General features: G+C 43.1%; 1 protein-coding gene and 1 long non-coding RNA gene across 3 annotated transcripts; one reads left to right on the top strand and one right to left on the bottom strand.

Moving 5' to 3' along the window:
- Positions 1-17,000: 17,000 nt before the first annotated feature.
- Positions 17,001-41,495, top strand: LOC119480581. The gene is made up of 3 exons (XR_005204961.1): positions 17,001-17,187; positions 39,330-39,423; positions 41,338-41,495. It is a non-coding gene; the product is annotated as an uncharacterized LOC119480581 (long non-coding RNA).
- Positions 41,496-55,394: 13,899 nt separating this feature from the next.
- Positions 55,395-110,500, bottom strand: znf438 (zinc finger protein 438). Of its 2 annotated transcripts, XM_037756965.1 has the most exons (5): positions 110,153-110,500; positions 71,751-71,869; positions 62,578-62,741; positions 56,252-58,033; positions 55,395-56,138 (listed from the first exon to the last, which is right to left on the bottom strand). In XM_037756965.1, exons 4-5 carry the CDS (start codon positions 58,003-58,005, stop codon positions 55,535-55,537), a joined length of 2,358 nt encoding a protein of 785 aa, XP_037612893.1. In that variant the 5' UTR covers positions 58,006-58,033; positions 62,578-62,741; positions 71,751-71,869; positions 110,153-110,500; the 3' UTR covers positions 55,395-55,534. The 2 variants fall into 2 exon arrangements, with proteins under 2 accessions (XP_037612893.1, XP_037612892.1); XM_037756964.1 differs by lacking the exon at positions 62,578-62,741 and having other exon boundaries at positions 110,153-110,497.
- Between the last annotated feature and the right edge of the window lie 9,214 nt (positions 110,501-119,714).

Raw genomic sequence — 119,714 nt, 5'->3', positions numbered from 1 at the left:
CTTTATGATAATCACATGCAGTTTGGGGCAAGTCATAGTCAAGTCAGCACACTGACACACTGACAGCTGTTGTTGCCTGTTGGGCTGCAGTTTGCCATGTTGTGATATGAGCATATATTTTATACTAAATGCAGTACCTGTGAGGGTTTCTGGACAATATTTGTCATTATTTAGTGTTGTTAATTGATTTCCAATAATAAATATATACATACTTTTACATAAAGCAATTATATTTGCCCACTCCCATGTTGATAAGAGTATTAATTACTTGCTAAAACTCCTTTTTTAGGTACATTTTGAACAGATAACATTTTTTTATTAATTAATCATGATTCAATATTTGAATCGATTGACAGCTCTAATTTTTATACTGTGGTTTAAAATCATAGATTCACAGCATGAACTGCTCCACAATATGAACACAATGTTCTTTTATAATCCAGTAGAGGGCAGTATAACACTAATTTCTGTGGACTCGAGACATGACCGGTATAGAAACTGATGATCAGTTGGATTCATGGTGAGTCACATTGAAGTCATGTGAGATTCAGTAACACAGAACACACTGTATTTGCATCAGTATTCTCTAACTTGTGTCAGTTTAGGGGTCCTTGACATGTAAAAGTTTGGGAACCACTGCTCTAGTCAGACGTCCCTGCTGTATATCAGTTTCTTTTTCTGTGGTAAACTTGACTAAATACAACTTATAGTACCCAGAAAGATGAGACATACCAAAACTGAGTGGTTTCCTAACCCAGGGGGTCGACGACCACCACTGGGGGATGGATTATAAATCAGAACAGATTAATAACAGTATAAGAAAGCAGAAGAATTTGCCCTGCACCAAATTATGTTTCTTTTTTCAAGCCTTTTTCTTTTTTTCTTATGATGTACTGGAGGGATTTTACTTCTATAATTACCTCTATCTGTAATGTATTCATGTCTCTTATTCAAATGAAACAGAAGTAAATCACACTAAAAAGAGAGTAGACATTACATAGATATACTGTAAATGGGCCACAAACCAACTAAGTTACGACTGCAGTATAGCTCATAGATGAATTATTGTATTGAAAGAACAAAAGCTGAATGAATCTGATTCATAGTCCTGTTTCACAGCAGACATTTTGACTTGTAGGAGCAACACAGGTGTTACTAATAACATTAATGATGATGGCTGCGTTCTATTCAAGCGTCCCAGTAAAGCTGTGAAACTAAACCAGATAAATGGAATCCAGCCATCGTTCATTTTATTATTATTTAAAACCTGTGTGTGTTTCCCTCTGTCACATGTCAAAATGTCTAATGTTTGGTAACAACAAAGAAACAACCGTGCTCGGATGCAACGCTATCCAGATGGAGGTTGGAAAGGTTTAGTCAGCGAGCATGTAAAAACACTAAAGGAGCAGATTTTTGGGAAGAAAAGAAAAACAAACATGTCAGTCAAATCCAAAATATGAAGTCTATCTGGCTGTTGTGTTTACCGTCAGAGTATTGAGAGGGCCTTCTGTCTTTAATCTAAAAACTATTGGTAAATGTAACTAAAGGTAATTACATATACTCATGTACAAATTTGAGGTACTTTACTTGAGTATTTCTATTTCATGCCATTTTATACTGCTACCATTCAGAGGGAGATATTGTGCTTTTTACTCCACTATATTTATCTGACAGCTGCAGTTACTTTACAAAAAACATACATAGGATGAAAATAGGATTGTGTACCGTTTGATACAAACTGTAGTAGGCTATACTACCAAACAGTACATAAAGTCATTAAAACTGGCTCCATCTTGAACAGCTACAACGGTAAAATGCTACTTACACATTAATACATCAGCAGCAGTATTAGTCTAACTAGAATGGCACTCAGAGAGCGCAGACCTCCGCCAAGCTGCACGAGTACGAATGCCCCCCCCCTCTCCGTTCAGCTTGCGCCATCATCCAAGTGTATTTTTGTTTATGTTGAGATCAGCTGTACATAGCGGAGCATCGTAAAACACTTCATTCAAACTGGACAGAAACAAAGTAAAACTCACCTAAACCGTTGTTGTGTGCTTTGGTCGAACTCAACTGTAATTTCACAGAGTTTAATGTGAAAAAACGGCAGATCTACAGTTGTCCCCCACCCCCACCCCTACCCCCCGCTCTCTCTCTCTCTGTTCCTCTGCAGGCAAAAGGAAAGAGGCAGGGTGACGCGTCATTAAAGCGTCATCAGTTACACTGTGCATGTCCTAAAGCCTGTGGTGTTAATGCACAGGCTGACCGCAGTTATTAAAAAAAAATCCCGAAGCCAGATCATAATCTGAATCGCCACCAAAATCGAATTAATTTTCCATTGTGCCACATCCCACCCCTCCAAAAAATTTCATTCAAATCCATTGTGGACTTTTGAAGTAATCCTCCAAACAGACAAACCAACAAACCAACGCCGCTGAAAACATAACCTCCTTCCTAGGCCTTCGGCCTTGGCGGAGGTAATAATTCAATAATAATAATAATTAGAGGGGACTTTTTTCTATATTGAGTACTTTTACTTTTGAAACTCTAAGTATATTTTGCTAATAATACTTACTTACTTTTACTTAAACGTGCAGTGTGTAGGATTTGGCAACATCTAGCGGTGAGGCTGCAGATTGCAACCAACTGAAACTTCTCCCGTGTGCCATAAAGGGGGCGAGACGTCATGATTTGCAGCGTCTGAGTCGTGAATCTCTCTCGCTGACGAGCTGCTCTTCACAATTGGTTCAGGCGGGTGACCTCGATAACGCGTCCTCTCAACCCCCCCCCCAATCACTACTGGCTCCGAATGACGTCAAAATCTCAACATGGCATCTCCCGTATCCGGTATATTTTGGCTTCACTTCTGTGCAGTGGGAGGAAGTAGAGAAGCGTCGTCTGTCTTTACATACAACCTATGGTTGTGATATTCAGTAACAACCCACCATTCGGTCTGTGTGGCTTTATGGATTCTGTTAAAAGCTCAATTACCTATGTGAAGTCACAGGTGAAAGCTACAATCAGCCCTCCAACCTGTCAAACCTCACAGCCCCATTTTCCAGGCTGTCCTCCAAGTCCACACACACACACACACACACACACACACACACGCTGAAAGCCCTCAGATGTTCTCAATATCAGCCGTTTGGCCTGTGCTGAGGAACAAGAGCAATTAGAGGGGAATTTCATGCAATCACAGTAGAACAATATACACAGCAGGTTTCTGTTCATCCAACTGTTGCTGGAGTGTTGCTCAATATTTTAACAGCCTTACTGACAGCCTGCCCCGAAACAGCAACGAGAGAAAGCAGAAGAAGCTGCTGCTGCTGCCTTTTTTTTTTCCAGAAAAGGTTGGCAAAGCGCTGCGCGGTTCTCGCTGTTTCTCATCTGCTCGCCCTCTCTTGCATGCTAAGTTGTTGGATGCTGAGCCGGCGCTGGGTTCTTCTGCTTGCACATGCCTCCTCTGAACTCCTCTGGCCTGCGAGGAGTTTGATGTGCGACACGGAGCGTATCCGCCCACCAGCTCCTCCGCACCCACTCAGTGCAACATGCTCCAAACCCCCCCCCTCCATCCCCAACCCTCTCCATCCTGTCTCCAGTAGGATGTACAGTACGCTGCTGCCAGGTGTGTGTAGTATCTCTGAGCCCGTTTTGACTCTGAGCCCAGTTTCTGTGCTGAGCTTTTCCTTTGATACAATCCCTTTACAGGATGCAGAAACATGAATGCAAAACACGACACACACACACACACACCTGTACAGTATGTGTATACACACACACACACACACACACACACACACACAGAGAATCTAGTAATTATATGTATAGCAGACGGACTGAAAGCACCTCCAGAATAAGAGACAAAGTAAAGGTCAAAGATTGGAATGTCAAAGAGAAATGAAACATCAGCGGTGGAAAGTAATTAAGTCCATTTATTCAAGTGCTAAAGGGTCAGTTCACCCAAATTAACCAAACGCTTTAGTAAGTGCCGCTCACAGTATTGAGAAGTACATGAAAAATTTGCCATTAACAATTTCCCAGGTATTCTGGGTAATCCATAGAACACACCATCAAGAGTTTTCAAAGGGACTTTTTCTTTTGTGGAAAATATTTCCATTTTATTACTTGGTTTAAATGATTTAAAAAATCCCCTTTTTATGTGTCGCATAGCGCACAGTAAAAACACTCAAGGCTTACGAGCACATTTAGTCAAATCGGTTAAATAGAGTTCCTTCAACTCTAACCTCTAATCCCTTTAACTCCTCTATTAATCTGTTCGCAAGGCAAAATGTATTTATATAGATTAAACTGCTTTACATGACAATGTACACAGTTGTACATACATATCCGTGTAGGAGATCTCAGGGCATCAGGCAGTTTGTTGCAGGACCAGAGTAACTAGGTCTGGATCTATCAAAACCTGCATTGTTTGCATCCGTGTTTGCTTTTTAGCATTCTTCTTCTTCACTGCCTTTGTTGGCGTTTTGCTGCGTGTTACTGCCACTGTTCATCGGTGGAATGTCGTGAAACTGATGTCGTGATGTGAGTCGCGGTGCCCACAGCTTGTGCATGTAGTGTAGTGTATATGTGCGCCTTCAATCAGAAGCTTGAAGACGCACAGGCGTCTGCAAAACTGGGACCCACTCGTAAAAACAAATTGCTCCATGGTGCTACTAGTGGCCAAAAACTCCACAGGGAGCCTTTAAAGGGGTAATCCTGAGATCCAGTATTGGCCCTACCATCAAGTTTGAGGACTTGATGAAGGCAGATTTAAAAAAAAAAAAAGCACGGCCAATTGATGCAACACATGGCCACTAGAGGTCGGTGTTGTCTTCTTGTGTGTGATCAATCATGTGAATAGATGATAATGGCCTTCTGAACCTACTAGTAGGTGTAGCAGGCCCCTTCTAACCCATATCTGTGAGGCTGATAATGATAATGATAATTTAACCATAACATTCGAAGCAGGTAGAACATTACATGCATGACAAAGCTACTGCAGTACCATGTGACTAAGTTTAAAATACTGTGTACATAGTGACTGAATGACATGTTTTCCCCTCGAGGCTTACCGTAGCTGTATGCGCTCCCTGCTGAGATCGTTCAGTACTACAAACCCGTACACTCGACCCAACTTCTGCTACTGTTTATATACATTAGAGGAGATAGATCTTTGTTTATTTCATCCTGACTTTTAGTCAGTGGTATTTATTTAGTATATTTAGCCCCTACAAATGCTGGATCCTATATTTCTCATGAATTAACCGATGTCATCTGTTTTTTGGGGGTTTTTTTTACCCTTCCTGCCTGGTAAAGCCCGTGTCTTTTAAACACCTGACCCCAGTTTGTAACACAGGCTTTCTGCTATGATTTTAGCCTCCAAGCTCAAACTGAGATAACCTTGATGACATCATCAGTGGGCTGTCGGTGTTTTGCCGACTTGGCGACTTTCTCGCTAGATTTAGGGACTTTTGGAGCTACTTTCATTGGAAAAGAGTTGGCAACACCGGGCTGTTTTTTTTTTCTCGGTTGGTTTCTCAAGATCGCCTGCCGTGCCTTTAATTGGACTTTGTAAAGCTCCCTCCAGTGTCAAAAAAGATATAATACAACTGTTTTCACGGGCTGAGTAGGACTCCTCATGACGAGTGAATTGACCTAACATGCAAAATTGGTAGAGTGCACCTTTAATAATTCTACTTTGGAGATTGTATAATATAATAAGTCTAGCCTACCCAACAGTATACAAATGTGTTCCACCTCAAACCAGGTGCAACATGAAAATCCTGCAAACACATTAACCAGTAATAATGAAATAATACATATAACACTATAAAAGGTGGCATTTTGCACCATGACTACTAATCCAGGGCTTCCTTTTTAATGTGATATGTTTTTATTGTAGTATTGGCCTTTTTGCTGAATTAAGGATCTGAATACTTGGACGTTAACCATCATCTCCTCGATGTGACAGCACTTCATCCTGAGTCTCCACAGAGAGTGATTCTGAACCCATGAAGCAGCGGCGGCGAAAGGTGAAACTGTAATGTTTGTGATTAATTATTAGATTATGCAAAGGGTAATTAAAATATCAGTCAATATTTACCGGGCCATATGCCACGGGCGCTTTTGCAGCCATGGCTCGCCTGTGAATTTTAATATCCCAAACAGGGGGTGAAAGGCGCCCTTTGGCAGGTATCTCCCTAATGCTCTTAACCATCTGTCGACGCTCAACCCACTTCCACACTAACATAATGTTTTGTTTATGATAACAGTGTTAATTCAACACAGGCTTAGGTGCAAAGTGGCACAGTTGAGCTTTAGCACCATTTATTCCACAATATTTGCATCTGGCGGTGTGCCGGCCCAGCAGCACTCCTCCCCTCTCCTCCTCTCCTCCTCTCCTCCATGCACAGAAGATGACAAGCAGCGAACAATGAGCGTCCAAATAAGGCTTAGCACATATTCTTCTGCATGCTGTGTTTCCTTTTTGTTCACAGTTTCTATTTATGTGTGGATTATCAGCTGCTCTCAGCATCACAATGGAGCTGTGGCTTCCTCTCCTCTCCTCTCCTCTCCCCTCCTCTCCTCTCCTCTTCTCTTCTCTTCTCTTCTCTTCTCTTCTCTTCTCTTCTCTTCTCTTCTCTTCTCTTCTCTTCTCTTCTCTCCTCGCCTCTCCTTAACTCTCCTGATTCCTTCTCTTCTCTCCTCTCCTCTCCTCTCCTCTCCTCTCCTCACCTCTCCTGATTCCTCCTCTCCTCCCCTCCTCTCCTCTCCTCTCTTCCTCTCCTGTCTTGTCCTCTCCTCTCCTCTCCTCTCCTCTCCTCTCCTCTATTCCTGTCCTGTCCTGTCCCCTCCTCTCCTCTCCTCTCCTCTCCTCTCGTCTCCTTTCGTCTCCTCTCCTCTCCTTGTCTCTCCTCTCCTCTCCTCTCCTCCCTTTCTCTCCTCTCCTCTCCTCTCCTCCCTTTCTCTCCTTTCCTAACCTCTCCTGATTCCTCCACTCCTCTCCTCTCCTCTCCTCTCCTCTCCTCCCTTTCTCTCCTCTCCTCACCTCTCCTGATTCCTCCTCTTCCCTCCACTCCTCTCCTCTCCTCTTCTCTCCTCTCCTCTCCCTCTTTGGGTTGGAAAAAAAGCTCTAATCCCCACACTTCCTGTCCAAAGTCTAAGAAAGCCACTTCAAAGACTCGGGCCTGAGATGATTTATGGGAAATGAATTTCAGGAAGAAGACTTTTCTTCTCTTTTCTGGTGCCCTGGGCTCTTAGTGGTAAGCTCTGCTTGTTAACCCAGATTTAGATCTCTACCCTGATGGAGCCCATAAAAGTGGTGTGGATTTATATAATGTGGAGCGCAGCCACGTGCCTCAGGTCCCCTCGCTGACTGTGTCTCTCCTCTGTCTCCTGTCCAATTTAGACCTGGACAGTCACTTTGGAAGCTGGATGAAGGCTCTGCACCACCTGGGGCACATCAGCTCCAGCAGACCACACACTACAGTATGAGCTCTACAGACGTCTAGCTTTTATTCCTCAGGTTTATGATGGAATTAACCTCTAGATGGAAAATAATAAGAAAGTAAAAGTAAGTTGTGGACAGAGCGGCGACTGAAGATTATTTTTGACATAAAAATCTTAAAACTCAAGTAGTTTTTTCCAGAGCTATTAAATGCATCTTAGACCATGATGACCATGTCTTCGATCTTGCCAGCTTTTGCTAAATATACAGGTTATTTTTGCACAATATCTTCGAAACAGCTGAGGAGTTTCATACCAAAATGTCCGTCAGTATCCAGCAGTAAAAGCACATCTAACAAACATTAATAGTGCCATAATCCATAGGTCCATTATGGAAAACAGGCAGCTTGTGAGTAGAGTTATTATCAGCCACTTAAAATGTTGACTAATAGATACTCTGCAGAAACAGCGTCAAACTGCTTTATTTTACGGGTCTGTAAAGTCCTACAGTAACAATTTCCTACTTATTTCGTGGTACTTTTTCTAGAAAGAACATTGTAAACTGGTACTAATTATAGGAAAAGTTCCTTGAAAGAACTGCTTCATTTAAACCCAACGAACATTCAGTCATGGTTCATTTACTATTGGAAACTTTATTCTTCTTGTTCAATTGTACGCTCTATCCTTCGGACACATGTTGCATGTTCAGTTGACCTGCTGTGCACTGCCTAAAAGACTCTACTGGCAATGAATAGTAATTAATTAACTGGAAGTTTACCAACTGAGCAGTGAGGACACTATTTTTCATATAATTTGTACCAAATTACGCAGTCCTTTAAAGTCAATGAAATGTACTAGGAAATTACAGACCTGTTGTGATTAAGTGTGTCTCGACATGCTATACTGTTACTTTTATTTCGACATGCTATAGAATTACTTTTTTTCGACATGCTATACTATGACTTTTTTTCAACATGCTATACTATGACCTTTTTTGGACATGCTATAGTATGACTTTTTTTTTGACATGCTATTGTATGATTTTTTTTTCGACATGCTATACTGACTTTTTTTCGACATAGTATACCATGACTTTTTTTCCACATGCTATACTGTGACTTATTTATGGCTAAGCATTGTTGTATGTGTAAATACATTGCAAGTCATATCGTCGTTGCAATATTGAACAATGATATCGCACATCACAGATTTTCTTCATATCGTGCAGGCCTATAGTTTGTTGAAAAAAGTCATAGTATAGTGTGTCGTAATAAGTCATAAAAAGCCATACTATATTATGTCGAAAAAGTCATAGTCACAGTATAGCATGGCACAGCCTGCGACAAAGAGGGAGACAAACACAAGGTGGCGGCAAATGAACACTTGATTTATTTTACGAAAAACAAAAGTAATTCAATACAACTTGTGGAAATCAGTAAATCAGTGGTGTGTAGCATGTATGGGTGTGTGTGTGAATGTGTGTGGTGGAAAGAACAAAAGAGAAATTCATATCTGTGCCATACTGCTGAGGGTGTTGAGTCTTCCAGAGAGAGAGAGCGAGACTGCAGACTAAGGCAGCTATTTGAAGGGGAGAGCACATCATGCCCAGGTGTGGCTCATCCCATTTACGATCTTCCTTCCTCCTACTCCTGCAAGACAGAAAAGAGGAGAGCTAGTGCCAGGGAGCATGTCGAAAAAAGTCAAAAAGTCATACTATAGTATGTTGAAAAAATCATAGTCCTCACAGTACATTATGTTGAAAAAGTCATAAAAAAGTTATAGTAAGTATGTCAAAGTCAAAAGGTCAAATTAGTCACAGTCTAGTATGTCGAAAAAAAAGTCATAAAAACGCCATAGTACGTAAAAAAAAGTTGTAAAATAAGTCATAGTATAATGCGTCGAAAAAAGTCAGAATAGTATGTTGAAAAAATCATAGTAGTCACAGTAAAGTATGTAGAAAAAAGTCATAAAAAAGTCACAGTATAGTATGTCGAACAAAGTCATAGTATAATATGTCGAAATTTAGGTCAAAGTAGTCATGTATATGTTGAAAAAAGTCATAGTATAGTATGTTGTAAAAAGTCCTGAAAAAGTCATAGTATAGTATGTCGAAAAAAGTCTGTTTGGTATGGTATGGAGAGTGAAGCATGTCATGTGTATGTAGCAGTTGGAGTTGAACTAGCTTGCAGGCGTCGCTCCATACGTCGACATAGTATTGTATACTACTACTGAGACTACTATAAAGAACTGAGTATTTTAATAGCCTGCATGTTGGCATTAAAGCGTCAGTAGGCAGAACAAGACTTCTGCACCTCCTCATGGCTCTGTTTTCAGACTTTAAAAAAATCTAGCCTGTGATGGGAGACTTTGGCCAAACACAGTCAGAGAGAGAGCCTTCATATTGTTGTGGCTGTTCATTCAACGGAGGGAGCCGTCAGTCACTCGCAAACTCAGATCAAACGGTCAAACTAGGCAGCGCTGATCAAATATGAATTAATATTCTGTTACTGTAATGCCTATTTCTCGCCTCAAATGTTCGCGAGTGATTGACAGCTGCTCAGAGTTGGCAAGACTCCAGCTCAGCTCGGATTGTTTGTTTTTTCTTCCGGTCTGTGAAATTAGATTATCTGTCTCATGCACTACTGCCAGGATATAGTGACCGTTTTATAGAAATAACTTCTTTTTTTTTTTTTTTAAATCAAATTTGCTCCAACGGGCCTACTTCAGCTTTAATTTCTTATACGGTGTTTCCAGTGTGCGCACATCCTGTAAACATGGTTAGGATGAGTATTTCCTATGACATGTGGATGGAAGTTGAAAGTCTGGGTCACATTATTCCATCCATCCAGGATGAAGAACGGTAACTGCTGTACTTGAAGACTCTGCCAATCAGTCAAAAGCATCTTAGCCTCTTAGAAGAGCTCCCCTACTACGCACTTCACCATTAGGTGTGACTCTGTGTGTGTGTGTGTGTGTGTGTGTGTGTGTGTGTGTGCACTTCCAAGTGTGCACCACACCTCCAAAATCGAAGCCTTTGGACCGGAGTCAAGAGACTGCCCTCCCACCGCCACCTGGCATCATTAGAGGCTCTGATCCTCTAATCAACGCACACAAACACACTCCTCCCCTCCACCTCTCCATCCTGCGGCCCAGCCCCAGGCCTATAGCAGCCTGCTGTGGAGAGCACACTAGTGGATGTTTTTTTGGGGGGAGTGGGGGAGGGTGCTGCTAACCAGGTGGGTGATGATGAGAGCCGACCCGGCAGACCGCACGCTGGGCGATGGTGGAGGGATTTAGAGAAGATTTAGAGAATCGCAATGCAGTTCCACTCACATCCGTGATACTTGTGGTTGTTTTCCGTTCGCCAGCTCACTGTAGAGGTTATTTTCTGCTTGGCCAGAGGTGGATTTTGGGGATTTGTAAAGCAGGAAGAGGTTGTCATGTAGAAAACATGTGAACTTAAGTGACATCAAACGTTTTTTGGTGTGTGTGTGTGTGTGTGTGTGTGTGTTTGCAGGGAAAAGAGGAGGGTCAGGTGTATAATTTGAGACGCACAGGGATCCAAACAAAAACACAAAAAAGCCGTAACCAAGAGGAGAGAGTGACTCAGCCTCGGGACTCGCTGTTGTGCTCTCCAAAACCCCAAAAGCTGGGGAAACAAAAACACCGGGCTTCTCTCTTTAGTTCAACTCCAAATGGTGTGTTATCCTGCTCCGACCGCTCAGCCTCGCTGCAAAGAGTGATGAGGAGACAACATGAAAACTCTGGGGCCCCTAACAGCACATTTCCATCACTGTTATTATGGAACAGTTCACCCTCAGGTGACTAACAGGCTCATTTAACGCACCCCCCTTCCTGGACCCACACACACACACGCATACACACATCAACACGCCCGGACGCTAACTGGAGGGAAAGCTGCAGTGTGCAAACAGCTGGCTGCTGTCTGAAGCATAATTAGTGGTTAATAAAAGAGGCTAATAAGGACTTACCTTCAATAGTCAATAGCTAAATGAAATGAGTCAGAGAGGAGAAGAGGAGTGTGGCAGACTGATTGGACTGATAGAATGGGTGACCTACACCTGTCCTCCAGAGCTGCTTTAACGGGGAAATAAACTTTTTCTGTTAAGGGGACTGGAAATAAGATAAGGGCTGATAGAAAGAAAGAGAGGATGTGGAATGTATATAATGCTGCATATGTAATGCAGGACACAGTTGAGTTCTTTCTCACTTTTTACTCCCACTACCGGCGTGTCTCTAGAGATGGCAATGTCAGTCAGTCAGTCGCTTTGGTTCAGATTGAAATATCTCAACAACTATACTACTACTGGCTGGCTCGCCATTAACTCTTGTACAGACATTGATAGTCCCCAGAGGATGAATCCTAATGACTTTGGTGATTCCCTGCCTTTTTTTCTCTAGCTCCACCATGAGGCTGACATATGTGAGTGAATGTCTCAACAACAAAATTATATTCCCATCAGATTCAGTTTAAAAATAGGGTAGTTAATGTATTTTAGAAACCTTTTTTTTTGTTATATATTTTTTTAATTCTCATTACATCCCGACAGCAATCAATAAATCAAATGTTCTGACAAAAAGAAATAAATCTGATTTGTGGCTGTCGCAGGACCGGACTACCTACCTTCATAATGATAATACGATATGGAGTGGCTTCGGAGGGAGGTCTGAAGGGACGGACTGTCAGTCTTGCTAGCTCCATAGGAGAAAAATCATTTTCAAAATCTAGCCAGTCTTGATGGTTTCTACACACTAAACTAAGTTGGTAAACATTACCCACTACACATCAACATGTTAGCATTGTCATGTTAGCATTTTGCTCAAAGCATCATGTCATCAGCATATGTCTGAGTTAAGCCTTATGGGCCTTTCACACAGAATGCTTTTTGAGCTGCACTCGCCGCTGGGTTCAGCGCACATCCCCAAAAAGCCGTTGTTGCACCGTGCAAGCCATTGGAAATAACAAGATTTCATAGCGCAGTGGTGCCGTTACCGTATTCGAGATAGAGTTTCCTGATGGAGTCTTGCTAACCCAACAAACAAGACTGTAACTGCTCAGTGATTCTCATCACTGAGCAGACAGTAGAGTAATTACAGTAGAGTAATTACAAATCACTGTCTTTGAGTCACTGCGACATGGCTACGTGCTCTGTGTTCTTAGCAAAGCTTCAGTTCCTGCTTCTGCATCATCTTTTGATCACTTCACACAAATTCCTCAACAGCAGTTGCATCTGGCATGTCTTCATTTTCAGAGTTCAAAAACCCATCAATATGAAAGAAACAGCTCGCAGTGAAACTCGACAGTGAACCTGACAAACTTTTTCATCCTTGTGCCTGTGGAACCTTACAATATCAGTCACACAAGGAAACAGGAAAACACAACATAACCTGCTGTTATATATCTCGGGTCTCCTATGACCCCTATCAATGTTTTAGAGAAAAACAGAAAACACTTTGACTTTCTTCAATTTTGACAAAACAAATAGTTTGAGGAATAGCAGAGTTGAGGGCGTAATTGAATAAAAGGAATGAATTAGAGTGTCCAGGTATCTAAAGACCCAAGGTATGAACCAAAATCCTTATCATACCTTTAATACTGCTGATTCTGTACTGATGTTAATCCTTAATTACTAAATCTACACAGCCTTTCATCTCAGCTTCATCTTTTTGTAATGCTCCTTACAGCAACTTCTTTGTAGATCTCCTCAGACTGATTGAAGATTGATCTTACCTGTGCTTCAGTATAGAACACTGCAGTTGCAGTATAAGCATATGGCCACCATCCCAGCTTCACATTTCACACTTCATTTAAAGCTGCTCTTTGTCAGGTCCGTATAGTACATGATGGGGAAGTTTGGAGACAAACACATTACGTTAGTACATAACACAGCTGTTACGAGCAGAAATATTACTATACAGACAGAACATTGTATTGAAATTATGACTTCCATAAGTGCTTCCCAGTGTTTATCACATCATGTTCTGATTAGAGCAACACTCAAGGACTACTTAATGTTACCATAATGACTGTCTATAAACACTACATCCACGTTATTGACTGTTAAGATATCAAATGACATCCCATCTGCACCCATTGCAGTTCTCTGAAGGATATACTTACTTAAATCTGATCCCGTCCACTCTCAAGCTGTCCTCGGTGACCTCATCTCGACCACACCTCATATCTGTTCTGTGTTCAGCTCTGCATACCACCTGGCCCGATGTGCTTCACTGTGGCTTGATCACTGCTGTGATTTACCCTCAGTACCCGAGTGCCAGAACCTGTAAACTTCTACCATCCATAAAAGTGATTCATTTTGGTTAACTCCGTGCCCTCCCACCACAACTGGGGGTTTGATTTGTCAGTGTACACCAGATGCAGGTGATGTCCTGAGATGCAGTAAATCAAAACCAGGACAGGTCTGAATCTGATGAGCTCTGCGACAAACCTGATACCCACTCAGGCCTTGGCCAGGTCCCGTGGACATACCCGTGGGCTTAGGGCTATAGATTCCCCAGGGGGTGTGCTGCACTGTGCTGTCTTCACCCTGAACTCGATGTTACAGCTCGCAGTTGTTTTATTACCACCTAGTAAGCACTACTTCAGCCAGCGAAATGATGCAAGCCAAAGCAATCCGCTGAGTGTGGGTAGCTTTCAGCGCATTTCCATTTACCAGATAGCTGTGATCCTGCGCTGTCAGCTTTAAAAAGCGTATCAGCTGGGGAGGCACAGGAGCAGTGTTGGCTGGTGACACAAAAAAATTAAGATGTTACTCATTGCTCATTTTAATAGTACTCAAAAGTTCTCCCTGGGAGCAGTTCATTTAGAATGAGTCGATGGCATCTTTTACCTATTAAGATCTTTTGGTATTTAACATTTAAAGCTGCACCAATCAATATTTTTATCTTAAAGGGGAGCTATTATGCTTCAGTGCTTTTTCCATTTCCTTTAGTGTGTTAGACAGTTTTTTGTGTTTGTAAAAGTTCTGCAAAGTTACAAAGTCCACACGAAAGGGAGTTCCTCTCCCCCACAGAAACACTGCTCCTGAACTGCCTGAAACGCCTCGCTTGAATTCCTGCCTTTTCTTCTGTAACATGGTGATGTCACCAAGTAACACATTTGTATAATACCTGTCTAGCGGCTAGTTTGTCACGCCTTCAAACAAAGCTAGTTAAAGCGGAGCTGAAGAGGAGTCCGAAGAGTTTGGTTTGGTTGACCAATCACAACAGAGTGGGCCAGATGACCAATCAGAGCAGACTGGGTGCTCAGACAGAGCGTTTCATACATAGGGTGAAAAGAGGAGCTGCAGCACAGCCGGCATGATAAAAAATAAAGCATTTTTTGAACATTAAAGCATGTAAGCATGTTGTAGTAGAAATCCAAAATAGAAGTATGCACCTGAAAATAAGCATAATATGTCCTCTTTAAAAATGGATCAAATGATGTGTAATGTAAAAGTTGTTGCTCATAGTGACAAACCCTGCAGTGAATTATCATCCAACTCTGCAGTTCTATTGGACTTACAATCGCTCGTGGACAGAAACACGACTCCAAATAAATGCTAATGTGTCTGCCAGATGGGTAAACACGTAACTGTTTGCCAATATGTTAGCCATGTTATCTTTATAAGGTGATAATATGTCAATGTTGTGTTTACAAATTATCTCTGCTGCCCCTTAATGGCAAAAAAACAATTAAAGCAGCTTTAAAACCATTCAACTCCATTCTCACGCTGGGCAAATAAATGCCTAGGACTACAACAGATATACATTAGAGAGAGAAGAAGCATTAAAATGTAGAAAAATCTAGGAGCTGCAATGATCTTATAGCTTTAAAATCCACCTCCACTCAAAAACTTGGATGTTTCACATTCATCCACTGAAGGGGAAAGTTTCTTACCTCATTTGAGTTCAAGACATGTACTCACAAGCATAATTTTGTGACATCACAACTACTTTAGAAGCCAATCACGATCCATTATGCAACTTATATATATGTAGTTTGGAAACTTTGAGCACACACACACACATGTCAACACCATACCAAATTATAATTGAAAGCAGGGTATTTTTATATGTCTTAAAACATGTCTGGAGGGGATCTTTAATATGTGCTGCTCACCTTGTATTGTGAGTCAGTCTAAATGGAGACATCCTGTTTCACAGGAAGGTGTCACTTGCAAATCACACCGCCTGCAGGAACTAAGGATTTGGCTAGCATCAACATCCAACCTTAACAGATAATTTAAAAAAGAATCTCGTATGTGAAAGGAAACCACAATAGTTTATGTGTTTTCTTAACACGTCTTCCCAATTCATGCATTTGTTAGTATAACGGTCTGCCAATGTGTAATTAGATGTTTGCCCTGAGAAAGATCTGATGATACATCGTATACTGTAAATACGCTGTCATGTTATGATGGGAATAAGTCACGGGGATACATTTCCACAAACATGTCAGTCAGTAGAAAAGCTGTTTAATGAAAAGTGACAGGAAGAACTCCTCGGGCGATAGATGCAATAGCGTACCCAAATTAACATAAGCATCATTCCAGTTGTCAAGCACATTCTCTACTTTATTGGTATTTTTAAGTCGGGATAAACCTGAGGAATGGAACAACCATTAAAACAAACAATGATTCGGTTTTCTCTGGCAGAGAGCTGCTTTTCGGAGGGGGGGTGGGGGGGAAAGAGAAGAAAAAGAAAAAAGAAGGGGAAAGAAAACAACCGCGGCTGCTTTTCTGGCAGGGGCGTGAGATGCGGTGGTGGGGAGCCGAGAGCGCTGCTCGTGCCAGCACATCCACATGTCATCTCTGTTTAGACACACCTTGGAGAATGTGACCTCTTTCCAAGCCTGGCCTGGCAAGGGGTCCCCGGTGGAGGGAGGAAAAAAGCCCCGGATTGTGGCTAACCTGCGCCAGAAAGCTGCCTCCCACTGTGTGCATGCATGCATATGTGTGTGCTCATGACTCACTCCGTGGATGGCGTGCGTGCGGGTCTGCAGATTAATGACGTGGGCTCTGGCACGTCAAGCGTTCGCTGGCTCCACGGCTTGCAACAATCGGTCGGCCTTGTCTCGGTGTCGCCGCACAAAAAAAATCCACCCCTTCTGCCAACTTACACTTGTGTTTCGGCAATTGTGACGCTTGTTTTGGGAGCAGAGGTGGTGGCGTGAGCGAGCACACCCTGCCGATGGCAAAATTCTCGAGGGGGGAAACCATGTCAGAAATTACCCGTCACAATAGTGGATTTGAGATGGCAGCTTAGCAGCGAGGGGGGCACCCACGGTGTCCTGAGGTTGTGGGAAGACAGTGGGGGGGCGGGGACGAGGTGTAGAGCAGACAGACGGGCAGGCAAAAAGGCATTCACCTGTGTACGAGAGGGATAAGCAAGCCGCCAGCCACACAAAGTACAGACACAGCAGAATCCTACTCCCTGCCCGCCATTTGGCCTCCGGCAGCGAGGGATAACTGAATTACAGTAGCAGCAAAAAAGCTAATCTCACTTCCTCTGTGGGGGTCGCGTGTGTGTGCACTTGTACGCCTGTCTGTGGGGTGTTGCGAGTGTTTCGCTTTGCGAAGGCCGCGTGCATTCGTTCAGGCTCAGCATGGATTTTTGGAAAGCGTGTTATTCTGACAGTGTGAGTGTATGTTTACTAGATGAAGATGAAGGCTCCCATCCAACTGTCCTGCCAGGTCCAGAAGGTGAGGAGTAATAGAGGTGAGGAGCATGCAGTTGTCTGTGTGTGTGTGTGTTTGTGTGCAGCTTGTTTACATATTCTGTGCATGTGTCCACCTGTTAAAGCACGCCCACTGCTGTCACTCAACTTGACGAGCTGTCATCTAACATGAGGCTGGGTCAGCTAGCGTTTGTAAAGTCTCTAGATTTCCAACAGATGGAAAACACAGCAAAAAAAAAAAAAAAAAAGAGGAATAACAACAAGAAAATTCTGATTTTTAACAGGTTTTATGTGCATGTTTAGTCTCATTCTCTGTGTTTCTGTTTCTGAGTTTCATACGCAGTTTACCACTCACAACGCTGGCCTTGGTCACAGTGAAGAGTATATGACAAAATGTCACAATTCACCACTATATACAAAGTCAGGAAGGAGCGTAAACATTACGACTAAGTAAATCCACTACTGAACCACTGAGGCTCTGGCGGTAGACAGCCAAAATCTGCAAATCCCACGAGAATGACAACCACCGAAACAATATGGACACCAACCAGCAGCTTTCACTGTTATGCAAAGACCCAAAAAGGAGGAAGAAAGCGCCGTTTAGGTCCTAGAGATCCTAGCCTGTAACTTGCTTACCAGGTTAGTTCAACGCTGTGGCGATTGTGGCCCAGCTTTTCTTTATCAATTCGGTTGTGGGAGGTCTTCAATTTAAAGCCATAGGCTTGGTAATCTTCAATCAATCTTGGAATTTGGAAAAGTTGCACTTTGGAGCTGTAAGAAACAGGCATACCTTTCATCACGCTTTCTTGGACATCCTGTCTCACCTTGGAGCCGGAACAGCAGGAGTGTTGCCGTTTCCCCATCTGCTCCAGCAGCACGGTCAGAACCGGCTGACTGGGCCAGGCTGGAGCCCAGGTTCTCCTACAAAACCTCTGAGAAGCGTAGCGTGAGTGTGTGTGTGTGTGTGTGTTGTTCCGCCACAGTCTCGCTCGCTGTAGTTTTATCGTGGGCTCAGCAGTGTGATGTGGTTTTGATACAGAGGTAGAACACGTCTCCCCACACAGAGAACTTGGCTGTGAGAGATCAGAGTGTTTGTCTATACGTGTGAATGCTTTCTTGTGTGTTTACATTTGTGCGAACGCCGTAAGCTGTGATGGTTGCCGCTAAATGTCAGCAGCTGGCAGATCGCGGACGTGAGTGAACGGCAGCGAGCACCTCCTGCATTCCAAACCGTTTGGTTGGCAGAGATACAGCCGCTGGTTCGACCATCTGACTTCTGGAATGTCCAGATATGATGAGACGAGGCTGAAACACTGGAAGTTACACTATTGTAGCAAACATTTCTCTGCAAGAAGAACTTAAAAGCAGCATAACTAAATGTCTTTTATGACTCTAGAGGAGCTTTGTATCTCAGTATCAGTATCTCAGCTTGGGCTTGGAGACTACAAATGTATTAACACACCCCAATTAGTAGCCAGTATTTACAACCTGGGGATGTGAGGTTTGAAAGCACACAGTATTGGGCAGGACTCAAAGCCTACTGAACTATTACACACATCACATTAGTTACGCACATAAGAAGGAAATAGACTTTGAGAGTAGAAATAAGCTTCTGGACACAGTTACGCTTGTAAAGCGTGAGCGGGTAGGCAAGCAGTTTTGTGCCCAGTGTACACATCTGTATTGATATGTATCTGTTCAGACATGCATGACAAACAAAATGCATCCTGTCTGTGTAGACAGTTTGTAATGAAAATGTTGCGTTACATGTTGTTGAACTCATACGAGGAACTAAAAGCCAGGACATATTAATCTCTGCAGCATCGGTTGTGACTGTTTTTTTGGTAATCTGTCTGTTCTGTGCGTAGCAGCAGTAGCAGCAACGGAAAATGAAGCATGTTTTTGAAGCATTAGCCCTGTAATATCAGATAATTATCTAAATTACCAAAAGTTTTGCAAATTGTACAGTGAAAAAATGTGTCTAGTTCGGGGTGTTCTGGTGACCAACTGGTTAAGACGTATACCATGTGGGCATTCTGCACGTCATCCAATGTTTCCAGATGAACTTTCACTATCAATTAAGACTACAAATCAGTGGGCAACCTCTGGGTCTGAAAAGTGAAGCCAATGCGGAAGAGCCTTAAACTTTCTAATATCCAGCAGGGGGCGACTCCTCTGGTTGCAAAAAGAAGTCTGATTGTATAGAAGTCTATGAGAAAATGACCCTACTTCTCACTTGATTTATTACCTCAGTAAACATTGTAAACATGAGTTTATGATCTCAATCGCTAGTTTTAAGGCTTCTTCAATACAGCATGTTGTTCATTTAGTAAATTATGGTCCCATTTAGAGTCAAATAGACCATAAAGCAGGGGATGCTTTAGGGTGTGGCTACCTTGTGATTCACAGGCCGCTACCACGGCGTTATCCGGTCTGGGAGTTGTCCGTGTTTTCATCTTAGAACTTTTAACCCTTTCACAGTGTGTTTTCACTTCATGAAAGTTAATTTCTAACATTTTGGTCCCCTAATAATGTCTTATTCAGCGTTCGATTGTACTTAGCTTCACCCTCTTGTGACACTTCTGGTTGCAAAAAAACAAGATGGCATCTGACAAAATACCGACTCAAGGCTTCAAAACGGCAGTCCACAAACCAATGGGTGACATCACGGTGACTATGTCCACTTTTTTATATACAGTCCATGCTACAAATGCCAAAAAAAAGAAACCCCAGTTCAATAAATCATGGTGTGAAATGAATAAAGCCAGTGTTACACTGAAATCTGTGGGCCATCAGATTAAGCTATACAGGTAAAAGGAATAATGGAGTTGATCTAAGACTGGCATTGCGTTCACTACCGGCTACAGGTCTCTGTTATTGCAGCTATCACAATTTGTGATCTATTAATCACTATGAGGTTTAACATTTTTTTGTCTAAAGCTACAAATATACAGTATGTAGTTAAAACTTTGCCAGTGGCAGCTGTAAATTCAGTCAGGTCACAGAATCCAGTGTAACACTAAACCCTTGCGACGGATTCTCTTACTAAAGCAGGCTGCAGTTGTATCGGGCTGCTCTAAGGGGAAAAAATGCTAACGTGGTGTCAGCACAGACGGCCTCTAATGGGATGCAAAACAGCCATGTTCACTTACTGCAGACATGACGCTTTCTGTCGCCGTGTGTTCAATGGAAATATTTCCTTACGCAGCTTTTCAAGCAGAGCACACACACACACACACACACAGAATTTGACCTCCACTTTCCTCATCAGTGGGATCAGACTGTTTATCATATGGTCCTATCTGAGTCACACTTGTTTGCACTGCTGGTCATGTTGGCCGGAGCAACAGAGATCCAATCTGTTCAGCCCGTTCTCGAGCCAGGAGGTGAAAAATATGTCTCCAGGTTAACATTTCTCGCTCTAAAGGTACAACTTGTAAAATTCGGTGTCTCTCGAAATTAAATTTATAGCCCTCGGGGTTGAGATAATGTAATTGGATAGGTGGGTCTAGAAATACCGACACTACCTGTCCCGTGTGAAACCAGAAGTGAATGATTTAAGTAACTTATTTTAAGCCAAACCACAATCTTTTCCAAAACTTAATTTAGTAATGTTTGTTGCCTAAACCTAATTAAGTCGTTTTGTTGCCTAATCCACCCAAGTCAATCTTTTCCTAAGCCTGTTCCCCGTGAGGACGGAAGTTTATTTTGAAAAGACTGTATGCATGTAACAAGCGGAAGTTGACACGTGTTGCTGGACATTCACAGGAAAACAAACGAAAAAGGAGGAACAACTTTTTCATAAGATATCATACGAACCGTCGTATGAGAATACGTTGCAATGCTACAACTGTGATGCTTCCATGTATTTCAAACATACCAACCAACTACAAACTCCAAGCGGATGCACTCCCTTTCATTTCACAGCACAGAGAAAATTGGATGCAGAAATAGTGAGGGAGTTCTTTTGATTTTTTATGCCACATCTTTGTGATCTAATTTTATTCATTTATTTCTTTTTAGATTAAACAGTTTATACATTCACGGCTGCCTCCTCACAGGCCGATAGTGGGCAAAGAGTGCAGCTCAGAAAAGCCCTCTGTGTATTTCAAACAGCCAGATTGAAGGCAGAGAAATCACCAGAGGAAGAGGGAGCTAAACCCGGCGCGATAAAAACGTCCTCTTAATCTTACCTTGAAAGCCACGACAGAGGGGAGCCTCCCCTCGGAAAGAGAAACAGGCGGATTATTTCCATTTGAAAGAACATGCCAAATTACACAGACGTGTTTTTCAGCCGCTCTTTTCAAAAGTGGCAACAGATGGAGGCCGGTCGGCGTTGTGAGCAGGTTGGAGTTGACGGTCCGCCGCCGCTGCGTTTCCTGTGTCTGCTGGTGTTTATCAGCACACACAGGTAGCCCGAGAATCCATTATACAGAGCACAAATCTTATTCAACCGTACTCAAAGAGAGATGCCTGCCCAGGTGTGTGCCGTCTTTCACACATTTCTTTTTTCCTTATTTGTCCTGTTTTGAATACAGACTATGGACTTTAAATGTAGCAGCTGCTGCATAACTTATCTCTACAGGAGTTTGGAACCAAGTGCAGCGAGTGATTAGACAACTGAGAGAGGAAGTTGGGGGCTAGGTGAGTGTTGGTGGAGATAAATGAGAGCTGGAGGTTTATTTTGGCTGCTGTCAGATGGCCAAAACTTGTGTGTTACTGAGGACTGAAGTGTTTTGGGGGGGGGGTTTTAACCATAAATCCCAAATAACTTTTATCACACATACCTGTTTATTTGACATCTGATTTAATTTTAGTTTTCAGATTAAAATGTATATTTTAGTCACATTTTAGTCTTTTGATTATTGTAAGTTTCAACAAACAAAAAGTCTAGTTGTTGTCATGAAATTTGTGTCGCATTCATGCGTTTTAATTTGGATTTCTTCCATCGCTTTTTGAGGCTACAGCTTGTCATCTTTAATGAGTTAAAGGTGCAGAGTGTAGGATTTGGCGGCATCTAGCGGTGAGGTTGCAAATTGCAACCAACTGAAACTACAGTGGCCGATGCAAAAAAACGTGAAAATGTGAATGTCTCTCTCTAGAGCCAAGTAGTTTGGTTTGTCCGTTCTGGGCTACTGTAGAAACATGACACTCAGCTCTGTGAAGAGGACTCGCTCCCTATGTATATATAAACGGCTCATTCAAAGGTAACGAAAACACAACAATTTTTATTTTTCAGTGATTATACACTAAAGAAAACATACTTATTAATATTAAATTGGTGGTGGAAGGGTCCAAAAAACACGGGACTTTTACTCAGGGGACCAGTGTTCGTGTCCTGTGTGAGGGATATTTACTTACGTATCTTACGTTACGTTACAAGCGTACTTATTTCAAGCCAAAACATGATGTTTTTGCTAACCCTAACCAAGTAGTTTTGTTGCCAAAACTTAACCGCCACCGTTTCACAACTTCAACCACGCACAAACCTTCTGCTGAATACTATACGCAAAAGGCTTTATACTAACGCCGTGGGGATTCTGCCTACGCAGCAAAATATGACGTGTACGGAGATCACAATGAATCATCTGGAAACTGTGAAAACAACTGTTGTTACATTAAAATCACATGTTGTTTGTTAAAGACTGAAAAACAAGTCAGATGGAAATCATATGCTCTACTGAAACAACATGTTCTTGGAAAACTATAAAAGAGGCATTTCTGTCTCTCTTGTTAGAAGACATGCTTTTTCCTCCTGACTTCTGGGTTTTGTGATGAGATTTGTCTCTCAATTATTATTATTTTACACTGGTAATGATAATAATAATAATAATCTTCACCCCATTAGTGTTTTCTACATCATTTTATGTGTTTGAGTACTTAACAATTTTTTTTCAAATGTTGCTTTTTAACACTGATGCATCCAGTGTGTTCTCCAGGCTTAGGGAGGCCAGTCGTGAGGACTCTCAGCATCTCCTGGTTTTAATTATTCCAGAAACACACACACTTCCCTTCCCTTCTTTGCCCTCCATCCATTCTCTTCACCAGCTCGGATGAAGAGTAGTAATCAAGAGCTGGCGGCAGACAAGAGGCCATTTACTCAGGTGAGAGGCAGGGAGATGGGGGCCACTTCAGGAGATGCAAAGCCTAACCCCGAGGGCGCCACTCAATCATCTCCAATCAGGAAAACCCCCCGACAGGTCTCAGAGCGACATATCGCATCTCTGCTTTTGTCTGATATGTCATGTTTCTTTTATTTCACCCAGAAAAGGAAACGAAGGTGAAACACGCCTTTTCAGGTGCAAGGGTCTTATTCACAAAACGTAATAAATTTCTGGTCTCACGTGGAGAATGCAGCAGCACCACCGGGCCGAGCTGATGAAGCAGCCCGTTCGCACGAAAAGACGTATAATTGCTGCGATAATGCGCAAGGGGTTTAGCGTGCGATAAGTACGCCTTTCTTGATTGTTGCGTGTCATACATACGCCATGTATCCTGTACTGACTGCAATGTAAACGCATCCGCGTATAAATGGTACAGTAAGAGTTAGTGGCGTAGTAATGGTGGGCTGGTGGGGAGGTGGATGGCCACAACAAACGCCAGACTTCAAACTCCAGTCTTAACCAGGTGACCTGCGTTCGAGACTGTCTTTTGGTTTTGTAAGTTACGTTAGTGACGTTTGTTACGTGACGACGATCACGTGTTTTATATTGACGTTGTGATTTATGTAGTGTACAAACTGTTGTTTGCGTATGTCTTTTTACTTATTTTAAGCCAACCATTACGTTTTCCCTTACCCTAACAAAGTGGTTTTCTTTCCTAAACCTAACCACTGACCTTTGCGTGTAGTACAAATGACACGCGTAAAGGCTCAAATGCGTAGTCATGACACGCTGAATGTCAGTGTAATGTCGTGTTATTCATACGCCTTCCCGTTGGATGAAGATACAATCCAGAAGAGGCTCCCCTTCTCCCTCCTCCTCCTCCTCTTCCTCCTACTACTACTCCCCCCCCCCCTCTTTCTCCTCTCGCCATGGCATTTGCCAGGAGAGGAAAGGAGAAGAAGGGGAAGGAAAATAAGACGGGGCATTGAAGTTGATCCCTCTGTGAATAAAGCAGCCTCTGAATCCAATTTCAGTGAAAAGAGACAGAGTCAGCACGAGGGTTGTGCCGTAAAGAGGCAGGTACAGGCAGATGAATTAGGAACAGGAGAAGCCTTGGGTTGGAGAGATCAAAGATAGTGTGGAAAAGAGAAGAAGAAGGAGAGACTGCTGAATTATTTTGGAGGTGTTTGAGGGGTATTTTCCATCTAGCGTGTCTAACCTCAGAGGGGCATGTTCTGCCAGTTCGTGCTGCTCGCAAGCCGCGCTCACACACTTTAATGGAGAAACACACACACACAAAAGGGCCTCAGCTTCTGAGTCTTATTTGCATCGCTCTTCTGGGAGACTTTACCTTTCTCTTTTCTCAAATTTCCTGGAACGAAGGCTTTTTCGAGCCTTTACGAAAGCCCTTCTGACATGCACTCTCCTACAGTAAGTCACCGACTGATACAGTAAATAGTTAAATCAAATCAAAGCGGGGCTGGATGCTGGATGCAGGATGGGAGCAGGGAGCAGCGTCGGGGCGGGCTGCGTCTGGTTAAGTCTGGTTAAATCCTGTTAAATGTGTCTAATCTAATGTCAATGAGAAATGAGGCACCTCTGAACCCTGAGTGGAGGTGGTGACCCAGAACGGCCATATGGCTCCACAGCACCTACGTATGGCCCCGGAGAGGATCCACCCAGCCGTCATGAGTTCCTGTGTGTCAGTGTGTGTGTGTGTGTGGGGAGGGGGGGGGGGGGGGGGGGGGGGGACAGACTAGCTGTAACAGCTGTCTCCTGCAGAGCTCTCTGGGGAATGATTGACCTCATGCTTCTCAGGTGATCTCAGCTCAAGACTCAACAAATGCAATTTTTCTGTCATCAGTCTCCTCTTAGATGTGAAATATTACTACTTGATTCAAATTATTTCACTGTCCAATTGTTTGCTTTTGTTTTTTTTTCCCCTGCATCTTCATTATTTATTATAGGTTGCCACTGCATCTCAGTTTTTTCTTGATTTTTTTTTTTTTCTTTATAGATTTTATGAAGAAGCATAGGAGACAAGATCCTGCTCAAATCCTACCCTCGGTTACAAGATAAGCACTCTACTTTGCTGCCTACATATTATGCACATATATACAAATGCATCACAATCATAACATTGATGAACTTATAAAATCTGGGGAAAAGTACAATGAATTAAATATTAAAAAAAAAACTAATTTCTTCAGCACATTAACGCAACTTGCAATTTTTAGGTTGTAGCGGAGTCAGTTTAAAGCTAGAGTTACCCAACATTTTGGCGAGGAAAAACTGTCATGGCCATTTTCAAAGAGGTCCCTTGACCTCTTACCTCAACATATGTGAATGAAAATGGGTTCTATGGGTACCCAAGAGTCTCCCCTTTACAGACATGCCCACTTTATGATAATCACATGCAGTTTGGGGCAAGTCATAGTCAAGTCAGCACACTGACCGTTGTTGTTGCCTGTTGGGCTGCAGTTTGCCATGTTATGATGTGAGCATATTTTTTATGCTAAATGCAGTACCTGTGAGGGTTTCTGGACAATATTTGTCATTGTTTTGTGTTGTTAATTGATTTCCAATAATAAATACATACATACATTTGCATAAAGCAGCATATTTGTTCACTCCCATGTTGATAAGAGTATTAAATACTTGACAAATCTCCCTTTAAGGTTCATTTTGAACGGATACAAAATTTGGGATTAATTTGCAATTCATCGTGATTAATCACGGACAATCACGCGATTAGATATTTTAATCAATTGACAGAAAAGTATGATTTAAAGTATTCGAAAGTAAAATAGATAGACTTCATAAATGTATACATACCTTCTTATTTATACATATACAAATGATGATTTTCTCACTTTTGCGATTGGATTATTTGAGAAATGTCAAACTCTTTATTAAAACTGGCACAATACAGTGGAGGATGAATATTTAATGTCCTCTAATATGTATATATTATTGTATGTATTGTGTTTGGTGTTCCTGCTGGGATGTGGTTTGTGATTTGCCGCCACACGGTGTCTCTGTAGTGCAGCCCAGAAAAGGTGTGAAGCACATCTCTGAGAGAAACTGCAACTGTACCCTCCCTCATCACCATCCAGAGGCCGTCTATCAGACAGGACTTAAGGGGTTAACTGGATGAAAACTGTATGTGCTTATCTTCAGCTGTGACAAAAGAAAAAGGCAGGGGATAGTGGCGCTTTGTTTTTCTCTCTTGACTTGTGATTTGGGAATGGGCTCCAGTTTCCCAGCCTGGTAGAAAACAGGTGCTCTCGCCAGTTGTTCTTTTGTCCCATTACGCTGCTTACGGATTGAAAGTGGAGCCAGCACCTGTTAACATTCCTCAGTGGTTGTGAAAGAAACAGAAATGCAGGAGGAAAAATGTGGTGAAATACAAATGTTTCACACAGGAACTGAAGAAAATGATCTTCCTATGAAAGGAAAATTAATTTAAGAGTTTTAATGCATACATATTACCCGTCAACTGAAAGTTATGTGACTGACTGACGTTATTGTTAATATAAAGTTAAAAAACGTATTCCCATGAATGCATCACAACCTCTGGAAATGAAATCTGGGAAAAAAATATGTTTCCCTTGAAATGTTATAGAGTGGTGCATGGTTGATGTATTTTTGTAGGCCAAACAGGAAGTTAGCATCGCACTAGTTCCTCTGACAAAAAGCCACTGGGGTAGTTCCATTGGGTTTTGGATTATTGCAGAAAATAAGCTCTGCAGCAAACACACATTTATGATACTTACATGTTTTGTTCAGCGAGATAATCTTCACAAATGAACACCACTTTTACGATTTTTGAAGTGATATCACCAGATGTAAAAAGCTAACTATAAACAAATTACACCACGGTCGCATGACTTTACGTCACCACCAATACGCTAAAGGCGGACGAGTGTTCGGCGTGATGACGTGAAGTGGTCTCATTTAGCCACTTGTTAGCAACCGCTTTTTTTAAGACATGTTTTTATGTCGTAAAACAAAACATTAAAATCTCTTAAGCTTGTGTTAACCACAGACCTTATTTCAGGCATCTAACTGAAAACCCATTGACTTCCAGACGAGGGAACCTGGAAGTGCTAAAATGCTTACTCATTTCCGTGTTTTAGGACTCATTCCTGCATTACTTTGAGATTGCAGTTTAGTTGGAATGCAATTTTTGTAGAAGAAAGGGGTTGACCAGTTGGGACACTTTTGCTGCTTTTGCACAGGAAAGCGTCGACTCGGTAGATTTGAGCTGTTTGAATTAGCAAAGCTGCTGTTGTGGACCAATTAGGATGCAGGATTGAGACGCTTTGACATGTTAGAAAGCATTTGAAATAAAACTGCATTTCTTTGCAAACTGTCAAGGAGAATGTCTTCAGTTATATGAAAAATAAAACGAGAGTTTGAATGTGAAAGACTCCCAGTTGGCTGGTTTTGAGGATATATACAAGGTTGGGGTGGATCCTGGGTGTTGCTCAGCTCGGCTCTGGCCACAGCTGTGCGAAGCTGTCGAGGGGCTCTGATGTCATGTATAATGGGAGTCCGCAGGGATGCAGGGATGGAGGGATCGCGGAGGGAAGAGCAGGGGGGGTTGGGGTGGGTTTCGCGAAACCAGATCCCTGCCCTGCGCTGCGCTTCGCTGTGCTGCTCAGACTGTGGGCGAAGGTTAATGTGGAGCCACCTGCTGCATGCATACTGCACATCTGATACCGACGCACAAACAAGAGGAGAGGATAAATCGTCAACATGATAGCGTTTCTTTGTTGGTTCCTTTTTTGCATTTCGCAATCAAGTTGAAACAAATGAAGCGTGCATGCTTGTGTGTTGGTATACTGTGAGTGCAAGGGGGAAGCACGAGGAAGGAAGGAGGGAGGCCGACAGTTATGGTGACTTAATACCACTTGATATTTCATGGCTGGGGGAATGTGGCGGCACTCCCTGCTTTATGGAGCTGGCCTGGATTATTTAGTTGGATGGAGTCCTGCCCAGAGGAACTGCTGAATGATGTCATGCAGCACACACACACACACACATCATTTTGTGTTCGTCCACACAATCAAGCTGTGGATTTGAAGTGTTGTTGTGGTTTGCTCTGCAGTTTTTTTAATTGTTTGAGGGTTTTTTACAGAGCGGGATGTTGGGTAATTGGGAAGGTGAGCAGAGGAAAGGTGGGTGGGGTTTGCTAATAAGAGCCTGGGTTGATTTCACAGAGGGTTCGGTGGTGGGGCGGGGGGGGGTGGAGGCACGCTAGGGAGCAGATGTGTGCTTGGAGAGCGAGATGAGAGATTGAGGTGGGGTGTTTTCGGAGGGTCTCTCGGTTTTGCCGGTAAGCTGACCTCGCGGGGCATATGGCCGTGCAGATGCGTGCATGTTTGTTTGTGCATGCGTGTTGCACAAATCAATGTCTGGCTTCACTCTTAATGGATAGAATCAGGTTCCTCCCCTCCTCCCCCGCCGCTCACAGAGGAGCGTGTTAGCATGCGAGGGCCCTTCTCTCTTCTCTCTCCTCCATGTAAGAACCTAAATATGGAAACAGTGATTGGAAATTGTTTAGACAACCTGAAATGGTTTATCCCGGGGCTGTGCACAGCTCGCAGATCAAAGCAGAGGAAACATGAATCATAGAGAGTTTCTGTACGGAAACAAACCCCTTCGCCTTTCTTCCTTTTTGACATACACACTGGCACAAATAAGAATGTTAAGGAAAACAAAGAGAAAAAGAGGCAAAGACGTGAGCGAGGAGGGCTGCCTCTCCGAGTTCAGCGGTTCTGACTTCTTTTGTTTGATCATACTGTACTTGACATCGTGTTGCCTGCGACTTCACTCCCACTAGTAAATTGTCTCGCATTAATAAAGAGTGCACCGTCACCCAGAGCCACTTCTGTGAAACAACGTCTCGAGAGACGAAAGCTCTTCAGAGATCACCTTTCTTTCTTTTTTAAACTCTTCACCTTCCTTCCCGTCCTCTCCATAATGATCAGCTCCACAGCTCTCTTGGGGAGCAGCATCTATCTATCTAGGTTCTGCCTCCTCGGCTCAGCGATAACTGATCCACTGTCTAAAGAGCATCACTCTCCTCCAGCCATCTCCGCTTACTCTCTCCCGGGACGGGCCGGGAGAAATAGTGCACAGCTCAGATAGAAAACTGCCGAATGACAGCATGGAGCCCCCGCAAGACAATCCTGCCGAACTTGAACCTTTCTCTGACAAAATGCTCAAATGCTTTCTTTCCCTTTCTGCTCACTAAAACTCTTTGATTAAGGTTTTAAAAGGAGACATAACCTCCCCTTTTCCCTCTTATGTGCCACCCTCACCTCTCTCACAGTAATGATGCGGTCCCATGCAGAGGCCCCCAGGACAGTGGTCAGCCTCTCTGATCTCCTACCCATCTTTCGGTTTGATCATTTTATCTTGTCATTTACCAAGAAAAAAGGAGGAGGGAAAAGGGCAAGGAGGGATTAATGAAATAACAAAAAAGATGCATCTCTGAAAGTGCATTTCCATCCATCTGGTTTTATGCTCAATATCACCCAACTGGAGAATTAGTACCCCTGCTATTTGTATAACAGTAGTGGATTGAAAATGTGCATTAATTCACATTTTCTTTTGCAGATTTTCTGGAAAATCTGGTGCTAAATTTGTATGGAAACCTGACTAGTGTGTTAATTAAAAATACGAATGAGAGTTGCGTCTCGTTTTGTGTCCGTAAATCCATATAGTATATGGATTTAGCTAATATTGGCAGCATGCTAGCTGTGTAACATAGAGTGCATATAGTGGTTCATACATCTTTTAACAAAATAGTTCATAAAATCACCCATTTCAATAATCATCAGGCCATTAAATCATTCATTATCAGTCGCTATAAGCACCATAGATGTGGGTCATTAGGGGCCTACTACGCCTACTACGTTGTAAAAGTTAGAGTGAAACTTCTAAGCAACATGTTTTAACATGAATAACATGAAACTGAATAAAACATTACTTGTTGAACACAAACAAAAAGGCTTCTTTACGTTTAACAAAACTACTGTTTATTTAGGTTTAGGCAACAAAGAAACACTTAAGGGAAAAACATTGCGTTTTGGGTAAAATAACTACAAAGACAACTACACATTGTTGGTTTCACATAGGATGTGTTCTTCGGTATCATGGGTGAAAACCTTGTGTTTTGTGTCCCATCTGTCGTCTCCGACCTCCACACCTGTTTCACACTGTCTACACTACAGCACCTGACTTCCGCTTCTGCTCCTGTCATAATTACTACAGTCACTAGAGGTCAGCTGACGTCTTCTTTTACACCTTCTTTCGGTGATCTAGATGATAAAACCTACTGTTGGGTGTAGTAGGCCCCTATTGACCCACATCTATGGGGCTTATAGCGACTGACAATGCCTATTTAATAGCCTGACAACAGTCTAATCAGCTGACAAAGCTGCAAAATATGCCGTCAAACTTTTCACTTAGAAACAAATGTAGAAATAGAGCTGTATTACATTCATCAATCAGTTCATTAATTCGCTAATTCCACAGGAAGATAGCATAACATGCTAACACACACATGTGACACACAGTGCATGCAGGCTGTCCGTTATCTGCCGCAAAACTTCAAATTTTTCAACGTATTCGAGGCAAATTACAGACCGGCAAAAAAAACGGAAGGAGGAATTTCGCAAACACATCGGAGATCACGGAGGTTCCCATAGGAATGAATGAACTTCCGGTTGACTTGCATACGTACACAGAGCTATGTGGAAACGAGGCGTTAGGATGAGGTGAAAGCTATCCACCATTGTCCTATCATTGAGTACGCTTATACTCGTCATCCTCAGTTTTCAAGCTTTTCAAATGGGCACTCCATGTTCATCCTTCTTTTCTATCCCTCTGCTTCCACTTTTCCTCTCCCCTCCTCTCTTCTCCTAACAGACAGGAGCGGCTGACTCACACGTTTCAGGGAAGTGAAGCTGCGTTGATGTCATCTTGACAGACAGAGCAGTCCAGTAAACACAGCAGGGATGGCGTCAGACCTCGAACGCATCACTCTCGGCTGACAGAGGTGCGAGGTGATGTCAGCGTGTGATGAAATCATTATGCGAGCACATCTTCCAGCGTGTGATGTCAGCGCGGCCCGGGCATGATTGAGCGCCGTGGAGCTGTTTCTGCCTCTATTACTGAGAACGGGGTGAAACTTGGAAATACATGATGTAAATATCTTAGCTTGTGTTTTTATCCATTACACATGGGGAGTTCTCACCATCAATTTGCAAAGGAGACCTTGGATTTTAAAAATGTTACATGAAGTACTTTCACTAAGCGGACAGAAAAACGACTCTAACGTTGGTCTGTATCCGCTGGATGTTTAAATAGGTAACTTTATATCATATTTCAGTGACCTGACGTCCCGGTTTTTCCGGGACTGTACCGGTTTCAAGCTGGGTGTCCCGAGTCCCAACAGATATCTGTAAAACACTCAAATGTCCCGGTTTTGAACAGTCACTAACAAATCGTCCCGGTCTTCACTGCAATGCGGCCGGCCCGGCTATGTCAACAAAGCACAGAGAATCTCTGATTACAACACACACAGGGGGAGAGTGACTTCATTCTCTGCTCAGGTAGACATTACTCCTCTATATCTTTACATAGACAACAGCTGTTTGCTGCTATATTAATGCTCTGGATATCGTATAGAGCAGTCATTCCATGAGGGAGCCCGAATGTTCATATCGTTCTGATGATTGTAGCGTACTTATAACATTGAATCTAATATGAAACGCTAGCGTGCATTCTGGTTGTTTTACTGATGAGAGTTAACTCCGCCTAAATGCATTAATTTGGTCTCATTTATAAAGTATTTAACATGTGTATATGTTTTCAATAATGCATAAAATTAAGTTGTGATTTATCAAACGTATATTTCTTTGAAATGGCTGGTTTACCTATTTAAGATAAATATAGTGTTGCACAAATGGCAGTAAAACCTTTATTTACACACTAATTCACTTTTATGATGATTTATAGATATTGTGAATTGGGTCACGATAGTTTCCCGAGAAAAAAAGTTTGGGAAATACTGGTATAGAGGATCTTTAACAGGTGGCCTAAGTGCAAAATTCAACAAATTGAACAAATTCAATTACAGGTCCTGGTTACAGTACCTTCGGCTCAAACAAAATGAGCCGTATTTGCAGGTGGGAAGCCAGTGAGGGATCAAATTATTGTCGCTTCACTAGTGACTCCTGCTGGTAAAACATTTGAAGAGATGGGCAAAAAAACACAAAATAAAAGTATACAGTTGTACAAGTTGTAAGGTACAATTACACAATAATAACTATAGGACTTGTTTCGGAGGTAATTCTAGTATCAACTACATGAGGCAGCATCTTCCAAGAAAGGTGAAATAAATCAAACATGGCTTCTGTGTGAATAAGGTGAGTAGGTGAACAGGACACCCTCACTTTGTATTTACTGCCGAAATCAGGTTGCACCTCTCAGACAAGCCCTCTCTGTGATCTGCACCTCAGACCGTATCGTGTGACGCTTTAAATATACCTCTGCGGACGGTTCATTTCATGGTCACTTGAACATACAAGGCATGCAGGATTTAGCGCCTGATTGTGTCACTTCCTGTGCAGCTCAAGTGTAGCAGGTTGAGCTCTAACCGGCTTAGCCCGGGAGAAGAATTTCTCCTTTGTGTCCTCGCGGCCGGCGGCTCGATGTGGCCGAGCCTCGCGGAGTCTTGGCCCTGACCCTGGGCAGGTGTGCACACCACCCCCACACACATACACACACACACACACACACCTACAACACACACATACTGTACACACTCACAGACGCTCTCAGGTTCCCCTGAAATGAGAGACTGGCAAAAGATCTATCGACAGAAAAATCAGGAGTTGATGACATACTTAAGTCCCTAGTGTGTGTGCATATGTGTCCTCATGTGTGTGTGTGTGTGTGCTCACTTATGTTCGCATGTACACAAAACGCAGCCAGGGCAGCTCCCTCCCTCCCAAATCTCCTCAGACACTTGGCAACTTTTGCCTCGCCTCATTTGCTTCGTGGTGAAGGGGCTGATTAAATATTTAAAGTATGGAGTACTTTCCCTTGGCATCAGGTGTAACTCACTCTGTAATCTCAGATAGCCCGGCGCACGGCGCAGTAATTACTATAGTCGAGTTAACCGCGTGAGGCGGAGAGGGTCTACGACAGGCAAGGCTTTGTTGTTTATGCCTGCTTACAAGTTTATGGTCCTGTTTTCGCTTGCTCCCGTGTGCAGGCATGTGGCCTTTTTTGCAATCCATTAAGTAATAATGTTCCGTTTCGAGATGCAAGAGGGCATAACGGTAGTGTGAACATTATGGAAAGATTGGATTCAGTATATTTTCTTTAATTTATTGCTAATATGTGAAAAAAAGGTACCATTTTCTAATAAGGCACCCTTTATTTTCTGACATTACTGTCATTCAGAGGCTGTTGCATGCTCGGTTTTAAAGCTACAACAGCTCGCCATCCAATCGCTAAAAAAATGCAATTCTTGCAGAAATCTACAAATGTAAAAAAAAAATTATATCACAACATGGCTTTTTCTATGATGTTCCTCAAGGTCTTGGTGTCTTAATGTGGTATTTTGGAGGGATTATTGATCATTTTTATAAATTCTTGAGTGGTAAAAATCTGTGTAACAAACGGTATCAACCCAAAAAATGTTGCAACAACTAGAGACATAATAGAGCATGGGAATGTCCATCATATACTTCTATCATAATGTTCTAAACCCTTGTACACTAAACTTTCTAAATTTGAAAAGGCACCTAGCCAAAACACAATGTTGGTTGCAGATTTATGACTGGAAGAATTTGACACAGTGCTGATCTTCATCTAAAACTGATCTTCAGGTTCCCAGTTTTCAGATGATGTACACCACTTCTATGTGACATATTGTTGACTTGCTATCTCCCCTAAAAAGACAAGAATTGGTGTATGGTAGAGAGGGGGGGAGTGGAAGAGGGTCTATAAATTGTAACTATGGCTCTATTGATGGTTAACAAATCATTCACTAATGCTTTATACATCAGTTATTTACAGGCCGTGCCTTGTACTCAGGGAGCCTTGTTGCATGCCGGGCTTTGAAGCAAATTTCACATGGTGGCCAAACGGTGGTAACACAACTTCCGGGTCCATCACGTGATGCCATTTGACCCACAGAGACTTTTTCTTTTGGAAAGAGACGTCTGGAACTCGGCGGAAAAATAGCCCTTATTTAAATCATTAGGTCCTAAAAGTTGTAAAATGCACTAATAGCCAGATCCAGAGTTATTTTTCTTCCTCCGTTCATGTGAATGAGACCCGGACCGAGAGCTGGAGCGAGGGCTGGGAGGCGGAGTTAAAGGAAACACTACTGTGCCTGCTCCATGGGCCCAATGGACGCGGAAGATCGCTGGAAGATCCAAGGAATTTTATACTAGGAAGTCAAGGTTTTTTCGCTTCATGCGCCACTGAGCAACTTTCACAAGGAATGAACGCTCAAACGCTGTATCCAATTATCTTAATACATCCATGGGATAATCATGACACCAAACCATCAGGAAAGTAGCCTATGTGTGGAAGCATTTTGGAGTCAAAGCCATCGATGGAAACAACGTGGAAAAACAAGACTGTTTGCTCATTTTTTAAATGCAGCTAACGTGTTTTTAAATTGAATCAACAGTCCTATAATCCATGATTAAATCAGGTCTGCAGTTTTGCAAAAGATCCACTGGAGTAGCTAAAAACAAGCCAGCTAAAAGTGTCATGGTGGAGACGGATAAAGAGATTTTTCACAACCTTACAACCCAAATGTTGTCCTTTTTAATGGTTGATAATTGCTCAATAAACCATCAGTAAATTATTTATTGGTCATTAATGAAGCCATAAGTAACAACTTTAAAAAACTTTATAAAGGGTGTCTAATTAGAAGGCGGCAGACAATGATGTGAAACCCTTTCCAAAGCCTGTGGGCGGATGCTCTAAGTAGAGCAGCTTTTCTTAGAAAAGTTACATACAAAGTTTTCACCCCGACAATTACAAGATGCTGCTTGTTTTTTTTTTCCTCTCAGAAATAAACTAATATAAAAACTAATTGAGAAAATCCTATAATCCAAAAAGTATGGAGAAAAAAAGGCCCAGGTGAGAGACGCACCGTTACATAAAAGTTCTTTCACAAGACTTAAACCCTGTGCTGTGAAGCCTCGTGGACAGCCTCCCTTTAATCTCAAAAACAATACCCTTCCAACTGTGAAGCACAACCTAAGAGCCTTTAGAAGAAGAACAATAGATGGCAGTGTTAGGCACCTCCAAACGTCTGAGCCAAAGCTCTGCTGAACAGACAATTCAGGAGCCGGAAGAAAGTCACAGTGGGCGGCTGGTTGAACATCAAAGCATGCAGTCACAGCGATACAGTGAGGAGGATATATGCCTAAATGTCTGTTTTGTATGAGGAGTGAATTGTGACTTTAATCCATTTAGGTGCGTACCTCCTCCAAAAAAGATCCCTTGAATGTAAGATGAGTAATAAAGCAAAAAGGAGCCACATCCATGCTTTACCTTAATCCCACACACTCTCGTTTTTGTCACTAATCTGACAGATTTACACCCTTTTATTACCTGAATGTGCCGCCCGCTACATATTCCACCTCATGGAGAATCCCATTTTGAAATTGTTTAAGTTGTAGGAGCATTCCTTCATGGTTTCTGAGAACGCGTTATCTCAGACAACAGCTGAATAGACTGTGTGGAAAAAAAAAAGAAAAAAGGGTGCCTCAAGTAGCAGCAATGGGCTTATAAGTTTTAGTTCCTGCCAGCTGTTGAGCTGATCCTAAATAAAGTTTCTTGGATACAGTTATTATTCCATCAGGACTTGAAATACAAGCCCCATAATTATCCTTCAGAGGAGCTAATATTGTAAGTTTAGGAAAGATGACAGTAATAACCCCCGCTAATGCACACTGACTTTATACTCAAGAGGGGGCAGAATAAGGGAAAGTGACAAATTATGGTTACTCATGTCGTGTTCATAAACCTATCCCCGCTTGCATTTAGGTTTAAATATAGCGGTATTTCCATTACAAAATGTGGAAGGTCCCTTCTCTTGCTCTCCGATGTTCTCGTTCTTGCTTTGTTAATCTGTACCGTTGCCAGGGATATTTATGAGTTTTTGGCTTGTGATTCATTCAAATAAACAAACTCCCTCACTGTTTCCACAGCAGGGAGAGTGCGGGCTCCGCGGCGTAATGATCAATGAGGGTTTCTGACTAAATGCAGGACCTCGTCGGAGCCGCGCGACGAGGCCCCCTCCCGAAACTCGTGTGGTCGCATTTTTTGAAACGGCCTAATTTCTTACATGTGTCTGCGAGGGTGTGAATTTGCAAACTGTGATACTCGCTGGCTTGTCGGGCTGCAGCAGCTTCTATCACGTGGATTGATGAGCTGATTTTAAGGGGGGGAATCAATCTGCCAAAGCTTCGGTGATATAAGCGTTCCGAGTCCGGTTTCTCTCCGGCGGGAACAATTGAAGAAGCTCTCCTGCAACGTCTTTAGTCTCACCCTTCACTTTTCTGCATCGCCTCGAATGCACTCAGAGGTGTTTTTTCTCTTTGCTTCGCAAGATGATAGAAAATCTCCCAGGTTGCATCGAGTGGGCGGAGGTGAGTATTCGTGAAACGGCTGTGTGAGAGGTGCTTGTTTTCCCACAAGTCTTCAGGGGATTCCCCTCTCCTCTCTCTGCTGTAAACCGGCATCACCGCACCGCTGATGGACGTCTCTGTTTGGCAGGTGCTCATATACTTGGCGCCTACTGTTGCCCACAGCGATGAGGCTGTCAGGGCAGAATGCCTTCCAAGAGTGCAGGGGAACATTATATTTCACATTATCTCAGAACAATAGGCCATTTCCTGCTCGCTGCGGGCCAGAGAGGCTGATCGGGGGCTGCCAAGCTCCAGGAAGGGAGCACAGACTGCAGGAGAGGTTGGCGTCTAAAGTGGGGGGGCGGGGGGGAACTGTATGAAGTTGATGAATTGTTATGTAGGTGGTTCCAGAGTGGGTGCAAACTAATCTGCCAGTTAGAGTGAGCAACAACAGCCACGGAGCGTGTTTCAGGTAGGATTTGAACAGAAACACGTGTCCATAAGTTTACAGCCAAAGGCCACGCTGGCTCTATGGATGTCAGTCTGTCAGTCCACCACATTGAGAATGACATGTCTGTTATATAACTAGTGAATAAATTGCCGTTACATTTGGTTCCAGACATCCATAGTACCCAGAGGAAAAATTATCCTAAGGACTTCTAGCACCACCAACAGCTCCCTTTGAGGATGAACTGTTAATCACTTTGGTGATCCGATAACTTTTCATCTATAGCGCCATCATCAGGTGAGAAATTTTAATTTGATCAAAATACCTACAAAACAAATGACAAAATTCCCATCAGCCTCAGCTGTACTTTGTATTTAGTGTTATTTAGCTGATGTTAGCGTGCTAAACTAATATGTTAACCATTGGTAAACTTTACCTGCTAAAAATCAATATGTTAACGTCATCACTATGGGCATGTTAGCATGCTGTTGTTAGCATTTCGCTCAAAGCACCACCCAAAAGAAGTGGACGTAGTCACGGTGACGTCACCCATTGGTTTGTGGACTGCTGTTTGAAGCCTCGAGCTTGGCATTTTGTCCGTCGCCATCTTGGCTTTTGGACGTCACCATCTTGGCTTCTTGCTACCAGAAGTGACACGAAATACAACCGAACGCTGAATAAGGCATTTTTAGGCGATCAAAATGTTATAATTAATTTTCATGAACTGAAAACACACTGTGAAAGGGTTAAAGTTGTAAGACGAAAACACGGACAGCTCCAAGACCAGACCGATTAATCGCAAAGTAGCCACGCCCTAAACCATCCCCTGCTTTATGGTCTATCTGACTCTAAATGGGACCATAATTTACTAAATGAACATCATGCTGTAGTGAAGAAGACTTGAAACTAGCGATTGAGACCATAAACTCATGTTTACAATGTTTACTGAGGTAATAAATCAAGTGAGAAGTAGGCTCATTTTCTCATAGACTTCTATACAATCAGACTTATTTTTTGCAACCAGAGGAGTCGCCCCCTGCTGGCTGTTAGAAAGAATGCAAGTTTAAGGCACTTCAGCATTGGGCTTCACTTCTCAGACCCGGAGTTGCCCCACTGGTACGGCCTCACAGAGCCGACGGCATGCCTGTAGAATGTAAACTACAGTTACTTTTGGAGGGGCTGTAGTCAATCTAATCAATCGCAACAGATTTCGACACACCGTGGTTACATGGAAAACAACTGGGAGGTCAGTCGGGGTCACTGGCTCACCCTCCTCCACCCCGCCCAGATCCTTCCAACCATTTATATCGCAGCAGGCGCCAAATGCTTCGCAACCTCTGGAAATACCTTTTCACTGACTGCTCGTTCTCTCTCTCTCTTTCTCTCTCACCCCCTTTCTTTGGGTTGCGTAACTGCTCTTGTGTTGTATTATTGAAACGTTTGGCTCTGATTAGTGCAGCAGATGAAACGGCTAAATGCTAATGTGTGATTTCCCAGGGGGCCGCCCGGCTTCATGGGCTGCAGGTGTTTTTGCAGGGAGGAGGAGGAGGAGGGATTTTAAAAGCGCATCGATGCCAATTACGCCCTGCATTGTTTGTATTTTCTGTTACTCATCGGGGCAGGTAAACACTCCAGGTTGGCTTCCTAAGTATTTTTCTTGCGAATGCCAGGCACAGTTGGTATCGAAACCCCCTCCACCTGTGAGCTCTTAAAATCAGTCAGGCTTTAAATATGAGGCATGTTGGACCTCTTCCTTGGCTGTGCTCTAGCAAGTAACATGGTATTGATTATCTTGATGGACACATACCCTCCCACATATCAGCCCTGGGTCATAGATCTACCGTTTCCTTCTCAATAAGACCTGCGATACCTGAGTATATTTCAACAGCTGAGCATGGCAAGGTCTGAGGTGATTCTGCTTTGCATTTATTGTTGAAAGATGTTTTTTACAGCTCTGGCTCATGGAGGAGAGCTGAAGGCTTCCAGCTGGATGATATCCTGCGAGCAAACTCGGCTGCCTCCAGGATCACGCATCCAGGGTCCAAGGTGAGTAACTCTCTTTTACTGTCCCGTTTCACCCTGTCACTCCTCTTTTTTAATAATCCCTCCATCTCCATCTCTATCCTTCTGGGATGGACTGTTCTGTGTGTTTTTTTTTCTGCTGTGCTGAGCAGGAAAGGCTGAAAGGCCTCGCGGCTTTCCCTTCTCTTCTCCTTCATTTAATTTTTTTCTACAGTACATCGCCGCAGATTTATCACCTCGCGCCGTTTTCCTCCCGAAAGCGCCGGAAAAGGAGGGGAATTATTCCTGGGTCCCTGACAGGGAGGGGGCCCTCGGGGTGGTGGGCGAAGGGTGGGGATGTGAAAGGAAGGAGGGAAGGAAGGAAGGAGAGTGGATGCTCGAGACAGGGTCTGAAAAATGTGACTCATGTAAACGCTGCCGAGGAGAAAAAAAGGGGGGATGAGTATAATTGATTGTGACGACCCGAGTCGGATGGCGGTCTTCCCCAGGGGGGGAGACGGTGAGCGGATCTCAGCCAGAGTCGCCGTTGTGGGGGGAAGGGGACGGAGAAGGAGACGGGGGTGGAGGTGGAGGTGTGGAGCAGATCTCTCTCTCTTTTACACACACACACACATACACACACACACACAACTCACTTAACCATGTAATCCAACACATCCTCTTCCCATCATGCTTTGGACAAAACGCACTGAATCCAAGCCGCCCTCCTTATTTTACTCACTCTTTAGTTAATAAATCAACATTTTGACTTAGTATCTCCTAATTTTGACTTAATAAATCAACATTTTGACTTTATATCTCAATTTTTTATTAATAAATCAACATTTTGATTTTGTATCTCATCAATTTTACTTACAGTAAGTCAACATTTTGACTTCATATATCATCATTTTTATTTAAGTCAACATTTTGACTTTGTATCTCATGGTTTTGATTTAATAAGTCGACATTTTGTCTTTGTATCTCAATTCTTACTTAATAAGTCAACATTTTTACTTAGTATCTCATCATTTTGACTCAATAAATCAACATTTTGAATTCATATCTCAATTTTTAATTAATAAATCAACATTTTGACTTTGTATCTCAACTTTTAATTAATAAATCAACATTTTGATTTTGTATCTCATCAATTATACTTACAGTAAGTCAACATTTTGACTTCATATATCATCATTTTTATTTAAGTCAACATTTTGACTTTGTATCTCAATTCTTTCTTAATAAGTTGACATTTTGACTTAGTATCTCATAATTCTTACTTAGTAAGTCAACATTTTTACTTAGTATCTCATCATTTAGACTTAATAAGTCAACATTTTTACTTAGTATCTCATCATTTAGACTTAATAAGTCAACATTTTTACTTTGTATCTCAATTCTTACTTAATAAGTCAACATTTTTACTTAGTATCTCATCATTTAGACTTAATAAGTCAACATTTTTACTTAGTATCTCATCATTTAGACTTAATAAGTCAACATTTTTACTTAGTATCTCATCATTTAGACTTAATAGGTCAACATTTTTACTTAGTATCTCATCATTTAGACTTAATAAGTCAACATTTTTACTTTGTATCTCAATTCTTACTTAATAAGTCAACATTTTTACTTAGTATCTCATCATTTAGACTTAATAAGTCAACATTTTTACTTAGTATCTCATCATTTAGACTTAATAAGTCAACATTTTTACTTAGTATCTCATCATTTAGACTTAATAAGTCAACATTTTTACTTAGCATCTCATCATTTAGACTTAATAAGTCAACATTTTTACTTAGTATCTCATCATTTAGACTTAATAAGTCAACATTTTTACTTAGCATCTCATCATTGAGAATTAACTGCACAAGACATTATGTATGAGCTAATTGACCTATCAAATCAGTGATGGGAATTCCCCCACTTGTCTCTTTCTTGTCTTAATTGCAGGTGGGAGTGAGAAGAAACAATGGGTGGATGATGGGCTTCAGCTCTCAAATCAAAACCACTCTCAGTCTCACACACACACACATTTGTACACAGTTCTGTGCAGAAGAACATTTTTCCTCTTATTGGTCCACACCCACGGCTCCTTGGAGCCAGACTAAATAAATAAATTACCCATTCAGATGCCTGCTTACTTGCTAACCTTGTTAGTGTTTGCTCTACAGCAAACAGAAACCTCCTTGTTTATGTGTGTGTGTGTGTGTGTGTGTGTCTGGCATGATTGTATTGACGATTGTTATGTGTGTATGCTCATATGAAGGGGTCCATTCGTCTTCCGGCAGGCCTGATTCATTAACCTTATGTGTAAGACTGCTCAGTAAATGTAGGTTACTGCTCAGGCAGACGTAATTCCCCAAAGGCGAAGAGCGGCATTAGCATCCCGTTATCTCGCCACATTCCCCCGGAGCGGAGATGACTCCAGAAAGATGCTCTCTGTCTCGTTTGAATTCTGCCGGACACGCGCTCATACAGTACGCCAACACACACACAGGTAACAGAAATAGAAGCTGATGTGAAAGCAAGGACCACAGAGGTCAGGACAGGGGTTAAAACAGGCCCACCTTTACTAGGATAAAGACCATTTCATCAGCTCCTGGCGCATCTGTGCAGATGTTTGGATCTGGAGGTGAGCTGATTTTATTTACTCATCAGTCAAGGAGAAACACGGGATGGGGCAGAATCAGACCTTTATCCCGACAGATCCGAGCTTTTACATTGAGTGGATTGAGGCTTGTATGAGAAGAGAGGAGAGGATTGGAACAGATGGCAGGAGTCCCCCCTGGGCGAACGGCGCCTACCCCGCTGAACACTGGGAGCTCTTGACCATCTGGACCAAACGGCATTGAGCAGCACCCCGTAGCGGATTCCCCACTGAAGCGACATGGAAGAGAGGAGGCGGGCACACTCGGAGCAATGTCACCAATATGCTGTCCATCAGCTCCATGTCAGGATGAGGTGTCCCACATACACACTGTAGGCTTGACTGATCAGATCTGTTGCTCTTTCTGTGTACAGGAATGAAGTGCATGCTGGGTTGGAGGTTGAACTTTTCCTGACATTAGGTTCTTTCGAGACGAGCCAGGCCGTCGCAGAATCGATCACCGGCGATCGCCGCGCAATGCATGCCATTAGATTTGTGTCCGACTTGATGCCGACTTGCTCTGACGTCATGCACACGTAGGCAACGATAACCTCACGATATCGAGGCGGCCACAGTTTTTAGAGCCAGGCCCCGCAGTTGCTCTCCACCGACTGCAAGACCCAGGGCATTATGGGTAAAAATGCCAGGCTCGCACCTGATCAAAGAGCTGATTGGCTCTTAGTTTTGACAGCAAACACCACGTGTTGTAGAAAGTCTGTAATCTGCATAACTGTAATATTTAACACTAGATTGTAGGCTATTAGTCTCATGTTGTGCAATGAAGGATTCATCTGTTAACAAACACATCTGGTGTGGTTGATAATATTAATGAAGGTTATTTATATAGCACTTATCAAAATGAGTCCTCATTACAAAGTGCTTTACAAAGCGGACATAAATCCAAGTACAGAATCCAATGCCAGATACACGCACACTCACATTTCCACATATATTTACAAACAAATATAAATAAATCCAGACGTGGTGTGAAAACTATAAGTGACCTACAGATCGGATCTAACAGGATGTAACTTTTCCTGCGACTTCCTGTAAACTCTTTGAACGCTGCTGGAAACTGTCCGACTTGACCGCAGCTTTTAGTCTCCACCGCCTGCTGCCGCCTGATCTCGTCTACTTTCCAGGCGAAGCAAAGTTCATCTCGAACGAGCCTATGTTGCAAGATCGGGCCGGTTTCCACCCAATTGGGCTACTTTCTTTCAGGTGATGTTTACCATGGTTAAAGGTGTAGTGTGCAGGATCTGGTGGCATCTAGTGGTGTGGTTGCAGATTGCAACCAACTGAGTACCCCTCTGCTCACTCCTCCCTTTCCAAGATGGCGGTATCGTGAGGCGCTGACTGCAAAACGGTGGTAACGCCGTTCACCTCGCTCAGAGGCCATCCTTACCATAATAACACTACTTTAGGAGCAACGGAAGTCAGACGGCAGCTGGCGGTACCACAGAAGCGTGTCGGGTAATGTAAAAACGTGAAAAGGCTCTCTCTAGAGCCAGTGTTTGGTTTGTCTGTTCTGGGCTAATGTAGAAATGAAGTGCTCATTCTAAGCTAACGAAAACACAATGATTCTTAGTTTCAGGTGATTATACACTAAAGAAAACATAGTTATGAATATTAGATTCCATTTCTGCTCATAGATCCCCCGAAATGTTCCACACTGTTCCTTTAACATCTTAGTTTTGCATGTTAGCATTCTCACACTAGCTAATAAACACTAAATACATAGTACAGCCGAAGCTGATGGAATGTCATTTGTTTTGTAGGTGTTTGTCATAAATCTAAGAATTGGACAAATTAAAATTTTGACCTGATGATGGCGCTCGATGAACAGTTATAGGATCACCGAAGTGATAACAGTTTATCCTCGAGGAGAACAGGAATGTGTTTGACCTTTTGCCGTTGGTGGCGCTAGAAGTCAGGGGGATCACCAAAGTCATTAGGATCATTCGTCCTCTGGGGACCATGGATGAATGGACCAAATTTAATGGCAATTAATTTAATTTATTCTACTGTATGTAAATATAAATGGCTCATTCTAAGCTAACGAAAACAACAATTCTTAGTTTCAGCTGATTAAACATAGTTATGAATATTATATTGCACTCTGCTAATAGAGTCCCGAAATGTTACACACTGGAGAGATGAAATTTGAGCTACTTTTGGCAACATTTGACGAGGTTTTAAAATATTATGAAAACAATATTATCAAACCAGCTGTGATTTTATGGCCAAAAATTCCCCAGATACAAAATTCAGTAAACTTCGTTGTGCCCACCCCCACATATTATTGACGCATTTAATTCAAGAAATATTTATAATATAATAATATATCAATGATATAATATATATTATAATATTCATCTTTGACATCGACATGAGAAATGATGCATTTGGTTGTCTGAGAGTGTAGTCAGTCTTCGTGGGTTGCGATAGCCCATTTATCTAACATTTTATCTTTGGTCATTTGATGCAGCTTTTTATGCGTATGATGCGTTTTCGATTGCACATTGCAATGGTTTTACACGGGTTTCTGATAAGGTTATGATTTAGGCTGTTTTTTATTGAATTGGACAGATTTTAAGTTGTGTTTTGGCTGGAAACTGTCAATCTGATCTGGCAACACAGCACACAGATAAAGCTCGTCTCGAATACCACGCGGTTTCAGTGCTTACATGCCCAATCTTGGGAGGGAAAAATCTTTTATTTCTAAAGCAAGAGAGATGCAAGGAGATCCCTTCGATACTCTTTGAGCTGTCCGTAGTTCCATGTAAGCACTTGCTGGAATGTACGAGGTTGGAGCGGTTGGTTAAGATCGCTCCTTTGGCAGAAAATAATGTCTCCTTCAAATCAAAAGCATATTTTGGATTTGGCGCGGTTTGCTGTGCAGTCACCTCTCATGCTGAAGAGCATTGGACTATTGGATCCAGACTGGGAAAAGGAACAGGAGAGAGTTACGGTACTTGATGTGAACCAGGGACTGAGCTGCTCTCAGCACAAAATCAGATTTTCATATGGAAGTTTTAGTCTGAAGGGGTCTTACTGTAGCATCCAACCATCCTTGTTCTCTTGGCTGACGTTAATCGTAATGACAAACTGTTGGTAGTTAAGTATTGTCAGACGGACTTATAGGACTTTCTCAGGGTTGCGTTATTCAGCACATTAATACTTCATGTGTGTATGTTTATGTTCTCTGGCCCGTGAAAGAAATGATTATTTATGAGCATTATCAGTATTATTAGATTGAAAAAACTGGCCATGACGGCCGTACTGTACCGTAATATAACGGGGGGATTGCTGTGGGAACCAAGTGATAACCTCCAGGGCTGAGAAATTAAGGCCAATACAGGAGTGCCAAAAACTGCAGTTCCTCAAATGGCCACTTGAGGCTCCAAAAGCTAGTTAATCCCCATAGTCCCCCATGTTAAAATGACCAACTTTACAGCAGAAATTAACATGTTTACAGCCTGGTAGAAGAATGTTTTTGGTCTCTTTTGGACGTCACAGTGACTACGTCCACTTCTTATATACAGTCTATAATGGGAACACTATGTCATCTACTTTTTAAGTAACTGTCAAAAGTACACAGAGTAGAATACGAGCACAACACAACTTGGTTTTTAACAGCTTTTGACTGATTTATCTGAATAAAAATCCCTGCACTCATACATACGTTACCATGTGTGACCTGCCCAACTGGGGGATTAGGCACCGCTAAACGGCATCTTAACCCGGTCCGCACAAGACTAACTTCTATATAATGTCAATATGCAGATAAGTGTAAAGAAGACAGACGTGGCTTTGAGTGCATTTGTATAAAGATTTATTAAAAGATAAAAAATGTTAAATGTAAATAAATAACCACTTTATTGTTATAAAATTATAAAAATTTCAAAGCAGGTATCAGATTGAATAGTTAAAATAGCAACAATAGTGATCCTTAAATGTCATGCTGGTTCTGGGCGACAGGAAGGAAAGAAAAATGACACCTTACTGTAACACAATTACAAAAGAAAGGTGAACTTAGCAATCAAACTCATACTTGCCAACCCTCACGATTTTCCTGGGAGACTCCCATTTTTCATTGCCCACTTATGGTTTAATTCCGGGCTCAAACACCTTTTTTCCTTTCCGTTATCTCAACATGTTTCTGGCGCTGTACAGCGTATATAAGCCCTACTGTCCACTCGGACGACAATAGAGCTACACCTAATGTTGCTTCCAGGCGGAAGAGAGCTGCTTGTGACCATAGATATCTATACGCTCGCTACCGACAAAACGTGGTTTGAGCTGCACTTGCCATACATCACAGCGTGCAGCGCCCAAAGTTGAGCTTTACTGGACATGGCGAAAAGCCGTCGTGGTGCGGCGCGAGCCATTAGAAATAACAGGTTTCAGAGTGCAGAGGTACCGTTGTCTGGTTGTGTCTGAAAGGGCCTTCGTTGAGTGAGAGAAGGAGAGACAAATGGAGAGTACTGAGAGAAAGGAAGACTCAAGCGGGGGCAAAAAATGAAATGAATTAAAACTGGTGAATATTAGTTTATGCCAGAGGGGCTAATTATTCAGTTTTCTTTAAAAGTAAAATTAAAAGTAGGCCTGTTTAACATAAAAATGCAGTGCACTTATTATTATTATTTTGTTATTCTCATTCTTTTAAAGTCACCAGAATGCAGGAAACAAAGTCTCTGAAACTCAGATGTTTCTGGTGGAGGACCCCCAGACCCCCTGCTTTGGTTTTGAAGGCCTCCCTCTTTTTCAGGTCTTAAAGTTGGCAAGTATGATCGAACTGACTGGTGAACATCTAGCATTTATCAAAAATCTGCCTAAACCATACACACGGATACATGCAAGCAAACACCCCTAAGTGTTGTGCAATACTTCTCCACATGCAGGTGCACAGAAAACCAAATGGCCAGCATCCCCCAACAGGTTATCAACACTATAGAGCAAGAGAGCACAGAGACAGCATTAATACTCTTTTAAAGGATCACAAAGCTTCGTCTCACAAAGCTCAACCGGTAATGAATATGCCACAAAGCAAGTTGGATATCTGCTAAAACAAAACAAAGCATAAACGAGTAGAACAAGGCAAAATAAAGAAAAGAAAAGGGCAAAAACAATCCTAAAAAAATAAAGAGAGAAAAGTTTTTTTTGACAAAATACCAGATTTGTGAATGGTTCCATCCTACTTCTGCTATAATCACACCTGATAAATACTCACTGGACACCTCCATTATATTTTTTGGTAAAGATCAATACAGAAACAGTGTGGGCATAAACTACTTTCAAACTACAGATTATTACTACAGGACTGTTTTGGTGTGTGTTAAAGTACCCGGATATGACAATCAATTGTTGCTATGTTGGCGTTTTCCTTATATGGAAGGTGACGTCAAGGTGGCAGTGACCAGCCAGGTAAAAAATGAGCCGATTTATAGTGTTAGGTAGTGATGGGAATTCCGGCTCTTTTTAGTGAGCCAGATCATTTGGCTCAGCTCACCGAGAAGAGCCGGTTCTTTCAGCTCCTAAACGACTCTTCATTTACCAATTCTGCCTTTTATATTCAGCCAAATTTAGCGCTGTTTTGACCTACGATTAGCATGTGTTCACATATATTACTTAAATTATTCAATATAATTATACTAAACCTTATAATTTTCAGAATACCATAATTTTACATGCTGCTTCGTTTCCGACTGTCACTCATCTTGTCTGCTATTCGCGCACCGCACTCCTCTCTTTCTTTCCCTCCTCCTCTCCCTCCTGCTCTGTACCTGTAGACCATCTGCGTGCCACCCCTCCCTGCTTGATGATATGTCTGTCATCAAGTGATTGGTCGCACGGACATCATTAACGCAACATTCAGTCACAGTCAGTGCATGGAGTGCCCGTGGCGCGGAGAAGATCGTCCTATCATTCTGCCTTGAATTAATTAAAAGAAAAAGAAAAGAAAAAAAAACGGCTCTCGGACGGGAGCCGGCTCTTATCGTTCACTTAAAAGAGCCGGCTCGTTCGCGACTGATACATCACTACTAGGCAAGTATAAGTGGGATAGATATGTATGGCAAGCCGTTTTAACATTTAATAGTAACACAGGATTTTCCTTAGAGATATCTGCAACTTAATTTTGTCAAAACTATTTAAGATATCCCTTATTCTAATTTGACGAGGCAAAAAACTCTAATTTTAGATTTCCGTAATTACATTTTGACTATTCAAACTTCTTTTGCTATGAGTTATTGATCCAGGTAGTTTGAATCTGCGAATATCTTTCCAACTTTACCGAACTATCTGAGTTAGCAAAAGCTTCTGCTGACACTGTTCAGATGCTTTGTTGGGCCAATATATATATAGCCTTGATGAGCAATGTCAAGACAACAATTCTGACTAGTCATAATGAGGCTTGAGATTTCTGCAACTGTTATTCAGTACAGTCATAACTGAATTACAGATATCTCTAACTGTTCTTTAGACTAGTCACAATGACGTTGGAGATACCTTGAATAAGAATTCTAGAAAATGTTACAATGTAATTGCAGATATCTCTAATGTTAATTCCGGATAGTCAAGCTTGTATACAAACATTACTGGGTGCGAGTGCATTCAAGAGGTAAAACCACTGTGGTCGGTTGTAATAAACGTAGATTTAGCATTGTTTGTACATTGTTAAAGTTGCAGGAGGCAGAATATTTTTGGCATCATTGGGCAAAAAATTCCATAATAACCTTTCAGCATATTGTAATTCAAGTGTTCTGAGAGAAAACTAGACTTCTGCTCCTCCTCATGGCTCTGTTTTCAGGCTTTAAAAAACCTGTGACAAGAGACTTTGGCCAATCACAGGTCATTTCAGAGAGAGAGAGAGAGTTCCTATTGGCTGTTCATTCAACGGAGGCAGCTGTCAATCACTCGCAAACTCCAATCAAACGGTCAAACTAGGCAGCACTGATCAAATATGAATCAATATTCTATTACTGTAATGCCTATTTCTCTCCTCTAATGTTCTCAGAAACATCTCATAGTGTACTGTTTAGCTGTAAATCGAGAAAAGCTTCTCACCGACGTTTGTCCAATCTGGCGATAACGGTTTCACTACACTATTATCGCCACACTAAACATAATTCAACATCAACAACACCAACAACAAACATCGTGGTGCTTGAGTTTCGGGGATTTCATGTATGTTTTTCAAGGCCCGTGTCTTCCAGAGGTGTCTCTTTATCCCTTCGCTCTTCATAAATCTGAAACCCCAATCAGCCCATACAGCGCACAGAGTGTTGCAGTGATGTACCTGCGCCTGCTTATCCTCCCGAGGTGTCTCCATCCCTGCTCCATTTAGAGCCACAGCCCCGGCTCGGATCGATGCCTTTCTCCAGCCGCCCGTCATCAATTATTCACCTGATCAGCCCTGCTGCTCATTAGATGACTAATCTGGGAGGGCGAGGAGGAGAGACGGGGACGCTTTGAAACCCGAGACCGAGAGGCAGCAGGGAAGGGAAGGGCGGATCACATCTCCAGATCGGGAGAGAGAGAGAGAGAGTGAGAGATGGAGAGGGAGAGTTCATAGATGTGGGATTACCGATTTGTACATCTAAGTCCTGACATCCAGGAGGGTTTATAAATCTTTGATGAAACCATAGAATCACTTTGATGAATGTGCACACGTATCGGCGACGTATCGCACGTGTCGACAGAGGCTTCACGGATGTTAGTTGTATTAAGACAGACTGGCAGCAGGGGCGAGAGGTGGGAGTGGAGCTTCCGTCAGCCGAAAGCATGTTGCATGTTGCACTCACGTTACACCACACCTAAGTTGTTCTCGAGAACATCTGTGGTCAGTGTGGGTCACATTTTTACTGTCCCATAAATCTCCCCCCTTGGCATTCGCCCAGTGACGCCAGTTTTGTTATTCCCCCGTCTCCCTGCATGTTGTTCAGCGGTCTTGTTTCCACCCTGCTAGATCAGTGCATCAGGGTCAAATGAAAGAGCTAAACAGGTACACACACACTAAGTACATTTCTGTTTATACACTGTTTGTCCCTCACCTTTCTCAACACTTCCTGGGTATAGTTTTGAAAGGGGTGTATAGCTCAAAGACCCGAAGAAAGAAAGAACGAGAGAAAGAAACAGTTCTTTCCCACTGATCATGTACAAGCTGGGGGGTGGTGGGTGGGAGTGGGGGGGGATGAGAGGTAGGCTTTGATCTCCCCTGTCCCCCTGAGAGCCACGGTGAGGTGGGAGTGCAGTGTGACGGCTGTGGTGCACGTTAGCTCTGATTAAAGGGAAATATGCATCACCGTATAGCGCTTTCCTTTTTATCTGCGCCTGCGACGTGGTGCGATGGCGACGCTAGATTGGGCCCCGATATGTACTGATGTCGCAGCTTTATCTGTGTTTCCGCCGGAGCTGAAAGCCGACCTGAAGTTGAGTCACTCTCATTTTGAAACCTTTGAGTCCGTGTAAAGTAGTTTGTAGAAGTTGAGGAGTTGACGTAGCCGAGGTTGTTTTGTGTCGGGGAGTTTCTCTCTCTCTTTCTCTTGGGGTGTTTGAGTAGCAACAGAAATCACGCCAGAAGTGCCCTTTGACCTTTGATACAGGGTCATGTGCCTCCAGATCAATTAGAGCTGAGGACCTGCATTCCACACCGGTGTGGCAATGACTGCAGCGGAGCACAGAGAGCGTTTTGGTTGTGACGGCATGGAAACAAACACCGAGTGCATTCTCTTACTATCTTATTTATCCCTCTCTGTTGTGTGTGAATTTGGAACGAGCAGGTTTCTCTTTACTCTAAATGCATCCTGCAAAGCAGAAGAAAAAAAAAAGACACGCAGAGGAGGGGAAAATGGAGATGGAGAGTACTGTAATGTCATCTCCATTCATTAAATATGAAGCCATCACAAAGCCATTGTTTTTATGCTCCTCTCAGAACATGGAAGCCTGTCTCTGAACCTCAGCAGTCTCTGTCATGTTGTGCTTTAGAGCTAGTATTTTTTATAATGTGTGGTCAAGCTAGTAAAAGAGGCATTAAAAGCAAAAGGTAGAAACATTTGCACGCACGTTGGGTAATGATTTGATGCTAAAGAAGCAGACAGATGGAGGGTCTGTTGGGAGGGGAGGAGCACAGAGGTACGACATATGTAGCCTCTTAAAAGCCCCTCGGCTAGCCCACTTTGCTTGACCCTTACATACTGCACACATGCGCTCACCTTTACAGAGTGGAATATCAATTAATCCCATTCTCTGAACGTATTCTGATGAATCTACCCTCCTGTGTACACTGTCATTTTTGCTACAGTAGTATATTAAGTGTGTAGGTGGGTGGTTTTACTCTCTATTTCTGCTATTTACTAGAGCTGAAAAGATTAGTCAAGGAAATTAATAAGCAATTATTCATTATAATCATTAAAGATGACCTATTATGCTAATTTTTCAGGTGCATACTTGTATTTTGTGTTAATACTAGAACATGTTTACATGCTTTAATGTTCAAGAAAACGCTTTACGTTTCTCATACCGGCTGTGCTGCAGCACCTCTTTTCATCCTCTGTCTGAAACGCTCTGTTTGAGCTCCTGTCCACGCCTCCCAAAAGGCCCAGTCTGCTCCGATTGGTCAGCTGGCCCACTGTTGTGATTGGTTAACCTAGCCAACCTCTTCGGACTCTGCTCTAACTAGCTTTGTTTGAGGCCGTGCCAAACTAGCCGCTAGGCAGGTATACGCAAATGTGTTACTTGGTGACATCACCACGTTAGAAGAAAGTGTTTCTGTGGAGGAGAGTAACTCCCTCTGGCTTGGACTTTGCAACTTTGCAGACCTTTTAAATGCACAAAAAACGATATAACACACAAAACGAAAGGGCAAAAGCACAAAATCATAATAGGTCCTCTTAAATTTATCAGGCAAACATTATATGGATGACAATTTCGGCCTGTCCACCACTTTGGTCCAGACTAATTTCATCTAGCGCCACCAACAAGTCAAAGGTTTCACAAACCTGTGAAATATCTCATCTAATAGGATGGACGGGCACAATATTTGGTACGTGCACGGTTCCCAGATGATATATCCTAATGACTAATGACGAGAGGTTGGAATTTATGGGTGTGTGTGTGTGAAATATCGCAGTGATTATTAAATAGAATGCCGGTACACACATTCATGAACCCCTTCAGAATGGTCTGTAATAACTTTCAGGTCAAATTTTAAAGGTGCAGTGTGTAGGATTTGGCAGCATCTAGCGGTGAGGTTGCAGATTGCAACCAACTTCTCCTGTTTGCCAGGTGTGTAGGAGAACTACGGTGGATGATGGGAAAACGTGGACGTTTGTGCCAAATTTGAAGAAATTCCCTCGAGGCGCTCCTGAGATATGGTGTTCACGATAAACCTGAAAACATCCGGACGCGGTTGTCCTCAACAAAGCATATCTTTATTCTCATAAACATCGGGTTCTTCAGGTACACAAACAGTCACAAACACAAACACTTTCAGTCTTTTTTTCTTTTTCTTTTTTGGACACAGTCAACATATTTAAGTGAGTCAAACACATCACATCACCTTTAATGCGGGAGTTTTCACTTTCCGACTTGTGCTGACAGTCATGTTTGTTTTATCATCTAACTGAGGAAAAGAAGAGTCTGACCCTTAATTCTGTCACTTCCTGGTTTGCGTTGAGGGCTTGGAAACAAAGGACAGCTCACTGATGAACACTCAAAAACATGGCATTCAATGAACAGTAGTACACCATTAGTAGTACAGATTACCCACTCAGTGCGAACATGTACACATCAGTGCTTTGCCCTTCATTCACAGTCCTACTGTACATTTTTTGTGTCAGACACATAAGGACAGCTCTGCAATGGCTTTTGTTGCCAGTGTTGGCAAAATGATATATTCATCTCTTGTTTCCCTCCTCCACTATGACAGGACACAGCAGCTGATTCACTAGTTACTCTATGTAAATATATATATATTTTTTCTCAATATATCTATATATTCTATCTATGGAATAAGTCTATATAGCATATATATATATATACTTTTGGTAGGGTTTTGGAAACATTCAGGTACATTCACTTGACCCTGTGATGTTTTTTTTTTTCTTCATATGAAAGCTAAACACAGACAAATGTTAGCATCGCCACGTAGCAATGACCTCCCATCAAGAAACAAGACGTTAAGCATCCCCCAACTTAGAAGAAGCAAACATAAAAGTCTCAGTGCTGGTTCTTTGAGGACCAACAGCAAGCATAAATATACTAAAAGACCTCTGTATTAATCTAGAGTATAAAATAGCATATTTTCTGGACTTGACAACAGTTTTATATTTAACTCTAATAATAGAGTCTGGGTGCACACAATTCCACAGGTGCGTACATGAGCTGGCAACGACAAGGTAGGCAACTCGATGGTTTCCTTTTGCGTATTTTACTAAGTCAACGAAAAGTATTCTGTCAGTGGTTAAAAAGCTTAAATGCAAAAAACTCACTTCTACAATCACTAGTGTGAATAGACCCTTGGCATATCACAGAATACACAAAATAGGCATTAATCAACAAGTCAAGGAGATAGAACTTGGCCTACGGAGGACCATACTGACGGTAAGCCACACTACGCATGAGCATGATTCTTTTTTTCTTTTTTTCTTCCGAAGGCCACAAGGATGTCACTTGGGTGCTGGTTAGGAAAGTGTTCCTTCGTGGGTCCGGGTTGAAAAGAGGACCCTAATACTGCTCTTAATCGGACTGTGAAAAGTTCAAGAAATATTGTTTTTTTCCGTTGCAGGAGCAATATTACATCCCTGTTCAGACCTCATGCGTCTAGAGTGATCGGATCACAAGTGGACAGCTCTGAGTACAGGTGTGAACGCACTCGAGATGCAATAAGGACGCATTGAGATCCGATCTTTCAGACCACAATCAGGGGTGGTCTGGGCCACATATGGCCACATTCTTTTAGCAGTGTGTATGTGAATGTGTCCTGGGCCACATTAAGGACCGCCTACTCAACTGACGTCCCGGACGCTGGGGTCCGTGGGTCTCACTGCGTTCCTCATGTGAATAGACCGGCAGACATGAGCGCTTGTCTGCCTCGCTGCATAGAAACGGCCTCTGTGCTCTACTGTATTCTGTCGGTACATCTGTATTTTATGAAAATATATCTTGTTTATAGGCTACAGACTATCAGACTAGGCACGCGACGTGCATTATTATCGGGCTTTGCACGGAGCTGACAACCTCCCACCCGCTCGCTCTCATCCCCGGGTCTCTGAAGCTCTGTACCCCGCTGTTGCCTGACGAAGGTGGCGGTGCCGGCAGCACGGAGAACCCCAGGGACCGCCGGTACAATAATTGTATGTTAATAAAATGTACCTGATTTCACGAATATGTAGGATATTACTACTGACATTCCTGTAATATTATGTCACAATGTCTGCTGTATTAGCCGTGTGTTTACTGCGTGTTTATGTGCATATGGAGTAGTGGAATTGAGATCGGATCACAAGTGGCCACTCAAGACGCACGTGGAGACGCATTCTAATGCCAAGTGTGAACAGACGTACCTAAAGCTGTCCATTTGTGTTGGGATCACTGAGGACGCATGTTAATGCCAGGTCTGAACAGGGCCAAAGGATGGTGTACACATACTGATTCATTTTAACCTGTAATAATCCAAGGCCAAAAGATAAATTGTCAGCCAGTGTGACAGTAGACAGTGTGCCCTTGTTATGAGATTTACATTTCTCAGTATTTTAAAAAAGGATAAGTCCAACCAAATTAAAAAAACATATTTTCTCGCTTTCCCATGGTGGTATCCAGTCGTGCACGTTTGGTAGTTTCAGTCGAGATCTTTGAGGATTCTGCCTCCAACCCAATGAAATGGAGGTGAATGGAATTGTGTTTGTGGTGCTCACAGTACTTTACAAAAAAAATATTTTACTGGATAATCCACAGAGTAACAGGGACACTGTTTCTACAATGAGATGATGTCATTAGACTTTTAAAATATATTTTTTCATTGGGTTGGAGTCAGAAATCTCAGCGTAGATATCTCAAAAACGGAGCCCATAAAACCAAATGATCTGCACGGCTAGATACCATAAGAGGTAAGAGTTTGAGTAAAATGGCCCTTTAACAGTATCACTGTGTCAACTAGGTTATAAATTACCCTTTTAATAAGATTTAAATAAGCAGTAGAAAAAAATAATCCAACAGGATATTAAATACATACCTCCAAACAAACAAAAACGTAACAGTGCAATCAAAATAATATTTATCAAATTTGATTCTCTGACCTAGAGAGAATATCCCTTATGAATTTTAACAACACGATCAATTTTCACCATTTGGCTTGATATTCTTTTTCAGCTCAAATGGTGAAAGATAAAACTAGTGATAAAAGACATAAGAGGAACTCTCCATCCCTGTGCTGCTGATTGTTAGGACTGAGTGTGTGTGAGGAGCCTCAGTGAAGGGGCTCCGTGCCCGTCTGAGGGGCTAGGCTGGATAGTGTGGGCTCGGAGCAGGAGTGTCCAGATCCCCGTCCGCTTCGCCCTCTTCCTTGCCGGAGTAGGCGCTCAGTGCGTCCCACAGAAGGCTGGGCTGCTCACAGTGGTGGCGACTCCTCCAGTGCTCCATAACGCCCTCTTTAGTGTCCAACACCTCGCTGCAAAGCACGCAATTAAAGGCTGCGCCTGCTGCGAGGACCCCGAGGCCTACGCCGCCGCTATCTGGCGACGAGACGGTCCCACTGTCCTCCCCCCCCTCCCTTCCGCGGTGGTGGGACATGATGTGCTTCTTAAGCTTGGAGAAGGAGAAGAACTCCTCGTCGCAGCTGCCGCACTTGACCAGGTTGCGCTTCTCGTTGAGCTGCCGCCAGTAGTGGGCGGCGTGCTTTACCAGCTCGTCCTCGGCCTCGCGGGCGCCCCGCAATGATTGGCCGTCGTGAAGCGGAACCTGGATCTCCTCTCCGTGCACGTGCAGCAAGTGCATCTTCATGTCGGCGAAGGTGGGAGTGATGGCCTGGCAGCGGCCACATTTAATCTGCAGCTCCACGGGGTCTTCACGATCCTGCTCATCTGACGGCTCTAGGGAGTTGGCCCTGGTGAGGGAAATAACAAACAATGCTTATTTACAACTTTGTCATGACGCTTTTGGAAAAAGTTGGTGTTGAATCTCTACATAAAACCTGCTACAAGGTCACAATAATCTCACCCCTCCAAAGACATGTCATCCTCATGTTGGCTGATGGACGGCTCCACGGTTAGCACCACCTTGTGGACCTCTCTCAGATGACTGAAGTAAACCCCCACGTATCCAAAGGCCTTCTCGCAGAACTCGCAGCACAGAGACCGACGCGGGCGCACATCGGAGTGGTGGAGCTTCATGTGGGTGCTCAGGCTGCCGGAGTGGGCGTACGCTTTGCGGCAGACCGGGCAGACGTAGGGCCGGCTGTTGGTGTGACTGTTCATGTGGCTCTGGAGGTGATGCTTGAACTGGAAACAGCGGCTGCAGGTGGGGCAACGGTGGAGCGGACGGCTGCCTATGAACACCCTCGGATGGGAGGCGCCTCTCAGGTGGAGGGTCACTGGGGCTGGTTGGGGAGGACAGTCCAGGGCCTTGGTTGTGGTAGTGGTGGGGAGCTGATGACCAAGTACGAGCTCCTGTTCTTGGCCGTCTGGGGTAATGGCAGGCAAACTAACCAGTTGGGGAACTGTCTCCATAACCAACATTGGTTTGGGTCGAATGCTGCGATACTTCTTTGAAATATCAACCTCCTTTTCTTTGGAGCCTGGAACAACTGCTGGCGGTTTCTCTGGGACCCTTCTACGGAAGAAAGACAAGGACCTCTTCTTTCTGGCCTCAAATACCAAGATGTCCTCCATTGTCTTTCTCTTCCTCCCCCTCTTCTTGCCAGGCGGTTTCTGGAGGGTTCCCAACACAGGCATGAGTGTGGTCTTGGCCTGGGGCTGTAGAGTGGCGTTTGGCACCTGGTTGCGGCCCAAGGCTTCCGCTGTCTCGAGGGTCTTGGATGTAGGATCTAAGGGGCTGGTGAGTCCGGTCGGACTAGAAAAACCCTTCTCTGGGGACAGACTGCGGAGTTTGGCAGCTGGGATGAGGGTGCTCTTCATTTTAGAGTAGGGCAGAATGGGCAGTTTACCCTTAGGTGGGGACGGGATAATCTGGACCGCTTTGCTGAAGATGGCTGAGGACAGGACAGTGATGCTGCTCTGGGGCTGGGCTGCAGCGGACTTGGACTGGCACAGCCTCATTGTAGTCTTACTTTCCTCCGGGGGTTTACCTGGGGAGCCCTTGACAGCAGAAGGGGGGTACTGGAGGTTCTGAATAAGACCAGTTGTAGCAGGTCGTTCAGAGCCATCTGGCGCTCGCTCTAACTGAGAACCCGGGTACAGGACAGCATTGTCTGGTAGTAGAGCAGTGACGGAGATGTCAGAGGAGGCTGGCTCGATCAGAATCACCTGCTCTGAAGGCTCCTCTTTGGGCACTAGGGTGTCCTTTGTGTGCTTGGACTCATGTTGTTTTTTCTTCATCCCTGTTGAAGCCCCACTCACCACGGACTTGGTTGGCGCCGTCACAGCAGCCTTGGCGGCTGTTTTCACCCTAGCAGCTAGTGGCGGTGACTTGACCTTGTCTGTTGTCCCCTTGCTCCTCACCGGCTGGTATCTGGGAATGGGCAACTTGAGGTTCTTCTGGGTTTGCTGCTGTTGTTGCTGTGGCGTCTGGGAGGACACCGAAGGGGGCAGCGCCACCAGAGAGAAAGTGCCATCCTGACCTGCTATTTGCATCAGTGCATAGTTTTGGGTGGGCACAATGATGGACTTAGGGCTGGTGGCGGTGGCAGCCTCAGGGAGGGCAGAGGGAGGTTGGCAGGACAGGACCGCGGGGGAGGGGGAGGGCACCACGGCCGGGGCCTTGGGGGCGATGCTCCGGAACTGGAGGCTCTTCATCTGAAGGGCTGGACTCAATGACTACCAACTGAAACACAGAAGAAACAAAGTTTTATTAGTTACTGCACTGAGACTAGCGGCCCCTTTCAGCCTTAACTTGACCTATAGGCCTTGACACACCAACCCGATATCAGAGAACTAGCCGAGACGAAGGTAGACCTTTGAGTTGCCTCACGTCGCCTTTGTCTTGGCCAAAAAGTTGCACTTGAACGCACTGCAAAGACTACAGCTGACGGCCAACTACCACGTAGGTTCTGCGCCTGTGTGAGAGGAAATAACTCTCCACACCAGCAGGTAGCGGTAGTCTGTATTCATCATTCAAAAAGGGAAACAGGAAGACCGAGGCAGATACAGAGGCCGAATATCCGTGTATTGGAATGATCAGATGAGATGAAGATGAGAAGAGTCTTCTGTGTGTGACCTCTTGAATTTACTCGTTTGCTTGCTTTCCTCACATCCGTTTCTTTTCTCGTGCACGGATTCGCTTAAGCTGAACAGCCAATCAGAGTGATTTCTCTCACTGACGGGCGACGCCAATTCAACATGATGAATCGGCCGAAACATCTCCAACAAGGGCAGACTAGAGCCGACGGTGCGGCACACACCGAAAAAACTAGGCCAACAGACGCTCTCCGACGGCCACAAACTGTCCAACGGCCGACAGTTGGCTTTGGTGTGTCAGAGCCTTAAACCCTCTAACCTCAAAGTTTCTACATCAACTGCAAACATTGCAACACCGTATGATTGCAGTCTTGCACTCTGTTTGATCTAGCATACTTAATAGGAATAACTGAGATGGCTAAATGACTTCCTGTGGTCTCTTCTGAAACCTGCCAAGATCGAGACTGTAAATGTGACCTCATTGCACAAGGCCTCGGTTTTTTTTCTTCTTTTTTTGATAGTGTCATTACTGTGCAACCCAAGCAGGAGAGAAGCAAACAACACTGTCAGAAAATACAGGCATCTGCACCAGTGTGACAAGCTGTCCTATTACCCATGTCTCTCTGGTCACACACAGCAGACTCACGCTCCCCCAGGCTAAGGACAGACTGCCCCCTTTGATTTGGGCTCAGCATGCAGCCGTGGTACATGCTGGGGCTCTGCGGGGGGGCTCCTTATACCCCCCCTCACTTCCTGGAAGGATCAGCCGGCGGAGCGTGAAAGCTGCCCAACGGCAGGATCTTTACTAGATGAAGAGGGGCTCCCCCTCTCATCTCCCCCTCCACTGACCAGCACCGCAACCTGGCCGAAGGCTACGAGGATGCCCCTGAAAAAAAGCCCTGGGATTTACTTTATCATCCCTTGTTCACAAACAACGTTTCATGGTTATCCAAAGGGGGGATGAGGCTTTTCCACTCAGTGGATCGCCACTCTGACTGTGCTGATACAAAATACTGCTGAAGTCTACGGGGAAACTGTAACCTCAGAGTGAGGTTTTAAACAAGTCTATATTATATAAATCTACCGTAGAGTTTCCATCCATCAATCATAAGCCACAGGTATGGCTATAAAAACAAAGGCTGAATTCCCTTCCATTTATATCAATACTGAATCTTTATATCAAAAGGAGGGCGAGATTACAGAGGAATGCTTCAAAGGGGCCTAATTGTAAACAGACTCGGAGGTTTGAATTTCACATTGTGACCCGCGTTCAATTCCAGCGTTTGATACCGGCGCTCCACTCTGTAATAATAATCAGCATTAAAGTGCAACAATCTGGAGGTGTCACAGAAGGCAAAATATTCAACAACAGAATTTCTCAACGCAAAAAAAAAAAATATTCCCCGGGCAAGATGCTTTCAAAAAGACGGAGAAGAAAAGAAAAACTGCAAAAGGGCATATTGTTTAACAGCTGGAAGTGTTTCTGTGCGGAGAGATTATTTATACAGTACCCCTACCGCATTACGACTCCATAAAACCGGAGATATTCCTTCTCTGCGTGGATAGTTGACTCCAGTTTGACTGTGACTTTGGCTGAAGACGGAGTGGAATAAAAATCGTGGGATGTGCGCTCCTCTGGGCATTTTTATGTGGCTGTACAAACAAAGTAGGAGATCGGGGGAAGAGGCAACGCTTGGCGATTAATTCCACCATGCAAAAGTTTACAGTTGGACATGAGGGGGAAAGAAAGGTGTATCAACAGCTGGAGAAGCAGCCAGTCGGCCCTGTAATCCGTTTGTCACAGATGATTCGGCAGCCGTCACCTGACACCAAGTAACTCCATGCAAAAACAAGATCAGCTTTAATATGTCCCTTTGTCTCATCTATCTGGCGACGGTAGAGCAGCATGGTCAGCGTAGGGGGATATGGGTTTGAACTTTTTTGTAGATGTCTAAAATGTTTTTAAAAAATCCAGGCATTTGATACTAGACAATAAGACCACATTGAATCCATCGCCATCGTCCTAAGAAGGGAGAAGACAAGACAAGAATCACTTTAAACACAAAACCGGTCGCCTCAATTCTTCTCATTACTATGCAAATCCAATGTTCAGCGAGGTGCTCCACCATCTAATCTGATCATGTACACTGATGTTTCTATCATGTACTCTTCTTGCACCGCCGTGTCTACAAGCGACTGTACACAGACGTGTTTGCACAGACAGACAGATGCCACCATGACGATCATGTGGCAGCAGGAGGACGCAGGGACGGGAAGAAACAGGAGACGAGACGATATTAGAATCATTTCAATAACAGTTAGAGTTACATAACAAACCTTATGTTTGCACAGTGAATGTATCCATGGGCATATGTACTGATGACAATGTTACCGTGCTGATGTTTAGCAGGTTATGTTTACTATGTTCACCATCAGATTTTAGCACGTTAGCATGCTAACATTTGTCAATAAGCACGAAACGCAAAGTACAGCTGAGTTTTTAGGTATTTTTGGACATATTAAAGGGGAACTATGCCCATTTTTTTAAATTCATACATGTTATTCCTATGGTCTAAGACAGTCCAAAAAATATTAGTAAACATGAACAACTCTCTCCCAAATCCAAAAACTAGAGTGCTAGGAGCCATAAAGCCATGCTGGTCTGGTCTATAGCTTGGAGCCATGAAGCCATGCTGGTCTGGTCTATAGCTTGGAGCCATGAAGCCATGCTGGTCTGGCCTATAGCTTGGAGCCATAAAGCCCCTCTATTATATCTTTTTTAGGACATGGCAGGGGAACAAATCGGAGATCAGCGTTTTTGGATTTACTGATGGTGCGACCAACTACAAAGCAACTCTGTTTAAAGTAGAAGTTTGGAGACATGTTTCAACTTCTTCTGTTTACTCTGTTGCCGGCTACGAGGGACACGGGATTGTTTTCTCCCAAAAAGGGCGTGGTCATGAGAGCCTACTCTGGATGACGTATTGCCGGTCTGATGCATGGAGCAGCTCCAGACTTCATACTTGATGACATCACAAGTTTGAGACTTCCTTCTCTGGTTTCTGACTTTGAGAGAGAGTACCTCATGCTCACAAATATTGATTGAACTTTCCTCGGCCATGGAAATAACATATTGGAATTCTTACTTTAGGTGGTGTTCCCCTTTAAAATCTTTACATGATAATGATATTAGATGAAAGTGTAACCAAATTTTTATATGCATGTATACATGCAGGAATACTTTGAGTCTTCCATCTTCATCATCAACCAATCAGACTTTATTTGTTTAGCACTTTTCATACAAATAAAATGAAACACAAAGTGCGTCACTTCCAGGAGTATCTATCCATATACTGTATGTATTAAGGGAGCTTACATTTCTATCAAGAAGAGGAAAGGAGCATGAAACGTGAGTGGAGTCATACAAAGTCTGGGGTTATAAATTCAATCATTTACTCCAAATTTGATAGTTTGTCTTTTTGGACCCTCAAAGAATAAGTAAACTTTCCCATTTTGAATATTTCCAATGTTATTCCATACCGATCTTCTAACGTAGGTGGTACTGGATTTAGACACTTCCTAGTGATTGATCTTTTACTTGCTGCCAAAAAGGCATGCAGCAGCAGCAGCAGCTTTGCATCCTTCCTCTGTTTGAAAAAACAAAACGTGGCCCAGATTAAAGAGTCTCCAAGTTCAGGAGTATTTGAGTCTTGAATACCGGCCGTGCTTAATGTTTTGTGAATGCCAGTCCAATACAAAACCACTTTGGGACAGTCCCAGGATGTATGGAAACGATTTGCCTCCATTGAGCCACACACTGTCTCCAAAACGTCAAACTCGTATTCTTGTATTTTTCCTAGTGTGGGGTCTTAAAATATCCTATATTTTTCCAGCAGTGTTCTCTCCAATCCATGGAGTTAGTTGAGGACCATTAAGAACTGCAAATTGTATTCATACTGCATGCAACAGTACGTACTTTGTAAGGGCAGCTGCAGTATGTCTTAATAGTAAAAAGAAAAATAATGCGATTTGGACTCTCTAACCTCTACCACAGGAAGTACGCTGATACAACAGGTGAGTGTCGGCGGTGATGATGACACTGGCTCACACCTAGTTATTCACCATACAGAGCGGAGCGGTGACAATGTCTCCTTTAGAGGCCGACCAATATTACTATTTGAAAAGGGCTACCCTATTCTGTTCTCCTCCCATCCTCTCCTTCCATTACTCCCCTCCATGTGAGTCCTCTCCTTTCATACTTTGCTGCCCATTTCGGGATGCCCCTCTCAGTGTGTTTCCATCTGCATAATCGGCACGTTAACAACTCCTTCTCCAGCTCAGCCACATGGGAGAGGCTATAGAGAACAAGGGAAGACAAGAGAGGAGGGAGGAGGAAGAGGAGGAGAGAAAAAAGGCTTTATTCACTCGATTGGTTGCTGTATCAGTGACGGTCAGCTTGCCCGGTCATCATCCTTTCTCTGTTCTCCTGAGGTGGTTCTTTTTGCACAGTGAGACGCTGAGGAAAGAGAGAAACTGTCTGGAAGAAAGCCAGAGAGCCGGACCTGTAAACCTGCATCTGATCACGATGATCTAGACAAAACTAAGGCCAGAATTATATCAAGACGGTGTCATCATTTCCTCTAAGTGGTATTTTTTAGTACATTTTCAAAATAGTTCTTCAATTCAAAGAAGACAACAGGCTGCAGTCGCTGAAAAAAATATAATTTTCCTCTAGTTAATGAAATATAAATGATTTACAGCAGCTTTGGAACGTTTTCAGAGGTCAGAGGTCAGAGGTCAAGGGACCCCTTTGAAAATGGCAACACCAGTTTTTCATCGCCAAAATTTTGCATAAGTTGGGAGTGTTATTTAGCCTCCTTTGAGACAAGCTAGCATGACATGGTTGGTACGCTGGTAAGCTTTCTAGTTTCAGATGATACCAGTATCTTAAGCTTTAAAGCTGAGCCCGCTACAACCTAAAAATCACAAGTTGCGTTAAAGAAAGTAGTGGCGTTAAAACAAATTTACATGTTATTATCACGTTACCTTTAGCAGCCATTCTAAAAACATGTTTTCTTTTTTGTAGTTATGGTTTATTGTGTGTAGACTAAAGAGCAATAAGTACATTTAATCTATTAAATCTACAACACAGTAAAGTATGCAAAAAGTGAAGGGGGCTGAACACCAATTCACCTATATTAGATTAGACACTATCCCATTAACCGAGGTACTGTTTCAGTGCAAACCTGCGTCTAACTAATTGGTGCCGAGACCTGACGGGTCCCCGTCTTGATTCTGAGGGGTACTGTATAACGCAGCGGGGCGAAGGGGAGAAATGTGCAGGGAGGTCACAGATGCTACTCAATCTGCCGCTGGATTTGAAACGCCAGCCACTCTAATCTGACTGGGGTCAGAGGTCAGGGCTAGGGTGACGCAAAACCCTGGTTTCTGGAGAGAATGTGAGAGACCGAGGGAGAGAAAGAGAGATGAAAAAAAAAAAAAAAAAAGGTGGGGGCCGATCCACGGAGACAGATTATCAGGTAAAGCCAGAGGGGTGAGAGGTGAGGGTCTGCTGTTTATGCTGGAAACAGGTCAGGGTTGAGTAGGAGGGCAGAGAGGGGACGGGCCCAGCCATCCACCTGGAATGGAATGAAACCGTAAGAAGCGGAGAAAAAAAACACCCTCAAACCTGGACCTGGACCTGGGTCACATGGAGAGGTAGTCCGGGCCAAAACCGACGGTCTGACCGGCCAAAACAACCTGCCTATTGTTAGGCAGTAATGCAGTTTAGCGAGAGGTGAAAAGCGCCGCTCTGTGAAATGTCAAAACACGGAGAGAGCGCTGTGTTTTGGTAGCATCCCCGATGCATTCTCCGATTCTGCTTTGTCTCGCTTTTGGCCAACTACTGTTTAAACTGCAGAGTCCAGCATTTGGCTCCCACAATAGGGGAAGGGTAGGAAGTAGTTTCTCTTGTGGCGGAGTTGTAAAAAAAAAAAAAAGAAAAATCAAATGTGAAGTGTTTTGAGGAGAGCAGAGCAGGGTAGCAGAGTGGTGTGAGGTTTGTTATCTCCCTTGTAGGTGAGAGCAATGCTCATCTGGGACTTGAAGATAGAGCCCCGAGATGGAGGGGGTCTGGAATGAAGCGTGTGTGTGTGTGTGTGTGTGTGTGTGTGTGTGTGGGAGGAAGGGAGGGCCAAAAAAACCCAGTAGAGGCCAAGCTCCCCCAGGTTTTAGCCCAGATGAAAGGCCAGGATCTGGGCTAGATAAGAGGGCAGATCACGGGGGGCCGGGGCCAGCCGGCTGTGGGAAGCCATGTCCAGCGGCCATCTTTCACCAACCACCTCTCTCCCTCTCTCTAACACACACACATACACACACAAATACAAAAACACACACACACGGCATGTGGGATTAGTGAACCTGGGAGAGTGAAAGGTAGTTAAAAAAATAAAAATGTTCTCTCTCACCTTTTTCAGGCCATTATTAAAGCAGCAGTAGGCAAGATTGGAGCAAATATGTTGAGTTATTTTAAAGTTATTATTCAAAAACGGTCACTATATCCTGACAGTAGTGCATGAGGTAGGTAATCTGAAAAAAAATACATGTTCCTCGGTGTCCTCTGGTGCTCTTAATGGCATCAACCAATCAGAGCCGAGCTGGAGCCTTGCCGCCTCTGAGCAGCTGTCAATCACTCGCGAACTCCAATGAAATGGTCAAACTAGCAGCGCTGATCAAATATGAATCAATATTATGTTACTGTAATGCCTATTTCTCTCCTCAAATGTTCTCAGAATCATCTTGTAGTGTACTGTTTAGCTGTAAAAATGAGAAAGTTTGTGACCCGGCCGCCGTGTTGAGATCAGTTGAGGAAATACCAAGCACCGCCCACCAGCCGGAGCACAGCCAATAAGAACACTCACTCTCTGAAATGACATGTGATTGGTCAAAGTCTCCCGTCACGGACTGGATTTTTTTAAAGCCTGAAAACAGAGCCATGAGGAGGTGCAGAAGATTCTCTCAGAACACTTGAATTACAATATGCTGAAAGGTTATTATGGAATTTTTTGCCGAATGATGCCAGATAAATTCAGCCTACTGCCGCTTTAAGTAAAACACAATAAAAGGAACATTCAGTGAATCTTCATTCCATTTGTTTTTTCCTCCTGAGTGAACTTAAGCGTTATCTGTGCTCGATTGCTTCTCCCTGCATGCATGCTAACTGCTCATCTTTTGCTCCCCCAGCCTAAGGTGTGCATGTGTGTGTGTGTGTGTGTGTGTGCAGGGGAACTGCTAGGGTCTGGAGCGAAGGCGGTCATGGGGAAAATGAAATCAGTGTTTGCAGAGGTCCTTGTTTCATCCCAGAGCTCTGCTGAATGAGAGAGGCCAAGGAGCGGGAGGAAGAGGGTGAACACACACACACACACACACGCACACACACACACACACACACACACAATGACAAGCGATTTGGTAGCATCAAGCTGCTCCTTTTACCTTTTCACCGGACAACCAACAGTGAAAAGAAGAGAACATTACAGCATCATATGGTATTCATGGCATGTGCACGAACCCACACACACACACACACACACACACACACACACACACACACACACACACACACACACACACACACACACACACACACACACACACACACACACACACACACACACACACACTCGTATGTCATCCACTGTCACCTGAGCAAATCAATGCAACTGAGAAATCCATTCCAATTAGGATCCCGCTGCTCTGCCCTGCATGTGGATGTAGATGAATCGATATAGAAATCCCACCGCTAACCTGCCGCTCCTCTTAGAGAATATGCTTAACTCAGACTCTGGATGTTTTTGCTTTCATTGACTTAGAAAAAAAATATAAATTCAGTATTCACATTTGTATTTAAGCAAGGCAAAAAAACATCCGTCCATGGTTAAGGGGTTTCAGAATAAGTGGTCACTATACAGACAAGCTGGACCCTCAATAAAAAAACGAGGCTTTGACCTTTGAAGGCAGGATGCTGTAAACCTCTGACAACCCAATGACCTTTGACCCCCTTGTCCAACAAGGCCATGTGTCATCCCTGGGAAACTGTACCGTCTTCAATCATCCATGCTGAACCAAATGAGCGTAACACACACACACACCCACAGTCACATGCACACAGATGACATGGCCGCCGGCTCGGAGCTGAGTGGCGTCGACGTGGAGCGGAGGTGACAGCAGTGTGTCCGAGCGCGTGCGGACGCGTGTGTTCAAGGTCTCAAGTGTTACCGTGCTCCCCCCCCACCCCCCTCAGGCAGCCAGCACTGCGTTAGCCATGCTCAACACTAAACCTTTACCTGACCTTTCCCTCTGCCGTGACATTTGGACCCTTCTGAATAGGTCAAACAGCACTAAAGAGTGGCGGAGAGAGAGAGGGATGGGAGCTGGAGGAGAAAATGATAACAAAAAGAGGAGAGGAATGAGGGCTGTCAGTGGAGGGGAGGTGACAACTGATGCTGCTTGGGAATGTGGAAGAAAGACAAACATAGTGAAACCATCACGCAGACCGTTTCCGTGAGAAAGGGAAGTAAAAAAATGCTACTCGGCCGAATTCAAGTCCGTGAAAAAAAAAAACACTGGCAGAGTCAAATATTTTGTTTCAGAAATGTGCAGAGTCACTGATGTCAGGAAGTTGCTGCGAGTACAGTTTTTGCTGAGTGACCAACAGGAACGAGGCAGGAAATGACGATACGCCGGTGAAGATTGCTACAGAAGTAGATAACAGGCATAAAAACAAAAAAAAAGGGGAAACTGGTGGATGAAGGTCGTACAAGGTGACCTTGTGTACCAACGCTGAAGCAGATATGGTGAACACAATCTGTAGGATGTCAGATGGAACAGGGGAACAAACTATCTGTCCTGGTGTACTAGTACAAAAGTAAACAGTGTCTTTACTTTGAAATGTAGGCTACACAAAAGTCCAGCTACAGACTTCCAGAGTGTGGACTTGGACGATATATATCGATGCACGACTCGTCTCCACTTCCTCACGGGACACGGGAGCTGAAGGAGCACCTGGAGCCGCAGTATCAAGGCCCCGCCCACACACCCACCCGAACCAATCACGTGCAGAGCACTGCTACTTCACTCAGAGCAGCTGTCAATCACAGCTGTCAATCGTGATGTCTCACCCCGTTTTTATAGCATCAAATGACTAACTTAAATAAAACTTATCAGAAGAATTAACGCTTGAACATACATCAGTGTGATAAGAACTACCTAAAATGACAGAAACCATGTTTGGGGAAAAATGTATTTGACTTTGACTTTTTAGTTTGGCCCATCCGCTAACATGGAGGAGGTGCGCAGCATCCTTTTTGATCTGTTTATTGCAATTAAATCACAGCACAATCTGTTTATTTTGGGTTTATACCGCAGTGGCTACGTGTGGCTTGCTAGATAAAGTCAGAGCAATGGCGCTGTATGGTGCCACACATCGCCGCCGGGTGATGTTATGAACCCAGACACGTCGGCGTTTTGGTTTTCAAACATATCTGGGACTTCCACAACATGTACAAAGCAGCAACAGTGGTTATTTCTTCCATGGTTGATGGCGGGAAATGGTCTTCTCTCTGGCGCGTCTAGTAACGAGTAACGCGAATCAACACGTATGATCCTGGCGGTCCAACTCGTGCGAGTAAAGCGAGGCAAAAAATTTGCTTCGCTCTTGGCGCGAATGCGACATGTGACTTCAGCTGCATCAGGTAGCGTGACCACAACACAACAGGTTGAACACTGCACACAAAATGTGTACAGTCTGATATATAAATAGCCTTGATTTAATCAGGTAACATCTGATGAACACAAAGATGTTTCAACCTGCACTGCCTGCAGAGACAAACAACAGGACCTGTCCATTTCTATGTAGCTCCGTCCTCCCGTCCTCTCCCTTCATCCTTCCCGTATTAATCTGCTCCTCCATCCCGACTGACGGACGTGTAACGCTCCGATACACACCTGTTCAGACACACAAAACACTCCCCAGATGAGGGTGTTGCGAAGATATTTCTGTTCCGTCTTGGCCCTGACGAGGAAAAGCGATGCCACTACAACCTCGACCGGGACACTAAGATAACACCTGCGCTCCCGGGTCCCACCTTAATGATCACTCAACGCAATGGGAGAACTTTAATGGGAGCCCTGGAAAGGAAGGAAGGGAGGAAGGGAGGAAGGAAGCTGCCAGCTTGCTAATTTTAGGCACTCTGCATCTCAGATGAAACGCTGGAAAAGGCAGCGAGGAGGCGTGGAGAGGCGGGAAAGTTCTCTCACTTTCCCTCGACTTTCTGCATCATGTCTTTCTAACTATCATTACCCCCTGCATCCGCTATGAGAGAGTCTCACAGCTCTTTGATTCTCTGAACCATTTCTCCCTCTCTTCCTGTTCCCAGCCTTCCCTCCCTCCTTCCCTCTCTCTCTCTCTTCCTCTTCCCGGCTTTCTCTGTCTCTTTCTCCCCTTTTTTTCCGACTCTCTCTTTCATTCTCACCTCCCTCCCCTTCTGTCGGTACCTGAGTAAATAAACAGTGTTGTGTGGGATGCTAATTAGAGCAGGTTCAGGGACGTGACGAGCCCAGAGACAGATAAACAGCGAGGTGGGGAGGAGAGGAGATGAGATGGAGGGGGTGGTGGTGAGGGGGGAGTGGAGGTAACCCACCCCAAGGGCAACACAACGCAGACACAAACACGTCAGCTTAGCGGTGAAGGACACACAAGAGTGGTTTTGGCTTTCAACCCAAACTTAGGGCGGCTTTGAAGCGAAGGGCGGCGGCAGGGTAGAGGACTCTGAAGGGGCTGCGATGGAGTGAAGGGCGGCGAGCAGAGAAGGGGGCGCCGCGGCGGAGCTTCAGCCACGGCGAGAGGAAGAGGGAAACGTCGAGCGAACTTCCCTTAATGACGGCTGCTCCGAGAGACCCGGTTGCGAGATCAAAAGAATATGCAGATGATCCCCAACGGTTCTTTACTCCTGTTGAGGTGAGCCTGGGCTTCTAAAAGCAGGTCAATGTGAGGCAGCGTGTTCTTATTTAACATAAGGTGGCCTTTCTGGGGGGAATAAGCTGCTGGATATGCAGGTGAGAAGGGAATGTTGCAAAGGAGAAGGTGAACACAAACACGTACGCTCGACGGTGCTGTAACTCTACACTGTCAAAGCAAAGATGGGATTTCATCAGACAAACAGCTGGCTGACTTTGGAATCTCTGGCACCCTAAATGAATACGTCACCCACAAAATTACCATTTCTATATCAATTACTCTCCCTGTGTTAACATGTTAACTGTTTTTTTTTTGCATGCCTCCATGATGAACGAAGAATCCAAAAACAAAGAAACAGCAAAACTCTATCAAAACATCCGTTTACAAACTCTCACACAACTCATGCCTCATTTATCCAGTCGTGTGCTCACCACTTCCAAAACACATGCATCTTTGCTAAAATCTTACTATTTGAAACGCGGATGAGAAGCACACCTGCGCAAGCGTGAGACTGCAGAAGTGTTTTCGAATTCGAAGTCAATCAATTAAAATATTTAATCGGGATTAATCGCAAATTAATAGCATTATTGGACATCAATTAACAACACAGAACAATGAGGCTAGTTTTCATCGGCAGTCCCTTTGCCAGACGTTGTTAGGCTGTTGCATAGGGGAGTAAAGTAATCGTGCATTCATAAACCTGAAAGACCTGCGGCTGACTTGCACTTTGCTTCCTCTGACTTGACTTCAAGTTGCCCTCAAAGACTTGACACTTCCTTTGCCAAGACTTGACTTGGACTTGTCTCTAAATAACTTGAAACTTGACTCCAAAAGACTTCAAATCAGCCCTAAAACACCTCCCACCAAGGCGCTGCGTTGGCGGGAGGTGTGTTGCTTCAGGTACAGGTGATCCAGTATACCCATGAATCAGAAGGCTTTTCAGATGCCAACACACTGTGCAGAAGTCAATAATACTAACAGACAGGATATCCACATTGCTCGGTATTACACGCCCCCCCCCTCTGAATTATAAGCCAACATTACATTCCACACGCTCCTCCACCTGGTTGCACACTTTAAACCCTGTGGAACGCTTATTGTTATTAATAATCATTTGTATTCTAATTATTATTTCTGCAGATCTTCAGCTGCTCCGGTGCAGCGGCTCGGTGGCCAACAGTGCTGCGCTTGTATAAACAGCTCCCGTGGGTGACTGTGTGTTTAACTTTGAATGTAAAACAGGGCTTCGCTTGAAAAACTGCACGAAAGCTCAATCACCCTTTTTTTCTGCCTAAACAAAGTCTTCCGAAGAGAGTTTAAATATTTCAAAGCAATTGTCATTCCTGAAGATTTGGTGAATCCCTCACGTCGGGCCTTGTCTCCGTCTTTGTCTATAGAGTCGGTAAATTGAGCATCTGCTAAGGTGTCTTTGTTGGGTTATTAAAACCGTAGCAGACGCTGTCTGGCAGGATCAAAGCCGGCCTTGGACCGTAATGATCACTGATGCTGCTGTTAAATTAACCAGACGCGAGCGCTGTTCGCTCTAATGGGGGGGAGATCTCACTCCTCTTGATAGAGGAGGTGAAGAGAGACGGCGGACCAGGTACAAGACAGGAGACTACCTCAGCAAGACGCAACAGATCATGTAAACACCGTCTTTAATGTCACTCGGGGATGTTTCCTGATTAAAAGACATCTTATGATCCCAGATTACGGCCAGATTGGTGATGACAGGTGCGGGGAAGGGTGGGGGGTGGACCTTGCCATTACAAGGACTTGCATAAGCTTTTAATCTCACGTTAAGTCCAGCACAAACACCGGCGGAGAGACGGAGAGTGGAAGGTAGAGAGGATCACGATATGTATCTGAGAGATTGCGGAGGAGAGGGGGGGGAAAATGGAGGGAAATGTGATGGCTGGATAGATGAGCTATTTTTATAATGAGGTCAGTGTGAGCCGTGGGATTTCATTCTCCTGGGGGACACACACACACACACACACACTGTGGCGATGTATCTCTCCTGCTGAGTGGGGCTGCCTCTGTCCACAGGAGGATGAAGAAGAAGAGGAGGGGGGGGACAGACAAACCCAGATGTCACAGAGAAGATTTTAAGGATTTTTTTTTTATCATAACCCGATTGGTCGGAGCGTCTTATTTCCTCCCTCTGCTGCTGGAACACTTAATTATTGAACGTCACCTCGCGTTTGTTTCAGAAACAAACAAACAGGCTCCCATCACGACTCCCACCGTCTCGCATCCTGTAGACTGTGCGAACACAACGGCAGAAAACGCCGCCACCATAACCTGTACATAACTGTGCCTTAAGTCGAACCAAAAAAGTGTTTACCGATTGGATGATCCTTCCTCCTCAGCTGCTCCCTCGCTCCCTCCTCCTCCTCCTCCTCCTCCTCCTCTGTCTGGGTGGTGCCCGGGTGGTGGTCCTGTCCCCCCCTCTCCACACTCCCCCTGGAAAACACATCAAACATGAACCCCTTAAAATAACGTGTAAGAAACACAAAAATCACAAGGCAAACATCCGAAATGCAATCAGTATGGAGCTCCATAAGTGTTAAATAAATAAACAAGACATTATGAAATAAATAATAAAATATTGTCACAAAGTCATCTTTATGAATTGTTATATAATATTTTTTTTATTTAATTATAGAAATGTCTATTTCAAAACATCCTTTTTCAGAGTCTTTTTGTTTTAGGGCTGTCAATCGATTAAAATATTTAATCGCGATTAATCACAAATTAATCGCACATTTTTTTATCTGTTCAAAATGTACCTTAAAGGGAGATTTATCAAGTATTTCTTACTCTTATCAATATGGGAGTTGGCAAATATGCTTGCTTTATGCATATGTAGTTATAGTTTTATTATTGGAAATCAATTAACAACACAAAACAATGACAAATATTGTCGTGAAACCCTCACAGGTACTGCATTTAGCATAAAAAATATGCTCAAATCATCACACAGTGTGTCGACTTGACTATGACTTGCCCCAAACTGCATAATTTCATAATAATTTAGTGTTTTTTCAATATATGAAAGGGGACATATGCTCATTTTCAGGTTCACACTTGTATTTTGGGTTGCTACTAGAACATGTCTACAAGCTTTAATGTTCAAAAAACACATCATTATTCTCATCCTGTCTGTCTGAATATACCTGAATAAACATTGGAGTGATATGATTAGCATTAATAATTGAAATAATGTCTATCCAATATTGACCAATTTAGGGGCTCCATAAACTAGCACCAAATAGATGCTGTAGTATTTGTTTTCTATGCGTTCGTCAGAGGGCGGAGCAGTATTCCATAAATTCCTCGCGGCATTTTGAAACAGGTGAAGGGTCCCTCGTGTGATCTGTCTGCATCAAGGTATAGAGCGTAACACGGTGTGCGACGACAGAGTACATACAGCGGCGACAAGATTCGCACACGAGCACGGCCTGTTTCACAATTACACACACACACAATCTACAAAGTCTCTCCTGCACCCTCTTGCTGTTTCTAAATGCTTGTCGCTTTGGCCCTCCATTAAGCCGAGCGAGCGCTCGTTTAGCCAGTGTCTTGGCAGTTGGGGACGCAGGCTGCCCACTCAGTCAGATCCAGCCGTATTAAATAAATAAGGAGCGCTCTTCTGTGTAAATTATTCATTTAACACGCCTTATCCTCTTCCAACAACCTTGTTAGAGCAACTCAGGAGTGGAGAGGGGGCGAGTGGAGGGGGGGGGGGCAGAGGGGAAGAGGCAGACACCGCGGCTCATGTGCGACTCAGCAGAACCTGTGGTGCATCTCTAAGCTCTCTGGGCGTTCAGTCGTAGGGGGCCTAATTCGCCCTGACACCTCCTTTGTTTCAGGCAGAAAAGAGCTGCATACACACAGCTACACGTTCGCACACACTTGAGTACACACCGACATTGCACAAACTTGGAGAGAAAGAGCACAAGAGAGGAATTTTTAGTGCATATTCATAGAATAATCATTCTAGTTGTCTGGATAAATTATTGAGAAACGGGAGTCCGGGACACGGCATGCTGGAATGTGCTCGTTTTTTTTTTTTTTGTGTGCGCTGCCTGAACTCAAATCAGACAACGCAGCAAGTCATCCTCTCTAAACAAGCTGATTCTAATGAGGCGGGATGGGGGGACGCGTAGGAAAATGCTTATCGCGAAGAAAACAACTGTTCTGGATATTAACCTTGAGGACAAACGCACACCTAACGTTTGTATGATGTCAGTGACGTCGCTCAGTACTCCATGCCCCCCCCCCGAATGTAACTGTATTCATCTATGTATATCTATTATTCATGGCACGACAAAGAAAACATTTATTCAAGGCGAATTAGGGTGTACAATAATTAAAATTATTATTAACCTATGCATATACACAGTACATAACTTCTATTTAAATATTGAAGATCACATTGAGGGCAACTCTGCATTCAAATAAAACTTAATTCCTAATAATAGTTGAAAACTCCAGTCATGCTTAAATGAACAGCGTGTAGCATTTAGGGGGGTCTGTGGCAAAAATAGAATATAATAAAAATAAGAATCGCTGTGTTTTTGTTAGCTTAGAATGAGACATTTATGTCTACATAAGGAGCAGTTCCTCTTCATGGAGGTGGCTGCCATGTTTCTACAGTAGCCCAGAACGGACAAACCAAACACTGGCTCTAGATAGGGACATTCACGTTCTCTCTTTTTCACGTCGGCCACCGTAGTTATACTACACGCCTGGCACACGGGAAAAGTTTCAGTTGGTTGCAATCTGCAACCGCTAGAATCCACAAAAATCCTACACACTGCACCTTTAAAGTGGCAATCTCAAGATTTTTTATTTCAAGTCACTATCTATCGCCGAATGAGGTAACACGGCCGACTGATGAATATATTGCAATATTGTCTGTGGCAACATACAAATAAAAATGTATTAAGTTGCTGCTAATGCTAACCACACATTTCCTACTACTGCTGCAGCTACACATTAAAAGCCTTTAACTGGCAAAGCATGGATTGACTTTTATTATGAAGAAGTCACAGGAAATGCAACGGTTTTGTCAGTGAGCTTGACACCGACTGCTATCGTTCATAAAAAACGCTTCTACAAAACAAGACAACGGTCATTTTTTGACAGCGGATTGATTAGAAATCTGTCAGGGAGTAATGGAACAATCAGGAGCAGCCACAGTGAGCTGTTAGATGAGCGAGGTAACCAACTACTTCGCTGTTCGCAGATTCATGCCGTCTGCAGCGTAGAATCAGATCACGGTTGCTCACAGAATGAAAAGGCAAATTATTGCTTCTTATTATTACTTCTTATTACTTCTTTATTAAAACGACCGTAGTTTGCTTTTTTTCTGCCGACAGTATTCTGGGACCTGTAGCATTAAACCGTATTTGCTGTTACAACCAGTAAACAGGGCGTCACCAAATCAACCAGGACTGAAATCTTAAGGATCGCCACTTTAAGCACTAGGCTTCAAAAGTACAGTGCAAGTCATTGCAAGTATGATGGGAATTAAAAGCATTGACTACGTTTACATGCAAAAAATATTACGTTTTTTTGCCCTTATTCCAAAAAAGACAATATTCCTAGTAAGCTTTTTACATGGCTGATAAAAATGAATATTCCACTATTATTCCCGTTTACATGCAGCCGTGCATACTCCAATTAACCGGTGGCGAACACAGCCTCCCTCTTTCATTCCTTCAACCACCTTCTTGAAAAGGTCGGCGTCGCCATATTTACGAATATCCAAAAACCTGTTGATATCCAAGTCTTTCATAATGTTTAAAAGTAGGTGTGTTTTTCCTTCAGACCAGAAACGTGGGCTTTTCTTTTGGGCATGCATCTCTGCAAACTGGCAAGAGGTCGTAAAAACCCCAATTGAGACGCATTTTCTGAATATACATGTCCAAAGAATGCTCCTAAAACCAGAATAATGTCGGAACATTTCACATATATTAATGGGAAAATGCTCCATTCAGAATATCCAAACACAATAGTCTGTTTACATGACTCGTATCATGTTCAGAATATTGTCATATAGTGGAATATTAGTGTGCATGTGAACATAGTCACAGTAAGTCTGAGTTAACATGATTTACCTCCAACCTCTCATGTGATCACAGTATGTAGAAAAAGGGCATTTAAAATCTCAACGTCCAGGGCAAACTAGACACTTTTCAAAAACAAAGCAAATAACACAGTCGAATGTATGAATGTCAATGGTTTAATCTGCAGATCAACCCAGACAGAACCTGCTCTCTGTCGGTCTCTGACTCCACTGTTCAGCCCCAGAGCGGGAGGTTGTTATGTCAACTCTGACAGTGCTCATTACCAGCCTCTACGCTCTCAATTGGACTTAACAGGCTTTGGCCCAAGCAGAGGCCAGCTAGACCCGACTGGTACAATGGGATCAGTGTGTGTGTGTGTGTGTGTGTGTGTGTGTGTGTGTGTGTGTGTGTGTGTGTGTGTGTGTACATGTGCTGAGAGTTAATCACAAAACGCTCTTTCATTTCTAAATCACACCCCGAGGCCACTGTACATTACAGAGGCACCGATACACGACGTACAATGACATCTGCATGCTCACAACTCCTCCATATGAGGGCTGATCGCTGCGTCCTGCTGGCTGCCAAAACAGCTTCTGTTAGAGCGCCGTTTCATCACCTCTCTCGCTGAATGATGTTGGGAGTAGCTCCAACAGTTCGCACATTTGGACAATTCTGGTTTTAAATGATGAAACACAAAATACCTCCGCCACCCAACACTTGGGTTATTTTCATGATTTCATTTGATGTTGCATGTTAGCATATGTCACGACACATTAGTGTGTCGATGGGAAGCGTCTCATGGAACCGGCTTGCAAACTAACAAACTATAATGTTGATATTTACAGGCTGCAGATTTTTAAAGAACTTTTAAAAAAGTGCACAGCCTGTTGTAATACTTTAAGACAGGATTTTACATCTCTCTTAAAGGGACAGTGTGTTGGCGAAATCTAGTGGTGTGGTTGCAGATTGCCCCTCCGCTCACTCCCTTTCCAAGACTACTGTAACGTGAGCCACCGAGTGTAAAACCGTGGTGACGCCGTTCGCCTCGCTCAGTGGTCATCCTTACCATAATAACACTACTTTAGGAGCAACGGTAGTCAGACGGCGGCTGGCGATACCATGGTTTAGCACTCTGCGGCTCACGTTACCGCAGTTTCACAAGCGTGTTGTAGAACTACAGTGGCCTTCTAGAGCCTCTAGAGCCAGTGTTTGGTTTGTCCGTTCTGGGCTACTGTAGAAATATGGCGGTGCAACATGGCGGACTCCGTGAAGAGGACCCGCTCCCTATGTAGATATGAAGGGCTCATTCTAAGCTAACGAAAACACAAAAAAATCTAAAACTATTCTTAGTTTCAGATGGTTATACACTAATGAAAACATACTTCATATTATATTCTATTTCTTCCGATAGATCCTACTAAATGTTACATACTGACCCTTTAAGTAAGAGTACATCAAATATATTGTTAAAGTACCAAAAGTAAAAGTACTCATTATGCAGAATGGCCCATTTCAGAATCATATACTGAATACTATATTATTGGATTATAATTATTGATGCATTAATGTGTTCATCACTTTACTGTTGCAGCTGGTAGAGATGGAGCTCATTTACTTTACAATTTTACAATTACTTTATATACTGCTGAGTATCTTAATAATCCATCCTAATTTATTAGTTTCCACTGCCAACAATTTACCCGCATTTGGCGGTTAGTGGGTGCTAATTTCAGACCCTGAGTAGAAGTATAAAGTACAGTACTTGAGTAAATGTACTTGTTACTTTCCACCACTGCTGACTCACATGTTTACATTTACAGGCTCATCACAAGGGGAATTTTTAAATAACGACAGGATGTTACAGTTCTTCAATAATAGTTTCAGTATTAGCAGTTACATGAAGCTGTAATATTGCTTTTAGAAGTAAAAGAGATAACATTCATGTGTCTCTAGTCTGTCCCCAGAGACAGAATGTAACTGTCATACAGTCTCTAGTCTGGTCTCCTGCCGCTATCAGGTGTCTCTGCTGCCTCGACGGTATCCCCGGCCCCCGCCCACACCCACTCCCCCCCTCTCAGTCCAGTAACCACCTCGCAATGTCAATGATTACACTTGTGATTAAAGCGTTCCACTTCAAACGGCCCTGATGTTTACACAGGCCCCGATATGGCGGATGGGATAAAGAGCAGGTAGAGCTCTGTGTTTGTGTCGGTGTGCATGTGTGTTTGTTTGTTTGTCTAGATGGGAGGATGAATGTCATTACGCCCAGACTCTGTGGACATACAGAATGCCATTCTGCATATTACAGCTGCTGCTTCCTCACGCTCCCCCTTCCTCCTCCTCCACCCACGTACAGTAGGCCTATATGTAAAGCACACGTCCAGAATGAGTTTTTAGGAAGAAGTGGTAGGATGGACTTATGAACGTCGGCGGTTTTTGCAACAGGCACTGGAAAAAAGATTATTTTTAAAAGTCCAATTTCCATGTCAGTGTTTTGTTGGACAAAAATGTCTTAGCAACAGTTTACTGACTTCATTCTATCACTTCTACTGTATGTCTAAGTCTGGGCATGTCCTTTACATTACTTTACAAACAAGCTGCTTTTTCCATATTTTTTCGGCAGAATGAGAAGGACAAAAGTGTGAGGTGTCCCACAGCTGCAGCACTGCGAACCTAAATTAGCCCGGACCACATGAAAAGCTGTCGTCTCTATTCCAGGCCGGGGCGGGAAAATTACAGCCCTGCTCTCTCTACTCTAGCATTAAACCTCAATTAGTGCACGACTACACCGGTGATGTCATCACCGAGGGACCCAAGAGCCCTGAAAATAAGGGGTGCTTTTGCTTTACGGCGACGAGACGCTCGTAACCAACCACCTCAAACTTTCAGGTCCTCTCCGAGCGTCGGAGGAAAGTTTGTTATTCCATCCAGCTGGCGAAGAAGTAAGATGAGGTTCTTTTGACAAGGCCTGAAAAAACAGAGAACCTGTGGCCAGGTTTGGCTAAACTGACCAAGAATTTTAATCCGGAGTCGTGACTGGAGTTTTCCCAGGAGCCGAGAGGTCAGTGAGGTAGGGACAAGAAAAACTCCTGTTTGACCTCCAGTGACCTGGCTGGAGACAGACGAGGAAGAGGAGGAGGAAGAGGGGGGATCCGGCTCCTGTCCAAACACTGACAGAGTGTTTCTGCTGCCCATTCCTCAGAAAACCACTTCTATTACACAGCAAACTAATCATATGCGGAGTAAATGTCACTCATTGCTGCAGACGTTGAGCGAAGCCGGAATATTCCCCATTTATTACAACTTGGGTCTCATGTTCATGAATCTCATCTTTCTACTTAGGATAAGGGCTGGGTACCATTCCATACTTCCTGCCTCATTTCCACTGCATGGTACGGCTCTGCTCGACTCAACTCACTTTTTGGTACCAAGTGCTTTTCTCTGTCGCTATTAGTGGTATGGGTATCTAAAAAATTAAACTTTATATACATACAGGTACATACCTGAAATTTAACCTCTTGGGAGTTAACTTGGGGGTTCAGGGTCTCGCTCAAGTACACTACGACATGTAGACGGTAGGAACCGGGGGATCCAACCGCTAACCTTCTGGTTAAAGAATGACCTGCTCAACCCACTGAGCTACAGCCGCCCCGCTATAAATGGCAGGTTTTTATGCAGGGTTTCCCGTGTCGCTCTAGTGACGATTCTCTCTGACCAATCAGTGCTCTGCAGTGTTTTAACTCCACCTTTAAATATCAACTTAGCTCGTTTGGAACCTCAACAGAGGTTAGAGGTGTGTATTGGCACGAATCTGGCAATACGATACGTATCATGATACAGGGGTTACGATTCAATATATTGCGATACAGTAAGCAAGGTGATATATTGCAATTTTTTTAATCTTATTTCAGGAAAACTGTCATAGTATAGAGAACACACCACCACATGCATAAAATCTGAGTTTTTTATGCTATCAGAACAGTAGGATCTGCATTTGCATTTATCACAGTCCCTGTAACATCAACGTCACAGCACTACTTTGAGAGGACACATCTCTTTGCAAATTAAATAAAGTACTGACTGAGTTAATCTTTGCTTGTAAACTATTATTTAAAAATTGATACAGTGTTTTTGAGAATTGATATCAAAAAACATAATATTGTGATTTTCTTACACCCCTAACGGAAGTTAAAAATTACCAGGTACAACTTTTGCTAATGGAAAACACAAAAATAACCGTTCTAATGTGAACTGAACTGGACTGGACTGCTTGGTGGAAACATGGCTCGTCGGTGTAGGGATGCCGCCCTCGAACATGGTGCTGAAAGGGGACCGGTTGTAAAAAATATAGCGTACACTTAAAATATTATTGATGTTTTTAAGTGTCTAAAATCCGTTTTGCTACTGACCCCTGTCCACAGCAGTACATTGCTTTGCTCCCGTGCTGGTACTCATGTCTGCTTCTCCAAACTCCATCTACTGTAGGTAATACACTGACTATGGAGAAGTACCTCATACAACCCCACTTCAAAACACCCAAACTATCCCTTTAAGGTCATCTGTCTGTACTAAGGAAACCAGGGAGTGAGATAGACATAGCTGAAAACATGGCGGTGGAGTCATATTTGGTCGTAAGTCACATGCAGTCTTGCCTTGCTTATGTTTCTGGTCCTGTCAGATGTTACATGTCATCATAACCGATTGTAATGATGGCCAAATATACTAGAATAAGCCTATAATAAAACGTAATGTAATAAACCTGGATGGTCCTTTAACGGTGTTCCAGCAGAAACATAAAAGCCTGGACGGAGCACTCCCTGGCTGGTTATTGTAGTCTAATGTAGTCCCTCTGGCTGCAGGGTCACTGTTCCTTCATGTCGTACAAAGGAAGGGAGCGACTTCAACACGGCTCAGCATGGGAACGCTTCCAGGCACCACCTCGTACCTTTCTCCTCTTTGGAACAGAGGGAGCCCTTTTCCCCTTCGCTGTGTGAATTATGCATCGCAGCTCCCAGCGACTTCTCACCAGTTGTTCAAGCGAAGCTGCCCGAGGACCGCGAGTCCTCTTTGCGCGTACCTCCACCTGAAGAGACTGGATCGCTCTCTCACATCTTCAAAGAGAAGTCAATCACGCCATGGATTGTTAGTACCACCCAGTGGGTTTACAAAACTTTTACCCGGTCTCTCACAGGTGCAGAGAAAAGGGGATGGGGGCCCACATTTCTCAGAAAGTGGAACAGGATTTTTTTTTTTTTTTTAGCTCCGACAAAAACTTCGAGCAGGGGTGGGTGGGTGGGTGAATGGGGTGTGCTGTTGAGATCAAAAGCCTGCGAGTTCCTGGCGAGCGGACCCAATCAGCCGAGAGGGCCAAGGAGAGGAGGAGAGACAAGCGCTTCCCTTTTAAATTGATCCCACTGAGACCCTCAAGGTTCCCCTCGCAGGACTCGCAGAAAAGCGATAAAAATCTGGCCCTGTGGATCTGACGAGGAACTGGGAGGGGAAAAGGCGAAGAAGAAAGGCACAGAAAGAACAGAGGGGAGCTATGGGTGGGTGGGTGGGGGGAGAGGAGAGGAGCCAGTCGAGGCAGATCAAGGGGAGACGAGGGAGACAAGAGGGGTGGGCTCCTTCTCCGAGGGTGCATCGATGTGTGCCAGCCGAGCGGGGAGGACCGGCGCTATCAGCTATCAAACCTGTGTAACACACGTCTGATGATGTGCTCAACCAATCGGCCACGGGTGTATCTTTATTCTGCCCAGGTCCTGGCAGCTGAGAGCGTTGGATGGTTTGGTCGCTGGCCTGAGATCAGACCCTGGACGAGGCTGGTGTCGTTATCCGCAGCATGTCGGAGGCCCTCAAAGGAACAAGCACTATCAGAGCAACCCAGAGACCCAGCAGCCTGCCAGACACACCGCAGACCTGCCCAGCCACCAACACACACAACAAGGTGGTGTGTGTGTGTGTGTGTGTGTGTATGTGTGTATGTGTGTATGTGTCTGTGTGTGTCCGCTCCGATTCCACGGATGTATGTCACGGTGCAATATGAAGTCATTATCACCAGGGCTCCACGGTCATCACAAGAGGAACGACAGATTCACTCTTGTGCTGTCAAATGTAATGACTGAAGCCAGATGAGCAAATAATTATCTGCAAATGAGATTTGTTCATTGAGTGGGATCTAAAAAAGATATATTTATATCCTGAATATTACAAACTCCTTAACTTTTAGAGTTGTTCCGATACCGATACCTGTATCGGAAATGTGTCCGATACTGCCCAAAATTCGGTATCGGGTATCGGCGAGTACGCCAGTCTATGGACCGATCCAATACCATAATTCATTAACCCAGAAAAAAAATCAACTTGTTTAACCGGACATCAATTATTTTTCTTCACCGCTCCAAAACAGTAACCTTCACTGTGTTGACACCCTGGATGTATCACGGCTGCCGCTGGCAACTACTGTTTTAGAGCAGCGGAGAAGAACTGACTGCAGGTAGTTTGTCACGTGACGATAGCAAACAACAACTAGTGGAGACGTTAACAGTAGCGGCAAAGAGTATAGAAGCAAAGAGACTAAACTGGTTTTTTTTACAATAGCCGCAGCCGCCATTTTGGACTGAACACCGTTATTATATTTATAATATTTTAGTTCAACACAGACTATTTTAATATAATAGAAATAATTTTGCTTTACTTTTGTACGGCACTTTGTAGGCGGACGTTTTACTGGTGTTCGATTCATTTTCAGTCCAAAATGGAGTTAAGTGTAGCTCTGCTGCTGGGCGCTGATGTTGCAATGGAACGAACAATTGACTTTCACTTCTTAGCAATATACGTTCTTTGGTACCGGTAGTCAGAGCGAGGAAAATGTCAGCCATTTGGAAATATTTCACAGTGGAAAATCCAACAAGTAAAACGGCGATATGTACAGTATGTAAGGCTTCCGTTTTGAGGGGAGTTATCAATTTCAACACCAGAAATGTTATAAAACATTTGAGGTCGCATCACGTGAAAGAGCACGATGACTTCATGAAGGGGGGGGGGGGGGGGGCGGGGAGGAGGACGAACCGCAGCAGCAAACGTTCATTCCAACGACGAGATAAATTCCACAAAGAGAAGCCCCAAAGCGACGAAGACATTATATTTATCACGCCGGTATCGGATCGGTACTCACATCTCTAACAACTTTCTCATGCCTTTTAAAAAAACAGGGCTGAACCACTTCTTCCATGACCTAAAACTGTGATTTCCTTCTGGTTCGTTAATGTTGTTTGTCTTCTCAGAAGGTGCTGAAGGGGTAAACAGCCCCACAGTTGAAGCTGTGACAACAACAAGTAGGCATAAATAGCTGAAATACATAATCTAATTCAAATCAAATTAATGTGCAGAACATGCTGTAAGTGCATTCTTGGATTTCTGCAAAGGGACCTCTGCATAACAAGAATCCCAGATATTCATGTTTTGTCATTTGTCATGAATCGAATACGCTTTTAATATGATTTTACATTTCAGAAATTTAATTAGTAAAAAAGAGACGGAGAAACACGCGGCATTTACACTTTTCACAGGGAGAGTTTAAAAGGTCAAAGGTCCAATGCCACTTTTTGTCATTTGTCATCGGCAGTCCTTGGCAGGTATGTCACTGCAAGGCCTTGCTGGTAAAAACATGCAATGTCTCTTCACAGGTCTGGACAGTATGTCTTGTTAAGCTGGATCTCTTAACTGGGCACGTAGACCGAAAGTAGCACAGCATTAAAAAGTAAATGAAACGTATTTGATCAGCCAAAACGGCGCGTTGCCTGATGACATTGAATTGCAGTCAATTTTTCTGCAACACCGTGGATGTCTTCAAGGAGAGATGTGTGGGCCCTTGAAGGGGACATATCATGCTAATTTTCAGGTTCATACTTATATTGTGGTTTTCTACTAGAACATGTTTACATGCTTTAATGTTCAAAAAACACAATATTTTTCTCATACTGTCTGTTTGAATATACCTGTATTCACATATGGTGCACCTTTTGCAAAGGTAGTTCTCAAGCTGTGGGTGATATATATTCTAATGAGCCTTCGTGTGAGATAAGCTCGGTTTCCAGCAAAACTTCACAGGACTTTTAGTTCCTGGAACTACTTTTAAAGAACTTCCTCCCACTGTTGTCTGCGTTTCCACCGAAGATTAGGCAAATTAGTCCGCTGACGTATGAAAAAGCAATGGACACACTCTGCAGCCTGCAGTTCAGTGCGTCCGTTCATTTTGTCTTAAAAAAACACCATCGGAAAAAAATAAACGATATTTACTGCTGCATGTATTTACTGAGGCACGTTGGACGTAATGAATGAAATGCAGAGGAGGAAAATGAAACTAAGAGCGTCTGTCTCCCCAGTAAATCATCTGTTGAGTGTTTGAGGGTTATATATTTGTGCTTTAGAACGTAACGGCAATGAAACAATCAGAAAATAACTTTTCTTTCTCTCATTCACAGCACCGTCATGCTACATCTCTCTCTTCTAACGTTACCACTCGCCTTCGCCTTCGCGATCTCTCTCTCTCTTCTCTCCGACTTTTTTTTCTTTTAATGAGTCAGGTGCAACAGCAGAGCACGACTTTACTTTCAATGTCCTCAGATTAAGAAACATGTTCTCCCCCTCGTCCTAAAAATGGTCAAATCGATACTAGAGTACTTCCTCGTTTGTGGATGAAGCAGCACATGAGTTCAAGCCGTTGAAGCAGCGGCGCTGTGACTAATCAGCGACGGTCATCCCTGCAAACTCCACCCCGAAAGTTAGAACTAGCAGGCGGTCATAGAAGGGTCAAGATGTGATATTTGTTCAAAGTGAATGTCAGGGGACCATCTAACAAGCAGTTCTGTTGGAGTTTACTGGCGTCTTTATCCCCATTTGTACGATTCATTACTTCGAAACCACAAAGACACTCTAAAGCAAAGGTTCTCAAACTTTTTGAGGCCCTTACACAGGAGAAAAATGACCCCGTCATAATCGTAACACTGATTAAACATATTCTTACGACCATTTGTACTCTTCGATGCCATTGGAACTGTTTGTATTAGAATACTTTTCAACCTAAAAATACTTCAGACCTGTTTGATAGTGATCAACAGAAACACATTTCACTTTGAGTCATGTTAATTGTTTTGCACTGATATTCCGGATGCTCTGTAATCAAGATGGAGCTTTCTTTAGCTCGGCACGGCTTCATGGCTTCGGTCTCCACTTGACGAGGGCGGCTTCACCCCATGGGTGCTTTCCCTGTGCGCTGTCGTTTATTTCATTCAGAGAAAATGACTTTTCTTTCCCCGTCACGATATCAATGTGCATCATCATCATCACAGCCTCGTGGACCGTCAGCTTGAAGGCAAATTATCACGGGAGTAAACAGATGTTCAACTAATGTTAGTCTAACATAGTTTTAAAATGTTTTTCCAGATGTTTTCATATATGAAAAGACCCAAAATGAACACTGTAGGTGGACTACTTGATTACTATAAGCAAATTATTTAAACAGTGTTTGTATAGGAATGATTAGTGTCCCAAGCTGTTTGATCACTATCAGCTGTTTGATCACTATAAGCGGTTGATCACTGTATTATTGCTCTGCCGTTTATACTGAAAATGAGAACAGAAGCAGCAGGTTAAACCACTGTTCATTTAACTTGAATAGAAGTTGGTTTAAATATTGCACTGCCTCGTATCTTGAGAACTGAAGCAGCAGGTCCTGCAGTTGCACTTTTTATTATTTTCTAATAAAAGGTGTATGTAATTTGCCATTAATCGTTGTTTACTTGTTTATATCCGTAATTAATTTATCCCTGACTCCCTTACAAGAAAAACTTTGAGGAATCCTGACCTGCACTGTCCAGTATCCAGCTATTTATTTCACACTCACACTGATTGAACTTTTGGCAAAAAAAAGTTACTGTATCGATTTCAAATCATTGAATCGTATCGTATCGCTCTAGATGAGCCAAATATCGTCCTTGAATCGTATCGGAAAAACATTGAAATTGTATCGTAAAAACGTATCGTATCTTCACAATTATGTCATTTATAGCAAATTATTTTGTGGACCCCCCCAACAGAGTGCCACGGACCCCACTTTGAGAATCGCTGCTCTAAAGCCACGTCGCTCTCAGAGGGAGAGATTGGGGAGACAGTGCGATGCAGTCTGGGTTGAGGCTGTGACAGCAGGCTTTTTGCAGCGCATTCAACTTTGGACATTTAGAACAGCCATAAACACTTTTAGCACCACTTTCACATTTTACAAACTAGATCGTTTCAAGCACACTGAACAAGTAAGAAGGAGCAAGAGGAGGAGGAAGAGGAAGAGGAGGCAGGTGGGAGATGAAACCAGAGGGAACTGCTATACACCAGAAACAGCAGGCAGCGTCCCTCCACACCTCAGATACTGACGACAAGTACGAATAAAGATTCCTTTCGCATCGCAGCTCGGTCCAAAGGAGAACTGGCAGGCTAATCAGCAGCCTTTTAATCCTGCATTATGATCCGAATGAATATTATAGTAGTGAGTGAACAGAAGTGTGTGATTATCAGATACTGTGGCAGCAGCGCTACTTAGCTCTGGGACTGTACTGTAGCAGGGCTACAGTAAGCCAGCCTCGCCGTGATGGATAGCCAGGGCTGAGCATGAATAACTTACAGCCTCATAAATAAGCAGATCTCTACTAATATCATTAAAGTAGCCCTGGGGCTGGCACACCCCCCCCTTATCCCCATGCACCACCTGCACCAACCAGCCTCCTCTCCCCGAGAATCACGTAACTATTTCAGCATCAATATTTTGACATTTCATTCAGCTGACTCTCCAGACGGAGCCGTTTATTTAACTAGCTGAATAAAAATTGGCAGGAGAGGCGAATTCAAAGTTACGTGACCGGGCCCCGGTTGCCACAGGTAACCTTTTTGGAGGGACTTAGCGTGGCAAATTGATTGCCGAGAGCGCAGACTCATCATGAGTGCTAATTTTCAGCAGCAGCGCACGGCGGAGCGGGGAAATAAGAGGCTCTATTTATAACGGAGGGAAACGGGAGAGGGGGGATTAGCTTGTCATTAGAATAAAGAGTGCAGAAGAAGAATCAATTTCAGGGTTTAAAAAGCTGACAAACACAGTTCACTTATTCGTTCTCTCTCTGCCTCCGGCTCTCGGCTCACCTTCTGACTGAACGGCCTACAACCTACAAGATATGGAGGGACATTTTTGTAAACGTTTCAACCTTCATGATAGCTCTTCTATGTCCAGCCCAATTATGGTCTAATCAACAGTTTGAATATGACAGTGAGTTGACCTCCACACCACCAAGGATGGTGACCGTTGTAGCTCAAAGATATTACTCATTTCTGATTTAACATTTGGTGCTAAATTTAACCATTTTTTACCACTTGAGAATTGATGAAAATGTATCAATAATCCCTCCAAAATACCACATTAAGACACCAAGACCTTGAGGAACACCGTAGAAAAAGCCATGCTGTGATTTGCTATCAAAAACTTTTGACATTTGGAGATTTCTGCAAGAATTGCATTTTTTAGCGATGGGATGGCGAGCACTTCTGTTGTGGAAACTGCTCAGAAGCCCCCTTATTGTCAATCTAGCTAAGAAAAACATCCATCACCATCCTCTGAATGCTCTAGGTCCCTAGTTTGTGGCTGTAAAGTTTCATGAGTCTGTGATTATCCTAGAGGTCACAACACGTCATGTTATACAGTGAGGTCAAGTTTCAAAAAATTGTCTCACTACAATGAAATGGCTACTACAGTATGGGGACTAACATCAACACACATGAATACAGTTGGGCTCATTGGATCCACAAGAGTCTCAGCTTTACAGTGATACCCAACTTATGTAATTCAAGACTGTTTAGGGACCACAGTATGCAGAAATATTAAAATACATAATTTTAGAATAGGCGAAAACTGCATGTGATTATCATAAAGTGGGCGTGTCTGTAAAGGGGAGACTTGGACCCCTTTGAAAATGGCCATGCCAGTTTTTCCTTGCTAAAACTTTGCCCAAATTTGGAGCGTTATTCAGCCTCCTTCCCGACATGGTAGCATGACATGGTCAGTACCAATGGATTCCTTAGTTTTATATGATATCTGTAGCTTCACTCTAGCCCTAAAACTGAACCTACTAGAGCCTGCGGGTCTCAGAGGGTTAATGAATTCCCTCCCTGTGGATTAGACTAACAAAAAGCACTGCTGCCAGTTATTCTTTGTAAACTGTCTCTATATACATAAGTCAATACGCGATTTTTGCAGTCAAAGTAGCTTCAAGAACCAAACAATCACATACTGTACATCCAGATAATCCTAACAAGTCCGTCACCACCACCGCTAAATCTCTGTGACATGATCCACATTGTTTGAGAGACTCCATGCTTGCACTCACCATCAGAGACAGTATTCATGTAGAGAAGATGTTAGGAATGAGACACTTTAAAAATGCTAAAGTAAATGGACTTGCATTTATATAGCACTTATCTAGTCTTGCCACCACTCAAGGCACTTTATAATACATTCACCCCATACACTGATGGCAGGGGCTGCAATACAAGGTGCCATCAGGATCTAATCTAAATGCTCATTCTTACACACCGATGGCATTTGGGGTTCAGTATCTATGGCCCAAGGATACTTAAACATGCAGAATGGAGGAGCCATGGATCAAACTGCCGGTCTTTAGTAGGCGACCCGCTCTACATCTGAGCCACAGCTGCCCCATAAAGACAGCGACACCGACTGGCTCTAAAGGTCCCGACACACCAAGCCGACGGTCAGGCCGACGGACAGTTTGGGGCCGTCGGTGAGCGTCTGTCGGTCTAGTTTTTGCGGTGTGTCCCGCCACCGTCGGCTCTAGTCTGCCCGCGTTGGAGTATTTTTGGCCGATTCAGCATGTTGAATCATCGGCGGAGCCCGGAGAAATCACTCCGATTGTTCTCTGACAAATCACCTGTTCAAAATGTACCATAAAAGGGAGATTTGTCAAGTATTTAATACTCTTATCAACAGGGGAGTGGGCAAATATGCTTGCTTTATGCAAATGTATGTATATAGTTATTATTGGAAATCAATTACCAACACAAAACAATGACAGATATTGTCCAGAAACCCTCACAGGTACTACATTTAGCATACAAAAATATGCTCAAATCATAACATGGATGGAGGCACTGTCATCCTGGAAGAGTCAGCTCTGATCAGGTTTTTCCTTTAGTCTGTCAGATGTGTTCCTTTCCAGTAATAGCCAATTCATTGATGTTATCATTTTCATCATTGGCAGTCCAACTGGTCTCACTGCAGGTGTGCATCATGGGAACTAGACCAGGAAGGAAGCTTAGGGCTGATAATCAGGCAGAGAGGCGACCCAACCTGTTCACCCTACCATCCCCTCACCACAAAGCCCATGCCCCCTGACCCGGGCCGTCACGTGCCCGCTGTTTAACCCGGGCCAAGTCTCGGGGACAGGAACCACACAGGAAACGACGTAACTCGACACGAACGGGAACTCGCGCAGGGTGAGGGGTGGTGAGAACAAAATACCACAAAGTAAACTCTTCCACCAACAGCGAAGGCGAGGTTAGCGAGGCGGTGGTGCATTTCTCTTTCTCAGCTCAGGTTAGGCCCACGGAGAGAGGAGCTAAGCTGGGCTGTAGGAGGTAGCGGTGGAGGGGTTTATCATTCACAAGGACTGAAGACAACCTCCCAACGTCGCCTGTACAGGACGTTGCCAAGACTCCTCACATTACTGATACAGTAAGAAAAACATATTCAATTAATACACTACAGTAGACGGCAAAGCTGAACTCTCCAATCCAATCCGCTTATGGAATAATAACATATGAGGAGGAAGGATATTGTGCTAATTTGTCTTGTCTGCGGAGCGCTCTGACAGCCCCATTGATGCCGACATCTCTTTAACATGAGGTTAGTGGGTGTTTGGCCTCCCCTCCAGTCGTTTGTGAGCTGCAGAGCCTGGAAATGATTAGGCCTGGGAGGGCAATTAGCCCGAGCAACGCTGGGCTAAATATAGTCCGGCTTGGCCCAGCTCTGCTCCTGGGTCACATCCACACCGCAGCCTCCACGCAGGCATGTTCGCTCAATCTGGATCCCGTTTGTTTTATGACTGATGCGAAGGCTCCGCTGACTCAGACGAGATAACATAACTCAGCCGTCGATCAGGTGTCTCGGGAGGGGAGGAAGTGAGTGGGAAGGAGGATAAAATAATAAGGAGTGACGTTTGAAATGGGAGCACATGTTAACCTCGATATCCGGAGAGTTGGAGAGGCATGTTCCTGAAGTTGACTGACTCATATTTATTTGTTCCATCACTTTAAAAGGGGTCTACATTAGGGCCGTCAAACTATTAAAATATTTAATCGAGATTAATTGCACATTTTTTATATGTTCAAAATGTACCTTAAAGGGAGATTTGTCAAGTATTTAATACTCTTATCAACATGGGAGTGGAACAATTTGCTTGCTTTATGCAAATGTATGTATATATTTATTATTGGAAATCAATTAACAACACAAAACAATGACAGATATTGTCCAGAAACCCTCACAGGTACTGCATTTAGCATAAAAAATATGCTCAAATCATAACATGGCAAACTGCAGCCCAACAGGCAACAACAGCTGTCAGTGTGTCGGTGTGCTGACTTGACTATGACTTGCCCCAAACTGCATGTGATTGTCATAAAGTGGCCATGTCTGTAAAGGGGAGACTCGTGGGTACCCATAGAACCCATTTTCATTTGCATATCTTGAGGTCAGAGGTCAATGGACCCCTTTTGAAAATGTCCATGCCTGGTTTTCCTCGCCAAAATTGTACGTAAGCTTGGAGCGTTATTTAGCCTCCTTTGTGAAAAGCTATCTGTAAAAGTGGTGCCCGTTACAAGCTCTGAAAGATTGATTGCGTTAACGCGTTAAAGAAATCAGTTGCGTTAAATCTAAATTTGTCTTAACGTATTATCACGTTAACAGCCGTAGATTAAACATACCGAGGATGAATGGTGATTGAATGGGCTTTTAGGCAATTGATTTACATATCTTGAGGTACCCCTTTGAAAATGACCATGCCAGTTTTTCCCCGCCCAAATTTGACGTAAGCTTGGAGCGTTATTTACCCTCCTTCTCGACAAGCGAGTATGACATGGTTGGTAGGTTTTTTCTAATTTGATACCAGTATCTTCACTCTAGCTTTAAAACTGAGCCCGCTACAACCTAAAAAAAATCACAAATTGCGTTAATACGTTCAAGAAATTAGTGGCTTTTAAACAAATTTGATGGCCCTTGTCCAAATGCTTTTTCACAATCAAAACCTTCAGCTCGTATACAGCCTTATTTCACAAGAAACGCCATCGCAAACGAACCACAGTTGGGAAAACATGCTTTCCCACAGCCTTACACCAACTCAACGGAATGCGAGGAAAGAATGCTTTCCCATCGCACGGCTCCCTGCCCCTCCAGTCCCCGTATCTCCCACCCACCCTGTGAGAAAAAAAAAAGAAAAAAATTGTAGAGATTTTATCCTTAAAAACAGGAGGTTCGCCCACTCGTTCACCTGGGACGGCTCTTGGACGGCGGAGGCAAGCTAGAAGGTTATAGGAGCCTGGGAATGTTTAACATCAAGAAAGCAATCAGAAAGTAGCCGGAGCTCTGGGAATTGGACAGGAAACATGGAGAGTAACCCCTTCCTGCCTGAGAGGAAAGAGAAGAGGAAGTGATTTGGGCTATGTGACGAATTTCAACTGTAACCTGAAAGGGAGCCTTGTTGGCATTTGTAGGTGTACTGGATTTTTACTAAATTGAGCAAAGACTTTTAAAGAACCTGAAAATAAACCGTTCTACTTCTCTTCAAAGTAACACTTTTTGGCTTTGTGAGCCTGATCTCTGCCTACATCAGTGTTCAGAGAGGTGATGTGTGAAGACCCACGGCTCAAATGTGATACAAGAAAAGCACTGAAAAAAAAAAGACATTGGCCTCTAAACTCAACATAGACTCCGCTTGAATTTCCCCATCACTGTCTCGACCCCGGTGTGTCTTTGGGCAGAGTGTATAGACTGAGGTGAAACATAAGTGGAAATGTTCCGGCGCTGCACCGAGCTCGGCACAAATTGCACAAGACAGCTCAGGAAACAGGGGTTTGCTTTGTACCCTGAGCAGAGCAACACTTATCAAGCAGTAAGTCCCGCTGTAAGAGGCCTATTCCTGTGAGCCAGCTGGGGAGAAGGAGTTTTACACACACACACACAACACATGCACACACAGGAGTAGCACCAAACAAGAGACTATACAGCCACACTATAGGGAACTAGAGGGAACGTAACCAAGCCATGGTTCCAAATAAGAAATCTGATTACTGACATGGTGCATGTAGACACATATTTACAGCACCCAGGTTACTATGGAACACGTGAACATTGTTTAATTGCATGATTTTTCCAAGTTAAAAGGCCTTTACACACCGAGTGCATGACGAGTAAATGACACAGAAATGAGAAAAAAATCGCCTACAAATATTATATATCTAGGGCTTTTATTGTGAAAGGTAAGAACGGAAGGAGTATATCTGGTCTGCGCTGCCATTGTCAAGTTGAAAGCAGTAATAAAGTTTGATGTGATGTGATTGGTTGATGCTTTTATTCGTGGTGCGAAAGCTCAGAAAAAACAACCCTCCAAAATAAACATATATATATATGTCACTGCATAATATTCACATTCCGTGTGAAAGTAGTCATGACAAAAACAACAAAAACACCCTCCAGTGTGTAAAGGCCTTTAGTGGTGTTCCGTGCATAGTTTCCCACAGCATTCCTGCTCTAATGTCATATTTGACTTCCTGGGAAACTGGCACTATATCACACAGCAAAGGCAGAATATTTAATGAGTGAGGCAATTACTTAAACAGTCGTCTACTAACTGCATTGATAACGAGATCTGATGCGTCAGGGTCTGTCTGATTCAGCTCAGGAGGTGATTGACCGATCGATTCATACATTTTCTTCGCGTTAATTAATCAAAGTAGCACGTCCAAATGTCAGGAAAAAAAGAAAACCTATCAGAGTTGTGCAGCAGGTTGTGAAAAGTAGAGATAAATCCTGTTGTGTGCATATAAATATAATGTATGTTAAAGGCCAATGAGTAGGATTTGAAGAACAATGCATAGACTATAAAAATGATCCCTCTCAATCATCACTTATGACCGACTAGAAGTGTGTGGTAGTGTCTGTATCTACAGAGATCTGCCCTCTGCCTGGATTGTCTCTTTTTTTCTTATTTTCCTGTTTGGGATGTTTTTGGGCGTCAACCAAGCCAGATCGTAAGCATGCATCCAAGAGGAAGCTACAAAGAATAGCAGACACAGTGCCGAAAAACGCAAATATAAGAAGGTGAAACACCAAGCGAACAAAGTTTTTTACAAAACCAGAGTGAATCTGGGGTTAGCTTTAACTCGCTGGCGAGCACCGTAATGCTTTTAACGACAAATCATCACCAAAGTTACAATTAATCCTGCAGGGACCATGAGTACCTGTACCACATACTGGCGGCAACCTCCGGTTCTGAGAAGTGAAGCCAATGTTGAAGTGCCTTAAACTTGCATTCTTTCTAACAGCCAGCAGGAGGCAACTCCTCTGGTTGCAAAAATAAGTCTGATTGTATAGAAGTCTATGAGAAAATGAGCCTACTTCTCACTTGATTTATTACCTCAGTAAACATTGTAAACATGAGTTTATGGTCTCAATCGCTAGTTTCAAGTCTTCTTCAATACAGCATGATGTTCATTTAGTTGTCTAGTTGTTTAGTTGTCCGGTCTGGGAGTTGTGTTTTCAGTTCATGAAAGGTAATTGTAACATTTTGGTCGCCTAAAAATGTCTTATTCAGCGTTCGGTTGTAAAAAACCAAGATGGCAATGACCAAGATGGCGAAGGCCAAAAACCACGATGGCTAGGGCCAAAAACCCAAGATGGCAGTGGCCAAAAACCAAGATGGCGAGGGCCAGAAACCAAGATGGCGAGGGCCAACATGCCAAACTCGAGGCTTCAAAACTGTAGTCCACAAACCACTGGGTGACATCCCGGTGACTATGTCCACTTCTTCTATTCAGTCTATGAGCAGCACTGGTCCCAAGTAATGGACTGACTAACTGACCAACCAACACTGCCATCCTTACAAAGACTGAAATACGCCTTTTTTAAGTGGCATCAATAGTGTCTACTCTGTGGAAATCAACCACTGTCCGAGACTGTTAACATGACAGGAGAGAGCGCTGCAGCACTTCCCAAAAGTCCAATGAAGCAGTCTACTCAAAAAGCAGTTCAAGGAAAAGATGCAGCATTTAAAAAGCCGACATGACAGCACCACCTAAATACTGCCTACCAGAAAAAGCCCGCTGGACTTAATCCCAGGCATAAATCGCAATCCACTGTGCGCCCACTATATCTAAGCCCTACCATTATGGGCCATACCCGTAGATATCCCTGCAGCTCGTAGCAGCAGAATAAACCTGGAAAATACATCCATCATAAAGGGAGGTTACTCTGGCAGTGTGCGCTGATGATAAAACTGTGGACATGCTCACTGCGCTGTTTATAAACTGTTTGTTAATCTATCATTTGCCTCAAGAGGAACGAGATAACAATACGGTGTGGCTTACAGTCGGCGCGGCCGCCGCAGAAAAAGATCGAAGCGTGTCCTTGGAGTGACATTATTTATTGAAATAAATTCACTCAAGCTGAAATATGTATAGCGAATGCATTATGAACAGTTGGCTGTGATGGAGCAGAGAGGGGCTTTAACTCACCGTAACACTGGCTTGCTCTTTTCAACAGATGTCCCTCGTGTGACACACGGCGGGGATAATAGAGAGAGGGTCTGAACGCTTTAATTTAGCCCTTTCATGAATGGAAGGGGTTTCCTTTTGATGGCCTATTTGAATGTATAGACAATTTAGAGTCCTTCTCGGAGCGGAGATTCTGATCTTAATTACTTCGTTAATTAGCTGCGATTCACGGGGAGAAGCCTTGCCCTATCCGCGGTCCCTGTGCATTGCTGAGGGGGGCTCCTCAGAAGCCCTCACATCCTCGCTCCCGTTTTAGAGCAACAATCCTGCACTTGTGACACTGATTTGCAAGTCTGCCTTTGCTGAAGGTGGGCTTTTTTTTTTTTTTTCTCAAATGTCAGCAAACCCCATAGAGCTCCGGCTCTCTAATTCTACTGCCTGAGGGAAAGAGGTTGCACATCAGGCCTCCCCCTCCCCAGCCCAACGTAGACTTATATCACACGGACGCATTTCACAGATTTATGTTTATCGTTTTCCGATGAAAGAGGGACAGCCGGTGCAACATCCTGCATGCTCCTCCCGCCGTGTGATAAATATGGCTCCCTCGCTCCGGGTACCTCAACTTGGGCGGATCGATGGGGGCATTTAGCTAATCACAAAGGAAAAGCCGCGGTAGGAAGAATAAAAAGGATTGTCATGAGCAGTAGGCGTTGAGTGAACTCGCCGGACAAACAATGATGCTGTTCATTTGCTCGTACCGCTTAAGGCCGGTCCACACTAAAAGATTTTTCAAATCTTATCAGGTGTTGAAAATGAGAGACCCCACACATAACGACATGTTAAATTTAACAGTTTCTACATAGAGTTTGCCTTTCATAATGGCCATTTTATTTCATTATAAATATAATTTATATTTATTTTAGACAGAGAAAGGTTAAGAAATGTGTGGTAATTTATAAATAACAGTAATAATCCACAATTAAAAGCCCGTACTATATTCATTCATGGTGCTCTGCAAGTCACTGCATGATCTACAACACTGTCAGGCACATATTTCAGAATAAAAGCCTCATGTTAACAAATCAAGGAATTCTGTCTACAGAAAAAACGCTTGAAGGCTTTTATTTTGAAATGAAAGCAGGAAGTGTTGATTTAAAAATAAGTCTTTACTTTTTTCCATCATTTTTTAAAGATACAGACATCGGAACTGTAGTAATGTGGCTGATATGACGTCATACAGTCAATAGATCACCTTCACTGTCTGTGACATTTTCTACAGATATCTAGACATTGAAACTGTAGTAATGTTGCTGGTATGATGTCAATATACAGTCAATAGATCACTTTCACTGTCTATTGCTGCTGTGAACCGCGCAGCTCGCGTCAACAATAGGTGAGACCTCGAATCTCTAGAAGAGACGCAGCTGACATGCAGCCGAGCCGGCAGTGTGGCTGCTCTAACCTGTTAACACACACGGCGAAATAAAAAACAACAGGTAACGCAGCCGCCACGCGCTCCTGACGTTCCCAGTGTGGATGAGGCTTAAGGCACTGAAATGGGGGAGGTGGAGACAGACGGACAGAAGAACATGTCAGCCTGCCGCACCACGCTAAGAAGCTTCAAATACTTCTCACTGAAGCCCAAAAATGGTATTCGGGACAGCCCTAGTTCTTTCTCATTTGTGTGCATCATCAGCTATCTTCAGGGTTCCCCCCACACACAACAGGATATCCCATCGTAAATATTTTATCTACGATTTGAAATCGGTGCTGCCAGGATGGACTTCCGAGCTGATCGGGGTATCTTAACATACCTTGTTGGGAGGGGGGAACTGGGCCTAAAATCGGCTTGATTCTGGTGTAGTGTGTATCCGGCATTACTCCAACACTACCTCACAGGAAGTTATCACTCATCAAGGTGGATCGAGCTTTTCCTTGTGATTACACACCACCTACAGCGCTCGGTCTCTTGGACAGGCCGAGCAGAACTTGAGCACAAGTAGGTGTCTTGGCGTGCAGGCTAGCTCGAGAGAACAGCAGGCTGACAGAAAGGAAAGGTAAGGTCCAGCTGAGGCAGCTGCTTGCTATTACTCCACCTCACTCCCCCATCCTCCTTCTCCCTCTGGCAGGAAATAAGCAATCATTTAGTACTGACAGGTACATGCTGAACCATTGCTATCTCTGCTCTCAAACCAACCAAATAATGGATTACAGCAGTTTAGTATTAACCTTAAGCCTCTCAAGTATCTTTGCCAGGGGTTAGTCAGTTTCATACCTTTCAGAGGGTGAGCGTATATTTTCCGGAGTAGGATAAAACATGAAGTAATGCTGGTGTGGCGCGTACACGTGAGATCTTACTCCCAAAGATATCAGACGTATAAACCATTTCTGTACGTGTGTACCGTAGCTACCGCCGAGACAGAAAAATAACGGCAAACAGAAAAACCCTCTCCTGAAACATGTGAGGTGCTTTTCTGCTCGTGAAAAGCAGTAATTTAGAGGTCTCTGGTGAGCTGTAGAGGGCTTAGCGTGTCCAACTGGATCTGGAGTGTAGCTGCAGACCTGCCTTTAATGCACTGCCAGGTCACCGTCGCTGTGTGAAAATGGCAATACGAGGCCAGAACGGCTGCTTGTAGCTTTGGGCGCATAAACGAGGTGGCAGTATGAGCTAAAAGCTAAGAAAAGACACTATATAGTTAGTGCCGCTGCCCACTCAAGCACTGTGTTCAGCCAGGACCACCAGAGGTAAGACATTTATCTATACACTCTGTCAGGATGCAGCCATAAATAAAAACTAATGTTGCTGTACAAAAACTGTGGATCTGTGCAAGAAAGAAGAAAAACAGACGGGCAGGTGCTGGCACAATTTAGGGGTAACATAATGGTTTTGTGATTGGTGGGGTCATCCTGCAATCCAGACAGCCAGCGGTACCCATATTACTGAGCAACATACTCTCTACCTGCTCCAGGTTAGTTAACCAACTGACCATCACACATTTAACTGTGTTTTTCTTCTCGCCAAAGATCAAACCTATCCATCCAGATACAGTATTTTGATGTGAATTACTGTGATTTGAAGATACCAGTTGTTACTCTCTCCCAGTACAAAGGAGCTATATAAGGGCCAGGCACACTAAACTGACATCAAAGAACTAGCGGCGATGAAGGACGACCGTTGCGTCTTCTCGCGTCGCTTTTGTCTCGGCCAAAAAGGTGCACTCGAACACACCGCAAAGACTTAGGCAGATGGCCAGTTAGCACGCACATTCTGCGTCTGCGTGAGATGAAATAACTCTCCACGCCAGCAGGCGGCTGTAGTCTGTATTCGTCAGTCAAAAACGGAAACAGAAAGGCTGTGGTCATGATACGTACATAAAACAAAAAGGAGCGTTCGCCGACCATTTTCACACCACATCACTCGTCACGTAGCTTCATCCCAGATGTTCATGTCGCCGTGAAAATATCTGTGTATTTGAATGATCAGATGAGATGAAGATGAAGATGAAAAATGAGAAGCGCCTTCTGTTTGCCCTCTTGACTTTACTCGTTGACTTGCTCTCTCTCACCGACTGGCTCCGCCGCTGATTCAACATGCCAAATCGGCCGAAATGTCTCTAACACAGGCAGATTAGAGCCGACAGTGCGGGACACACCGCAAAAACTAGACCGACAGACGCTCATCGACTACCCCAAACTGTCCGACGGCCAACTTCTGTATGTCAGGACCTTTAGGCTCCACAAACAATGTGTCTCTGAGCAGCTACCGTGAGTTTATACACCAAAACCGTGGCAAACCACACCTAAGCTAATAGGCAGCCATGTGGCAACACTTTGGGGAAGAAGAAGAATATAATTGTAATAGGGCTGCCCCCTCTAATCACTCGGTTTGGTCTCAGTCTTCTAATTTCTTTTATCGATTAATCATTTTTTTATGCTTTTTTTTCATGCTGAATGGCTTATTTCCAAGAAACATATGAGCGCTCTTACATACATAAGTGCGTACTGTATTTACAAGGCTTTTGCTTAGTGTGCTCAGGTGCTCTTGAGTATCTAATGCATGTGCCAAAATAAACTAGACATACATTAGTTCCAGCCAATCTATTCTATATTCATATACAGTACACGACCAGTGCGCTTCACACAGACTCACTAATTAAGCGTAAACCAATCCAAGTCATTGTGACACCTGAAAACAGAACTTGTATCCGTAGTAATAACAAAACAAACAGCCTACAGTCTCACTACACTGGCAGTGACAGCTACACATTTCCAGATTAATGCTACGGAGATGAAGGGAATGTGAGCCTGATATTAGTAGACTCTCTCTTCTGGGCACAGAGATGTCCTCCCTTACCCTTAAATAGCCATACCCTTGGCCTAAATGTATTATTCCTTCCAATGAAATAAATCTAATCTAACATTAGCACGGCAAATGAGACTGCGCCGACACTGCCGAGACCGAGTTAGGGCAGAATAAAACACCCACGTACAGACAGGAGTAAACATGCAGTCGTCTCCGTTGTTCCGTCTGTGACAGCCCTACAGGCCCTCGGGCTCCGGAGCCGTTTCTCCCTCTACAAACAGCTCTGCTCTCCAGCCCCAGATGTCTCATTACTGTAAAACAAGCAGAGAGATGAGCGACGTACAAGCCACTGGCCCAAAACGCTGCCTCCCTTTCAATTAGAGAGGATTAGCCTAGCCCGAGCGGGCCTTTCCTGCGCCGCGATACGTTACCTCGCATCGCTCAGGACAGCCATATGTCGGACCTAAATAAATTACTGGGGGAACTGAGAGCTTGGCAGGAGCAGGGAGGGAGTTATGGCTCCACTAGAATGCACAACGGGCTTAATAGGAGGAGGATGCTGTAGCCTCTATAAAAGTTGACACCCTATGAAAGGGCATGGGCAGGGACACAGGTACACACCTTCGCTCTCGTAAATTACACCTACAGGACCCCACTATTCCTCAGCAGATTTAGTAGTTTCACTCAGCATGCATGAATCAAGCAATAAAGCCAAGTCAGTAGAATTTCTGCAGTGTCATGCTTTGGCTGTCTACACGTATACAGATGTTTAAAAAATAAAGATTTTTAAAAACGTACTTTATATCAGTGTTGACGTGTAAAACGGAGCGTTTGGGAAACGATGACTTCCTCTCCTCATTTCGTGCCCATTGTTGCTTTGTGTAATGAGCATGCACCAGAAACAATAACAAAGATGGCGGACTACCAACTTTTTTACGATTTGTTAGCAATGCTCAGAATAATTACTTCTACATTATAAGGTTTACACCTGAATTGTAATTCCTATTAATTTTGAAGAATTTTTACCAAGTTACTGGTGTAGGATTTATTATTTTATTAACAAATACAAAATCTATTAATTTTGGAGATTTCTTAGCAAGTTGCTAATGTATGATTTATTATTTTAATAATAAATAACAATTCTGTTAATTTTGAAGATTTTTTTACCAAGTTGCTGGTGTACAATTTATTATTTTAATAATAAATAAAAATTCTGTGATTTATTACTTATTTATTATTTAATAATAAATCATAAATTAAAAAAATAAATTTGTATAAATAAAATAAAAATGTAGCTTTTTTTGTTACATTTTGTTTTACAAAGTTAAGAAAACAATGTTTAAGTCAAGGCTGATGTCTTAAATATAAAAGATTGATTCCAGTCACTTCCACAGTGAGGCATACAGCTTATTAATTAAACACTGGTATTGGATCGGTACTCAGTATTGATCTGGAAAAAGTCGGATCGGTGCATCTCTACAGTGGGAGTGGGCAAATATGCAATGTATGTATATATGTATTATTGGAAATCAATTAACAAAACAAAACAATGACAAATATTGTCATCTAGCATAAAAAATATGCTCAAATCATAACATGGCAAACTGCAGCCCAACAGGCAACAACAGCTGTCAGTGTGTCAGTGTGCTGACTTGACTATGATTTGCCCCAAACTGCATGTGATTATCATAAAGTGGGCATGTCTGTAAAGGGGAGACTCGTGGGTACCCAGAGAACTCATTTTCATTCACATATCTTGAGGTCAGAGGTCAAGGGACACCTTTGAAAATGGCCATGACAGTTTTTCCTCGTCAAAATTTAGCGCAAGTTCGGAGCGTTATTTAACCTCCTTTGCGGGAAGCTAGCTTTAAAACAGAGCCCGTTACAACCTCCAACCTCCAGTGTGTACGGATATTTAGTAAAACGAAGGTCGTGTGGACAGATTTTTTTCTTTAAACGGAGGGGAAAATGTCAGTTTTTAAAAATATCTGCATACGACAGGGCCTAAGCCACCTGCACAGAGCTCATCCAGTCCCATGACATGGACTGTAGGACGACAGACCAACCTTAACGGGAAGGCACCGCCGCCTGCATCACTCACTTTTATGGGAACAGGGCGGTGTGGGGTTTAACAAGAGGTTTTACTCGTCAGGGGGAGCCGACATTACATAACCATAAAACGATGAGGTCCACAAATCACGGGTCGACTCGTGACGCATGTCAGGGCGGGGCTTGTTGTGCGGCTCACAGCCCTGCCAGTAAACACTCTGGTGTTTGTGGGTGTGAGGGTGAAAACAACAACAACAAAAAGACTTCTAACCCATTTGTCAGATGAAAAGCAGCCTATATATGCTGGAGTTTCCTTCACCCCAACACGAGATTGAGAATCCAGCTCTAAAAACTGCAGCTCCCCGCCGCTCGCTCCGCCACATCATTTTCCAGGGAGTGTGTGCCACAGCTGGAGCGACTCCACTGACCAGGGGCGTCTGTGGTTGAACTGAGCTAGTCCGCAGGTCCGGAGAGGCAGGCAGGCTCCGCTACGCCTGACATGGAGCACCCTCGCAGGGGGAACGACTGAGTAATGGCAGGGTAACACGATCCGGGGCCGGGAGGCGAGTGGGAGCAACCCTGACGCCAAAATCATAGCTGTGGGATGGAGAGAGGGAGACGCGCAAAATGTGTTTGCAGGGAAAGATACGGCGGGGGGATGAGAGGGCCGAGGAGACGGCGGGTGGGACGGGCGGAGGAATGAGCGGCGGTTAGACGGTATATTTGGGAAGCGGCCAAATGACAGGGAGATGAAAGTGAACGCCTCTCACGCACGTGCTGCACCCAGCGCCCGGGGTGGGAGGGACCACAGAGGAATGACACGGCGTGGGCTTGGGTTTCAAATTCACAAGCCTGTCTCAGACAGAATAAACACGCGTAGGCCTAAAATGACTTAGAGTTTCCCTACAGTCTGAAGCTAATTGAGAAATTTATGCTGGTAGACATAAATAAATGTATACCTCTTCATATAGGCCACAACATCTAACCGGGAATTAACCCGTCCCGACAGCAACTATAGCAAATATACATACTATTTTAGCTTGTTATTGTAGACTACACCTAAAACAATGAAACATAGGTGTTAAAAAAACTAAATCTAAAGACCCAACTCACAGTCAGTGTATTGCGTCCAATCAACCCATCCACTACAGCACAGTTGAGTTTCACACAGAGAACTCTTTTACACAGGCCCTACGAGCTCCAGGCTTACTGTGTGCCAACCTGCTTTTGTGATAATTAATTCCATTGAAAATGTGTTGATAATATATATCACTAAATAACACTATTACTGACATGATGAGGGCCTTAAGTTGGGTCCAGCTTTACTAACTGATCTTAAGATGTTGGAGACGGCCCAGTGTCAAAAATCACGTTTCAAGACATTAATGCTGAAGTAGGCGAGATTGGAGCAAATATGCTTAAAAGGAGTTGTTTTTTATAAAACAGCCGCTATATCGTAACAGTAGTACATGAAACGGGTAACCTGAAAAAAATCATGTGCCTCTGTGTCCTCCGGTGCTCCTAACGGCATCTGCAGGATTTCACACATCGGAGGAAAACGAGCAGTAAGAGCTGATCTGAGGTCCGCTGTCCAGCTGCCGTCTATGTGAGCCAGCTGTCAATCACTCGCGAACTCCGACCAAACGGTCAAACTAGGCAGCGCTGATCAAATATTAATCAATATTCTGTTACTGTAATGCCTATTTCTCTCCTCAAATGATCTCAGAAACATCTTGTAGTGTACTGTTTAGCTGTAAAAATTAGAAAGTTTGTGATCCGGCCGCTATGTTGAGATCAAGTCCACCGCCCACCAGCCGGAGCAAACTTTATATAGCCTCATAATGTTGCTCTCAAAGTGCACCAGATTGATGCATTTAACTTTAAAATGTACTAAATGTATCGCTATATATAAATCACAGACAAAAAAATATTGCAATGTCAGTTCTAATATCTTGTAACCATTACTCTTTATAGCAAACATTTAAAAATATCTACATACAAATAGAAAATGGTGAAAAACCCCTGATTGCAATAACTCTCATAGCAGGGCTAAGAAAACCTCACCACTTTTTCATCATAGTGGCAGAACACAACTTCCTTTTTTATTCACTCTCACTACCCTACCAGAGTCATAAGAGCCGGCCTTTACTGAACTCCACTTTAAAAACTGTCTGACTTAACTTTTATTTTAGAGGAAACTTATCATAAAGGCTTTATTACTCTAAGTGAAATGGCAGATCTGAAAACTAGCAGCCAGTTACATACAGAGCATCCAGGTCTATTCTCATCAGCCTCTTATGATGTTACCGCACTACGGCGAATTTTGACCAGCGAACAAAATGGTTTGGTAGAAGTGGAACATAGCCAGGAACTATGCTAATGCTCAAAGGAGCGGCAGCCTAATATAATAATATGCCTTAGCTGCCTGCAGCCTACAGATCCAGTAAAAGTCAGCCATTAGGCTTCACATGTAATTTTCATTAACTTTTCTTGGAAACAAGAGTCTAAGCAAGACCAACAATTTAGCAGAGAGAGAGAGAGAGAGAAAATGTTCACCAGACTATTACTGAACCCACATCCTCCCTTTTCCATCCACAATATGGTCTCCATTCATTATTCAGACTGGAGATGCACTTTCCTTGTTCCTCAACTCTCCACTCGTGACATCTTTGGGCAGCACTTAACCGACGGGATACATATCAGCTGCTTACGATTCAGGTAGAACTGAGAAAAAAAAAAACGTGAAATGTTAAAAAGACCCCTTCTACGGTTTTAATCAATTAGACTAAATAAGATGATGGACTTTCTAATGGTGTGGCAGGACTTCAGGTTTTGAGGATTCGGTCTTTGAATGACTCACTGAATTAACCCGTGTATTCATGTTTTTAGGGGAGAGCTGCATTTTAATTCAGTGTTGCAGTGCCCAGAATTTAGTAGTAGGCCAAGCCTTAACCTCTGAACACTCCGACGGCCCGGCCGCTATTCTGTCTTTCAGAGGTTGTAGCGGGCTGAGTGAAGTTACTGGTATCATATGAAACTAAAAAATCTAAGGAATCCATCGCTACCAACCATGCCATACTAGCTTGTTGGGAAGAAAGATAAATAACGCTCCAAAGTTAGGCTAAATTTTGGCGAGGAAAAACTGTCATGACCATTTTTAAAGGGGTCCCTTGACCTCTGACCTCAAGATATGTGAAGTATGTAGTGAGTCTCCCCTTTACAGACATGCCCACTTTATGATAATCACATGCAGTGTTGGGGCAAGTCATAGTCAAGTCAGCACACTGACACACTGACAGCTGTTGGTGCCTGTTGGGCTGCAGTTTGCCATGTAATGATTTAAGCATATTTGTTATGCTAAATGCAGTACCTGTGAGGGTTTCTGGACAATATCTGTTGTTGTCTTGTGTTGTTAATTGATTACCAATAATAAATATATACATACATTTGCATAAAGCAGCATATTTGACCACTCCCATTTTGATAAGGGGTATTAAATACTTGACAAATCTCCCTTTAAGGTACATTTTGAACAGAAACAAAATGTGTGATTAAACGCGATTCAATATTTGAATCGATTGACAGCACTTAGTAAGACGTTTATGAAACTTGACCTCACCGCATAAAATGACCTGTGGTGACCTCTAGGATAATCACAGCCTCATGAAACTTTACAGCCACAAATTATAGACCTAGGGCATTCAGAGGATGGGTGGCTTTCCTAGGTAGATTAACAATAAGGGGGTTTATGAGCAGTTTCAAGAACAGAAGTGCTCGCCATCCAATCGCAGAAAAATACAATTCTTGCAGAAATCTCAAAATGTTAAAAGTTTTTGCTACCAAATCACGGCACGTCTTTTTCTACGGTGTTCCTCCAGGTCTTGGTGTCTTAATGTGGTATTTTGGACGGATTATTTATCATTTTTAATCAATTCTCAAGTGGTAACATTTTTTTAAATTTAGCACCAAATCTGTGTAACAAATGGTATGAACCTAAAAATTGCTGCAACAACTTAGAGCATGGGGATAACCATCATATACTTCTATCTATTAATGACTGGAACAACTTGACACACAGTACTGAGCTGCATCTAAAATTAATCTTCAGGTTCCCAGCTTTCACATGATGTACACCACTTATATGTTACATCTACTGTTGACTTTTTTATCTCCCCCTGAACATCCCCTGTCCCCCAACCCTACCCCTCTAAAAAAAAAAGGGGTGGAACGTTAAGGGGTTAAAGCAACTCAGAAAAAACACAATCAGTGTCCAACCTACAGTACAAACCACTCCCTGCAGAACGGTTGGCTGAATGTTTGGCCGTACTATCATACCCATCGTGCAAAACGTCAACAAGATTTGGGAACTCTCTTGACTTTTTGCTGTTATCATCTACTTCTTAGACAGTTACTTCAAAGTCTGCAATGAGTGGCGCCCGAGTGAAAAAAAAAATCCTGTGTGCGTTCTGGTAACACGAGCTTGGTTATGATTGAGCGGAAATGTTAGACAAGCATCTAAGTTTCCTCTTGCCTGCTTCCACCCTCCTCATCTAGCCACATGTGAAACCACACTGGAACAGCTCGCCCGGCCAAAGTAAACGCTCCAGCCGGTCACATGGCACGTGTTTACTCTGGATGCCAGGTTCTTACATGCCAACCCCTTGCTCATATTCTGGTGATAAATGATATCAAGCAGTGTGATTCTTCTGCTGTAATCATTGTATGCGATGAACCTTAAAAGTGTGAGACATTTTCCCACAGCGAGCTGCGAGATAAAAGGAGGCCGTCGCAGTCGAACTCTGCTCCATTTGTGTGTGTAGTGTGTGTGTGTAGGAAGAGAGGGTGTTCCTCATACTGACTCATCTATAAAGCTGCTCTGAGTCTGCAAAAAATCTTTAAAACAATGTGTAGGCTAACTCATTTTCCAACTGCTCTGAAAAGACCGACACATGTAAATGCGATGTGTAATTCATGAGATGAACTGGAGTCAGAATGAAAGCTGATTTCTGTGTATATGAATCGCTTGAAAACTGGCTAGGTCACACACTCTGGCAAGTACCTTAACTGAACTGTATGGTCTGTTTATTCTGCTAAACTGATGTGACCTGCACTTATATAACCTGACACGAACTGAGTTCTCACAAGCAGCCACTTTAAGCAGAGTGAGCTTTTTTTATTTAAGGGTCAGTTCACCCAAATTAAGAAAAAAACATTTTGACAATGACAAATATTGTCCAGAAACCATCACAGGTACTGCATTTGACATAAAGCTCAAATCATAACATGGCAAACTCAAGCCCAAAAGGCAACAACAACTATGACTTGTTGACTTGACATCTTGCTGTTAAATTAAAGCACTACAAAAAAAAATTGCCATTACGTCCATTTTACCGCCGTGGAGGCAGAAATCTTAGTGACAGATATCTCAAAACCTGGAACACTGGCCCTTTAAGCTTTTATTTTTCAAGGGTTGTTTTTTTTTGAGTCAACCAATCACAACAAACCAAAAGCAGGATATCCAATCGATGACAACAACCGCAATCAATCTGTGTGTGGTGATAGGAAAGTAAGGGGGATTTGTACACTGTGATAACCGAGAGCCAGTATGTATGGAGTAGGTGTTGGCAGTACCGTGGGAGTTTCTGTTTTGAGTGTGAAAGTTTTTACCGAATGCGAAAGAGTGTTTGCTGATTTGTGTGGTATGACCTGTTTTCCATCATCGGCACAAAATATTGCTGAAACAGCAGTTATTCTTAAAAAAATACAAAAAAAAAAAAAGGTGTGACGGTGAACGCATTTTGCTCTCCAGGTCCTAATAACGTTGGCTTACTCAGACTTTTGTCAGAGTCTGACACATTACAAAGCTGAATTACATCAGACTGACACCAGACCCCCTAGAACAAGCCCCATTTGCTTTGAAAGAAAAATTGTGTTTGTACTGGGTACCTCCCAGGTCTGAATTAGTGCTAGCTGTAAAAATGAAACCGACTGTTTTCAGTCAACTTTTCCTGCGTAAAGACATAAAGACGTGTGGGCTTTGCTGACCTTTTACGGCATCTTTCATGTGACAAAAACTGGCCCTGTTGCAGATAGTGAAAATAAGAAATTGTTGTATCTGGAAAGGAAAATCAAGAACACTCTCTGGAACATAGTGTTCGCCACAGAGAGAGAGAGATTTCCAGTTCCAATAAGATGGATCTGACGGGAGGGGAATTTTCTCCTTCACCAGAATCCATCTTCCTTCCACCACAGCGGGTCATATTCCTCATCTTTAACGTCTCGGGAGGTGTTTAATCGCAGTGTTCACCCTGATCTCGGTCAAACACCTCAGGGAGGGACCGTGAACTGTCTCGGTCAGACTGGCAGTCACACAGCCTGTTCACTGACACCAGATCAGTACTCCGAGTTCATAAAGTCATATGAAATCATGCTCTCAGAGTAGCTCATGTGGAGCAACAGGTTCACTCAACTACAAAAGCAACATGTTTGCAACATCTCAATGAGTCAGAGATGCACCGATCTGACTTTTTCAGTCCCGATACCGATACCTAGGCTTTGGGTATCGGCTGGCACCGATCCGATACCAGTGTTTAATTAATAAGCTGTATGCCTCATTGTGTGGAAGTGAGTGGGATCATTCTTTTATGTGTAAGGCAACATCAGGCTTGACTTAAACATTGTTTTCTTAACTTATGTAAAGCAAAATGTAACAAATAAATAAAAAATGTAATTTAATTTATACAAATTAAATTTTTATTTATTAAGATAATAAATCGTACACCAGCAACTTGGTAAAACATCTTTAAAATTAACAGAACACCACTAACTTGGTAAAACATTTTCAAAATTAACAGAATTTTTATTTATTATTAAAATAATAAATCGTACACCACTAAGTTGGTAAAAAATCTTCAACATTATCAGGAATTACAATTCAGGTGTAAACCTTTTTGCAGCAACAAATTGGTCAAAATATAAACAGCAATTCAAATTCCAGTACATAATGTATATCGTGTATAAACATAGAATAGAATTGAATAGATCTGCCCCATTGTCACCGAAACCCGATCCAACTATTTGAGTCAGTGTTGGTCCAATATCAATATTGGTGTATCCCTACAATGAACTATACATACCATCTCCCTGCCAGCTCTAGGAGACCTGTCCTGAAGCTGACTCTGACCTTTGACCTCCCCATGGAGAAGTGACAGAAATATATTTGGAAATATAGAAACATAAAGAACTTTCCAAAACGCATCACAATGCCATCACTCCATCAGGGGAATTTTACTCCTCTCTCCCAATACCGTTACTGATACCTAAACTTAAAGGTTTCATATTCATATTCATATAACAACCATACAGTCACCAGTAGAATTCAGCTGTAAAGTCAATTAAACAGAGTCCAATACGACAACATACAATAAGAGTCAGTCAGTAATAACTGTACTACATCTTTTGTTTTAATACATTTTATATTTTTTTATGCTAGCGTAAATAGCCTGGTATATTTATAGTGTATTCTAGTATTCTTTATATTGTGTATTCTATAGATATATTTCTCTAGTGTTGATAAGTACATTTTATTTACTGTTCCGGTGCATTGCCTGGATAACCTGCTGCTGTAACACAATCATTTCCCAATTTGGGATCAATAAAGTACATCTATCTATTTATCTATCTATCTATTAGGATTAGGGGTGTAAGAAAATATCGATACACATGAGTATTGTGATAACATCGATCCTCCAAAACGCTGTATCAATTTTTAATTAACTATGTCATTTAAGCTCGTCGCGAAGGCAGCTAAATAACGCTCCAAAGTTACGCAAATTTTTTAGCGAGGAAAAACTGACCATTTTCACAGGTTTCTGTGGTTACCCACGAGTCTCCCCTTTACAGACATGCCCACTTTATGATAATCACATGCAGTTTTTTATTGACTTTATATTGACTATGTTTAAGGTAAATAGAGAGGATCCATCCAAGTCTACACTGCAAAATTCATATTAAAAAGAACACAAACCAAACTGGACTCCCTCCTCTGAGGGTCACGTCAGGTGCACACATCCAGCACTGCTTACACCCAGTTGAGGACACAAAGTGAGGTTGTCCACCACAGAGCAATAACAGTCTGTTTGCTCATGTCTCACATGTCTCTGTTGATGTCTCTGTGCACAGCAGATCCTCCTGCAGGGAAATCCTAGCCTGATGACGTATTTGTGTGATGCACGCACAGCTGCAGGGCTGCCAAAGTTATAACGAGGTTAAAGCAAATTCATTTTAACGCACCTAATTTCTTTAACGCAACTTGTGATTTTTAGGTTGTAGCGGGCTCAGATTTAAAGCTAGAGTGAAGATACTAGCTTGTTTTGAAGGTGGCTCCAAACTTACGCTAAATTTTGGCAAGGAGAAACTGGTATGGCAATTTTCAAAAAGGTCCCTTGACCTCTGACCTCAAGATATGTGAATGAAAATGGGTTCTATGGGTACCCACAAGTCTCCCCTTTACAGACATCCCCACTTTATGATAATCCCATGCAGTTTTTTATTGACCTTATATTGACTATAACTATGTTTAAGGTAAATAGAGAGGATCCATCCAAGTCTACACTGCACAACACAAACCAAACTGGACTCCCTCCTCTGAGGGTCACATCCAGCACTGCTTACATCCAGTTGAGGACACAAAGTGAGGTTGTCCACACAGAGCAATAACAGTCTGTTTGCTCATGTCTCACATGTCTCTGTTGATGTCTGTGTGTACAGCAGATCCTCCTGCAGGGAAATCCTAGCCTGATGACGTATTTGTGCAATGCCTTGACCTCTGACCTCAAGATATGTGAATGAAAATGGGTTCTGTATGTGGGTACCCACGAGTCTCCCCTTTACAGACATGCATACTTTATGATAATCACATGCTAAATTTGTATTGACTTTATATTGACTATAACTAAGGTAAATAGAGATGATCCATCCAAGTCTACACTGCACAATTCATATTAAAAAGAACACAAACCAAACATGACTCCCTCCTCTGAGGGTCACATCCAGCACTGTTGACATCCAGTGAGGTTGTCCACCACAGAACAATAACAGTCTGTTTGCACATGTCTCACATCTCTCAGATCCTCCTGCAGGGAAATCCTAGCCTGATGACGTATCAGTGCGATGCACGCACAGCTGCAGGGTTAGCCTGCAGGCCTGCTCTGCACTAGCTACACACACACACACTATATGACATCTTTCCATACGTTTATCTCTCCACTTATTGTTGCACATGCACTTTGACGTGAACTCTACATTTGTTGAAGCCTGCTATGTGAGTTATTCATTGTGTAAACACAGAGCAAAGCCAGAGGTCCTCACTGCTGCTGCTTCTGCACATAGATGCTACCGTGATAACACTGCAAAACGAGCCCTGTTTGGCTCCGTTTCCTGCCTCTTAACAGCAGCTATCTGTGTGCAAACGTTGGATTAACTGTAAACACGGCTCACCTGGATCCCCAGTTATGTGGAGGAAACTCCTTCAAGCTACGACAGGCTCATTTCCGTCGTAAATACCTGGTCAAAATCGTCGATCCTCATAACTGTTTCTCTGCAGCCATTTTTGAGCCAAACCGTTCAACTTTCATCCCGGCGGGGGTGGAAGAAATATGATTTTTAATCAAGTGCATTTTTCATCTTATTATGAGCACCAAAATAATTAAATAGAGTCAACTACAATGTAAGTTTGTGTTTTAGTTAGCAATGTGTGTTTCAAACGGGTGAGGAAGCAACATCCTGCTGTTAGTATTTACCACGACACCCCCGTGAAGGCAGAAATGGTATGGCTCGTCGGATTCCGTGGAGCTACTTCTCTCTGTGAGTGAAAGCAGCCAATCAGCGGCCGAGTAGTGAGTAGTAACCTGTAGCAGTACAACACAGAGCAGAGCTGTCACTACTGTCAGACAGCTGGAAGCACGTCAGGAGCATCACAGCAGGTCTGGGAAATGATTATTATAGGATGTTGTTACTGTAATGTAATGTTGTAGTAACACTGCAGGCACACACACTATGCATACTCACTTATATATCATCTATATCTATATCTATCTCAGGTCCTTCCTTCCTGCAGCTGTCAGACTCCACAACCAGCACTGCTCCCAGTTTTATTTTATTTATTTATTATTTGACCTTTATTTAACCAGGTAAAATCAATTGAGAACCAATTCTCATTTACAATGATGACCTGGCCAAGAGGCAGCAGCAAGAGTATAAAAACACAGTGACAAGACATGAGAAAATGGCTAAAAAACAGCATAGGTAAATAAATAGGTCAGAAATTAACAAAAACTATGTACAAAAAAAGGTGGATTACTGGATGTTCTTTGTAAAATTGTAATGGAAGAGAGAGAGAGAAGTGAGGGCTTGTCAGCAAGCACAGCAGTCAACTATGACATGTTGCAGCTTTTGTTTGAACATGTTGAGAGATGTGAGAGCTGTGAGTTTGAGCGTGTTTTGTAGTGAGTTCCGTAGTGAGTTCCAGTCATTTGCAGCGGCAAAATGAAAGTAGTAAAACCACATACACACTAAAAACTGACAGTAATCTGATATTTTCAGGTGGAACTTCATTCATTCATTCATTCATTCTCACTGTGCAATATAATTTTCCACTTGTGCAATTTTGTTAATAGTTACTGTTAAAATACTGTTTATTGTCAATACTGTATATACTGCTCCTATTTTTATACTTCCTTCTATTTAAATGGTTCATATTTTGTTACACTTTGTTTAGCAAATTTTTTTACTGTGTTAGCTGATGCATCTTGTTTTTTAAACTATCCCCTTTGCTGCTGTACACTGCAATTTCCCCACTGCGGGACTAATAAAGGAATATCTTATCTTATCTTAGATGACGCCAGAATAATAGAAACAAGCAATGGTGGAAGAAGTATTCAGTTCCTTTATTAAAGTAAAAGTAGCAAAACAACAACTGAAGGTAAAAGTCCTGCATTTAATTTTTTTATTTTCTTTTTTGTTAATTAAAGGGGCACTCCACCAATTTCACTAATCATTTTTTATCAACCCCCCCCCAACTTTATGGAAGTGCAATACTAAATCACTAGAGTACCCCTTTAAAGAGGACCTATTATGCATCTTTTCAGGTGCATATTTGTATTTTGGGTTTCTACAAGAACATGTTTACATGCTTTAAAGGGACTGTTTGTAAGAATCAGAATTGCTTGTTAACAGCGACACCTGTGGCCATTAAGTCAACTAAAGTCAGCGTCGGGCTCGCGCTTGTACTCGCTGTAAATAGACATGAACGAGCATCGCTCAAAACAGTGAGACGACACACGTCAGCTAAAACCACAATATCACTCTATATTTCACCTGCTTGGCAGTAATGTCAGCTGACCAGACGGAGGTCTCTCCATGAATCAATGTTGACCCTGGTGTTGGCTTTTCCTGCTTCAGCCTCCCGACCGCGGTGGGAGGGAGACACCGGCACCCGGTCGGAGACGATAACATTACTCGCTGCAGAGCCCCGTCACTTCACAAGACACCGAAAGTGCCGGTCGTTGAGCCCAACTTTCTTAGTGGCCAAACAGCGGTACTGCAACTTCAGTGTCAGTCACGTGATGCCATTGGGCCCAAACATACTTTTTCCCATAGACTTACATTGGGAAAGAGACGTCTGTAACTAAGCGGATATTTTTTTTTAGGTAAATAAACTCCCCAGTACTAACACTCTAATAGCCCTTATTGAAATCATTAGGTTTTAAAGTTGTAAAACGCACTAATAGCCGAATCCAGAGTTATTTCCCTTCCTCCGTTCATGTGAATTAGACCCGTGACGACGGCGTGACGTTGGGACCCCGTGACCGAGTCATGTGACCGAGCGGACGCTACTGCGCATGTTCCATGTGCCCAAGATCCGGGTACTTTTCCAGGCGGAAGTCAAGCCATTTGTCTTCATGCGCCACTGAGAAACTTTCATAGGAATGAACGGGGCCCCGCCTCCAACGCTGTATCCAGTTCTCTTAATACATCCATGGACAAAACCCCTGCCAAAGCCGGCCCTCCTCCTAATGGCCTTGTAGTAGAGGGGCCCTGTGTCAAAATTTAGCTTTTATTTATGCACACAGATATGTTAGTATTAATACAGAAGGATATACATTGTGAAGAGGGTGGGGGTCAGAAGGGTGAAGGTTATAATTGCTACTGTCCCCACTAAAATTGCATTCTTGTTGCAACGTTCCCACTAATATTTTATTCTTACTGCAAAAATAAAAGAATAATAATTACATTTAGAGTTTGTTTTTGTTGTTCAGTCAGCTTTTATACTAATTATTGCGATGTATTATTACAGGATCTGTTATGACACAAATGTATACACACATTTAGACATGCATGTGAATTGACACACACACACGCCCTTTCTACTGGTATTTCACACCAGGTTCTTGGTGCAATGAAGCATGGTGTTGTTAGCTTTGCAATTTGAGTCACCTGGGGCTACACATGTCCTGTTCTGTTAACCACTGTCACAGGCCTCGGTGTTCAGTCTGTGGCAGGTGGCGATGCCGTCTGCCTGTGACTGTTTGTTGGTGTGTGTGTGTGGATGACAGACAGACTGAAAAAAGATGTATTCGGTTTCATGCTACTTCTGATGTCTCTGTGTCTTTTTCTGTCTCTCTCACACAGCAGCAGCGACAGAAGTTTTGAGAACAAAGTCATGTAATCAGGAACTCCAGTACAGGTGTTGTCACTGCTGCGTCTCTGAAAGGCTCTGTTTCACGCTGATAGTGCTCGGCGAGTAATATCAATATCTCTCATCTCCCAAAACAGGATATGAAAGAGAGTTGACTTTTTTTCTGTTACCCTTGACGAAACACTGAGGTATCACTTACCAGCATTTGCGCCTTATGACTGTAACACTTGATGAAATCTTCAGGTATCACTCTGAAACATGTGTTTGAAACATGATTAGGCTGGTCTCATACGCCGTTCCTAGCTATATTTACAAAAAGTGATGCACTGTAAATCGTACCTTATATATCCCACTAAATCAATTTGTGTGTAATTCACATAATCGTGAACAAGGAATTATAAAGAGCGGCGAACGCTGCGTAGGGAGGAGGTCGGGGATGGGTGGGTCAAAAACGTTCGCCCAGGACACCGACATTTGTGTCCCGTGTGAAATCAGGAGTCAACGTTGATTTATTTGTCACGTAAGTAACGCCACTTCCAGAGTTATTTTAAGCCAAGCCACGATATTTTCCTAAACTAAGTAGTTTCGTTTCCTAAACCTAACCAAGTCAAGTCAATCTTTTCCTAAACCTAACTAAGTAGTTTTGTTGCTTAATCCTAACCAAGTCATGTTTTCTAAGCCTAACTAAGTAGTGTTGTTTCCTAAACCTAACCAAGTCTATCTTTTTATAAGCATAACTAAGTAGTTTTGTTGCCTAATCCTAACCAAGTCCTGTTTTCTAAGCTTAACTAAGTAGTTTTGATGCCTAATCCTAACCAAGTCATGTTTTCTAAGCCTAACTGAGTAGTTTTGTTGCCTAAACCTAACCAAGTCGATCTTTTTCAAAGCCTAACTACTTAGTTTTGTAGCCTAATCTTAACCAAGTTGACCTTTTCCTTAGCCTAACTAAATAGTTTTGTTGCCTAATCCTAACCAAGTCGATCTTTTCTTAAACCTAACTAAGTAGTTTTGTTGCCTAATCATAACCAAGTCGATCTTTTCCGAAACCTAACTAAGAAGTTTTTTTGCCTAATCATAACCAAGTCGATCTTTTCCTAACCCTAACTAAGTAGTTTTGTTTCCTAGACCTAATCAAGTCGATCTTTTTCAAAGCCTAACTTTGTTGCCTAAACCTAAGGAAGATGTTTCCTGTGAAGCAAGGCCTATTGAAGGAGGCTGACACGGGTTTTGGGGTATGGGGGTATGACACATGCGCAGTGTAACTGGAGCTACGGTCATGCGTTGCAATTGGCTCAATTTCGGCGAGTGCTGACCAGATTTTACTTCGTATGTGTTGTACCTCCAAAGATACGACGCATTGATGACGTGTGACCCAGCCTCTTCCAATTGGCCACGCTGTGAAGACAGAAGTATATTTTGAAAAGACTGTATGCATGTAACAAGCAAAAATCGACACGTGTTGCTGGACATTTGTAGGAAAACGAACAAAAAGGGGGGGTAACTTTTTCGTAAGATATCATACAAACCGTTGAAATAATACTCTATTCTTCGTGTGTGGCTACATATTGAGCTCTGGACTATATGAGCTTTTATTTAACAACACTCAAAGGTCTTAACTCTGGAAAAAAGTAGTTGTGGCATCCCTACTTTGTGATCAATACAAGGATCTTTAGCTCAGGGCCAAATAGAATTAAGAATTGCTTTAGGATAATGACAGTATCGACCAGCGCTCAGTAAAGCGTTTCAAGCCGTGGCAGGTTAATTCCCATCTATGAAGGTGTTCAGGGAGCCAGTCTGAGTCAGGTTTGACGGTCAAAGTAATTCTCTCCAGTGGGGTGCTGCTGCTGCTGCTGCTGTAGCACTATGCACAGCACCTACTTTCACCCCCCTGTAACACAAGGCCATTTTAAGATATAATTTACAACCTATTCTTTGGAAACTCAGACATTTGAGATGCCATCACAGAAATGAAGAGAAAATTTGCACAGACCACGCTAGTAAAATTCAACTACTGCAACGTTATGGAATAATTTATCCACTCTATTGGCATGTGCCTAACATATCTGTAAAACCCAAAAGTCCTCAGGCGACGCACGGATGACATGTCATGAATTACAGGTCAGTGTGAGTTATGGTCAGATCAGGCTACAAAGCATTAAGGCTGACACTGTAATATAACATAATAACACAATTACAGCGTAGAAAAAAAAGGGTTAGGCAAACAATCATAGGAAAGAATTAGCTCATTTTTTTTCATGTTAAAAGAGCCGCTACCTCCAAAGGCCATAAAGACTTCTGGCAAAATACAAAAAAGAAATGTTCTCCTTCTTTTTCAGGCGTATATATATATATTTTTTAAGCAAGGTACTTTGAGTGAGCATTCCTTGTTGCGTATTCCCTCTGTGAATAGAACTAATTTACCTTGCTCATTATGTGAGACGTTGAGGTGTTTTGATGTTTGGAGATGAAAATGCTTTGAGATGAAATATTCATTTTTTTTTTTTTACTTGGCTTAATTATGTATGTGTCCACTGTCAAGTTGAAAACTGCTGCTCCTGTGAGGGATGTTTCAAGCGTACCTTTTTTGCCATTGGCACAGAATACATTACCTCCTTATTACAGGGATTGCCTGGCGTACACTCATATGCAACCTTATGGAAATATTAAATGAAGAGGCTGCACACCTCAGTGGACACACTGAATAAGCATGAGCGTCTCTTGTTCGTGACTCATAATGTGAAGGATGGGATGATTGTGTTTTTTTTTTTTACTCATTTACTGCGTCATCCGTCGTTTCGGCCGAGACTTTGTTCTCGTCATATAGACAAAGAATCTATAAGCTGTACTCTTTGTTCTTTTTATCTAAAATAACCTTATTCCAACGGTGATATAATGAGTTAGTGCTCCAGATTAGGAGCAGATGGTCGAGGTGCCTTCAGGTGTAATTTGTCTAACTTCATGAATGTCATGTGTGTGTGTGTGGCTTTGTGGTCATGTGAGGAATCAGCATGTCAAGCTGGGGGGTAATTTTCAAAGGGGGCCGTGTCAAAGGAATAGGTCAACATTTTTGAAATACTCAAAATGAGAGTGATGTGAGAAGATCAATACCACATTCATGTCCGTAACAGTAAATATGAAGCTAGCAGCCAGTTAGCTTAGCTTAGCATTAAGACTGGAAACATGGGGGGAAAAGCTAAAACAAAGAATTACACACAAATATTAATTCGCACGTCAATACATTTTTTTCAAACTGCTGTTTTGTCTTTCACATAGCACGTAAATATTGGAAAAAGCAACAGAACTTTTTTCGGAACAAGGTCGATTTTCTGAGCTTTCGCACCACGAATAAAGGCGTCAACCAATCACGTTGAAACAGGTTGAGTTGCGCCGATATTTATGTGACAACAACACGGAGGCTCTGTAGTCTGAACCAAGATGGAAAACTTTATTACTCCTTTCAACCTTGACAAAGGCAGCGCAGACCAGACACACTCCTTCCGCTCTTAAATTTCACAATAAAAGCCCTTAACATATAATATTCGCAGGCGAGTATTTCGCATTTTCGTGTCGCCCCCGATATGTATGTAGCCTTAAGCTAAGCTAACCAACTGCTAGCTCTCGCTTCATATTGAACAGACAGATATGAGAGTGATATCGATCTTTTCATCTAATTCTGGGCAACAAAAAAAAACAGAATAAGCATATTTCCAAAAATACGATACTATTCCTTTAAGTACAGAGTTGGAGTTGAGACATTTTAAGCCATTACAAGCATCAAAATTGGAGGCAGGGGGAACAGCGAGCCTGGATTAAACAAACGTAAAGACGGGAAAAATAGGTAAAAAGAGGTAAACATCTAGCATGGCTCTGTCCAAAGGTCAAATCAAATGTGTCTACCAACGCCTCTAAAGATCACTAATCAACACACAATATCTTGTTTATTCAATCCGTACAGAAACAAAAGTGTCAAAATAACATTTTGTGCTTTTACTGGGCATTACACTCTGGGTTTACTGGAGTCTCTGCTGGTCGTCTGGCAACCTCACGATGACAGCAATACTCTATATACCTGTATATTTACAGCACAGAGAGGAGAACGGTATCAATCTTCTCATCTGACTCTCAGCGAGAAAGAGAATAAGTGTATTCCACAACATATCAAACTATTCATTAAATACTCAAACATGACATTTACATAAATCTTCTCATCTCACTCTCAGAAAGATTTATATAAACAGCTAATCACATTGCACATGGGTGCAGAGGAAAATGGAAAAGGGGAGTTAGCTGAAATATCTGCGAGGTACAAATTACAATTTCTATTTTCTTTCTCCTTATTGGATCATCTGCCTGCGTTCTGTGTGTGTGTCCTATAGCGTTTGTGCACGTCAGCCTGGCTTCGATGCTCTGTGGACCTCTTCTCTTTTCCAAAGCCATGAGGTCACGGCCCTCTCGCTTGTTTCCAAAGTTGTAAAACATGAAAATGAAACACTTGTCTATCTCACTTTCAGTTTTGTCCAGATGTCACATTGAATATGTTGATGCTCTCCACGTGTTTCTAATCGGGACTTTTGGTGCACGCTTTGGCTTAAACCTTTGGGGGCGAATACTCAGGAAGTGATCAGGGGTAGAAAACAATTAAAACACACGTGTAGAAATCTGCACCGGAGGCTAGAAAATGCCCACACATATCCAGTATAATACCCGCTATGTTAGATCATACATAGCGATCTGGTAATGTAAGTAAGTTCTGTCTTTTATGAACATCTTTCTAAGCATCTGAATATAATTTTCTTGAGTTTTTTAGGCCTACAGTGTGAGCTTTATCCCAGATTCTATACATAATACAGTCTTTTTGAATATAGCCAAGAAAAGCTTTGGAGGAATTCAATGTTTAATCTTAGAATGCATCACTGATAATTTCCATAACATAACTGCAAGAATCCCACTTGATTTCTTTAAGCCTTTTCCACATCAGATTACTGAGTTTCCCCCGTCCTGAACACTTCATTACAAACACTAAATGAGGACTATCTCTGTACATGTTTATTTCCAAAGCCTTACTGGCTGTTGTGCTATTATTACAGTCATTTCCTGTGCTGGAATTTCATTTTGGGGCTCCCTTCTCGCTCTTAAAACTTACTAGCGGCCTGTCACCCTTTCAGCACCTCTCGCTGGTTCTTGTAAAGGTGTGGGTGGCCGCGGTTGGACCCTGAAGTGGCTGCACGGACGCTGAGCTGTGAAATTACATTAAGCCGCCAGCCTAAGGCCCATGGCAATCCTCCCTTAATGAAAACTGTTTCACAGCGCAGGCTGCTCGGAGCACCGGAGACAATCTGTTTGACAACCAGGGCTTAATATGGAGAGGTTGAGTAAAGGGACACCATAGTAATTGGCTGGCATTTTGGATGTTCATTTATAGTGCTCCGCCGCTATTCGTGTACAGAGAAAAATGTTCTGATGTTCTGCGAGTGTGTGTGGGAAAAGAGTAGGTGTGTGGTATTCATATTCATCCAGTGAAAACAGCAGTGGCCTATCACAGAGTGAAACATAAGCACATACACAAACATAAACCACCCACACACTATTCACTCGTAGAGCCTCAGCATTGTACCTATATAGCCGCACCGCCTCAGATGTGGTTCCTTGTAATGGAAATGTGATCTATAGACAGATACGCTCACATAGGGGAACGCAACCTATTAATGCGTATTAAAAGGTCACATTGTTCGTCAATGAAAAGTGAGCTCCATCATATTTTGTGAGCTGCCACGTGTCATTTTTTCAAAGTGAAGATTTCTGGCTCTACTCCAGTACAATGGAGGTACAGTAAAGGGAATTTTAGTTTGTGGTGCACACCCCATTGAACAAATACAGTTAAAGCTGCATTCATCTTTTTGTGTTGTTGTTTTAACAAAGGCTCAAATAAATAGATATAATGTGAAAGTGGTGGCCAGAGGTGACAAATGCACAAAGAATTAATACGCAACTCCGCAGTACTCCTCAGTTCAAGAAGACAGAAGACAAACAATGTTAGCGATTAGCCGGTGGAGCATTTTGTATTATAAAGAGAGACAGGCGGCAACCTCCGGGTCTGAAAAGTGAAGCAAATGCTCAAGTGCCTTCAACTTACATTCTTTCTAACAGCCAGCAGGGGGCGACTCCTCTGGTTGTTAAAAGAAGTCTGATTGTATAGAAGTCTATGAGAAAATGACCCTACTTCTCACTTGATTTATTACCTCAGTAAACATAGTAAACATGAGTTTATGGTCTCAATCGCTAGTTTCAAGTCTTCTTCAACACAGCATGATGTTCATTTAGTAAATTATTAACCCTTTCACAGTGTGTTTTCAGTTCATAAAA

The sequence above is a fragment of the Sebastes umbrosus genome, chromosome 21, assembly GCF_015220745.1.
Source record: "Sebastes umbrosus isolate fSebUmb1 chromosome 21, fSebUmb1.pri, whole genome shotgun sequence".
Lineage (NCBI taxonomy): Eukaryota > Metazoa > Chordata > Actinopteri > Perciformes > Sebastidae > Sebastes > Sebastes umbrosus.
This window is presented reverse-complemented; position numbering and strand designations above follow the sequence as displayed.

What these genes read in the sequence shown, in the direction of transcription:
- znf438 (XM_037756965.1), bottom strand. Translation starts at nt 58,005, where the DNA reads ATGAAGAGCCTCCAGTTCCGGAGCATCGCCCCCAAGGCCCCGGCCGTG. An exon ending in GATGACATGTCTTTGGAGGG is followed by an intron (nt 56,139 to 56,251) that starts GTGAGATTATTG and finishes TTCCCTCACCAG; the next exon opens with GGCCAACTCCCTAGAGCCGT.